Source organism: Melopsittacus undulatus, chromosome Z (genome assembly GCF_012275295.1).
Source record: "Melopsittacus undulatus isolate bMelUnd1 chromosome Z, bMelUnd1.mat.Z, whole genome shotgun sequence".
Classification (NCBI taxonomy): Eukaryota; Metazoa; Chordata; class Aves; order Psittaciformes; family Psittaculidae; genus Melopsittacus; species Melopsittacus undulatus.
This window is the reverse complement of record NC_047557.1, coordinates 100,522,039-100,644,264: the sequence shown is the minus strand read 5'-3', so window position 1 is coordinate 100,644,264 and position 122,226 is coordinate 100,522,039. Positions and strand designations below refer to the sequence as shown.

The 122,226-nt window shown below is 47.6% G+C and overlaps 2 protein-coding genes across 3 annotated transcripts; one reads left to right on the top strand and one right to left on the bottom strand.

The window, feature by feature from the left end:
* The first annotated feature begins 13,998 nt into the window (after positions 1 to 13,998).
* KLHDC4 (kelch domain containing 4) lies at positions 13,999 to 45,047 on the top strand. Of its 2 annotated transcripts, none has more exons than XM_005144917.2 (12): positions 13,999 to 14,218; positions 15,518 to 15,609; positions 16,771 to 16,849; positions 17,789 to 17,887; positions 20,869 to 21,005; positions 30,910 to 31,002; positions 31,898 to 32,057; positions 38,564 to 38,645; positions 41,535 to 41,743; positions 43,065 to 43,464; positions 44,066 to 44,182; positions 44,473 to 45,047. In XM_005144917.2, the coding sequence occupies exons 1-12, from the start codon at positions 14,120 to 14,122 to the stop codon at positions 44,646 to 44,648; spliced, it is 1,743 nt and encodes a 580-aa protein (XP_005144974.2). In that variant the 5' UTR covers positions 13,999 to 14,119; the 3' UTR covers positions 44,649 to 45,047. The 2 variants fall into 2 exon arrangements, with proteins under 2 accessions (XP_005144974.2, XP_030901176.2); XM_031045316.2 differs by lacking the exon at positions 13,999 to 14,218 and adding an exon at positions 18,678 to 18,819 and having other exon boundaries at positions 15,595 to 15,609; positions 16,771 to 16,826.
* Positions 45,048 to 50,039: 4,992 nt separating this feature from the next.
* On the bottom strand, positions 50,040 to 105,953 carry JPH3 (junctophilin 3). Its single transcript, XM_005144916.4, has 5 exons — positions 105,499 to 105,953; positions 89,701 to 90,478; positions 68,910 to 69,034; positions 62,773 to 63,692; positions 50,040 to 51,359 (listed from the first exon to the last, which is right to left on the bottom strand). The coding sequence occupies exons 1-5, from the start codon at positions 105,878 to 105,880 to the stop codon at positions 51,279 to 51,281; spliced, it is 2,286 nt and encodes a 761-aa protein (XP_005144973.1). The 5' UTR covers positions 105,881 to 105,953; the 3' UTR covers positions 50,040 to 51,278.
* Positions 105,954 to 122,226: the final 16,273 nt, after the last annotated feature.

The following is a 122,226-nucleotide window of genomic DNA, read 5'->3' as shown; positions in this document are numbered from 1 at the left end:
AGCACCTTGTCGCTGAAAGTCAGCTCAGTCAAGGTTTGCTGGAGCAGGAAATGTACCTGTTGCCTTAGTCGAGTTAAATACATGCCTTGTAGAGCTTGTCCTGGGTCTGGGTTAGCTGGAAGCACTTTCAGCACCATCCAATTACCCACCGTGGGCACCAGGACCAATGGCAGTGGTGTTGGCCAGTAAAAGAGCTGAGCAGCAGCACATTTCGGATGGAGCTGGCGAGGTGCTGAGCAGGGGAAGGATGAGGGGTGAGGGACAGTGCCTCAGACAGCGGAAACCAGCAGGATGATGCATTATGTGAGGAAAATAATTCCCTTTTTGTATTGAGAGCACTTTTCAACACCTCTTGTTGGAACCGATTCCCTGCCTGCCCTTTGCAGCCAGGGCAATAAGCACTGAAATGATCCAGCTTGAGGATCCTGTCCTGCTCTCCCAGCTTCAACATGGGTTGTCATCAGTTGTCACCATGTCCTTCAGAGCTAGACAGCGGAAGGGACATGCATGGCTTACAAAGCAGCCTTGATGGGTCAGGATGCATTTGTCTGTTGCTGCCTCTGAGCAGACCAGTGGGTCTGTATAAGTGTTCTGTCCATACATTGTGCCAGGCTCTTTGCACAGTTCAAAGCAAGCTCTGAGCAGGGTATCATCAAAGGCCTCTCCAGACTCCTGAAAATGAGGTACTGCCTGTAACGGCATCAAGTTATGAATCTTGTGGCCTCCAGAGCAGTCAGCAGCATTATCACAAAAACAAGTAACAAAGTAAAAGGCACAAAGCAATGTGCACACTAAATGCCATAAGCAAATTAGGAAGATGTGGCAATACGCCTGTATAAACCCTAGAACGTAACTACAGGATGGGAATACGAGTGTGTTCTCCACTTTGGATCAGTTTGCTGGCTGGTTTGGTCAATGTCTCCAGGAGCCTGGCTCCAGATTTCTGTGAGGTCATTTCTGCTCTAACTTGCCCAGGAAAAGCACAGGCTCCCCCCTCTCCCTATGCAGATCCTTGCTTTGTGTAACCGCAGCATGTAGAGAGCTCGTCCTTCTTAGCCTTTGGCTTTGCAGAGCTCATAAATCAGGTCTGGGCATCTCAGGTATTCAGGAGGTTTTGTGCTGTAACAAGGAGCTGTGGGGAGGTGCTGGTGCATGTTCTACCTGAGAGCAGTGCTCTGCAAAGACACCGGATCAGTTCAAAGGGAAAAAAACAAGTGTCTGGAGGAGATGTGTTTGCTTTGCAAGGACAAGGATGGGCGATGAATCTCCTGCTCAGCTGATAGGGACTAAAGCTCTTCAAGCCTCTGTGTGATAAAGAACATGCAAGACATACTTGGGCCTGCAAGGACTTGAAATGAAGTTCCTGCTGGCCCTGGCTTTCATTAAACAAAAGTCAGCAGAACAATTGCACATGGGTAGTAAAAACAACAGTATGTGTATTCTACGGGTCCTGAGAAAACCAAGCTGAACACTTTGGGGTGGCATCAACACCACTTGGAGAAGTGGTTGTGTGGCCACCAAAGACATGCAAGAAGGAGCTCAGATTGCAGACATTACTGCAGGGACTTAAAATGATGCCCAGACTTGGCAGTCTTTGGCCCCTCTGCCAGTGAAAGCTGCCTGCAAGCCACTGGGGTATGGGCACTGCTGGAGGAGAGCTGGCTGGATGCAGGGAAAAGCCACCATACACCACAGGGACCCAAAGGGAACATATTTAAGCTGCCCAACATGCTGCCCATTACCACACTTTCACTGTTTCACTATTTCTTGCATGTTTGAAGTCCCAAGCCTTTAAAAGATGTCCCAGTGAGCTGCAGGAATTGCAGGGCTGGAAACAGTGATGAGCTCCCTGCTGTGAACTGCAGCCTCCTAATGCTGCTCTTGTCCATCCACCTTCAGCTTTGCTCCTGCTAAATGGTATCAAGCCATTTGCCAATATTGTGTTTGCATAAGGGAGCAAAAATAAATCATCCAGATTGACAGAGCTGTTTGAAATAGCTCTTTCTGAGAGGCTCTGGCTTTCCACAATGTAAAGAGTTCAAGCTCTCACATGACACATTGGCTTGTGCAATTACTGCAGAAATCAGCGCTGGCTGTAGACAGTGTGGTCACAGGGGGAGAGCAGGAACCTGAGGAAGCAGCCAAAAGGAAAGGTCTGGCCTGATGAGCTGCTAATTGGACAGATCTTCCTCAGGTAGAGAAACTAATTGCTTCAAGTTTAAAATGCCAATTCCTAGAATAAAACCAGTTAAAGCCACAATAATCCCAGCATAAATCACATCCTCTGAGTAACCAAAAATTACTGTTGTTGGTCACTTCTTTTGTCTTTAGAAGGAACATTTGGGGATGGAAAAATCCTTTTGTCACTTGCTCTTGTCTGTTTTCTTTATATATTGCTAGTATTTTCCAGAAAAAGCCAGAAGCTTGGCATTATCTAGCTACAAAGGCTGCAAGCCTCAAACCTCTCTAGCTTTTCTCCAGTTTCCATGTTTAATTACAATTAATACTTTAAATTAAAACATAAAAAGCTTATGCAAAATTAGTCTCTCTTTTTTTCTAGTACCCTGTGGAGTTTTAAGCAGGTGCTATCCCTGCTGAGCAAAGGTTAAACAGGTTTTGTCTGTCTGACTCCTTAAATCAAATTTAGGTTTGGTTTGGAGAGAACCTCCTGCACCCAAGTCAAATGAGATAAACCCCAAAGTCTTGCAAAATATTCCCTATGGGATTTTCTTCTTGCTGCATGGGCCAAATACCATCTGGATTTCTTCCCTGCCCTCAGCACAGCCTGCAAAGCCACTTTTATACCAGTCTAATTCTGGCCATGGGTTTGCAGCATCTCCAGTGACTGATGCAAGACCCCACCAAGGGCCAACATCGGAAGAAAACAGCAGGAGCCATTTCACACCTTACAGGGTTGGAAAGTGCCTGCAGAGGCACAAATCTGTCCTGTCTTCCCCTGAAACTGTGGGCTCTGCTCTGTTTTGTAGGACAGGAGCCCTATACTAAACCCAGCAGCCACAAGGCTGCTCCACACAGAGCTGTAATGATGCCTTAGAAATGGACTGTTTTGCTACAGAACAAGATCCCCAAGCAGAAACACAATGTATGGCACCAATGATTTAACCACCTTCTTGTTGTGGCCTGTTCTCCACCCATGTGCTGGGAAAAAAGCTTCAGCCTGAGAGCTTTTGGATGTTGATTGATTCTGTTGATTCATGCAGGGGGTTAGGCAGAAAAGGATCCTTTCAGCTTTCATTTGATTTTCCTTGCCCTTCTTAAATGAATCCCAGCCTTTCTGTAGAGCTGCACATCCTGCTTTGTGTGCTATGGTCTCCCACGCACCAGTTCCAGTCTTGATGCAAGTCATAGTTAGGCCAGTGCTGTGTTGGTGTTTTGGTACTGTTTGCTCCGAGCATTGCTGCAAGTGCTGTGAGGTTTGACTTGCAGCATCCTTACCCCCAAAACCCTGCTGGGATGGGGAGCTACAACTGGCAACCATAGCAGCTGGATGTTCATACCCTTCTGGGGCCTGTGTTGAAAAGAAACAACAGACATGAGGGAAACTCCTCTCCCACCCATATCTGAGAAAGCAGCATGGAGATGAAAGGACAATATTAATCTCAAGGCTGGTTAACTGCAGCCAGGTGTGAAAGAAACAGGGCTTGGGGAAAGATGTGGAAATGGAGACAAAGAGGAAAATTGACCTGGAATGAAAAAGGAATCTTGATCCTGCATTAGATCAAAGAGCAAAACGCATGTTAGTAGAAGTTTCCCTGCTGGGTACAAGGTTTGGGGGGGCCAGTGGAGGAGCTGGCAATCCTCCCCTGTACAAACAGCCCCAAAGGGATGGCAAGAGGAACTGGAACACAACCTTTCAGTTTGGATTGCAGTGCTCTGGAAAGTGAAAGGCTGTGGATATTGCTATTAACGGCCAACCCCTGAGGAACCAACACAGGGTGAAGTTCCCCACAGTTTTAGACCAATGGAGTTACAACTAAAGGATTTACCCCAGCTGGGTTTGGTAACTTCCCCTCACAGCCTTGGATGCAGGCACTGCTTGGCTCACTGCCTGTCCCCAACAAACATCCCCTGGCTTGTTCAAACCCCACTGGCCTCCAGGTGCAGTGGATAAAGGTGAGGGATTTGGTAGGAATGAGGAATCCCAGCACCGGCCCATGCCTGCCTCCAACTGAGCCCTTCAGCAGGCAAGTCTGTGCCTGGGAAGAGCTGTCTGCCTCTCCTAGTAGCTGCTCTGCAGTTCAGAGCATCACCACATTGCTTTGCTCCTTGTTTGTCTGATATGTACTGATACCCATTGATACAAAGCTGCAATGCAGCTAACAGTGAGCTGATAGTGAGCTAACAGCTCTGTGCAAAAGACCTTCCTGGCAGACCTCTTTGCTGGATGTCCCATGACAGCAGTGCTGCTCAGAAGGACTCATTGCCCTGTGTGAGCTGCACATCATCTTTATTTCATAGTGTCTTGACATATTTGTACTGTTTTTCATGAACCAGCATCCTCCAGCAACACTGGTGAGCAGGAGGAGCCTGTCCATGAAGGCAGCAAAGGGGAATGGGCAGCTTCTGCAGCTGGCATTGCACAATAACATCTGTGTCCTCTTCCTGGTGCCTGTCCTGGTCTCTCACTTTGTACCTGGAGAGCAGGGAAGAGTGTTTGTATTAAGTCAGAGCTGGCCCTTTGAACAGGAATACAACCCAACAGTGGCTGTTGTGTGCACACCCTGGGCAAGAGGAACAGCACGAGAATGGGCACCCAGGCACCCAGCCATGACCCTGCTCCCTCCCTTGTGTGGCTGAGCTGCTTCTCACCTCAGTCCCATAATGTGAGAGCTTATCTTGCAGGGAAGCATCAAGCTGGCCCGAGTGTCAACAGCCACCATAGAAACCCAGTTGACACTCCTGATGCTTGCCAGACAGCACTGCAGAGCAAGCAGCAGATATCAGAGTAAATATTGGGTTTTCAAATGGGACCTAATTCCCATCTGCTTCATCAGCAGAACGGATCATGTGTGGTGTGTCATATTGGTTTTCATGTGGTTATCTTTATAATAAAGCTGTATTTTCCATTCAAACCAGACAGAAATAGCCTGATGTGATTTATCACCAAGATCTGGGTTTTGCCTTCCTGTGTGACTCTTTTCTTAATAAGAGAAATGACATCACAGGTCAGGAAACCAAGATGGTTATTTCCTAGAGAAAACAGAACAGGTTAGAGTGATAGAAAATCAGTTAAATTACTATTTTCACTGGGATTGCAGTTTGAGATCATAATTAAACCTTTTCTTTAAAAAACAAGTCAGTGATGGACAGACTTGGGACAATCATCTATTACATTATGTCTGTAAAAACACCCTGAAACATGTTCAGAGGTGGATGTGATGTCATCTTTTAATAACTAAATCAAATTAATTTCTGGAGTATGAATCTAACCCAACAGTCAAAGCAGTAGAACAGTACCATGGTAAGATGGTGGGCTTTGTAGATGATAGACAGTGTTCTGTTGGAAGGACAAAAGGAAGTTTTATTTACCTCTCATGGTCCCTAAATTGCTGCCCATCCCTGGGGGGTCTGCTGGGTTTTGGGGCCTTCACAGGGAAGAATAAGAAAGAGGCAACTGAATATAACTACAAGCATAGAGCATGTGTCTCCCATGTCTCCTACTCCATGCACAGCTTGTCAAATACACCACAAACAGCACAATCACACCAAAGCACACACTCCACAACAGCAGCTCCTTCTCCTAAAGGCTAATGCTTTAGAGTATTTCTGCTCATGAGAGTGGTTAATATACCCAAGTGTACCTTTCTAAGCCACTGAGAATGAGCAAATATTTTCTTTTCTTTTGCAAAACCACAAGGAATCTTGCCAGGTCATCATTTCTTGAGGGTAAATGTTTAGCATGATAAGGGATGTATGGAGTTATCTTTACTGAGGGGCTAACAAAACCAGACTGAACTGGAGCAGGAGAACATCCCAAATCCCTCCACAATGCATTGCTCAGACTGGTAAAGCCCTGTCAAATCAAGGTGACACCAGCAGGTACAGCAGTAAGTAGATAATCTGATCCCAATAGCTGACACAGCACTACCAGGAAAAACAAATGCCAACCAGTTGTGGAAAAACCTACTCACCCATCAGGCTGCGGTCGGTGGCTTTTTGTGAAGATAAACCAGAATTAATTTAATCAATGTCACTATTATAAGGTATTTTAAGGTAGGTAGAAATCAAACTATATCCTTTACTTCTTCAGCTGTGAAACCATGTAAAAGTTGGGCATGGGAGAAGAGTGCATCATGACCCATGTCCACTCCTGCCACAAGGCAGGTTGACTCACTCCAACCATCTCTGGCTGATATTGGCCTCACAGTCTTAGACAAGTCTTTGGGAGTTTCACAGCTGACCCAGACAGTCTCTTCTCATTACTCTCTCACTTGGCACTCTAAGTTTAATGTGTAAATTAAGCTTTCCTCTGCCAGCCTCCTCACACTACTGACCATGAGGTTACCACAGTCTTCCTCCTTGAGAGGAAGCCAGGTGAGCCACCACAACCAGGTTGATGTGTTCCCTTAAAAATGAGGGAGGAAAAAGGGAGCTTGAAAGCACTTGAATAGGGAGCATTGTATCTAGCATGGTGATTGCAACAAAAGCCAGGAGATACAAAAACCTGCCTTGTATTACTGCCCCCATTATTTCCTTCCCCATTAAAGTGAAATGCTCCTCTATTCTGAGATCATGTGAACAGCTTTGTAATGGGAATTGAGTGTTGTCGAGGTGTTAATAGATCAATGACTGTTTTAAATTGAACTTGTAGCTACTTACCAAGGGAAAATAGGACTGATAACCGTATGCAGTGGCCAGTCCTCTGCAACCAAGCGAAAGCAGCACCTGCAACCCCCCTGTATGCCCTGGCTCTGGAGATGGCGTGTCTCAATAACCAAAAGCTGGCTGTTTAAGCACCTCATGGCAGAATAAGTCTCCCTGAGTGAAATGAATGTGCTTGGATTAATACTGAGTCCCCACTGGAACCGCTTTCTCTGTCGCCTCATTTAAGAGGGAGGCACTACCTGAGTCAGTGAAAAGTGGAGAACATCAGAGGATTTCTCCACCTAACCAACCTCCATTCACTTGAGTACATTGTGTTGTTTTTCCCCTCGCATCCTCAAGCCTGGCCCTGGGCTTGGTTATCCCTTTCCCATTAGCAAGAGCTCTGCACCTCCGCAGATGATGCAACGTCTCAGCAATTCTTGCACCATAGGGCGATAGGAGCTGGCTCAGGGCCCTTCTGTGCAGAGGAGCTGACATCTGGTGGGACACAAAAGTCATTACAAGTCTTACTACATTCTAGGCTGGGTTGCATCAGACTTGGAATATGTATAATGGTGGGGGGGGAATGTGCTGTGTACATAAAGGCGGGTGATTTTAAGGTATTTTTGGCTGTATTGCCCTTATGAGCAATATGACCTTTCCTGTCCAGAAAGGAAACTCACTTCTCATCCTAAGCTTCCTGAGCTGTCCTTTCACTGACTTCCTTTCTACTGGGTTCACCCAACTTATACTTCTCTTCATAAACAACAAAGTGGATTCAAAGATACCTGAGGTGCTGTGAATGGGGCTGAGCACCATATTCTGCCTGTGGAAGCAATCTCTCTACAGAACCCTGACCCCAGGATGAGGTGAGCCAGGGATCTGTGCAATGAAATTGGAATTTAAGAGTGCCTCTATGGCCCCTTGGTACTTAAGTGAGTGGCAAAAATATCAAAACATGTTCATAAAATGGGAATAAAGTAAAATAACCCTGATTGAAAGGAAAGGAAAAAGAGTTTCAGCTGGTATCAGCTAGACTCCATCCCTGGTACAGTGGAGATTAAGCAGCTCTAAAGAAGCTTAGGTAGCCTAATTAATGGTTCACTACCCTAATTAATGAAGATCCAGGACAGACACAAAGGCAGTCTAAGATTTCTGCTTTCTTGTCACCATTCTGGGAACTGGCACATTGACTGGAGCAGATTGATGGGGCCAATGTCACAGAAAGAGGTGACAATAGGTGGACAGAGATTTTCTGTGTGGCTGCTGGAGCATTTTAATCAGGAGCCGCTTCAAGGCTGCAGTGATACTGCAGACACCCTGTACACTTGAAATACCACCATCAAAGCTGCTCTGATGCAACAGTGGACGCAAAGACCAGCAACTTGTTATGTCTGAAAAAGGACAAGCACAGGAAGGCAGTGACACATGTGGAATTTGACTGCTCTACAAGGAAGTTTGCAGAGGCTGATTCAAAGCATGAAATCGTTATCCTCTCCAAGAGCCCTGTCCTCCTGTACTTACTCATATACGTGTGCATGCACGTGTGCTTGTACTAAGGTAGCAAAATCTTTCTTTGGAAAGAACTGGATCCTGGTGCTTACGAGCATGGTGGTGAATTGGAAGGACATACTCAGTAAACAGTGGGAGCAGACCTTTCTCATGTGGCAGCTGTTCATGGTGAACAGCTGAAATAATTCAGCAGTCCTGTTCTGCCTGCTGGGAAAGAAGGTGCTTGCCCCACGAACAGGATCCCTTGGCAGCAGAAGGCAATCAGCATTCACTCATCACCCTTGTAGGCAGTTTCAGCTGTTTTACACAAATCAGGAAGTATGTATCCCAGCACATGGCCACCCTTAAAATGCTGATCAACCTTATTGCTGAGTGTTTTACCACCATGAGAAGGTTCCTCTATTTCATCTTCAAGGCTAGAACTGGTGCTTGTGCAAAATGAGCTTGTTTTCAGACCTAGAGCTATCTCCCACAAATGAGTCTGGCATGCAGGAAATACATATTAATGTTTCCTGCTACACTTCTCATCCTGGCACTTTGACTGCAAGTAAATTAATGAAAAACAAAGCAAGTACAGCCAGGCTGAGCAAGCTTCTCATGTGAAGAAATATGGTGTAGAAGGGCTCAGTCTGATATTAAACCCAAACTTACTATTTTAGGCATCAGCTGTTCGTTTTAGTGCTGAAATGGAAGCATGTACATTGAAAAGCAGAACTCAAAGCGGGGAGAGGCATGCTCATTTGCTCTGGCTGAGTGTGGAGACATTTTTACTTATTTGCTGTAGATTGGGGGTGGATTCAGGTGAAAATTTATTTTTCCATGTCTGTGGGCTTTTTTCCAGCTGTCTTCTGTATATTAACTGGAGCTGCCACCTTAGTACCAGTTCTGATGCTAGTAATTAGTGCTGTAACACCAGACTGCTATAGCATCCAGGATACTGAGATTGATGCATCACTATTAATGACCAGAAATGTGAATTTCTAAGCCACTCTTCTCCTCTGTCTTGCTCTTTATTACTATTTCTGCAGTTTTCTTCTCAGGCGCACAGAAAAGCCAGTGAAGTCCCACTGGAATGGCAAAAGTAAGGGCTTTCACAGACTCGATGAGAACTTGTGGCTTCAAGTGTGACAGTCTGCTGATGGATTTAGATTGATGTCCATTGGGATGTGTATCTGAATAAAGCCACACTTTGTACTCCCCTCCAGGGAAGCCTCTGCCTTCCTCTGCTTCCTCTGTTTTCAAGATACTCAAGCACCAATTTCAAAACAGAAAATTCAGGAAGCCAATTGAATGGCCATGAGATATTATCAGCTTCTGGTTATAAATAAGTCTTGAATGGAGCAAAATACTGTTGCTGACTTGCAGCAGCCGCCTGCCTGATGTGAATCCAGTTTCAGGTGCTGCATGCATAAGCAGAGGCTGAGGGGCCTCTGCCAGGCTGGAAGCACAGCCAAGATAAAAGCCCAGACTTTCTTACTTGGGGGACCTTTTACAAAGTGAGCCTTGATTATGGACATGCCCTTGACCCTCAGCTGTATTTGCTTTTGGGGATGGATGACTTTGAAAACCTGTCACCAGAGTCTGGGGGTCAGATTTTTGTGGTTTTCTCCTCCCTATTTTATATGTGTGGAGGAAAATTGCAGCCTGAGGAGCCTGGAGGAGACTGAAGGACCTGTATTTTCACTTGTGTTGTGCTGCTCTCCTGCATGAGTTATATACCACACAGCAGTTAAAGAACATAATTTTACCTGGGCATCCTAACATGTCCCAGGGCAAAGGCAGCACTCAGAGCCCTGAGTTTGCTCATCTCCAACACACTGGTGTTCCTTGGTGTCACACTGGAATTTGTATTCCCTTGCAGCAATCTCCTCCTCACTTCACAGGCCCCCACCAAAATCCAGCTGCAGTGGATCCTACCAGTATGGTTGAAGCGGTCCCCATTTAGCAGCCCCACGTTTCTCTCTGTTTGCAAGGGCTTATCTTCTGTCTCATCCTTCTATACACCAGCTCTTCCTACAATTGCAATGCATTTTTGGTTGATTTAGTTACTGTACTGTCAGCATATCCTCCCGCTTAATCTGTGGACATTAATTCCTTCATTGCTACTGGCTTCAGAAAGCATTAACACGGGAAAAATAAATCAAGTGTTAGTGCACAAAGAAGACTTGTGGGAAAAAGCTTTTGAGTCTTTTCTGAAGCTTTCATGCCTGTTATTCTTTACTTTGCTGATACAGCTGGATTTACCATCCTGTTGAATGAGCATATTCCAGACTATAAAAAAACAACAAAGTAAAACCACGTGCTCTTTGTATAGGTCAGAACAGGAGACAGGCTGCCAGATATAACAGCATAGGACAACTTCACAGCAGTAGAAGGAAATGTGCAAACACAGACAAAGTGGAGCTTATGCTATGTTCCCCAAACCAAAGTGGAAACAAAACCTGAGACATAGCAGAAATGAGAGTGTGAGGACATCTGTGTGTGGGAGAATGTGTGTGTGTGCCTGAACTGGGCCATGTGTCTGGGAGCACACATCTGTCTGCCAGCTGGGTGAAGATGTTTGTGTGAACATGGAGAATGTGTGAACATGTAGGAATATATCCATGTATGTTGTGTGGGAATGTGGAGTTCCCATTCAGGGTGATGGGAAACCTGTGAAGAGAGCTCACCTGAGTCAGTTTTGGAGTCTTAAATTCTTGGGGCATTGGTGCTCTCATGTCACAATCTTTAGTCTCATATACACAATCAAGGTGTCCATTGGATCCCTTCAAGGAAGATGCATCTCTTCACAGTAACCATCACTTCTATAACAGAATATCTCATCATGGTGGAGCAGAGGTATATTTATCCCTGAGAAATTCATGTTGTTTCATGCTTATATTGTGCTTTGTATTTTCAAAGTGCAGCTCAAAGTTTTCTTTGTCCTTTCATTCTCTTTTTTTTTGTCTTTTCCCACATAAACCATGCAAAACTAGACTATATAGTTCAAAAGATCAGAGAACTCACACCAAGAATGTTCTACCCCACGCAGTCCACCATGTGGTAGCTAGCTCCAAATGACCCAGGACATCTGAAACTACGCTCAGAACTATGGAAAATGAAGTTCTGAGAATGCAATTTGAGCTCGTGGAGCTGAAAATCTCAGCAAACTCAGTTATGGAAATTACCATGAATGATGCAGCACTGAAAAGGCCAATCCAAATAGGGGGCCAGGGGGAGGAGGGTGTGCAGGAGGTGAAAGACTCCTTGCTCCCCCAGTAAAGTGATGCCCGGTGATGACTTCCAGAGGGAGTTTCACAAGGATGAAGCATTTTTCATGTCAAAATCCCCCTAAAACCAGAAGAAAACATGGCCCCAGAGGAATCGGTGACCAGATTCCTGTAGATATCAAGGTTTTCACACACTGGTGTCTTTGTGAAGTTAAAGACCAAGAAGCAGCAGGGAGACTTCCTACCCTATGTGTAGCGCCAGGGAACTCAGCAGAGCATCTTGTCGGCTGAGAAATTGTCCCATTCACTTGACCCGGTCTCTCCAGAGCTTTCTGTTCCCTTCCTGTGCATAAACATTGACACGCTGCAGCTTTAGTTGTAACCATGATGTTTTCAGAACAACCAAACAGAACGCTGGTGGGGATGTACATTGTCTGCAGCTCAAAGTATATTCCCAGCTCTTCCCGTTGTGTTTTGGGACTCCATTTCCAAGATCTGAGGTTCAAGTGTAGGTGGACATTCAAAGCATAGGATCTGCCCTGCAGTTTCCATGGCATGTACCGGGTGTTTGGGTTAGCTTGGTGGGAATTGAACTGGACCTTCAGTGGATATCCTCCCTTGTTTTTGGGTAGGCGTTGGGTTGGACAGTGTTGATAGTCACTCTGCTTTCAGACAATCCGTGTTTTTAAGGGAATTCAGTGAAAAATGCTATGATTGCACTCCTTAGCTGGGAGTGAAAAACAATCACAAAGGGAATTTTGAACCACAGAATGATGATGAAAGGGAACTCACAGCTTAAAGATGCATTTCAGCTCATTATTTACAGCATACATGCTGGTTAGGTGCTCAAAGTAAGATCAGAGATCTTACCTGGGCTCAGCATCTACATGAAATACCACATAAAAACCAAATCAGCATTATTCCTTCCCCCCATCAGATGTGAAGCAGCATCTGCCTGGCATTGCCTTGCAGCACATGGTATTTCCTTCAGCTTTGCAACATGGGTCTCTGAGGCTGACCCAGATAAACCCCATTTCCAAACATTGCAGCTGAAAATGAAAATGCTGCTCAGCCCCCCAGTCCCTGAGGTGTTCAGCCCATGGTTAATGGTTACTTCTGGGGACTTACTTCTTTATGTGAAATACGAATTCACTCCTCTAAACAAGATAACAAGGTTTTATTGAAGGACAAAGTCAATAAAGCAAAAGCAAACAGTGCTGGGCGCGTGACCATAGCCAGAGGTGCAAGTGATTAGTGTTTGTTACAGGTTTCTATACTTTCACAATTCCATTAGTCACATACATATTCATAATCCCTGCATATAGGCAGGGAACATTATCATTAAGTCCAGTAATTTATTACCATAAGTCTCCTCCTCTTGGTGTCTGTGCACTGCTCTTTAATAACTGTGGGCAGGGGTCTTGAGGATGAAGTAAGCAGTCTTCCTCATGTGAGTAGGGGTCTTCAAGATGAAGTAAGCAGTCTTCCTCATGTGAGTAGGGGTCTTCAAGATGAAGTAAGCAGTCTTCCTCAGTGTGCTTTTCACCTTTGGCACAGTTGGATGCTCCAGTAATCACACAACTCGCTAAAACCAGCCAGATCTGTAATTATTGTGATAACTAACAAAAGATTTAAACCAGTGTGACCTTCCTGCACAATTCATAGCAGGATGGGCAGACAAGGAGTATCCCAAGGGAGCAGATGTTTGGGAGGATCTGTCTCCAAACTAACTGATAAGTAGAAGGATGGTGTGAAATAACTCATTCATGTTTAGTGGGGTGACTAAATCTTGTTATCTCACCACAGACTTACAACACAAACATTGTTCTTTAGAACTAAAGATACTTTAGAAGACCAGTGTGAAACAATTAACTCACCTTTAGTGGGGCCACTAAATTCCACAGGCTAACAACATAAACATTGTTCTCTTTCTGCAACCTAAGCTAAGCTAAAAAGTACCTTATATTTTACAGGCACTAGCTTTTCTTATATCAACCATGCACCCCCCCCCCTTTACCTTTATAGGTTCTTCTACTGTACGACTCCCTTTTGCTCATCTTGTGTCTTTATCGAGCTTTGCTTTTGTTACTATAAACTTGTATAGTTATACCCACATAACCACACCTATTATTTGCGAACGCCAATACATTGATGTGTTTATCGCATTTAGGTGACCACTAAGCCCTTCCCTTCGCCAGGAGGGGCCATTTTGTGAGGGAAGCGGGGCCATTTTAGGGGTTTTACGTGCTCCTCAGGGCTGGAATGAAAACTAACATGCATTAAATGGGGGCTGGACTCTGAGGCTGGGCCACCGGCGCTGCATGGAGCCTCATTAATGCCTCTCCCCGCCCCACTGGGGCTCGCAGGGCCGGGATACGGCAGCCCCACAGGCCAAGTCCGCCGGGCCTGCAGGGGGCGCCCGCGGCCACGCCGCTAGGGGCAGGAGGCGGGCCGCGGCCTGGAGGCGCCGGGCCTTAGCGGGCGGCGCTGCCCGCTTCTCGGTGTGCCCGGGGCGGCCAGAGCGGCGCGGCGAGGGCGGTGCTCCCGGAGCGGCCTAGCGCGGCCTTTCAGCCATGGGGAAGAAGGGGAAGAGGGAGAAGAAGGGGAAGGGAGCCGAGAAGACGGCGGCGAAGATGGAGAAGAAGGTGTCCCGCAGAGCCAAGAAGGAGGAGGTGAGGGGCGAGAACGGGGGCTCCGGTAGCCCCGGCTCGCTGGGCCTCCGCTGTGGCATCGCGGCGTGCGCTTGGGGCTCGGGGTGTTATGAAGTGGGGCTCGAAGGGAAAACAGGCGGAGAAGGTGGAGGCACGGGAGGTCGGTGAAGGAGGTTGGAAACGGGTGTTTCACGTTGGAAGCACATCTGTATCCAAGTGCAAGCGGCTGTAACTTGGGTTAAGTGACTTTAAGGGCCTGCCGAGCATCACCGGGTACCTGATGTGCAGGTGAAGGGGTTCTGAGATCACAAAAACTCGCATCTCGTGTGAGATTTAGGGTTAGTGTTAGCGCTGTCTTGGTCATCATGCTTTGTGTGCCAGCCTGCGGAGCCATCAGTGGGAACAGGGGAAACAGTGTAAGGGGTGAAATAGGAACTGCTTCCAAGAAGGCTTCCATGTGTCTGACAGGCTGGAGCAGTGTGTGACAGCAGGTGGTAGAAGAGGAGAAGAAAACCCAGTTTAAGGGTCCTTTTTGCTTTCCAACTCCCTCATCCCTTTCTTCTGGTTGTAAAAGCAATTGAAAATGTTTGTTTCTGTCACTCATAGAGTAGGTGCTTGTATGTAGGTCTCAAAACAGCCAAAACATGGTGTTACCTGTTACCAGCATAATGCACAACTGAAGACATGGAGGGAGCCAGTGTACCTATTTCCTGGCTGCAGGGAGAGCTTATCCCATGCTGCAGAGGTGAAATCCCTAGATTTTGGAAATCTCATCTTTAACTGCACCTTCAGAAACATTAATTGAAGGGAGATAGCAAGCAATGGGGTTTGCAGGAGGGACAGTGGATCAGAAACTCCCACAAGCTGCAGTCCTGCTTCTGCCCTCGCATCTCTGTGTATCTGCAGTTTTGGAGGCAGATTAACAGAAGTTGAAAGGGGATAAAAATAACATGCAGGTTTCTCTCCAGCTGAAGTGTGAGCTGGGAATTGAGTTTTCATTTCTGTTTGAGCATCTTCGCATTGAAGACAAAGAAGAGGACTGGCTGGGTTGCAGCATTGTAGTTGCTCATCGCTTTGCCAGGTCCTAAATGATTTGCATTTATTTGCAGGTTTGTGCAGTGTTTCTGCTACAGGAATAGCGTTAAGTGCACTAGAATGTCCTCCTTTTAAGGCATCTTTTGAGCAACTTGTTAGTGTTTTAGGGAAAACCAATCTTTAAACTGTATGTGGAAGTGTTCAGCATCCGTTTCTTCCTGGTTTCATGTGGTGTGCAGTGGCCCTGTGCATGTCAGGGAGCTCATGTCTGGCTTTTATTTTCAGGAGGATCTTGAAGCCCTGATAGCAGAATTCCAGAGTTTAGATGCCAAAAAGACCCAAGTAATTGAGTCATCCTGCCCACCACCCTCTCCCAGGTAAGAGATTGTATGGGGCTATGGCTATCACTTCTTTAGGTACTTTTAATGAAATTTATTTATGTAAAGTTATTTCCTGAGTGGAAATATCTGGCATAGCTGATATCTGGAGTTACCAAATATCTGGTATGTTGAATACCTGTTTCAAAAAAGGACCAAAAGCTTGTTTGGTTTTGGCCTTAAAATCTACTTTTAGTCATCTCATCAACACAAAAGAAGCAAAGCAGCGTTAGATTACAGGGCTTTGAGGAAAAATAAAGGTTAAGAGGAAGTTTTGTATTTGGACTAGAAAGCTGAGAGGACTTAGGTGACCAAAGGATGCATCCTGAGGTACAAGACACTTTATCAGGTGTAGCTTGGGGTCCACATACTTTTAGGTTCTGTGTTTCTGCTTCTTGTTGCTTGTTAAATAAATGCCTTTCTCCAAGGTAACTTTTCCTGTCTGTGTAGTGGAATATGTCAGTACTCTGCTGTTGGTCTCACAAGGGTGTTTACTGTGAGGATGATGAGGTACTGGAATGGGTTGCCCAGGGAGGTTGTGAATGCTCCATCCCTGGCAGTGTTCAAGGCCAGGTTGGATGAAGCCTTGGGTTTAGTGTGAGGTGTCCCTGGCCATGGCGGAGGGGTTGGAACTGGATGATCTAAAGGTCCTTTCCAACCCTAACTATTCTATGATTCTATGATTCTATGATAGTGGTAGAGATCTGTCTGCACATGTTACAAAACACTCTGTTGGTGTGTAAAGCAATGACCAGTGCAGGCTACGGAACAGTGATGCAGATAAATTGATCTGAGACAGCCCAGTTCCACCCATAGTTACGTGCCCTCACAAAACTAATTTTTGCTCTTGACACACCAGCATTAAAATTCAATAGCTCACGTCAAAAGGGGTGTTAAATGACTTTATAACGTGTGCTTCTAAAATAGGAGAAGACTTCAGACAGTGTCAAATTAATCTTGCTTGAAATTTTTAAGAAGTTAATTTCTTTGAGAAGTTTTTAGCCCTGGGGTGAGTATCACAGCCTTGTAGTTTGGCAGATGATGGAGAGACCTTTGTGGCTGGAGGGCAGAGGTGCTAGTGCTAGCTGAGTTTAAGACTATAGGCTTCTTTTACAAGACCCCTACACATTACTGGTTTGGCCATCCCTCTTTCTTCTGCAGGCTGAATGGCTCCCTCTCTGCTCACCCTGAGAAAGACGAATTGATCCTTTTTGGAGGTGAATATTTCAATGGCCAAAAAGTAATGTATACTTCAATTTTTTCTTCTTTATTCCACCCTCTCCTTGCCTTTTACTGTAATTTGCATGAGTCTCATTTGAAGTGAAATTCAAGGCAGCACTCATAAAATATGTATTTGTCCCTGAATGAGAGCAAAATAGCCTTTTAATTCTGCCATGATACTGTCTCATGCCTGAGCAGTTGGCAGGAAGGAGACATGCTAGAACCCATTAAGAAGTCAGAGTGATTGTCTCGGCATCAATATTTCAGGGCTTCATAATTTCTCCAGACTTAATTGTAGCCACATCTTCCCCTCGTTTTTTGATAACTACTGAATAATCTTTTAACTTCCAGCTTCCAAAACAAGATACTTCTGTAGTTTTGCTGCTGGCAAGGCATTTCCTGCCTTGGAGATGTGTACAGTAGCAAGTATTTGCAAGAGGACACTCTTGCTACTTCATTTCTGCACATTGCAAGCATTTATTTTGTTCCTGGAGACAAACTGGTCTTTATGACACTAGGAAATTGAACATACTGTAGCTTGAAAACTCAAGCCTGACAGTGATAATTTTGTCTGCCTTAGGGTCACCCAGTGTGTTTAAACTAATTCTGCTCACTACCTTAACTTGTTCCTGTCTCTGGGACTGAGTAGCGGTTTGGGCAACTGTACCCTGCACATCTGTGTTAAACTTCCAGCTTCTTAAGTCTTCATATCTCAAGGTCTAACCAGGGCTTCGGGAAGGAACAGTCCAGTCCGGTGAATCACGTTGACTCCCAGTCTTGTGGAGGAGGTTGTTGTCCTCCCCTGCCTGATGAGGCAGGAGAGCTGTTGCTTTGCAAACCTGGTGCTAGGCTCCTTCTCCCCCACATTCACAGGTAACCCTCAGGTGTGCCTGTGCTTGGACAGACTGGCCCTGTCAAATGGAGAGCTGTGATGATGTCTATTATCTCTTCCTAACAGACGTATCTGTATAACGACCTGTATCTTTACAACATCCGGAAGAACAGCTGGTCTAAACTAGAGATCCCCAACCCACCACCAAGGCGATGTGCTCACCAGGTAAGGTACTGGGTGCTGGAATTGTTCTAACATGGCACTAAAGATGGATGGGAGTTGATTTCCCCCTGCCCAGGGTTTCTGGCTTCTCTTCATTCCCCTTCTAATGGTGTTGCTTCACCTCTTCTCCTGAGGGGGCCTGTACAAGCCTATTCATAGTATCATTGCGTGGCCTTTGGAAATATTAAGTGTGAAGACTGGGGTTGTATCTGTTAGGTTGGCAGGACTCAGGGGCAGACTTCTCTTGAAGAGGAACTCTCTTTACTGCATCATTGTGGGGACCAGCTCAACCATAATTCTGTATTTTCAAAAATGGTGGTCAGGTTATAACTTCAAATTCAACCAAAGTGCTATGAATGGTGCAGGTAACTGTGCATTATTACTTCCTTTTTGCCTACAGGCCTGTATCTGTGGGCATTACAGATACTTCTGCTCCAGCAGTGTGAAAGACCCATTATTGTAGGGTGTCCCTGCAAGAATGCAGCAGTTGGCCTCTGCAGAGTATCCCAGCTGTATAACACAGCAGACCACTAGCACTGACTCCATGTGTCCTGCCTTTGGATTGTGAATTTTTTAGTTCCTTGTTAGGTGGTCTGTTTCTCTCTAGTCTGCAAAGGCAAGACACAAAGTTGCCTAAGTTTTCTCTGGGATGTCACGATACTCCCCTAAAATTCACCTCTTGTACCTGTGTCATTAAGGTCACTGGCTGGTTCTGATTATGAAGGATTTGTGTTTGTTTACTTTATGTGAACACCACATTAGAAACTGGACCAAAGACTTGTATTTTTTGCAGGTCTTTGGCTCTCTCCAGCTGTCTGGTAGATTATCTTACCTGTCACAGCAAGTGGCTGGGTGACTGGTACACTTCAAAAGCTGCCATACAGGATGCGAATGTTATTTGGCTACCCATGGCCAAAGCTCTTTAGAGCTTCCTGGTAAGATCCAACATGCCGGTTAGGTTCATATACTCTTGTTATGCTACACTTAAATGCCAGTCTTGCTCTGAGCTGTGTGTCCTGAAAGGTTCCGACTTGATTTTTGGGGGTGTCTTGTGGTGCTTAAAATAAAACTTGATTTTAGAGACCAGGTTCCAAAAGGAGACTGTAAATTCAAACACTCCCTAGGGGATAAGGAGTTTGCTTTGTGGGTGTGGAGTTGAGAGATGCTTGGCTGGTGTTGGTAGCCAGCAGGTGGCTGTCTAGCAGCTGAGTATGAGCTAACCAGGCTGTGCATCAGGGAGCTGCAGCTGGATTACCACAAAAATCAAATGGAAGTCTTGCTTCAGCAGTGAGTGTTCTGTCTGATAATTATAGTTGCACAGGAGACAGTTCAGCCTCATTAGTTGACTGGTTTGTTATCTTTCATGTGACTTAATTTTTAATGTGTATTATGCATTAAGCAAACAGAAGTGTCTCTGTGGGTTTGTAGGAGTGTGTTTTCAGTTTTATTTGTCGTCTCTGGCCTCAGACACACAGTTCTGAGTTGAGCTGATGTAATGAAGTCCGTGTAACAAGAGTCGAGGTGAGAACACCTATAGATGGAAGTTGTCAGTTGTTTGAGGAGAAGGTTTAGCTATGTTATGAATTTTGAGCCAGCTCTTCAGAAGATCACACACAATCATGAGTGGGCTGTTGCATCTACCTTTCTGTTCAGCTTTTAAATTCTAGATGCCTGTAAAAATCAAGTGTGTATCCCCTTTGTTTAGGTAACTTTCCACAAATCCTGTTTGCAGGCACACCCGTATTTTCTCTTGTGTTTAGTCTCTGCTTGTATAGGCTGGTTTGTCAGGGTATGGTCATGTGTCTGATGCTAAAAATCTTCTTTGTTGTTTGCTGGGAAAGGTAGGCGGCTAATGGAGCCCTTCTGAAGAAAGAAATCATTATCCCAGTGTTGATTTCTGATGGGTACCCTGCAAAAAACACATGTGGAAGAATTTGTTTATAGTGTAAGCAGCCCAAGAGATCCTCATCAAGGAAGAAATCTGCACAGTCACATAGTTTCCTTTTTGGGATTCCTTCCTTCTCCCTTAATGCTTACGCAGATAATTATAATGAATTAGCGCCTTGCTCTTTCCTCCTTGCTTTTAACTGTCAGCTTGCATTGCAGTAGTGTTTTGGTGCTGCTCTATGGAAAAAAAATATATATTAAAAACCACTTTGATACCCTTCTCTCTGCTGCTTGCCCTAATCAAAGCACTAACAGTCTCCTCTTGTCCAAATGATGCACATTTTCTTCTGTGTTTGTTTTTTTGGGGGCTTTTTGGGGTTGTTTTTTTTGGGGGGGGGGATGGGACAGGTGGTGGTTTTGTTTTTGTTTCTTCAGAGGCAACAGTGATGCTTTTCGGGTCTTAGAAGGTGTCAGGTTTGGACTTGTGCTGCAGCTTTACTGTTTGTTGTTTTATAATCTACAAATCCGTAAAGGGCAGTTGTGCACTGTTAATGGCCTTTTCCAGAAGACTTTTCCCTGCATTGCTTGCCTGCCTGGTCCTGGGATGTTAGATGTGTCTTGAAGGAGGGAAGTGCCCCTGTTCCTCCCATGCCTCAGAACTCATCACCCACAGTATGGCTATTCATGTGACTAAAGGATGGGTGAAATGTTGCTGAGCCTTAGCTGTGGAGAGGTTTCCTTCTAGTGAGCAGAGAGATTTGAACAATTGTTAAACTAAATTGTTTAGTTTAAACTAAATCCCAACAAGCTTCCCAGGGAACTTTTAATTTGTGTAACTGAAACTCAAAATGCTAGAAGGTGGGAAGAGCCCAGCTCCTTTGCCAGCTTTCTTTTGCTATAAGAGCAGTAACAATGGATAACTTGCATTTAATATTCCTCTTCCTTCAGTCCCAGAGAGCTGCTTCTGTCAACCAAGGCAGCAGCAGCCACTGCCACTTGTCTGCTCCCTGGTATTTGGAGGCAGCTGCACATTTGACTGATTGATCTCTGGTTCCTGAACCCATGTCTGATCCAGCTCTTCATTCTTCTCCTGACAGGCAGCAGTGGTGCCCACAGCCGGCGGGCAGCTGTGGGTATTTGGCGGGGAGTTTGCATCTCCCAGTGGGGAGCAGTTCTATCATTACAAGGATCTCTGGGTACTGCATTTGGCTACCAAGACCTGGGAGCAGATCAAGTAAGTAACGGGCCATCTAATCTAAATCATGCTTTTGCCAGTAAAGGCTGGAGAAGATGATCCTTGATGTCCCTTCCAACCTGTGATTCTATGATCCTGTGATGTGCTCTGAAGTCAGTGGTGTTGACTTAATGAGGAACTGTGCCAGCATTATCTGAGTTTGATTACTGGTGTAGTGCTGTGGTTTCCAAGCTGTCTGCTCATCTCCATTCAGTACAGGGATGTCCATCCTAGAAATGGTGGAGAGGACAGCCTCCACTAAGAAATGGAAATGAGAGTTGTGTTCCAAGTCTATTGAGGCCAAAATGATTTTGTTTAATACATGATTTTTTTGGAGAATGGGTGTGCTTGGGTGTTACTTAACCTAAGAAAACAGTATCATGAATAGCACTCTGCCTGTTTTCAAAGCAGTACTTGGTGCTCCATCTCATGGGCTCCTCCTGGCTGGGCTGTACAAGACCAGTACAAGGATCTCCCAATTTTACCATTGCTCAAGAAGACAGCTTGTATCTATCCACAGGGCCAACTTCAGTCCTGATAACTGGTTTATGCTGCCTCAGTGTTCCTTGGGATAAACAATCGTTCAGACTTGTCCAAGTAAAAAGGTGCCAAAAGCCCTGGTAGTTTTTGACAGGAGTTAAGGCCATCTTCTGTGGATCTGGCCTGAAGTCCTCTGCTAATGTTTCCTTAACTTTTGACTTCCTTGGTTATGCTGCTTTTGAGAGAAGGCCTGATGGATCATCTAGTGGACTGAGGCTAGAGATGTGACTTTGATTCTCTTGAATGTTGGGTTTATCTTGACTGTGGGATTAGTCAGAGCCCAGCTTTGAGTGGACCTCTGTTGCAGCTGATCCTTGAGGTGGCACTGAGGAAAGCAGCAGGTTTTGAACACTTGCTCATCTGCTGTTCAACCCATGAGCTCTGTGTACTTCCTTCAGATGGAAAGCCCTAGATCTGCCTAGGTTGATCACTTTTCACCGTGCTTACAGAGTGTGGGTGCCTGTTGGCTGTGTCTCTTTCTTCCTGCACAGTAATTGAGAGGGTGGTTTAAGACTGAACTGTTCAGAGATGAACATGAGGCTCTGCCTCGGCACATGCCTGAGGCCACACAGTGAATCATCTTGCCTGTCGTCCTTTTCCCCCCTCCCTGCAAAATGGGAGGATTGATATTGCCTCATAAGGGCAAAAGTTAGAGGTTTAATTTTACTAATGTTAATGTAGCACTGAATGGAATCTGGTGTGAAAGGTGCAGGAGGGCATATAGAACCAAAGTGCTAAAATCAAGGAGTCCAAAACAGGCTGTGTTAGAGGATGCTTTGGAGCACAGGATCTTGGCAGCTGACTGCTCTGCAAGAATCCAGGGTAGTCCTTTTGCATGCTCTGGGAGGCTGAGGGAAAGCTGTTTGATTCGTAAGCGGCTGGTTCCTGTCCAGCACTGTGGTTCTTGGCTCCAGAGCTGGCAGTGTTAATCTGGTAACAGCTGTAATTTGCCATGTTACAGGAAGCCAGGTTTCCTCTAGTGAGCCCTGCCTGTCTTTGAGAAGTGGGGGTGAGAGAAACCCTCCCAAACAAGGGAGGGCTCTTTAAGAGGTGCAAGGATTAAAAAGACCTGTCACTGTGCAGGCTGATCTGCCTATTGTTTTTAGGCAGAAGCTGACGTAATAACTGTAAATGTGAGTGCACCCCCCCAGCTCCCCCATATAACTGCTGAATCCCTTGCTTCATCTTAGCTAAGTGAAGGGGATGAATTCCAAATGCATTCTATCCTTACAAGTTTCATATTAGGTAGGGGGGAGGAAGTGATGCTCACTATAGAGTTCCTACTAAGAGAAGAGGTTGACATTTCAACCTAACGCCTGGTTGAAGAAATTCTCATGGCAGAGCAGTGTTAATACCCAGCTGCAGGAAGAACAGTGGCAGGAGATTGGTTTTTGTGAGCCATCGGAGAATCCAGCTGAGGCTTCATTAGCTCCACCACCGATGGCGCAAACTGTTCTCTCATGGGTTTGCAGATGTGTTGCTATCGAGCTGATTTAGGGTTTTCCACTCCAAAAACAAACGCTGCAGTAACTGGCCTGCCTGGAAATAGGAACTGAGGTGGTTGTGAGCTCATCCTGCATCTTATCACACACAGGAGAGCAGCCTGAGGGATGCTGAGTGTAACTTATACTGCAAAAGCAGCTATTTCCTCCATGGAGCTGATCATGAAGCTTGCATGTGCTGTGACTTGCAGGAGGCCCCAGCAATCCCAGGGTCCAAGTGGACTAAAACCATGGCAGGAGATTTTGTTGTGGATTGTTGCAGCTAGTGAGGAAGGAGCCAGATTGGCAAGATGAGCTCCTGGTCCCACCTGTGAAGCAAGTGTTAGGTACCACTCTCTTCAACTGCATCACCAGGTATTGCTTGTTCAATGCCCCTTCAGCTGCCATGCCACAGAGGGGGGTTGTGTTTGGAGACATTGATGCTTCATTGTTTCTTGGTAGAAAAAGTACAGACATTTTCTAAGTGAGCATTATAAGTTTGATGCCCTGAAGAGATGACCTTTTCTCTCACCCTGCCCCATGCAGACTCCATTTGAGCTTCTTAATGTGTTTGGGTGGATGTCTGTCTTTCAGCCTTGCTGGAATTCGGAAAACGCCTGTGGCCTGGGCCCAGTGTTTGAATAAAACAAAGTGTATCTCCTCCTCATCCTTCAGCAGAGCTTCAGGAGCTGCATTAATGAAGCATCTGGTGGAGAAGGCTGGGAGGGGATGCCTTTGTTTTAATGCTAACCTGACTGAGTGTGAAAATCAGGTTTCTGCTGCCTCTTTGCTTTTCCATGTGGCATCTTGATTACAGTCTGCTTGGAAAGAGGAATAAGAAAGGGCAGAGATGATCACTGAGTTATATGAGGGATTCTTTTTTCCTGCTTCTTTTAAAACTGATCACAAAATGTGCTGCATTTCACTTCCTTTAGCATTTTGCTTTTCTTGCCAGGGAATCCCATTGCTGCTGTCATTTTTCCACTTAGATTTCTCATGTCTGTCTGAAGTCTATCACTTTTCAAATAGCCATTAACCAGCTGGGATGACTGGTGGCAGTGGGGGATCAGCTTCAGGGATAGTGATGTTGGGAGAGTGAATGTATCTGGGAGAACTAAATGGCAAGGGAAGGCTGCATAGGTTTGTTGGGTCATGGTACAACAATCCCTACCGTAGTATGCCAAGCAGTAATTCCATGTTTCCAACGTGGTAGCAGTGTTACCTGAATAAATGCCTGGTGATAAACATTTGGGGTACACACTGGTATTGAGTAAACTCAGTTGGATTTGGAAGACATCATTTTAGTGCAAATAATAGGATACCATAATAGTTAATTAAGAATTGCCTGGACAAGAGAGACAGTTTCTGTTTCTGTTCCACATGGGAAGAATCACATGTACCCTTTTTCAGGTGGGTTTGAATGTACTGGTTTGTGTGGATTGAACAGCTAAGATGGCCCTGCTGCAATCTGAACTTGCAGTTTTAGGCAATCTAGTTATTAATCTAGAATCATAGAATTGCCATAGAATCACAGAATAGTTAGGGTTGGAAAGGACCTTAAGATCATCTAGTTCCAACCCCCCTGCCATGGGCAGGGACACCTCACACTAACCCATGCCACCCAACACTCTGTCCAGACTCATCTTGATACTGCTGGGGATGGCGCATTCACAAGTTCCTTGGGCAACCCATTCCAGCGTCTCGCCACCCTTACAGTAAAGAATTTCTTCCTTATATCCAATCCAAATCTCTGTTCAAGTTTTAACCCATTACCTATTGTCCTATCACTACAGTCCCTAATGAATAGTTCCTCTCCAGCATCCCTATAGGCCCCCTTCAGATACTGGAAGGCTGCTATGAGGTCTCCACGCAGCTTCTCTTCTCCAGGCTGAACAGCCCCAACTTTCTCAGCCTGGCTCCTTGTGGGAGGTGCTCCAGTCCTCTGATCATCCTCGTGGCCTCCTCTGGACTTGTTCCAACAGTTCAATGTCCTTTTTATGTTGAGGACACCAGAACTGCACACAATACTCCAAAGCTGAGTCTTATGAGAGCAGAGCAGAGGGGCAGGATCACCTCCTTTGCCCTGCTGGTCACACTCCTTTTGATGCAGCCCAGGATACGGTTGCTTTCTGGGCTGTAAGCACTCACTGAAGCTGGCTCATGTTCATTTTCTCATTGACCAACACCCCCAAGTCCTTCTCCTCAGGGCTGCTCTGAATCTCTTCTGTGCCCAACCTGTAGCTGTGCCTGGGATTGCTCCAACCCAGGTATAGGACCTTGCACTTGGCATGGTTAAACTTCATGAGGTTGGCATCAGCCCACCTCACAAGTGTGTCCAGCTCCCTCTGGATGGCATTCCTTCCCTCCAGTGTATCACCCGAACCACACAGCTTGGTGTCATCTGCAAACTTGCTGAGAGCACACTCAATCCCACTGTCCATGTCAGCAACAAAGATGTTGAACAAGACCGATCCCAACATTGATCCCTGAGGGACACCACTCGTTACTGGTTTCCAGCCAGACACTGAGCCATTGACCACAACTCTTTGCGTGCAGCCATCCAGCCAGTTCTTTACCCACTGAGTGCTCCACCTATCAAATTGATGTCTCTCCAATTTAGAGACAAGGATGTCGTGCAGAACAATGTCGAACACTTTGCACAAGTCCAGGTAGATGACATCAACTGCTCTACCCCTGTCTATCAGTTCCGTAGCCCCATCAGAGAAGGCCACCAAATAGATCAGGCAGGATTTCCCCTTAGTGAAGCCATGCTGGCTGTCACCAAGCACCTTGTTGTTTTTCATGTGCCCTAACATGCCTTCCAGGAGAATCTGCTCCCAGATTTTGCCAGGCACAGAGGTGACACTGACTGGTCTGTAATTCCCTGGGTCATCCATTTTCCCCTTCTTGAAAATGGGGGTTATATTTCCCTTTTTCCAGTCATCAGGAACTTCACCTCACTGCCATGGTTTTTCAAATATGATGGGTAGTGGCTTAGCAGCTTCATTCGCCAGCTCCTTCAGGACCCACAGATGGATTTCCTCAGGACCCATGGACTTGTGTGCATTCAGGTTCTTACGATGGTCTCCAACCAGATAATCTCCTACAGTGGACTCAGGGTCTTCATTCTCACAGTCCCTGCGTCTGCCTTCCAAGACAAAGAAGTCATTCAGAACCTCAGCCTTCTCCAAATCCAGGATAGCCAGTTCTCCCAGTAGCTTCCGGAGGGGGCCTACATTGTCCCTAGTCTGTTTTTTATTCACTAAGTACCCATAGAATCCCTTCCTGTTATCCTTAACATCCCTAGCCAAGTTTAATTCTAACTGGGCCTTAGCTTTCCTAACCTGGTCCCTAGCTTCCTGGACTACATTCCTGTATTCATCCCAGGCCACCTGTCCTTGCTTCCACCTTTTATAAGCCTCTTTTGTCCTTTGAATTTTTCTCAGCAGCTCCTTATCCATCCAAGGAGGTCTCCTGGCCCTCCTGCTGCGCTTCCTTCTAGTCGGGATGCAACACTCCTGAGCTTGGAGCAGGTGATCCCTGAATATCAACCAAGAGTCTTGGCCCTCCTGCCTTCTAGGGCTATATCCCATGGAACCTTGCTAAGCAGGTTCCTGAAGATCAGGCCAAAGTCTGCTCTCTTGCAGTCAGGGCAGTGAGCTTGCTGCACGCCCTTCTCACTGGCCTGAGGATCTCGAATTTGACCATCTCATGATCACTGCATCCAGGGCTGCCCTGGAGCATCACAGATCATTCTGGTGCCATAAGAGACTTAGCTGTAAAACACTTTTAAAGAGAAAACCTTACATAACTCATCCCTGTATGTAGCATACCTGTGTTCTGCTTGCAAAGGCTGCTGTGGAAGTGGACATCCATTATCAGCACAGAGATAATATGGTGCTACATTATCTCACAATGCTGCCAGCCTGCTTGATGGAGTTAAACTTTGCAATATTTAGCAACATTTAGCTATATTTACTTGCATTTTACATGCACACACATGCAAATACAACAAATCCTAGCCCATTAGAGGACTTGCCAGCAACTACCTTCAACTTAGAGAAAGCACCTTGTCATCTGTGTGATACATAAGGTTGCCTCAGTGCACAAACCCTGCCTTAGATCTAAGCAATGTTTTAACCTAATTACCTTATTCTTTCTTAGAGAGAAGACTCTTATTCAGCTCTGTTGCCCTATGCACTCCCTCAAAGTGAGACAGGGAGCATCATGCTTTGGAGCTATGGAACTGGCAAATCCCTCCTCTCTGTGGATCTTTATCTTGCTTTTGAGTCTGTATAGCTCCCTTCTCTTTAATACTGGAATGTTAATGATACTTCCCATAACAGTTCTGTGAGATGTGGTGCTATAAATACTTCAGGGTAGCATTTCGCAAGTGCATGTTTAATGCTGTTTACAAGAGAGAACTGGAACAGTCACTATGCTGCAGGATGCCTTTCAGCATAGGTTTGTTTTCTGATTGATGGCTTTTCTTGCTCATATGTTACGTCACCACAAAGATCAGGTCCTGTAACACAAAGTAGAAAGGTGCATTGGTATTTTTATGTACCATTGAGTAGACCTCCTCAGTCCAGAAGGGAGCCTTTATGAGCTTTGGTAGATCAGGATCCACATGTGCAACTCCTGATTGACTTTGCAAGGGATTTGAGGACTTTGTGCCTTGTGGCAATTGCATATTCACTCATGTACTTCCTAACTGAGTGTGCAGACATGGGGTTACGCTCTCTGTGTGTGCCATTGAGCATTCACAAATGTAAGATATAGAACCTGAAGTCCTGGCCTTCAGTGGCCTTGAATACTGAAGTATAAAAGTGCTTTATCCTGAAATGCCCCTTTGATGGGATGTTCTATGCATCATCACTTCTATTATTATGGAAAGATTCCAAAATTTATCTGGGCATCCTCTGGATGAAGGAATGAATTAGGCAGTATGTAGCCACTGTGACACGTAAGTCTTGAATCTGAGGGCTGAATTCAGGTCTGTTATCCTACTGTAAGTCCTGGGGTAACTCCACAAGCAAAAGCAAATTCCTTATGGAGCAGTTCTGATCAGACTCATGCTGTACATGTGTAGAGCCAGTCCTTAACCAGACTTATCTTTTAATCTATTTTTAAAAGAAGTCTGGAGAATTTACAGCTCCCTCCCACATGTCTGCTTTCTGGTGTCAACCCCAGGAAGTAGAGTATTAATCATAAAGTCTGTGAAATCATTTCCAAAATGCTTGTTTTGGACCATGAGCAACGATACAGGTAAAAAGAGACAGGTTGCATTTGGGAAATGAGTCTTCAAGCTTGCAGCAAGTGCTTTTTTGAGTGGCAGCATGGTTACATGTTCCTGTCTGTCTTCCTTGACTATGCCATTTGGTTTTTCCAGTGTCATATTTGGAGACTGGGCTCAAAGGACATTGGGTCTGTGAATACCTTTATGTAAAAAAATACTTTCTAAGAGTAATTGCTGCATGCTTAGGAGAGCATGTCCTTATATCAAAGGCTGTAGATGTTCCTCTATAGGTCATTTCTGCAGTGTATAATCCTAAGGCCAAGGAAGCTGAGAGGATACAATGTGCAGGGTGAGGCTTCTGTGAACTGTTTTTCAGCATCTGTTCTTGGAGGTTATATTGATAGTCTCAAGAAAGGAGAGAACAGTCTTGTGACTGAGAGCAAGTGGTGCAGGTGTCAGCGAGACTTCTCTGAATTCAGATCAGGCTCCAGACTGGATGTTTTTCTTTGTGACTTTGAGGTAATTGTACACTTGTGGGAACTCATTTATTAAAACACACACATTGATGAATAAACTTTTTATTATTCAGAATTGATTTTTGACTTGGAAGGAGCCTGTTTGTGAAGAAAGGCAGAAGGCATTATTTGAGAAAAGGATTTTATTGTTAATGTTGATTTTTTTTTAATGTTAATGCTGATTTTTTGGTGTTAATGTTGATTTTTAATTCCTTCTTTCCTTAAAAAAATAAATATTTTGAAAGATACCATTGTTTGGAATAGTAATTTGAGAGCTTTTTACAGAAAAGAAAATAATGATTTCACATCTTGATGAAATTAATATTAAGGTGCTATTGTGCAGGGTGATACTTAAAAATCCAGTAAATGCCTAGAAGACCTTACTCTCTGTTAGAATAAAAAGTTCAGGCACTCAATATTAATTCATTCTTACCCAAATGGTGCTGTTCTGCTCAGAGTTTATTATGACTGGTGTTAGACTGTAATTTTTGATGGTGAATAAGGGCCCCCATTTTCCCTCTCCACAGAAGTGTGTCTCTGCACTTAACAGCTACCTGCTGCCAGTTAAAGTGTACCAGTATGTTTCTGGGTTTAGGTTTTGCTGTTGTCTTCAGGGGTGAGCAGGTTGCTTATTTATTTAGGCCCTGATTCTTCAACCACTTAACACATGTTAACACTGCCTGTTTGAGTAGTCTTGCTGTGTGCGCTTTGTGAGGCTCCTCAGCCAGAGTGAAAATGTGATAGATTGATCAACAGGGGCAGAGAACACACAAAGCAAACCCCATTTTAGCTGCAGTTTGGCTTAAAGTTGCCTTTGAGAGTTCTTGAAGTTGTTTTTGTTCTCATGTAATGTGCAGCTTGTAGGTGAATGTGAAGGAAGGTGCAGCACCTCTTAGGAATGTCATTGCCAGCTGCCTAGCTTTGCGTGAAGCCTTTGGATGTGACAAATGGGGTACTGTTCCTTGTTCCTGGAACTGGCACATTAAACTGAAAGGTCAGGAAGGTTTGAAAGAACAGAACAGAATAGCTGCCTTTTAGTGTACAAGATAATAACAGTGATTTGTTTTGTGGTAATGCCTTTGTTGTTGAGGAAATCAGAAGACTGTAAAACTGTTTGGGTTGGAAAGACCTTAAGATCATCCAGTTCCAACCCCCCTGCCATGGGCAGGAGCACCTCATGCTAAACCATGTCACCCAAGGCTCTGTCCAACCTGACTTTGAACACTGTTGGGGATGGAGCATTTACCACTTCTTTGCTCAGCCTGTTCCAGTGCTTCACTACCCTCTTAGTAAAGAACTTCTTCCTTATATCTAACCTGAAGTTCTCCTGTTTAAGTTTGAACCCATTCCCTCTTGTCCTGTCACTACAGTCCCTGATGAATAGTCCCTCTCCAACGTCCTTGTAGCCCCCTTCAGACACTGGAAGCTGCTGTGAGGTCTCCACGCAGCCTTCTCCAGGCTGAACAGCCCCAGCTTTCTCAGCCTGTCTCCATATGGGAGATGCTTCAGCCCCTGATCATCCTCGTGGCCTCCTCTGGACTTGTTCTAACAGTTCCATGTCCTTCTTATGTTGAGGACACCAGAACTGTACCCAGTAATCTAATTAATTTACAGAGTCTTCTTGCTAGTTTGATACCATCTCATATCTGCAGGTGGATTGAGTGAAGATGTTATGGGTATGTGATTTCCTAAGACATGGAAGGAGAGTGGATGTCTGAGCCAGTCTCCTGCTCTTTCTTGGCACTTGGAGAAAACTGTCTGGAGTTCCTTTCTTGCAATTTTGGGAGTTAACTGCTATTCATTAAACTCTCCTGACAAATTAGCTTCTGACTCATAGCAGAAAAGACTTCAAGACTTTGGGTGCTGTTAGAGACATGTTGGCTTATCACTAGGAATAGAATTGTTACTGCAAAATGCCTGTGTTGCAAATACCAGGAGTTACAGGAAGAGCACACATACTGTTCTGGAGAAAATCATACATATGTATTAAGGCAATGAGGTTCCCCATGGTTTTCCATTCCTGGAGAACAGAAGCTGAACTCAACCAGCCCAGCTGCTGAAGACTAATAAAAATGAACTGACACACTAACAGGAATTTTGCTGATACGTGGAATTTCTTTGTGTTTCAGGGCATCAGGAGGTCCATCTGGACGGAGTGGACATCGAATGGTTGCTTGCAAAAGACAATTGATCATCTTTGGAGGTTTCCATGAGAGCGCAAGGTGGGTTGTTGCAGGATTGCTGATGGTATTGAATCCTCTCTAGAAAAGACAACAGAATTTCTCCAGTAACGGAAAGCTGAGCTTTAATGAAGGGATTATCCTCAGCAATACTGTTACTGAACTAGACTTTTATTTAGAAATTCAAGTGATCTTGATTTGAAGTCTTCAAGTGTTTTAGAAATCACTGTACCACTTAGCTATCACTCAAGTAGCTGCTTATCCTTGTAGCTAATGCTCAGTAGATCACTTTTGGCCTCTGCATCTTGTCAAAGAGCCCTGTCTTCCTGAGACACCTTCAGTAGCTCTCATATTCTGTGTGAGGTCACAGCTACACTCTCATGGGGACTGTGAAGACAGCTGTGCTATGTAGTGTCTCAGAGACAGTAAGCGGCATAAGCCCTGGGAGGACAGTGCAAGCTGAATAAGACCACTCTAGACTTGACTGTGTCCTTGGGAGTTTAACCTGTCTAGAACATTTTCCACTAGCAGTATGTGCACTGGCAAGTAGAAGGGGAACAGGGTATATGTGTATTTTTCCCACCCCCATGACAGACTTGGCTCTAATCTTTTGATCCTTTGTAGTCTGGTTTAAGTTACCTTGGACCATGTTAACTGGAAAGAGTTGTTGAAACCTCTGTTTCTGTAGTAAGGAGCAATGGTAGGTAAAAAAGAACCCAGGGAGGTCTTGCTTAAAGGAGCTTTGTCAAATGCAAATTCTTGCACTGAAATAGTAATGTGTAGGTTGCTACGGAAGGAGAAAAGCCATAAATGCAAGAAGATGAATAAGGTGTTGCACCTCTCCAGAGGTTCCTGGTGCTGTTTCAGTGATACTTTATCCTGTCCTAAATGAATGACCATTACAAAAACCTGTGATATGCCCATTTGCTCTCCCTAGAGATTACATCTATTACAATGATGTGTATACTTTCAACCTGGACTCCTTCACCTGGAGCAAGCTGGCTCCATCGGGGATCGGCCCTACTCCAAGATCTGGGTGTCAAATGGCTACCAATCCTGAGGGCAGCATAATCATCTATGGAGGCTACTCCAAACAGGTAGAGAGATTTTGTGGTAAGCTGGTGCAGTATTTCCTGGATTCTAAACTGAAAAGTTGATGGAAGAACTAAGCAAATATGCCATTATGCCCTTGGATTGCTTGTACACAGTGGTTCAGGTTGCTGTGAACCAGTACTGCCACAAAAAGAGGCATCTTGTCTTCTAATTGTGCCTTCCTTCAGGCAGTTGTGTGATGATTGAGGACCTTATCTTCATTAAAAATGGATTCAGCATTTTCCCTGCTAATCTAATCCAGTATAAGGAGGTGATATAATAGAGGTAGAAACTGTGAGAAATTACATTTTTTGTCATTAGTGGTCGTTACTGCCAACTTAAAGCATTCCCAGGTAGAACTCATCTGTATTCCACCACTTGCAGGTTATAAGCAGCAGTTGCCAGAACGCTTGTGTTCTCTTACATCAGTTAAAGGGTTAAGGGAGCCAAAGAAGACTTCTGATGAGCACCAGGCTTCCTCTCCTCTGCTTCTTGCTTTGTTAATGATGGTAATTTATACTGGGTAGCCCTTTAGACTGTATGTCCTCATTGACCAAGTATCCTGGTCTCCATGCTGAGTGGGAGGAAGTAAATATTTCATGGAGCAAAAGGCTTTTGCAAAACCTTTAATGTTGCAAATGCAGACAGAAGACCCAGATCCCGCTGCTACTGTCTCAGTGGAAAGGCATTGCTTCCAGCAGCGTGTTGCTGGGGGAAGAAGACATGTTGTTCTTCTGATGTGAATAAATGAACAAAGAAAAGCAGGGAAAGGGAAGAGAAGGTAGTCTGTCTATATATTTAGAAGCATTTGTGCCTCCTCATGGCCTGTGCTTGAGGCTCCATCTCGTCAGATGTGCATTTGATTAAATAGCAGTAACAATATAGAGGCGTTTTCTACCCAAAAGCGCTTTGCCCTCTTCCTTTTGCTGTCCTGTTTTCTCACTGTTGAGAGTGGGAAGGAAGCATGAGCCTGCCTGCATTACTAGATGTGGATTTCTCATGGCTACTGAAAGCAGCTGGGTTTCAAGTGCACATTGAGCCCCATGGAAATATAAAAGTTGATGCATGTTTGCATTTCATTCTGTTCCACTTAACAAGGGTGAGCTCTCTTGCACTGCTCTGGGTTGTGTCAAGCTAATAAATGAGAAGTGGAAGGTATGGGGGAAGGCAAAGCTGCCCTCAGCTTTCATGCAGGACACTGAGCTGGTAAGACCTGTGTGCAGATTCTCTCCAGCTTGGAGAACAGCTTTGCGATAGAAACAGCCACTCCTGTTACAAATTTACTTCCTTTGAAGTATAAAGAGCTAAGTCTGCTTCCCTCTGTGCCATTCTGAACAGCCTTTGCTTATGTATTCTATAGCACAAGTGAACTGTCAGGCAGGAATAGTGCAACTGAGCTATAAACTGACCAAAGCACTGAACAGAATTTTCTCTGCAGCTTTCCTGACATGCAAAGGCAACAAACATTTAGCATGCTTCTCAAAATTTAATTCAGCAGGATTTAGCTCTTTTGGAGAGCACAACTTCATTAATGTGTGGCTATTTAATTCTCATTGTCTCTTTGCTTATAGCCTGTTTTGGAGCTAAGTCTCTCTGGGTTTACTTTGAAGTGAAGAAGGCGTGTTTGGCTTGTGTCATTGACTGGGATACTCTTGGAAAAACAAGAGATAGACAGTGGAGGAGACATTACTTAATTGGAGCTGGGCGGGAACAGGAGTAGAGCTATTCCTGTCTCCAGTTAGAGAGGCAGATGCTGCTTTCAGGAGTGCTGTGAAGACATTTTTGTCGTATGAAGACTGGGTCTTTTTGCATATGAAACCAGGCAAGTGTCCAAGCAAAGTGCCATTCACCAAGTCTTATAAAGACTTCTCTCTTTGTAAGAGGCAAGACTAAGCTGCACATGGGCTGTGAAAAATGGTGCAGATTTGTGTGGAGGCCTCTGAAGCCAGAGCTCCTACCAAGCATGTATATGGTGTGAATTGGTTTGGAGGGGAGTGGAAATCATAGTAGCTCTTTTGTTTTAGTATGGGCATGATATAGCTGTCACCTTGCTGGAGGAGAGTTGCTATGTGGCAAGTCTGCTTTCGTGCAATGGGCAGTTCTGATGCATTATGTACTATGGTTCCCGTAGCCCTTACAAGTCTGCTTTCAAGTACTGTACCCAAGTACCTGTGATATAACACGCATATTTTGCCTAGGGCAAAAAAAGAGATGTAAGCCCAGTAGATTCATGGTTACAGGTGGAAATGTAGGCATCTTTGTGCCTATCTCGTTGCTGGGGCTCTGGAATACCATCCACTTGCTGCCAGGGGTGTTCTGATTGAGTGATCAATCTTCCCATCTTCAGTCTGGTTGGCAGGTGTCATGAGCTGGCAAGGCAGAAACAGATTTGGTCCCCGCTTTGATTTTCTGGGTTTGAATGCAGAACTGAGTGTGCAGGGTCAGTTTTCAGTGATGTCTGTCAGTGCAGGCCATGTGGCTGTATTCCCTTCATGTGGCCCGAATAAAAAAGCCTCTTTCATGGCTGCAGAAATACAGGCAAAAGAAGTCAAGTGATTTCTCTAAGGCACTCCAGTACTCATATACAGAACCAGGACAAGAACTTTAGTACCCAGACATGCCTTTGTCTATGCCAGCCAATAGGTTTTGCTGACCAGCTGGTGAACAGCCAGGATGCCAATGATGAAAAAGGATTTTTACAACCCTGAGTGTGACTAATTTGAGGTGTGGGTGCACAAATTGACAAGAGCACGCCTGATCCTATGAAGTGTGTGATTCTTCGCACAATAGTGTCCCTGTGTTCATCTCTTTCATCTCCAGCCTAGAAATAATAAAGGTAACTTCTGTGATCCCTTACAGAATCATAGAATGGATTGGGGTAGAAGGGCCCGTTAAAGCTCATTCAGTTCCAGCCCTTGCCATGGGCAGGGATACCTTCCACTAGACCAGGAAGGGAATATTTTGGGTGTTGTAAGCTCTCCCTAAGATGTACCTCAGAATCCCACAAGGAGCTCAGACTTGCTCTCCTGCTGATCTTAAAGATGTCCTTATCCATTTCTCATGCTCAGGATGGGGCTTGGAGCAGCAAGCTGCATTTTTGGCTGTATAAAGCAATGCTTATAGTTCTCTATTGCTAGGCAACATGAGCACACTGCCTGAGTGGCACGGTGGATGCAGCTTGGAAGTGTTGGAGGCTAACACTGCTCTACCTTGCAGGTGCAAGCAGCCTACAAGCCATGGGAGGGCTGGCGTTACATGTGTGCAAAGCCTTTGGATGCCAAAGAGGACTAGCATGTGGGTGTTTCTTTTGGTTTTGTGGTGGGGTTTTTTAAACAAAGCTTGTGGCAAGCTTTTCAAAGCTGAATTGAATTCTGCTAGGAGATTGCTTGTGGTAGGGCTGAACTGCAACATCTGGTGGGCCTGGTTCCCTCTGTAGTTCTGCCTGCTAAGGGCTTCTGCTAATTGGATGTATTTTGCCACTGTTGATCTCTCTTACAAGGCACGTTTAGCATGTTATACATGGGGAGCCCTGATTCCCCTTCGTCTCGAGAACAGTTTTCTGTGCCTCTGTTTCCTTGCTCTTTGAAGGGGGATGAACAGGCATCTTGCTGTCTTATCAGTGGAGCTAGGGATTTTTTAGCTCATGACTGTAAGACTCTTGTAACTTGCTAGTGTACCTGTATGTACAAACAATAAGCTGTGGATATCCAAGCCAGTTTTTTTGTGCTTGAAAATAAATGCCTGGAACTTCAAGGCAAGGAGGACAGTGAGGGAGAACGAGAGCCTCTTGCGACCAACAGAGCAGTTTCCTCAGGGCAAGAGGGTGTCCTGGGTGCAGAGGGATTGATGTCTCCTGGTGCAGTGTACTGCTTGCTGGTGAAGTGTCTGCTTTTGAGCCAGTGTGAGTTGGGGAAAACAGACATCTCTTTGACAACAAATAGCTAACTCCCACTCCACCTCATTGGGGTTTTCTCAGCTTGAGAAGTTTTGTCATGTTGCATATGCATCGTGTTTACTACAGGGAGATCTGTGGTTTTCAGGAGAAAAATAATGCAATTATTCTAAGCAGCTTGTACAATACTGAAGCCAGCTGCTCTCAGAATTTGTGATGTCCCCTTCTTTAGTGCACATCTTGCTGTGCTCCTGCACACTTCAGCCTATGTGTTCTGTCTGGCACTGAAGGTCAAACTGCAGCCTACCTGGGACTGGGGTGAAAATAATTGCCATTTCTGTTACCATTAGCAGTCAGGCACTTTGCAGTCACTGTACACTTCAGTGCTGTAAGGTGTGGACCCCCTGCCAATGTCTCCCTCCCTCTCTCTCCTCTGCCCATCCAGATGTGAGAGCTCAGGTGAGTCTTGAAAGGGTGTTTAAGGTGAAGGACAGGTTAAAAAGGCTGCTGTATCTTAGCTGTCCACAGCCTGCAGGTTATTGGTGGCTTCTGCTTCTCTAGACCTGTGTGATAGAGACAGCAAAGTGTGACATTGTCTGAGCATGGCACTTGCTCAGCATGGTGACTCACAGCTCATTGAACTTGAGAGCCTCTGCTGTAAATGCCACAATATATGGCAGTACCAGAACTGAATACTCAGGTAGTCAATACTTACAGCACTGTTCCTACAAGGTGTTTATTTCCCTTTCTGCTGTAGCAGCTCTCAGTCAAGGGTCTGTTCGAAGTATTGAGCATCTCAAAGCATGTCTTCACACCACAGGTCCTCTTCTAGCTATGCCTCAGAACCACACACCTATGCAAAAACTTGTCTTACTTGTTTTGTGTGCTGGAGAACTGGCAGTAGCTGAAGAAGTCATCCCTGTAAAACTTCTTACCCAGAAAATAGGACTGCCTGTTCCTACAGGCTTCCTGTCCCTGTGTGCCTGACTTGTGTTGCTCAAGGGCAGTAGGTGGAATAGTGCAGTTATTGGCTTTATAGAAGTGGTTGCACAGAATATCTCTCTAGTGTAGACATCCTGTCTTCAGGTGTGTGTGTCTTTCTAGTTTGCTAATGGGCATGCTTAGATGCATGTGGAGAGCAAGCAGACACATGAGCCACAGCCCCAAACTAACATATTTCTCAGAACAGCTGTCTAGGCAGACCTTGGCTCTTAACTGAAGCTTCCCTTTTGCTGCACTGCCAGCAGAATTCTGTTTCCTCCAGCACTTCACTATCAGCCTTCCCTGGGGCTTCTCAGCATCATCCAAGTTTCAGTGGTGTTCTGTGATGCTTTTAACACATTTTCCTCTCTTCCACTTTTCTAAGAGTTAAAGACCTTTCCTACAAATTGGATAATGGGCCCTGCAGTAAGAGCATAGCATACTGTGCAGTAACAAAACCTGTCAAGTGCAAGCCACAAGCTTGAGTACAGCTATGCAGCAAGAACATGATAGCACCGTGCTGTCGTGCTCTCAGGTGCTTACTGCTTATATTCCTGAAAACTGGATCCAACACTCTCAGCTTTTCTGTGATCCACCACCTGGAAGCAGTTACACAGCATAGCAATGGCATCACCCCCAGGAGAAAGGGAATTACAAGGAAGTAGGAGCTCTGCATGAAGGATGGGTGGATAATGACATTATTAGAAGGCCTCCTACAGTGGTGTTGCATAGTGCTGCTTTCCAATACTGCATGTTGCCATGAGCACTGGAGTACAGGGGCTTACAGTGAAAGGAACAAAAGAAAATCACATTAAATGATGCCTTTAACTGCCTCAGCTGAGGCTTGATTCTGCTCCTGCTGTTACCTTTAGCAGGAGTGGTCATGGGGCTTCTGTTTAGGAGAAAAGACTGTTGCTCAAGGCTCTGTGGGGCCCCAAATCCTAAAACTGACAGCTGCAGTTGGGCTGTGGTGCAGAGAGTGAGCTGTCACCTCTGTTGCTCCTGTAGTGGGATGGAGATGAGCGGGTGGCAGGGACTGAGAGCCTGTGTGCTAGTTACAGATCTGTACTTAAACTTAGGTCTTCCTAATGATAGAGCACAGATGCTTTGAGCTTCTGCTCAACATTCAAGGACAGAAATCCCAATGGGTCTTGCAAATCCCGTGGAAAGTTGTGTGTCACTTGAGTGTAGTAGGTATCTGTTCTCTTTTACAGCTAGAGAGGCAGAGTCACAGATATTAAATTAGACCACTGAGAGCGCCTGTTACTGTCTGTGACAGAGGAAAAGACAGGACCTTGAGTCTCCTGTTCCCTTCCCAGTTGTCAGAGACAGAAGTTGGTTATGGCTCATCACAGGATGTAGCCGTGGTTTGAATGCTATGGTTGTGAGCTGCCTGATATTCCAGAGCTAGTGGGACTACAGAGAATGTAGCATGGCTTTTCCTTGCCCAGTCACAGTGTTTGCATTTTCAGCATGGGAATGTACAGGTTTAGGCTGTGATTAGGGTTTTTCCGGGGGGATGGGAGGAGATTAGATTGGCACATACTGCCGTTCTGGCATGGGTCACTTCCTAGGCTTGGAAAAGTTGGGCCACTGAAATTGTTTTGCTGAGCATCCCTGTCTTTCCCTTCTCTGCAGAGAATTAAGAAAGATGTTGACAAAGGCACCCTGCATACAGATATGTTCCTTCTGAAGGCTGAAGGTGCAGGCAAGGAGGAAGGTAAGCTACTGCTGCAGCTAGGAGGGCTGTGCTGGAAGTGATGCAGGACTGTAAATGCAGATCCTCTCTTTTCCTTTGAGTAACAGGCAAAAAAAAACAAAACAACCCAAGCTTAGAACAAAATTCACTTTTTGAAAGCACTATGCCCCAGTGTTTGCTCTGAGGCTAAACACAGCAGATGAGTTGGCTTAAATATTTCTTCTTACTCCCAGAAGCAGCGAAGTGCATTTGTGTACTGTGACTGTAGCTTAAAAGAAAAGGGGGCTAAGGTGAAGGAAACAGCAATTACAGGGGGATATTGGAGGAATTGTGTTCTCCTGTTTTGTTTCTGTGTGCTGGAGAATGAAGATGGGCAGAATCCCTCACTGCTGTGCTCTGCAGAGGGAAATGGAAAGTAGGTTTGCTGAACAAAGCTCTCAGCTGAAGGCTTTAAGGAATCATAGTTCTCAGCTCCAGGTGACTTGATTTCAGAGCTGATGTAGATGGTAGCTCTGACAAGCAAAGCCCTGGGGGAACTGGAGATGGTTGAGAAACTGGCAGAGCTCTGGGGGAAGGTTGGGATACACTTTTTGTCAGAGAATCACTTCTAGCTCACAGCATCATTTATGTTGACACCTCCCGGTTGGTCCTGGAATAGTCTGAGATGGAGTGGAGGGTCTCCAGGCTCCTTGCATAACTGTGTGACAAGCTCTGGCCTGCACAGGCAGCTTCAAGAAAAACTACAAGGAAAGATATTTTAGGAATTCTTTTGGTTTGTATGTGGGAGGGAATTAAAGCAACATTTTGAAAGTTCCTGGTCTGTGGGACATTTTGATCACTGCTCTTCTGTTTCACAACAGAAAATCCTTACAGTTTTGGAATTCTCAGGTAGTAGGTTGACCCTGGCCGGACACCAGGCACCCACCAAAGCTGCTCTATCACTTCTCACCTCAGTTTGACAGGGGAGAGAAAATATAACCAAAGGCTTGTGGGTGAAGGTAAAGACAGGGAGAGATCAGTTACCATAATGGGCAAAAGAGACTTGTCTTGGGAAAACAGCCTAATTTGTGACTAATCAAATCAGAGAAGGTTAATGAGAAATAACAACTCAATCTTACAAACACTTTCCCCCCACCCCTCCCTTCTTCCTACCCTCATCTCTGCTCCCTATTTCTCTGCCTCCTCCCTCTCAGTGGCTTGTGGGTATTGTGGTCAGTTCACCACACATTCCTGCCACCTCTTCCTCTGCAGGCAGAGGACTCCTCACACTGTTCCCCTGCTCCAATGTGTGTCACTCCCACAGGCTGCAGTTGTTTACAGACTGCTCCAGCATAGGTTCTTCCCTCAGGCTGCAGTCCTTCAGGAACAGGCTGCTCCAGTGTGGGTTCCTCAGGGGGGTCACAAGTCCTGCCATCAAACTCGCTCCAGTGTGGGGTCCTGCACAGGGTGTAGGATATTTGCTCCACTGTGGGACTCCATGGGACCACCATGGTCTGCATCATGGGCTGCAGGGGAATCTCTGCTCTGGTGTCTGGAGCATCTCCTCCTTCCTTCGTCACTGACCTTGATGTCTGCAGAGCTGTTTCTCTCACACAGTCTCACTCCTCTCTCTGGCTGCAGTTGTGCAGTTTGGTTTGATTTCTTTCTTCTCTTAACTATGTTATCCCAGAGCTGCTTCCGCTGTCAGTGATGAGCTCAGCCTTAGCCAGTGGTAGGTCTGTCTTGGATCCAGCTGTATTGGCTCTGTCAGACACCACTTCTAGCATCTTCACCCCAGAGCCATCACCATAGCCTCCCTGCTACCAAAACCTCACCATGCAAACCCAGTATGTCTCCACACAGGAAATTCCTGTTTTAACAAACTCTTTGGTAGTGGTGTCTTCCTTACAGACTCTTAAGAGAGAAGATTGGGTTGTGATCTCATTAGGTTACCTGGAGCAGGGATATTACCAAAAAACCACAAACCTAACTAAGATATTGTAAGTTAGCTGGTTGTTTTATCTGTGAATGTCTCTGAAATAGGAATTCCATCGCTTTCCTTAGGAGAGAGTATATTTTGTCCTTGTTTCAGGGAATGGGACAAGCTTCTTTGAGCTGAATTTCTAAAATATTGAAATTGTGATTGATTTCTTTAAACCTGATTGTCTTACAGCAGGATTTGGGAAGAAGGTTTGGGTCACATACATTGTCTGGATTCCAGACTCTGTTTGCATTATGCACTCTATCTATAGTTTATCTTACTGAAATTGTGGTTCCTTAAGAAACAAGAGTGCCTAGCCAGTGCATCTGCTTCTCCCAGCCTGTGTTTTAAAGATTTGCTCTAAATCCAGAATACAAAGGATTGGAGCAGAAGCAAAGGGTTTAGAGCACAAGCCTTCTCCTGCTCCTGAGCCTTTTTTTAAAGTGTGGTTGGGTCTCCTTACAAAGAACTGTAATTATTCTGGGAGTTAAGGCAGTGATGCAAATTGGCAGGTAAAGTACTGTAGTGGAAGGGTGCTGTAGGAAGAATGAATGTGGAGTGGGATTCCTGGGTTAACTGAGGCACATTTCCTTGGTACTCGAAGGCTATATATATATATATGTGTAATCCTTGCTTGAACTCCACCCTCGTATAAAGGTGTGTACACCTTTCAAGAGGCTCCTTGCCCCAGAAAGTATGTCGTGAAGACAGCCCTCTGCAGTTGCTTTTACTGAAGACACAATGGTTTTCTAAGGGTAGAATGGATGTGCTATTAGCTGTGTGCGTAAGGTGGAAATATAAGTGGTTCTGATTAACACGGTACTGTGCAGTTCTGAGAAATCCAAAATGGTCATAGGCTTACTCACTGGAGTACTGAAGGGCATAGGAGATACAAAAGCAACCAGGATTCTCCTTTGCTGATGCTTGTGTTTGCTTTTATCCATTACCAGACAAGTGGGCATGGAGTCGGCTCAACCCTTCTGGAGTGAAACCCACTCCCAGATCTGGCTTCTCCGTGGCAATTGGTCCCAATAATCGCTCCCTTCTGTTTGGAGGTGTGCATGATGAAGAAGAGGAAGAAAGCATTGAAGGGGACTTCTTCAATGATATTTATTTCTATGACCTTGGGAAAAACCGCTGGTTTCCTGGACAGCTGAAGGTTTGATTTTAAAAATTAACACAGATATATTCAGTTCGTTCTTCTTGATCATGGTGCATGTTCTTTGGGCCTTTTTTGGCCTGAAAAAGTTTCCTTGTAGTGTGGAGCAAGCCTCTGTTTGTAATAACTTAGGGTGCTCCAAGAGGTGATCCACTAGGTGTGACTGCTGCATTGATTTGTGACCCACTGATTTTGAAGGGGGGTGAGGCTGTACAAATTCAGCTGGTGATGTGCAACTCTAGCAGATTTTTGGTACCAGATGAATTGAGTTCTCTGACTTCATGCTGCCCCTCTCCTTCTCTGCCACAGAGCTCTGTGTGCTCTCCATGCCCTGCTTCCACAGTGGGATGTAGACTGGCACCCTTCTGTGGATAGAGGAAGCCTGTGAGCCCTGATGGTTGAGCACAGAGAAAGAGTGTTTCAGGAGCAATCTACTTCCTCAGGAGTCAGGCTGAATGTGCCCCATTGTTGTGTAATGCAAAATGAAACAAAGCTGCATGAAAACATCATTATGGTGTTTTACTGGAGGCTGGCTCTAGGTCAGATGTATAAATCTGACATCAGACAGTTCAGTAAAAGATACTGTGAAAAGATCTTGTGTTGCATTGGGATCAAAAAAACTCTCTTTTCCCCAGTGTTGATGAGTTACTAAAGAGATGAAATATTAACCTTGGCTCATAAAAACTTCACAAATGCAGCCCTCTGATCTGTGATTTTGTTTGAACCACTCTCAAGGGCAAATGAGGTGCAAGTGAAGAAGTTCCTTCTTCCCCACTGTTTCTGGCTTTGTTCTCAAACAGAAGTAAATCACATAATAACAGGCAAACAGGCACTCAGATGTTTGCTTCTGCTTTCCTCACTGTTTTCCAGCTCTTTCACACAGTTCTTTGAAGACCTGGAGTGCTTCCTGGTCATGCACTGTAATTTAGCACCCAGCAATTGTTGTGATTTCACAAAATGTGGGTTACTTTCTCTTGTTCCCATCAGATTATTGGACTGCTTGCATGTTTGTGTGTACCTGCAAGACAGAGAGCAAAAGAGCTGTTTTCTGCTTCTTCAGTACATGCTGCCATTAGTAGAGGAAGCAACTTCATGCTGTGGGTTTTCCAGGAATTTCATTGTTCCTTGTTTTATGGCTAGGAGAAGTTTATGCTGAGTGGGAGGCTGCACCTATTACTTGAGACTTGTAGTGAAAAGAGATTGAATTCTCCCTCTCCTCCCTCCCAGCATCATCCATAGTATTTATATTAACTGCTGTACATGCTATTAGGTGCACACAATTCACATGCAGTCTCTTTCTGTTCCTTGTTCCTCTTAACAGGGACCAAAGTCAGAGAAGAGAAAGCGGAGACGTGGCAGAAAAGCTGAGGCAGAGGGTGCTGGAGATGAGGAGATAGAGAAGCAACCTCCACAAGGCCCAGTGGAAATAGTCAAAGAGGTGGTGGCAGAAGATGGGACTGTCATGACAATCAAACAGGTGATCTCTGGACCCGCAGAAGAAAAAGAGAGGTCTGAATCAGAGGAGGAGGAAGACAGAGCCTTGGGCCAGCAAGTGGAGCCATGCCCACGTTCAAATGCCATGTTGGCAGTGAAACATGGGGTTCTGTATGTGTATGGGGGAATGTTTGAGGTGGGTGATCGCCAGTTCACCCTCAGTGACCTCTACAGCCTCGACCTACACAAGATGGAAGAATGGAAGGTGCTAGTGGAGATGGATCCAAGTAAGTTCTGATGGTGGGATTTCTCTCTCTGCTTTTAGTGTAGCAGCACTACACTAGGGAAGAAAAGAACTAACCAACAAAACAATTGTGGAGCTTCCTCAAGGGGTGGTGGTGAGCCTTTGAGTCGTGTTTTTTCCTGGACAGGGGAAAGTTTGGAATTACGTGATACGCAGTGTCTTACGGTCACCATCACTATGGAAACCAGTCTGGTCCAGAGCTTTGCGATCACAAAAGAAGGCGACCTTGCCCTGGAAGTTCAGTCTGCATGTGGTAATTGGCAAAAGGCATAAAGGAAGGTGTCTTGCTCGTGATCATTGAACTGTGAAGTGCTAGGGAGAGCTGACTCTTGTCAGCATTGGCATTAACCAGCTCCTCTTCCACAGCTGTTCTGTGCTGTCCACTTCTTCCTGACTATTTCATCTCTTTCCGTTGTTCCCATCAGATACAGGCACTGTACAGTGGATGGATCTTTGAGGCGGAGAATAGAGCAGGGCTTCTAAGAAGCACATCTTTCTGACCTTACCCAGATCTTCCATGATGGTTCTGGGTGTAGGAGTGGAAAACAGCTTATTTATTTGTTTTATTTTCTTTTTCATCAAAGAAGCACAAGAATGGCTGGAAGAGTCTGAGTCAGATGAAGAGGAGGATGATAAGGAAGGTGCAGAGGGAGGAGAAGAGGAAGAGGAGAGCTCCGAAGAGGAGAGTGAAGATGAGGGAGGTAATAATTAAGATGAGTGTTTTCTTCATATTAATACAAATTACAATACCTGCTGGTTCTGCTGCTAGCATGGAGGTCTTCTTTGGCATCCAAGTGAGTTTTCTAGCAAAAGCAGTTTTCATAGTACACTGCTCTCAGGTTAGAAGAGAAATTCTACTGGTTACTGGTCGGATTTTAGGCTGTTACATTTAAAAACATTAGCTGAAGAGTAGCCTTGGCTGAGTTGAAAGGCAGTGCCTTTATTCACTGTTTGTCACCTCTCTTTTTGTCTTCTTCCCACTATGTACTAGAAGAGGAGCAGCACCCGTCTGTTCAGCTTGATGAGAGCCATGCAGCCTACCTGTCCAGGACGGAGCAGTACTGGATTAAACTAGCCCGCAGCAACATGGGCCCGGATGCCAAGGAGAAGAAGGTGGTAAAAGTGGCACATGCCATGGCAAAGACTTTCTATGAAGATTCAGTCTAGATGTTCTTGAGACTGTTCTGTGGGTGAAAACATGGTGGGAGCAGTGGTTAGCCCCATAGAACTCTTCCTGATGTGGGCACGTCAGAAGGCATACTCTAGCTTTTGTCTCCCCTGGGTGCCTTTGGCTGACCAGTCTCAATATGCCTCTTTGGTTAATGCTCTGGATGTGCTGTTATTCTGGAGGTTGTGGAAGGGGCTTGAGGAACAGGATTGCTATTTGAGCACTTGTTCTGCTGAGGCTAGCCTGCACAATACTGTCATCTTTTTGTTCAAAAATGGTTTGGGTCTGTCAAGACAAACTGCACATCATAATGGTTCACTGGTCCCAAAATCCCTACCTTGACGGGGGTCAGAATGTGTCTCCAAGGGTTTCTCCAATAAATCTATTTGGTTACATCATTTTGTTTTTCTCCGTTCTTTCATAGCTTTTCTACTTCTTTTTCTCTTGCTGTGGAAGAGGAATCACTGTTCCCAGTGTAAAATACATAGGTAGTGGTTGTAAGATGCACCAGCAGCCCTGAGATACGGCTGCGCTGCCTGGAGAATCCTGGGAATCTTTTCATACCTTACCTGTATGAGAGCCACTGTAACCCCTGATACACGTAACAGTAGAAATATCTTCCTTTTTAATTAGCTGTAACAGATTTTGCCTTTGCTTGTGGAATCCCCCAGTTCTGTTTCTCACTTGCTGGTGAGAAAGCAGTTGTTTTAAAAATGAACTATTTATTTGTATTTATGACCAGTGAAATGTCCTACCTTGGTAGCTGTTGGCATGTTGAGGATGGGAGGGAGTGAGCTGGCACTCTCAAAGGGTTTTTTTTCACCCCTGCTTCCTGACTCAGCCCTTCTCCTCAAGGCATCACTTTCCAGCACAGCAGCATTGTGGTCCATAGGGACAACAGATAGATCTCAGTGTATCTGTTGCAGCAAACAAGTGGTGGCTTGAGTTGACACCAGAAGGCAGGGAAATCCAGGGTGCTATGGGTATTGTTTTGGCAGAGGCATCACAGGGGAGCCAGCTCTCGAGAGAGCAGTGCTAGGTTCAGGGCTAATTGAAAAGTAACAAAGACAGCAGGCTGCCAATTGTGAAGATAAAAACATGTTTGATAGGGAGGTACCTTCCATGTAGAATAACAGATGAGGGGTGAAAACATACCATTTATTGATAGCCTAGGAAAGAATCTGTAGTGTTTGCTTGGCTAAGGACATCAGGTGTCCTCTTGTCCTGTCACCTGGGTTAGTTTATACCTTGGTCTTGTTGAATTCTCATCCTTTGTGTATGATGTCCATACCTTTCCATGCAAAAATCAGGGTATCTGTGGCTGAGTTGTATTTTCAAGATTCTGATGATTATTGTTATGTTTTTGTTTGAAAAATAGTTGGTTTAAAATCACAACATCTCTGCAAAGGACTCCATTGCAAAGGCCTATTCCAGACACCGGGAACCACACTTAGATGCACTTCATCGTTTTTTGCCTTTTCAAATACAGACGTACACCTTGAATGATTTTGTTCCCCCAGCTGAAGCCAGGTTACAGCAGTGCCAAGGATGAAGAACAGTTTTGTGCAGCTGCAGGAAAAGATTGTCTCTCCATCTTCTCTGGAAGAGACTGTTGCATAAGAGAACTAGGTGCATCAGATGAGCTGGAGTGTGTGCAGTGATTAATCTGAAGTTTTTCCTTTCATCTTTTCCTCAAGGGCTCTGGAACATAGTCCTAGTTGAGTTCTGTGTCAAGCTAAGTGTGACTGGAGAAAGCATTGACTAGAAGAGACATGATTCCAAGGAACCTTAGTCAGGATGGGATGCATCACAGCAGCTCCACATGGGGAAAACACCCTGCTGAGGGAGAGGAAGGTTTGGGAGATGTTGGCTTCCCAGGGCTGTCATTGCTCTGCCATGAAGTCCGGCTGACCTGGACATGCAGCTTCCTTCAGTTCTTCCCAGAGCTGGGGTGCTGGATGAGCCAGGATAAGCCACTAACCCACAGCTGCAAATGAACATAAAAAGGGCTTTGAAACATGCTCCAGAGTGAAGGGGTTGGGAAGCAGTGCTTCTACTGCTTGCAGGAGTAATTCTTCAGCTTTTTCTTCTAACAGGACCACCCAATACTAAAATTCAGCTGCTGCTGATGTGGGGATGTTTGCTATTGTAGAGGAGGTAAGGGGCTGGATGTTGGTGTTCTTATATTAAAATGTGTCTGTAACAAAGCCTAAGCCTTACTAGGCTCAGTGCTGTTATTCCCAAACTGGGGATAAAACAGGAAACAGGCAAATGATAAGGATTGTGAGTCTACTGGGCAGCGGTGTGGTTGAGCAAATAACACCTGTGTATGGATGGGAGCCTCTGAAGTTTATCTTCCACTAACATTTCCAATTGGGAATGTTCAACTCACCAGGACAGTTCAAAACCACCCATTCCACAACAACTGCTGGGCAACACTCAGCATCTCTCAATGTCTACGAAGTGAAGTTTCATTTAACGTTATGGAGCATGAACTCTGAGATGCCTTGAGTGAAGGGACACAGCTCATGATGTATCTGAGTATTGTATTCAGACCTTTGGGCACTGATTAGTAGCTCTTGGGGTTGAAACTCCTTTGCTGGGCATGGTAATGAAGTGATACACATACCCTGGAAAAACAGGTTGGTGGTAGTTCTGTAGCGAAGTGCCTGTAGGTTAATATTAGCTAAAACAGACCTATAAAGGGAACTCAAGAGCTTGAAATGCCTCTGAGGGAGCCATAGTCCTGGTGGATCTGCTACTCAAAGGCATGGTATCTCTAGTGCTTGCTGTGCTCAGGGTTGCCTTCAGCAATGGTGCAAGCCTTAGGCTGCAGAGCTGCTCAGGGAGCCTTGCTGTGAAGGTTGGGAATAGGCAACAACAGCCCTGATGCAGTTCATTTAGGGGCTGTGCAAGGAGCTGACCAGTTTCCCTACACCAGGAAAACTTGCCACCACGTCAAGAGCCTGCAAGGCCCATCTCCTGGGCAGACAATTTACCCACATGCAGTAAAGCTGTGCTGTCAGACAGGATCCAGTCCAGCCTCTGCTCTGTTCTGCTTTAGCACAAATGTCTGCAGCCATCCTCACCCTGTGACAAGTATAAAAGATTGCTGCTTTTCAGTCCTCCTTTACCTTGCCAAAGCCTGTCAGGACAAACAATTAGTCCTTGGGTTTCAATTAAGACCTTCATCGTCATAAGACAGTATTTCTCCTCTTGCCCCTCCCCTTCTGTTGCAGTCTGGATTATTACTTTTCCCCAGCAGTGCTTCATAATTCCACACAAGGTAAATAGAAGCTGCAAGTACTCAAGATCTCTGAAAGATTGGGCCCAGGAGAGTCCCAGCACGCTCAGAGAATCTAGGTCTTGGGTACAAACAACCCAGACACCAGATGGGCTGATGAGAAGCTGGTATGGCATGAGCAGGCAGAGGATTTTTGTATTCCTTCCTTCTTGCCTTCCCTGAAGATGCTGCATCAAATCAGCACAGCGCTCACACAGGTAGGGTCCAGCCAGGGGTGCCTGGTGGGGGCTAAACACCCTCTTCCCAGTGTCCTTACTGCCATGGTAGGAGGTGGGCTGGTTCATTCAGCCCCTCCTTGCGTTTCAGGTGCTGCATGTTCCACTGTAGGAACATAAAAACACCACTGCAGCCAAAGAAAATGATGTAAACCTTCAACTGCTCGCATGCATCTGTCAGTGTGGACATAAAACAGCAGGTACGGACAATTTACATAGATTTATATGCCATAATGATAGACATTTTAATGTGCTTTACGTAGAGATGCATGAATCTAGGGCTCATAAGACAGGGAAATATACTGAATTAACTCTCTCTCTGGGCTATTTCTCAAGAATATTTCTGGCCTTGGGCAAATGTGAAAAGCCCAGAACTAAGACAAATTGCTCAGCTCCCCATGATTAATAAAGAAATCATTATTTTTAAGCACATGGTTTGGGGCCCAATTATTATTAGTGTTTGACTGTCTTTCATCTTGGACAAACCTCAGCTCCATGGAGCTTTATTTTGTGGAACAAAGCAATGAAAAACCCGATTTGCATTTGTGTTTGTACATAACTGCTGGTACACGGGCAAGAGCAGTAATCAATCAGTCACCAGCATGAAAAAGCTACTCATGAAATCACTAGTACTTTTATTTGATTAATAACAAGAGGCATTTTGTTTTTGCTGTTTTATATATATCTAAATATAGTACCGTGTTTGTATGTAACTGTTGAACCTGCTCCTGGTGGGACCTTTGTGTCATGCACCTGAATGTACAAAAAGAATCCTTGACAGTCTTTACAAAGAGTTACAAAACACACGGATGAGTTCCTAGGGCTGCAACCACAACATGTTGCTATTTGGTTCAAGTATGCAGCAACCATTCAAGAGTAAAAAAGATTATTAAAGACCTAAAACCAAATGGAAACAAAACAAAAAGCATGAAGATGACAGACAGTTACTGTGGAAAATGAAATTAAAGTTACAGGGGGTCTTGCTGCCTTCAGTTCTCATTTACCCTGTCCACCCATAGCCCTTCTGCCTGAAAAGGGAAAGGAAGAAAAAGAGGAAGAGAAACTGCGACAGGAGGGAGTAAGACCATGTAAGGGAAAGAACTGAATTTAACTGGCACATGCTCTAATCCTTAGTTTATTTCTGGTTAAAAATATAGCAATCCAGTGCAATGTAATAAGAAATCTGCTGAAAAGGTAGCAGAGAAACAGCTAAAACAGAAGCAAAGCAAAGCTGAGTCCGCAAGTCAGGGCTGTACCCAACACCTCTGTATGTGAAATGTCGAGGAGGAGTTGTTCCCTCCTTCCTCCCCCCAACTGTAGCTGTGGAAAGGGATTCATCCCACCCTCGGGTTGCTGCCATGCTCACACCCCTTCTCCTGCTGACTGGTGCTGCAGTGGGTAGAACTGAGGGTGGAATTTGGTCCCTGGACATACCAAATCCCAAATTGAAGCCATATGAACCATACCTGGTGGTGGTGGATCACTGGCAGGGCCGATCTCCATGGTGGGGACAAGGTACCAGTAGAGTCAGTTTTGAGGATCAAGGGGCCATTGGCCACTTCCAAGCAATTGAGCTAAGGCTGCACTCGTGTGATGGGGACCATAACAGCTCAGAACAGGGATACGGCATCTTTAATGAGTATGCATATTATCAGTGGGGACAGGGGAGGGGAGAAAATCAAGGCAGGCATATTACAAAGATGGTATAAACGAACAAATTAAGTGACATAGAAAAAAAAAGAAAATAATACATCCTTAGAGGCTGCCATTGCCAATGATGTTTGGTTTTTTGTTTTTCTTTTTTTTTCTCTTTTTTTTTCTTTTTTTTCCTTTTTTTTTTCTTTTTTTTTTTACAGGGACATGTTGGAAGCTGGAATATACATCCTGCATTACAAAGTGCAAAATACCACATGCTTAGAGCCCAAGCATGATGTCTGAAACAGTCCACAGCAAGATGTAAAGAGACAAACCCACCACCCTCGCCCTCCTTTCTGGGACATGCTCCAGTGCTCCTCCCCAGATGCCTTTGAAGAACAGTTTTACCTTATTTTGCTTTATTATGATTTATTGTTATCCGAGGTGGGTCAGAATCAAGCCCTCTCTCCCCAGTCCCTCCCCAGCATCTCTGTTCACGCTTGTGTTTGGGATGGGATGCTCGAGTTAATGCTGCTCCTCGCATGGTGGAGAGCATAGCACAATGACCAGCAGCTACTCTGTGTTGCTGAAGGTGCCTCTGTGTTTTCTGGGGGGAATCTGGGTACATCATTTTACCCAGGCAAAATCTGCTGTGAATTAGAAGTAGCAGTGGGTGGTTTTCCAGCCCTGCTATGGTGGGGAGCAGCCTGGGGAGGAGGAGGAGTGAAGGCAGGAGGGTGGTGGGGCTGCTGCTCACACCTTGTGTTCCCTATTCCCCTCCCCACTGCCCCAAGAAATTTAACAAAACACCAATTGCTGCCTTGTTTTAAAAACAACAAAATGGGGCCCATTGCACTTCTCTCATCTTTCACATCCAGACAGGGTTCATGCCTTCCCTGTGCTCCTTCTCTCCTCCTTCTTACAGCAACGCTTCTCCATTTGAGAGGGGAGAAGGAAGAAAAGCCTGATTTTGCTTTTCTCTCCCATTTATCATTAAAGCTGTTGTGGATTTCCCTGGGAAGCTCAGCCTGGAGCATCCCAGGACCCGTACATCAAACAAAATCTCCCCGTGGTCCCCTCTCCATTATCTAGTCTCCATTTTGGGGTTCATTGCTGTTGTTTTGAATATATTTTTGCGGGGTGAGGGGAAGGGAAATGAGGTTTTTATTTTGTTGGGATTCCTTCTCATCCTTTCCAGTGTTGGGGGGGCAGAGTGTTGATAGCATTTTGCCATGCCACACAGCATAGTGTTATACAAGCAAAGAATTTTGGCTAAAATCCAAAAAACATTACCCAGGAAAAAAGGCAAACTGTGAGTGAGACTCGATCGTTTGTTGTTCTTCTGTGAAAAGACTTGGAAATTGTCGTAGGACAGTTCGACTTACGATTTTTTTTCCCCTTTTTGTTGTTGTTCGGGATTTTTTTCCCCCATTCATACATGGAACTGTTATTTTTGCAAACAAGACAGTCTTGAATTAGATGAAAAAGTTAATAAACAAAATGGCGACTCCAATATTTAGTAAGATCACCATGACTACCAGGATGGGAGCTGAACCCTGGAAGAGAAAGAGAAGGAGAGGAGTTAGAGGGTACGTTCGAAGTCTGTCTAAGGCTGCATTGGAGCAGGGATGGGAAATGCCCTGGGTCTGGGATACTGCAGGGCAGGCAGACCCCAAACTGCCCATTTATACCCTCAAATGGGAACCCCACTGAATTACTGTATGAGGAAGGTGTGAATAAAGATCTCTCCCTTGGACCTGAGCAAAGAGGAAAAGCAGGGGCTGAACCCAGATCCATTGCCCCCCTTGTCCCAGGACAATAAACAGGTTGACTCTATCTCCTTCATCCAAGGACAGCATCCTCCTAAGGCAGCCTCTGCTTCTGCAAAGGCAAATCCCTCTCCTGGTTCACCAGAAAGGAACCAGCCTCTGCCAGGAGCACTTTGCTCCCTCCTCACACTGACCCATAGCCCAAGGCATTCTTGGGGCCTGCAGCATCTTTGGTAGCTCAGTCCCTCTTATCCCTGTGTGACAGCAGAGCTGTTGGACTCCTGCTTTTCTGAGCCACTTCAACACTTATTTCCTTCCATTTGTCTCCATGGACATGCACACCTGCAAGTTCGGGGGCCCACTTGGCTTACTGTCATACATTAACACATATGACATGTAAGTGTTAATGGGAGCTCTAGGCTTAGCACCTGCTAAGGAAACACTTGGATGCAGAGCCACCAGATCCATCAATTAAGACAGCAGTTGCTTATGGACTCCCCCATGTTGTGCAGATCAGAAATCTGGCCTTAATAACTAGAATTGGTTGATAGTCAATGAAAAACAAGTAAATGATTATATTGGGTCATACAGTTGTTTGGGGATGGTTTGGAGGAGTCTTCAGAGGACATTTCCCTGTAAACATGATTGCTTATACAGGTATCCTGATAATGGCAAAAGTCAGGCCAGTGTATTGTGGTCTATATTAAGCCAGTGTTTTGGGAAAGCTTTAATAACCTTTCCTGAAGTTTATATGGACCAAATTAAGCTCCCGAGGACTACACAGAAACCTCTGCAGCAACCTGCACTGCAGCTGGCTCATGTCAGACACCCGCCCTAGGCTGGCTTGAAGTGAACTCAAGGAGCATCCATTACCTTCCACTGAGCCAAAAGGCAGCCCTGACAACTTGTGATGGTCCTGGTGAGGATGAGACTTCGACCCTATTAACATCTCAGGAATGGCAGACCACTGAGCATGGGGACTGCAGACAACCCTCCAGTGCACTGCTCTGCAGAACACGGTCAGAAAGCATCCACCCTGCCATAAAACGTTTGCTGTCCTGAAGTGTTAACGTGGCTTGCATCAGGGTGAGCAAGCGTGTGTGCAGGTAGGTGGTAGCTATTTCTCTGAGTCGCTGGTATCCTCATCTATTCTTGCTGCAACGGAGCAGTGCCAGGTTTCATCACCTGGTATGGTATAATATGCTTTTCTCCACACTCCTAACAAAGCTCCTGGGGCTGTTGGGTTGGCATGGGGCAGAGTGAGTGTTCTTTATAACCAATACCACTCTGCAGAGATACTGGGGGGTGGAAAATGAGTTAAAAAAGGCTCTTTGCTGGCCAGAGATGGTTTCTCTTCTGAGCAGGCTGATTCAGTTTGCGTTTGGGAGTGGGTGGGAGCGAGGATGCTAGAGCTTGCTGGAAAGGCATATTTGTAGCTTAGCAACAGGGTCAAAGGAAGCCAACCAAATGGAAGGATTGCAGAGAGCCTCTCCTGGCAAGCAGGTATCCGTGCCTGGCTGCTTCCAGCAAATCCCTCTGCCTGCACCACACCAAGCCTTTCAAAAGCAGAACCTTTCCCCCTCACTCTCAGCCTTGCTGCTGCCAAGCACTGCGATGCGGTGTGTTATTTACACTGGGGGGGGATTAGCTTCATTTCAGAAGATTATTGGGTTTTACCATTTTTGAGCTTATGTTAATATAATAACAGATTGCAAGTGATTATCATTACTGTCATTGTTTCTGTTGGCAGGGCACTGCAGAAGCACAAAATGCACTTGGTTCTCTTCACCTCGCAGCCAGGGGAGGACTTTACTGTTCTCCCTTGTGCTGGTGTTAGCCTTGGTCCACTCACCACCTTATGTCCCCTGCCAAAGCAGTGCTGACCACTTCTGTCTCTGCTCTGCTCAGGTCAGTGGATCACTTCAATACCATGGAGGCAATAAAGTTGTATATATATAATCTGAGGGATGGCAAAAAGCATAGAGCAGAACTGGTCGCCTCTTAATTCCCTTTTATGCTTTGCCCTCACAGACATGGATGCTTTGGGATGGATCTGAGATCACAACCCTTTGTTACTTGTCTTCAGAGGATGCTGATGTGCTGGTGTCCAGGGAGAGAGCGTGCCCTCCATTTATACACCAGTACATCAAAGTGGTGCCCTCATCTAACAAACTGGGGGAGTCAACACACATGAACCTGCCTGCATCAGCACAAACTGGATTCCCATGCACAAACGTTTTGCTTAGCTCCCTGGTTCAGCCTGCACTTATTGGTATCTCACACCCCCAGCTCAATGCAGAGGCAGGAGAAAACGCTTGCTTTGCCACTGCACGTGTGGGGTTTATCATATTTGCCAGCAAAAGCATCTCAGAAATAGGATGACCAGGGAGGGGATTGGTCTCTGCAAACTGAACAGCTCAAATCCAGCTGTCTGACGACCTACACATTCCACTTCCTTTTCACAGTTAACTCTTTTTAACCCACTCTTCCCTGCACTAACTCTAACTCTTCATCAGCAATTGCAGGTATGGCTGCTCCCCCCAGCATATACTGGCATGGGCTGGAGTCCTGCCTCTGGCAGCTGGTGGATAAGCAGCTTTGTGACTCTGAGGCTTCTGGTTTAGCTCCAATTATGAATCCTGCTGCACTTCTAAATGCTTATGGCTGGCTTATTTCTAACTTGTAAGGTCTTTGTGCCCTAGCCTCTGCCCAGAGGAAACACTTGTTCTTTTCCCCTTTGGTGGCAAGGATGTCCTGGGGTATGTGTCATCTAAGAAGCAATTCCTGCTCAGTGCCCGGGTGGAAAACGAATCACTTATGGGTCTGTGCTTCAGAAGAGATGTTTTGCTGAGCCCAGCTTGGCAACAGCTCAGTGAACTCCCTTTTACTGCAGCTACAGACAGCATTTTAGAGCTAGCAGCTTTTACAACTCATCATGCCACATGCTAGCCCTCTAATATGAGCCACCCCCATGCAGAACAAACCATAACCCTTCATTTGTGACTTTTCATGTCACTTTAGTAGTTCAGTGGTGCTTTATCTCCTCTGTGGCCTCCTTGAGACTTAGAGAAGCCCAAAGAAAACCCTGAGGCCGGTGGTATCTCAGGACTTGCAGTGCTAGAAAGCCAGAGGTCGAGCTCATTTTCAGAGCCTGGGGTTTGTGTGTCAAAAACAGCAAGCAGCCTGCAAAGCTTTGCTTTTTTATATCTTTTTTAGCCCTAAAATAGTGGTGCTAAAGCAGGCCGTGAGGAAACTGCAGGGATCTGTTTAAACCACCCTGCCTGTTATCCAGGATACAGGGCTCTGCTGCGGAATGCTGCTCTTCCTCCTAGAACCATGCCCGTAAGTCCAAAACCCGCTTGACTGGGAAGCAGACGCCAGTTGGCAGCGTCCTCTCACCCAATTTTAGCTGTCTAAATGTTAGACATCTAGTCTGTGCTAACCATCTAGGCTGTCTGTAGATCAAGTGACGTGAGATGAATTCCACCCGGAACGGTTACCAGCCTGGCTCCAGGAAAGGGGAAATTAAATCAGTCTCTGGTGTGCAGAAGCATCATCCAGCAGAGTGGGTGATGGCAAATTTCATCAGCAAAACAAGGCGGCTCTGGGGCTGGGGTTTGTTATTTTGGCCTTTTATAATGAGATCCTTCCTGGAAGGGGAAAAACAACTGCCCAGGATGGGCACAGTGACCACACACTGGTATCAGCGAGGTGAAAGGATCCCTCTGTATCATTAAGGATAAGCCTCCAAGGACTTTCAAGTTTTCCTCCCCAGATTAGAGAGTTGGAACATAGACCCATGTAAACACTAACATGTGAATAAACCTTTGTTATGGCACAGAGGTAATAACAGCAATTGGAGCTATAGAAGTAATGAGTGGAGGTTTCCTCCAGTCTGTGGTTTGCACTATTCTGCAGCTCCGATGGTGGCTGCAGCCGAGCACCACGGTTCCTGCCCCTCCTTCTTGTTTGTTTTTATCCTTTTGAGTTGTGTAGCAACTCAGAAGTCTTACTGGGAATACAAGGGACAGCTGGTTCACAAATACAATTGCAGCATAATTAATTTAAGCCTTAACAAACCATTATTATCTGTTATCGCAGGGTACAAGCTCTGCCTCTCTTGCCATGGAAACCATAGTGCAGGTTACCTAGGAATCCCTCTGGGATCTTTTAAGTGTAATTGCTAAGGACTTGGATCAGCAAAAAATATATATGCATTGTTTTCCAGCCTCAGCACTGCGGAAACTGCTGAAAACTTAGCAGCTCCATGACATTTGTGCTGATTTGTCACATAATTGCCAGGAACAGGCTGCTGTGAAACGGTTAAAGAGCGTTTAGTAAAAGAAACATAAGGGATTCACTTGCTTCCTCCAGCATATTACAGCATCTCTCGTGACTTGAGGAAAGCAGCCTAGGAGATGCTGAATGTGCCGATGTAAGGGGAATGGGAACTCAATACCAATGTGCAACTGAGGCATGGAAAATCCTGCTTCTGCAGAAAAGAAGTGGCTGATGTGAATGTGAGGGTTTATCCCGAGCTGGTTTCTCCTAGGGTCACCCCTGGTTCAGCCCTCACATTGCAGGTGCCTGAGTGAGCTCTCTGTTTGGACCTGTACATATGGTTTTAAGACTTGGTTCTCCTGCGGTCAAAAGCTGGTTTTTGACCCCAATTTCGTCAAAGCTGGAAGATGTGGAGTGGGGCTCAAAACCTAATGTGAATCCAGGATGACAGGAGCAAAGCCAGAGAGGTGCTCTCTGCAGGTACATCAAAGGGGCCCTAAGATTTAAAGGGTTGTAAAAGGACCCTGTCAAGTTAAACATTGCACTTCTCTCTAAGCATTTACTTTGTGTTGTTGCTGGTAATGTTTGTGATGTCTGTACATTAAAGGGATTAGAGAAAAGAAGAGTTTCTGATTATCATGCTTTAAAGAGGCAATCCCCAAACTGTTTGCTTTGTGCACAGCTCCTCCTGTGCATGCCATGGCCCCCATAGTGATGCTTGGACCTGGCTCATCCCTAGAGGTGTATGATGGCAAATGGGTGTCTGCAGGACCATCTTCCTCCTTATTCCCAGGTAGTTACAGCTTATACTTGCATGGACACATGTATGTGCTATAGCCATGTGGGGTTGGGGTTTGAACCTGTTTGAGATAAGAAACATAAGGAGAAGACAGTCGTGCCTGTGTTAGGAGACTCCCTTCTGATGGGGGCAAAATATAAGTGGGAAAACCTGAAGCAGGAAGACTGAGAGGACCACAGAGATAAGACACAGAGTTTAGTCCCAAGGAGGCTGACACCAGTAAATCCCCAGGCTGCTTTCCCAGCAGGCTGGTCCAAAGCCAGATAGATGGAGCATCTCTATTCACAGCATTGAGCCGAGTCTGAGATGCAGCGAAGCTTCGCAATTCAGTGGGTGCCTGTTCAGGACAGAGGGAACACCTAGCTGTGTTTTTAATCTCATTTTGCACTCTTCAGGGATAAAAGTCCCTAACTTTTCTGAAGAGACCACTCCACATTAAGATAAATCTCTTACAGAATAACCCCATAATGCTGCTGGAAAAGGCAGCATCCACACGCACATCAGCAGGGATAAGGTAAGTGCCATGCTCCATCCCTCCCACCCTGCTCCATCCAAGCCTGGACTGGATCCCCTGCCTGCATCCCCTCCCTTGGCCTGGCTCTGGCTGCACTGCTCGCTCCAGCAGAGCCTGTGCTGGATGCAGATTGGCTGCTTCCTCCTCACTTTCCCCAGCGACAGCGAGACCTGCTTGGAATATCTTGATGGAGAATACGCCCCTTACACAGGGAAGATGCTGCAGCTGCTGGGATCCCTCCCTGCCTCCCCGGTGGGTACCTGGCACTGACAAGGGGGTCTCTCTGACATCCCTAACCCAGCAGATGCTTGCAAGCTCCATTTGCCACAGCTGTTTGCCCTGGTTTGTTTGCAGTAAGGGCAGGACCGTTAGCAAACAGCACGGAGATCTTATCCATCAGCCTGTGACAATGGAAGCAAATGCCAGGGGTGGCTGCTGTGTGGTTTTCTTTGCCTACTGCCCTTCCTGCAGGCTTTTTCAATGAGATGAGATGGGGACTTTAAAGGGCGAAGCCTGAAGCCTACTGACATCTCCAGGGTACCTTTAGTGAGGCCACAACGTGTTCCTGTATGTCTTCACCTGAATACCCGTGGTTGCTCCTGCTAAATGAGGACAGCAGATGAATCAGGCTCCCTTCGTGCCTGAATGCCTGAACACTAGCCCTTCTTGCAGGCACGCTGAGGACCTCTGTGCCTAAAACACTTCTTTTCCCTTTTAGAAGCTGCAGATGTTTGGCACCTGCAGTAAAGGATATATCTTTTTTTTCCCCCAACCCTAAAAAATGTGATGTTTTGTGCTGATGGATTAAAGGGTTGCTGGCATTTTAGAAAGCCCCTTTTCCAGTGCCTCAACAATTCCTCTTTCCCTTTCCCAGTCTAAAAAGATGCTCTCAAAGGCTCCAGGAACCTGTGAATCATGCAAGCACAGGCTGAGCTTTGCACCTCATGGGCATTTAAGGCCAGAAAGGGTGATGATGTTCCTGTAAGTCCCTTAATCCAACAGCACCGACACTGGTCCTTGTGTGTTGGCTTCCATTTTCATCTGCCTGAATGGTGACAATTGATGTGAGTTTGTTCTGTGGAGGCAGGGGTCAGTGCACACAGAGGCACAGAAAGATCAGATGGCTTTAAATGTAATTTTAAAGGGCTTGCATGACTGTAGTGTGAGCTTGATGACCCTGAAACCCTGAAGTCCCCTGACAGTGAACACTGAGCAGTGAGGAATTTCATCAATGCTATTGAACGCTGGGCTCATGAAGTGACCTTTATAAGAGCAATTTTCAATTACTGATGTGCAGCCCCAATAAAGAGGGGTTCTGGGAGCATCTCTTTAAAGGATGGTGAAAAATGGCTCAGAAGAACAAAGTTCCCATGGCTTATATAGCAACCAAGAGGTTGCATCATAGCTCATATAGTAACCTAGAGCAACATCTGGCTCCTCTACAGAGGTCTGCATCCCCATTGGGGTGCATGTAATAAGAGGCTGGGCTCCAAGGGACCCCGCAGCCCATCCAGCCTTGTTTCTAAGGTAGAAATCAAGACCAGTGGCAATTTTAAGACTATATTTGTGCAAGTCCAGTATCCCCATTCCACTCCCATGAGCCTTGCTAGAGGTGTGCTTGCTCTCAGATCTGGAGCTGGCACTTCAAAGCAGAGCCAGCCCACTGGCCTCACTGGTGGCTTGTGTAGAGCTGGTTTTGGCAGATTACTTTTAAACCAAGCTGAAGCTTGACCTCATCTCTGTGTAGGGATACTCCAGTTAGGGCAAAAATAGGGCAAAAATAGCCCTATTCAGCCAAGAGCATCCTTCCCGTTCCTTGGCAGCACCTTTCTGAAGCAGCCCAGCTGTCTGGGAGATGAGAAATGCCCTTTCCAGGGAGCAGCTCACAGATGGCAGTGCTGTGGATCACAGGGAAGCAGGCTGTCATGCGAGCTGAAGCAGCGTGGGCACACACATGTGCACACACACACGTGCACACAGCCAGCCCTTCCCTGCAGTCCAAAGAGGAGGGCTGCCTTGGGACAGCGTAAGGAATAGGGATTGGGGGATGTTGGAGAGACTTAATTCTATGGGGAAAGACCCAGAGCATGAGGATGCAGTGGTTGTGTTGCAGGACTACACATCTGTGTGTGCAGTGTCACTGAGTGTACATCAAGGTGGATGTGAGGGCTGTGGGGTAAATCCTTCCCTTTAGCCTTCCCCTCCTCTTCCTCAGCGACTCACACTCATTGAAGTTAGAAATGCTTTGAGGTGGGTGCAGGCAGGTTCACAGTGCTAGGCAGGAGGCTGGAACACAAATCACTGCATCTCCCACTGTTCTCCTACACCTCTTTCCCCTGCTCCTGTCCAACCACCCCTCTCTGCCAGGCCACTGGAACAAAACCCTGCTAGCACAGTGCAATTCTTGCTAGAACAAATTGTTGCTGGCATTGTAGGTTATTTAAATCCACATATTATCTCTTCCTCTGTATTACATTAGCTTCCTCCCAAACCTTCGCCATCTGTTCCACCCTCGGTTATGAATGTGAGAAAACTGAACATGCTGCTTCACAGCTATAGCACTTTAAAAGTATGATGTGCATCCTAATGGCTTTTCTGTGTGCCTTTCCATGCAGGCTGTGCCCCTTCGTTAGTGCCTGGGATTCACTTGGAAGAGCCATTAATGTTATGTTGCATTAGGGGCTATTTACCTCCAGCTCAAACCCATCTCTTTGGGTGGGAGGTTTATGTGTGTGCAGGCTGGGGTCTGCTTGCCTTGGGCTGGGTGGGGAGAGACATCAGCACCACTCATGCCCTAAGGAATGTGTGGCTCTCAGCAAGGAGAAACGCTGGTTTCACTCCTCCTTTGGGACCTGTGTCTGTCCCAGCTCCCTGCTGCCACACAAGGTCACATCATGAGAGGTGCTGGACCATCTGTGAGTCCCACAGGCTTCAATGGCATTGATGTCTGTGCAATTACTGCTGCTGCTTTTCCCCTCTGGAAGCCTGTCAGGCTCCCAATGCTGCCTGTCATTCCTCCAGTGTTTCACAGGCATCTAGCAGGGAAGGACAGCCTGGTCTGGCCTCAGCACCCGCTGGTTTGCTCAATGGTGAGTGCTCAGGGCTGTCCTACAGTGCAGTCCACCAACAAACACACTGTGCTCAGCTCTCTAGTGCTGTGTGGGTGCTCCTGAGCCTGTGCTGAAGCCTGCAGGATGAATAGGAAGCCAGAAAGCTACAGGGCTCTGTGTGGGGGTGCTTTATCCACAGCCACAGCAGGGAAACCACAGCAGAGCTGTAGTTTAGTCCTTCCTGCATCCCGGTTGCTTGCAGCTGAGGATGTCCCTGCTCCCTCCTTTTTCCCACCCATTTGCTCTCATCCCTCACCTGCAGGTGCTGATACCTTTGCTCTGCCAGCATTTGATGGAGCAGGGATGCATTAGGGATGTCAGCGGTGATGATACATTACAGAACATGATGCTTTCTACCCCAAAATTTCAGTGTAACTGATAAATGTAATTTCAGTTTCATGATCACTGTCTTCCAAACAACCAAACATCATCTTCTGCTGCCCTGACAAGGAGATTAACTCCTGTCTTCTGCCAGAGCCTGACATGTCACCATCTGAGAGCTACAGACTTCCTTGTTTGCCTGTGTATGTATGGCCTGGGTTGGGGGAAATCCAGCACCACAGGATCCCTCCTGTGTTGGGCACTTAACTGGACAAGGGGCAGTTTGGCACGGTGGTGGTTTCCCCACTGCTCCCATCAGATCCCCATCACCTCCTTTGGCAATGCCAAACCAATGGGGAGAACAAGTGCTCTCAATGTAAGTCCAGGAATCATCAAAAACCAGGTCTGCAAAGGGTCTGAAAATCACACAGCTCAGCCTCCTGCCATGGCAGGTTCAGCTCTCACCAAGCTGTATTTGAGCTGCAGGTGTCCAACCAGGTCCTAGACCACCTCCTCCCTCCCTGCCACTATGGCCTCCCCTGGCAATTTATAGCCATAGAATCATAGAATAGTTAGGGTTGGAAAGGACCTTAAGATCATCCAGGTCCAATCCCCTGCTATGGGCAGGGACACCTCACACTAAACCATATCACCCAAGGCTTCATCCAACCTGGCCTTGAACACTGCCAGGGATGGAGCATTCACAGCCTCCCTCGGCAACCCATTCCAGTGCCTCAGCACCCTAACAGTAAAGAATTTCTTCCTTATATCCAATCTAAATCTCTGCTGTTTAAGTTTTATCCCATTGCCTCTTGTCCTATCACTACAGTCCCTAATGAAGAGTCCATCCCCAGCATCCCTGTAGCCCCCTTCAGACACTGGAAGCTGCTCTGAGGTCTCCATGCAGCCTTCTCCAGGCTGAACAGCCCCAACTTTCTCAGCCTGTCTCCATACGGGAGCTGCTCCAGTCCCTGATCATCCCGCTCCAACAGTTCCATGTCCTTTTTATGCTGAGGACACCAGAACTGCACACAGTGCTCCAGGTGAGGTCTCAGCTCACTAGTAATGGCTAACGGGTAACCATGACTTCTAATGCTTGAACGTAAGCCCATCAATACTGTTCATTGAGAATGGTTTATTCCCTTCCACTTTCCAGCAGCTGCTTTTTGTGTTTGAGGATTGCTCTGTCTCCTCTTCCCTATACTGAACACCTCCAGCAGGCAGCTGATAATGCCCAACATGTCCTTGTCTATCCCAAAGCAAGGAGCTCACGACTGGACTTCTCACAAAGGTTATCCTCCGAGTCCCAGAAGCTATGCCCCTGCTTAGAAAGTGTGCTTGTGCTCTTCAGAGTGGAGTGATAGTATAGTATATAGATTGTAGAGGTGTAGATATAGATGTAAATAGGATAGATGGATATATAGAGAGATATAGGTATAGATATGGATAGTATAGACTGGTGTTTGGCTGTAATCTCCTCTATCACCCTGATCTGCAGAGCTCTGATACCCCACTACCCTGTGCTTGTGCATTGCTTTCCCTGCCTTGGTGTCCTTCCCAAATTGCATCCTCTTGCCTGCAGTTTGCCAAGACCCTTTCACATTGCATCACCCCTCCTGGCTCACATCCACACACCAAACACCCCTGAGCTGTACTGCACCACATGGATCAGTACAGGAAACCCAAGCAGCCATCAGCTCAGGAGCACAACCACATTGCAATGTCTCCTGCTCTGTGGCCATGGTTCTCTTCTTCACCTGGGTCAGGCCTCCAGTACAACACAGTGACAAGGCTTCTGCTTCAGCAGGCAGTGCCAGAATGACTGAGAGCCATGGGAGGTTCACACAGTGCCCAGATATCAGGATTTAAGCACTGATATTGCAACAGGGTCACACCACGCTCCTGGGCCAGCAAGAAGTTCTGTTGCCATAACCAAACCACCAGGAAGCATCACCAACACCTTGCCTGCAGCTCCCACCAAGATGCTCTGCAGAGAAAACCCTTCCAGCACACACCATTATGCAGAATGGGAGAAGGGATGAGCAGGGATTCAAGGCACAAACCCACTACTAGTTTGGGGTCAGCTCTGCTGGCAGAGCACCCCTTTAGGCACCACTGCATCACCACAACAGCTCTGCATCGGGTTGATGTCAACACACAATTTCACCTACTCACCGTACTGGATTTGAGAGCATCCCCATTGTCTTCTTCGGATTCTAGTGCAACAGGTAAGGATTTCTGTGGAGGGGAGAAGGTTAAGTCCCACCTTAGTAGCCGAGGTTCAGCTTTGTCCCCAAATCTCAGGTTTTCCAGTTTCTGCACCGTGGGCTCAGAAGAGGAAGCTGGCCTGAAATTCTCTTTGTTCTGGGACTTAGACCTCAGTCTCTGAACCCCATAGCCCCGGTCTTCCCCACGGTGGTCATCAGCCATGCTCCTGCAGGGTCCTCCTTTGCTATAGTGTCTTTTTTGGGTGTGAATCTCTTGCATATAAGAATCCATCCTCATGAGGGGCTTCATCTCCATCTCGTAATTGCTCATCTTCTCCTCTTCTAGCTCAAGCAGTTTGGAGCTCCCTGAGCTGTGGTTGTGGGACCTGTGGTGGGAAGTCCATGAAACTGTGGCTGGGGAATCTGTCCACCTCTCTCTTTGCTTGTGGTTGGAGGCCGAATGTTTGTGTCCTCCACTCCGACCTCTGTAGTCTTCAGGGACCGAGGCTGACCCCATCTGCCCACTTCGCAGTGTCCCACTTCTCATGCCTCGAGTCCCACCGACCTTCTCTTCGCTCCAGCTGTTGGGACGCAAGTAATCCCCACCACGTCCCTCCAGCAACATCTGGATCTCCCCACCCCTCTCTTCATCCACCGAGACCTGCCTGGAGAAGTGAGCGCTCTTGTTCCTGCAGGAAGGACCCAGGGGTGGTGTGGAGGAGGGACTGGCAGGGAAGCTCTGCAGGGGGCTGTCATCCGGGGTCAGGTCGGATGGGGTGGTCCCTTTGCGGTACAGCTCGGGGCTCTCTTGTTGGAGAGGTGTCCCGGTGGAGAGGACCTCAATGTCATCGCTCGAGTTCTGGCGCTTCGGTCTCTGGCATTCGAGGCCTTTTTGTGCAGTCATCAAGAGGGAAGAGACAGGGAGAGAGAAAAGCAACAGGATTATTTCTATCCTATGGGCACCCAATGGGTTTTTCATGGCAAAGAATAGGGCTGGGAGTGTTGGACAGCGGGAGAAGCACAAGGCAGGATCAGGACAGCAGCAGCATAGCTCAATAAACAGCTTCTGCTGCTAGCCTGAGAGAAAAGGCATTGTTGGTTTTACACCAATCCTGCTGGTACCCCAGCATCCACACAGCAGCATGGGACATAGCTCGGCATCAGCTGCTGGTGCTGTCAAGACAGAGGCATTCTGCACTAACAGTGTGATTCTGCACTGCTGTTAACCCCAGGGCTTGGAAGCAGCCTGTGCTGCTCCACATTAAGCAGTTGCTCTAAGCCCACTAAGGGTGCTAAGGTGATTTTTGGAGACCACCTTTTTCCATCAGTTCCCATGCAAGATAAGAGGGGAAATGTGAGATGAATCCATGGCTCACCCTGTGCCCTGTGTGCATGTGTGTGCTGGGTGCTGCTGGGATCACCCTGTGCCCATCTCACTGCCCACAGCCTTCACACCTCTCCCTGATGGGAAACACATTGGCTCTGTGGCTGGGAGGTAAAGGGAATCTCACCTCCATGTTTACACTGGGAGATGGCCTCATCCATGCAGATGTGTGAACCCCCCCTTAAGATAAATCCCCCCCATAAAATCCCCCACAAGTCATATATCAAACAGCTTTCCTGCCCTGGACACATGAGGAGGACATGGATGCTTCCCCATACAGCCCTCCTTGCTGGATGCGATGGAAAGCACATGGGTGGCTGTGCCTCTCATGTCCAAGCAGGAGCAAGGGAGCACGTTCAGTGCTATGTGTGCTCAATAGATACCATAATCAGTACAGAATGCTTTTAATCCTTTTTGAGCCCAGAGCACCCCTAAGATAGCATCTCCCTGGAGACAGGGACTTGGAGAGTGTTTCTGCAGGAGGTGAGCATCTGGCATTAAACACATTGCTTATACTGAAGTATTTCAAGGGGGTACAAACTAATAGCATTAATTCTTCTTTTACCCTCTCAAGGCATAGTTGTTCCAGCTAAAGCCGTGCTAAATTACGTGAACAATTTGATAAATACATTAACTGCCTAATGCCCCTGAAATGCATCTAATTGCAATTGCCATGGCTTGGCAAGGAATGAATCTCCAAAAGGAAGAGCTCAGTTTATTACCATGGTTTAAAAGTGAATGCTCAGAAGCTCTCCACAGTTCTGCTAAGTGATTTTCTCTATTGCATCTTCTTGGGCTGCTGCTGCTACTGCTGGTATGAGGCTTTGCCCTCTGTTGTGTCCATGTCCCACCATGCCATGGTCTGGATACACACAGGGAATAGTGGGAGCATAGGGATGGATGTCCCCATGGAACCACTTGCAGAGGAGGTGAACAGTAACAAGGCTGCTTGGAAATTTCCTATTGAGGCAGTTTCTCAATGGGAAAGTTTCCTAATGACTGTCAAGGTTTTTGGTACTATTTGCTATAGAACAATGAGTCTGGGGACAACATTCCTATTTCACCCTTATGTTGTTCCCTGTGTTCCTGTTTATCTGTGGGAGATTGAACCTCCAGGGGTTTATCTGGAGCCCCCAGGCAGTGCCTGTACTAGTGAGAAATTGTCATGAAGGACCCAGGTGCAGTTCACCCCATCCACCTTCACACAGAATAACTGTCTCAGGGCAGAAACAGACTTGTTTTTGTGGGTGTTGTTCAGAAGTTCCTGTTCCAGCCAATATCACAGATGGGAAACTGAGGCAGGGAGGGGATAAATGGCTTCCTATGAGACAGCTGTAAAGGCAGCTGTTGAAAGGGGCTCACCCAAGACATGGGGTGTCCCAAACTTTGACCAGTCTTCCCCAGTTCAGGTCTCCAGGACTCTTGCTGGAATTGCAGGGATCTGAAAGCTTCCCACCAGCTCAAACAACCCCAAAGCTGATCTGCAGTAGCACAACCAGCCATGAAACACCCACTGCTCCATTGCTTTCGCACTGACCCCTGGTCCCCTGAGTCCGGTGATGGAGGCAGGAGAGCCCAGTGATGCTCCAGCATCCTCACCCTGGAGACCTGCACGAGGAACCACCTTATTAAGCACCTTCACATCCTAAATCTTCCTCACCCACAACTGCAATGAGCTGAACTAAACCTGCTTTTCCATGGGTTAATTCCCTGACTTCTGGGTGGCAATGCTATGGCACCGCTGCCCCTCCAACCCCGGAGCTCTATAGGGATGCAGGCATTTCCTTGTGGAGGAATTGGACAGATGCATGGAGCTGTCTTGCCAGCTTTCGACACCCGAGGATGTGCAACAATTATTCTGAGCTAAACTTAGTCCCAGAGCACGTGATGTTCCTGGAAGAACGGTTGTGAGAGCACGAAGGAGGATGCACAGCACCAGATCTGGATTCCCAGCATGGCCACAGCGTCTTCAAAGGGAGCACATTCCCACATATGGGATCTGGGAGCGGTGCTGAGCTCCCTGCGGAGTCACTTCACCAGCATCACCCACCCCATGGGCTGACCCCGCTGGTACCCAGCAGAGCCAGGACTGGGGATGCACACCCATGGGGAGCATGATGGGGATTGGGTGATCCCCACTACAGACAGGTGGAAAACCACAGGGAATGCATGGAGCTGAGCAAGGTTGGTTTTGTTTTGTGCAGGTAAAAGCCTTGCAGTGCTGCTGTGGCATGTCTGGGGCTGCTGGAGCCACTGCCTGTGTCTGGGATGGAGGGATGCATCTGGACCAGGATGCCTGTGGGGATAACAGTGACGTGGGCATCAAATCCCCTGTGATGCTGTGAGGGTGAGTGGCACACAGTACACACAAAACCTTGTAAGATGGGCATGTCCAGCACCCACAGTGCTGTGCAATATGTGCACATACAGCACTCATGATACTGAGCAAGGGGGGCTCATCCAGCACCCATGATGATGTGCAACATGGGCACATCCAGCACCCATGATGCTGAGCAAGGGGAGCTGATCCAGCACCTATGATGCTGTGCAACATAGGCAGATCCAGCACCCATGGTACTGAACAAGGGGGGCTCATCCAGCAACCATGACACTGTACAAGGTGGGCACATCCAGAACCCATGATGCTGAACAAGAGGGGCTCATCCAGCAACCATGATGATGTGAAACATGGGTACATCCAGCACCCATGATACTGAACAAGGGGGGCTCATCCAGCACCCATGACACTGTACAAGGTGGGCACATCCAGAACCCATGATACTGAGCAAGGGGGGCTCATCCAGCACCCATGACACTGTGAAAGGTGGGCACATCCAGCACCCATGATGCTGAACAAGGGGGGCTCATCCAGCAACCATGATGATGTGCAACATGGGCACATCCAGCACCCATGATGCTGAACAAGAGGGACTGATCCAGCAACCATGATGCTGTGCAACATGGGTACATCCAGCACCCATGATGCTGACCAAGGAGGATGGCAGGCAGTGCCTGCAGCACTGTGCAAGGTGGGCATACACAGCCCCTGCAAGGCCATGCAGTGTGGTGGCAACTCATCCCACCCCTGCTGCAGCTCCCCCAGGCTGAGGTTACGGGGTCTGTGGGGTGATGTGGCTGCTCACAGCTATTATCTGCCTGAGTTGGTCTCGGATGCTCCCAGGTTTCCCAACTCATCTTGGATGGTGTTTGTTTTTTAATGCGCTCTAAGTGGAAACTCCTTCCCCCCCTCTTCACTCACACACAACCCACCCAGACATGAGCATCAGAAACACAAGCCCCAGCACAAGTCAAGCACCATGTCCCTGTCTGGAAGCTAGTAAAAAATGTATTACCTAAAAATATCTTTTCAAGAGGTGATTTAAAACCAGCAAAAGTCTCTTGGCAAGAGGAAATGGAGATGAGGAATATTTCAGGGCTGAAGAAGCCCTTGGGACCATGCAGCCCTGTGAAAAATCAGATCTTGGTACACACATTGGACCTCTGCAGGAGGGGAAATACCAATGGGTGTTTGAACAGAGCTGCCCCTTCCCACTGCGTGGGGCTCTGCATCCTTGGCCAGGGGGATGCTCAAGCCCCATAAATGCCCATCTCCATCTGGATGTGTCCTGGATGAGGGTTTTCCACCTCTAACACCCAGCTCAGGCAGGTTAATGGCTGGGGCCAGAGCTCAGCCCCTGTCTGGCTCATTGTTGTTGAGCCATTGGATGCTCCCAGCCAACCCCCTGCAGTCACTGCGGTGAGGTGAGGACTTGCACATGGGCTGGCTGGTCCAAAGGATGCAATGAGTCCTTTTCCCCGGCCTCAGGGAATGGCACCAACATGAGTCACCAGCACCAGGCCCTTGAGCAATTAAACCGAATGAGTAATCTTCAGTTAGAGAGCTGGAAGGGGGAGAAAATGATAGACGCCTCCTAATGAGGGTTTGGTGCAGGAAAACTTCTGAATAAAGCCATTCACATGGATTAATTACTATGTTAATCATTGCTGTAGGGACCTGGAGCTTTCCACTCCCACTTGCACCAGCCCCTCTTACTCCTGGAGAGGCACAGCCTTCATGGGGTGAATCCACCCTCTGTACCCACCAGTCACAGACCCCATGGCTTTGCTTTGGCTTCCTCCTCCCTGAGCCTTTGCTGAGCCTGAGCCTCTTGTCAATGAGTGAAAATTGGGCCAAACCAGCAAGAAATGTCAAAGGTGATGGAGGTAAAGAAGAGCCACCAGGCACACCTCAAACACACACTTCCCCAACACCACTGCAACTGGTTTGTATACTAAGTGAAGGATTAGCTACCCACACATGGGGAATCAGGAGCCATAAAAGCCATAGGGGTAAAATCAGTGACCACCTTTGGAGCAGTTGTCTTTGCATTTGGGATTTTTCTGTGCAACCATCGAAAACTATGAATTAAAAAATGTGTGTGTTTTGGTGTGAAAAGAGGAGATTCCTGTAACAACAGGACTGCACAGGGTGGAAGCATTGGATACCTAAAACCTTGCGCTAAACCCCCCGAAAATGGGTGTTTTGGGGAAGTTTCCCACCCAGAGAGTCCCAGTTAGGACCAGTGACTCCAGCCACAGACTGAGGGTGTCTTGGGTCATTTCTGGGACGGTTTGGGTCTCTGTGGGGCTGAGTGGGGCAGAGAGTGGCACAATGCAAAACCCCATTGGTGGTGCCGGCCGGTGCAGGGACAGGCACTGACCATTCTCCCTGTGCTGGAAGGAAGGCGAAAACTCTTTGGCAGTGATCCTGGCGATCCGTGCTTCCTCCTGAGCCTTCTGCGCCGCTGTCACAGCCGCCTCTGCCTTGGCCCTGGAGTGAGAGGTCCTGCAAGGCAACCAGAGAGACAAGGACCACGTTAGGAGCTGCCCTCTGCAGAACAAGGCACATAGAAGCAGATCCCCCCATGGAACCCCTTTGTTCTGACTCACTGTGGCATAGGAGACACCATCATTAGCTGGGGCTCAATGGGAACTGGTGATGCTACAATAACAGCATGTTTATGAGCTGCTTTTCAGCCTGCAAATCACATAGGTTGGTTGGAAATAGGGGCAGGATGCTCTCCTGGGGATGCATCAACCCAAAGCAGGCTGGTACCCTCCACACATCCCTGCCTGGCAGACAACCTCTGTGTGCATCTCCCGCGAGCCCCTAGGCCTGAAGACCTGGATTTAAAGCTGTTGTTGGCTGCCTCTTAATGACAAAAAGGAATAATTTGTTTGGGATGAAAAAGTGAACATTTCCACCCCAAAAATGCTTTGCATAAGATGCTGGAAGTAAATGCAAGTGTCATCAAGATGATCTCCAGAGATCCCTCCAACCCTATTGATTCTGTGATTCAGTGGTTCTGTTACCAGGACATTGTTACCACTACCAGAAGAGATAATAAGGACTCCCTGAAACAATACCTTAGCCTTGGCCATATTGACTACCATCAGTGGTCCACCTTGGCCTCCAATCGGTATACTTGGAGACACACCATACATGATGCTGTTGTCTCCTTTGAGAACACACAGAGAACTAGTCCCAGGGAGAAAAGACAATGTAGAAAGGATTGTGCCTCATCTATACCACCCAAGGAGATCTTTTGCTGTGCTTTTTGCAACCGGATTTGCCTATCCCACATTGGCCTTTTCAGTCATCAGCACACTTGTAGTAAGCGTGGGTGAAACCATTCCCAAATCTTCCTTTGTGAAGTCAAACCATGATGGTTTTTCATCTGGATGTGTGACTGTCCCCTGCACTCACCATTACCAGCAATCCCCCAGACACTCATGTTGGACAGTGTTCCATCACTCAGGATCTACGCTCTCCTATATGGCCCCTCCACAGTGCTCCTGCAAACATCCTTTTTGAGGCTGGTTTGCCCCTTCCGCTTAGCTGAGCTATGGAAGCACTTTATAACTGCCTGTTCCTACCCACCCTTGTGCAGGCAGTGTTATAAATAGCTCAGTTGATTTCTTTCCCTCCAAAATCAGGCCCTCCATCTCCTTTAATCACTCTTTTTTCTCTGCCACTCTCTGAATCCCCTCTAATTTCTCGACATCTGCTCAGAGAGAAGTGCCATTTCTGACAAGCTCCTATAAATGGAAATAGGGCCAGTAATGTGCCTGCCTTTGCATCGTGAGGCACAAGCTGGGTATACGGAGCTGGGTGTGCATGCTCCTGTGTGCTGTTGTCACCCCTTTGAGCCCGGGCAAGACGCCTGGTCCCTGTTCCTGGAGCTGACCTGTCAATGTTTTCAGGTGCTGACAAGTTGTCTTTGCTCTAATCAGTGCTTTATGTGTATAAATTGCCTGTTTTGGAGTAGCTGAAGGAGCAGAGACAACCTGTTCTCACAGAGCTATTGAAGGGAGCAGTGGGGCGGTGGTGATGCTGTTACAGGTCCCCTGTGACAGATGCAGCTAAAACTTGGGTTTAAATGCATTGTATACCCACCCTGGGTGTAGCACTCACTCTGCTCAACACTCACACAGGGCTGGAGGAGGGGACAAGCATGGTACAGCCCCATCCCCTGGTGGGTATCTCAGCTCAACTCATACAGGAGGACCAGGGATGCTCAGTGCAGCAGACTGCTTGGAGAGCAGGTGTGAACTGGTCCTGGGTTTGATACAATTGTGCTCAATGGGAACCATCCCAGTGCCAAGGAGGTGACCCCTAAGGCTTCACATTAAGATGCTGACTCTCCAAGGTTGCTGAAACCTTGGCTGGCATCTTCCACAGGAGCTTCTTGGTGGTCTGGATGTTGGCTCCTGAAGATCCTCCATCCATTTATCCCTGCACTGCCTCCTTGGACTGAAAGCTGCTCAGGGAAGGGACTGTTCTACCCATACTGCAGCACATTTACAGAGCAGACTGCTGGTCCCTGCTGGCCTGATACAAAGGATTAATAATGTCTGAGAGCATCTGAACCAAACTCAGCAGGCAAGATTAAACAGTGCCTCCCTAAACTCCTCCTTGGAGATGCAGCTGGAGGTAGTTATCTGCCATTTCTTGGCAGGGAAGGAGGCTGGAATTACTGAAAAGCAGCTTCTGCTACTTCCAAGGGTCCTAGGGGCACACAAAGGAGTCTGCAGAGTGGGAGGTTATGCTGGTAAATCATATGTGTAGCCCCTACTAAGCTCATGCTCCCTCTCCAGCACTCATCACCTCCCCTTTTTTGCACCAAAATGGGTCAAAATCACCATCCCTGCAGGATGAATGGGTTTGCATCCCTGTCAATCTCACTCCAGAGACTTCTGGACCAATTCATCTCTGTGGACTCCAAGACCAGCCCAGGAAGAGCAGCAGTTTGGGGCTTCGATGCAGAAAGAGTTAAGAATCAATCACATTAATTAAGCCATCTCCAATCTGAAACGTACTCGATACCCACAAAGCGGATGTAATGCTGAGCACTGCACAGAGTCACAGCAGGCTTAATTGTTTGTAATGCTCTCTAAGATGCTTGAAGGAGACGCGCCGTCGGAGTGAAAAGCAGAATTATGGTGATCTATACGTTGCATAATAAAAGACATAAGTATTCCCAAATAAATGCAAGTAATCCAGTTAGTGCTCGCATGACTTTGTCACATCCTAAATTTAACAGCTGTCTCCTCTGTACATGCCTGCTGCTCATAGCCTGTGCTAAATCTTAATTCCCCACTTAACTGCTTGGGTTTATTTCCTTACAAAGTGGAAACCCCCTCATCATATAGATGGGGCTCAATCTAATCACTCTTCTCCTGCCATAAATCATTGCTGGACTGAAACGCCATCCTGGAAAACACAAAATAAGGCTGGATCCTTCCCTATGGATTCATCACAGCTGGAGGTGGAGGCTGGGGATGCTTGAAGGTGGGAGGAATTAAACAGATCCTCTTGCACTGCTGCTTAGTTACCTCCTGTGGTGTCTTCCATCCTGTGATGAGCCCACTGGACAAATGGTGTTATTTGCAAGAGCACAGTGCTCCTCTCATCTTATCTGAGCTGATAAAAGGTTGTACATCAGCTGGAAGATTCCTTCGGCCACCACTGGATGAGCAAGGGAGAAGGAGAGACACATCCTGGGTTGGGGAGACAGCCAGAGCTCTCTGAGCATCAGCACCTCCAAGCACAGAAGGACTTTTGAGGATAGCTGAAACCTCTACAGCATGTTTTAGTGCTCATCATCAGGTTTTAGTGCTCATCATCATGTTTTAGTGTACATCATCATGTTTTAGTGCACATCCAAGCTGATCTAGGGGTGGGTGTTTTGGGATGGGGCTGGGAAGAGCCACAGTGATGATGGCAAGGGGTGGTTTATACATCTTGAGGCGCAAGGGTTTGGCTTGGACTGGGGCAAAGAGTCCACATTGGATCTGGCTTGGAATATGTTACTTATGGATTTTTTGCCAAGCTGAGTCCTGGGAGGATGACTGGGCAAGTGGTCCAACTGGCAAGAAGAGCTGGCAGGAGGCAGGGAGAAAGAGCAACCAGATTTCTTTGCAGGTCTCTTCTTATTTGGCCAGAATTGACAAGGGAAGGAATAATACCTGCGAATGGTTCATAATGCCAGCTCTATCAGCTCCATCTAATCCACAAGAAGCTGGAATAACCTGATTTGCAAGGAAGAACTTGGCTTTTTAGGAATGCCAACAGTGACTCTGGCTTGGCTTTGCTTGAGCAAGGAGCTAGGGCAAGGGTTTCTGCTGCAAATCCAATGCTCAGGGCCAGTTTAGCCAAAAAAGGGTGAACTGTCAGCAAAATCTGATGGTTTCAGCAAGAATAGGAAGCAAAATTAGAACCAGGCAAGGTCTGAGTGGTGATTTGGTTAATGAACTGCTTTGGCCAGGGAACAACTGGGACAAACTGCTTGAAAATTAGGCTGGAAGTTAGAATAAGCTTACAGAACACCAGAAATGCCCCTGAACAGAGATGGGTCTGTCTGGGAGCTGTAAATGTGACACCTGTAACTATATGGATGGTAGCTGCTGTTGCAAGAAACCTGTTTCGTTTCTGAGTCCATCTTCTCCTTTGTGTAGTGATAGGTGAGCTGGAAGCAGACAAAGGATTTGCCATCCTTATTCCTTTCTTTCTTGTATTCCTATGTGGAAAACACACTCTTCCTCCTCAATAAAAAGTAGGTAGCAGACTTGCAGCAGAAGCATGTTTTGAGCCAAAGGAAGTTATGTCCTGGATGCAGGGGGAAATCTGCATTACTTGTGGTTTAAATATGAAAAAGCATCATTTGGGCAAGATTTCTGGAAAAGAAGGTCTGTTTTCCAAAATTCAGCTTTTTTTTTCTGGGGGATTTATGCTCTTTTGCAAGCACATTCCTTACTTCTCTAGTGTCCCTGAGAACTCAAAGCTTGGCTGAGGGATCCCCTCCTTGGTGGGATTTAGACTTTCATACTTCAGATAGGGAACTATGGAAGTGCTGTTTTACTATTAGGATCCTGCTGTGGGGATGGAGATCTCCAACCCTCCTCCATCCCATGCCAAAACCTCCCCTGAACTCTCCAGGTAATCCCATCTCCTCAACAGGAGCACATCACAACAAGCACTAAACCCTTTGCTCAGTACTGACCTTATTTCAGCAGGACTGTTAGGTCTTACCCTGTTCTATATTGCCACTACACCTATAAGTCAACCCCCTTGCAAGTGAGCTCATAAAACCCCCAAGCTCCTGGTAACTACAAAGGGATCCACTATGTTCTCCCTCTGTTTTCCACTTCTTAGCTTGGATGAAGGGGCAGAGGAACAGACTGATCTAATGGTCCAGAGCTTAGAAATGAAGTAAGAAAGCTGAGATAGAAAGAAAATTACTAAAACTATTACTAAAGCCTTCTTCTGTTCAGCTTTTTAAACTCTTCCTCCTATATAAGAGGAGCAAACCAGCCATGTGGTGTCTCCATTGATGGCTTCACTTGAGCAGATGAGCACTGCTGGCTCATAGGCACTCATGGATGGTGAGGATGGAGTTAACCAGCCAGTGAGCTCATCCTGGGACATAATGAACAGCCTCAAGTCTTCCTAAGGGGCCAGGCTGGCTCCATCCGATTCGCTTTGTCTCTCAGGTCAATATGCAATCAGGCAGCTTGTTGTTTTGTGTGTTTTAAATGCATCTTTATCTTCCTATAGGAGGAACGTTTTCTGCCTCCATTACACAGGTTCATGCATCTTTCAAATGGCAAAATTCAATTAAAACACACACTAACTGCAAGAAAATACTCCAGGAAAAATTCAGAGAGAATTTGCAGGTATTTAAGGGTATTTAAGGGGTATTTAAGACCCAATGCTTTGCTCTTCCCTCCAAGTCCAGCTCTGTTTAACAGCAGTGGTGGCTCAGGGGTGCACAGGAAAGCATTGGGATGCGCTTTGGGATGGCCAGATGAGGTAAGGAAAAGGAGCTTTTCAGTCCAACCAGCCCATGTGCAAAACCCAGGCTTGCATGAATCCCTCAGCTGTGTTGACTCACCAGGGGTTATTTCATGCTCCCACTGACACAGCAGAGAGCAGGATCCAGCTCTAATTGCATCAAGCTGTGATGCACCACGAAATAAGAAGCAGAAGTCCCCAAGTGATCAATGCTGGTAACCAAGCACCAGAGATAAAGGGAGGGATGGAGCTGTCCTGGTGCATCCCTCTCCCAAGGCTATCCAATTGCTCCACACCCTGCAGTGAAGGAGAGGCACTTCCAGCTCCAAACCCTGCTGGCATAGGATCAATAGCTGCAACCAGCACCAGGGAGGGACCGGAGGTTCTGCCTACTTAGGGCAGTATATCCAACCCTGCCTGCAAGCAGGGGAGGCTTGGCTAGTCCTCATGCTCTCCTAGATGGGACAAATTGGGACTGAATTATTAATAAGAGCTGCTGCAGACTGTCTGGCTTCTACCTCTGTGGGAGCATCTCTGATTTAGGGCAGAGCTGCAGCAACCATCCTGCCTCCCTTTGCTGCTGGCATGGCCTTTGGCTCTGCAGCCTTCATAGGGCACAGCATCCTGCATCCCAGCATCTTTCTGGCCCCAAAGAGCAGTGCATTAAGCTGACTGCAATGGCTGCGGCTGGCACGACCCAGGGCTGGTTTCCGTCTAGACATTTCCCTCAGGGAGTGAGGAGATGGCAGCAGTTATCAACCTGTTTGTTATTTTCCCTATCTGGCATTTATTGCCCCGATAAAACCCACTTTTAATTCCATCTTGACTCTTTCCACAGCTCTCCTGCCTTGGCTGTTATTGCACTAGGCTTGCCTTGAGTGATTTGTGAAGGCAGTAATACAGAACCGGTACTCAGGGGGTGGAATATTAGACACACCAATTAGCTATCTGTGCATAAATTCCCATTTACCTGCTTATTGCAAGCATATCTGCCTTGCCCGTTTCCTCTGTCTGCTTCCCCTCCATCCCCCTACTGCTAGAATTCTTAATCAAGAGGAAAAAGCAGCTAATGTGACCTCTGACATGACGTAATGCAGCCAAAAACGTCTGCTCTGGCTCTTTGCAGCCAGACAGAAAGAGGGTGCTGTGCATAGCAAAGAGAAAGCCTGGCTTCCCTGCACCCACAGCCAGGATTCCCAGCTCCGGGTGGGGATTCTGGGATGGGAGGATGGATTGTACCTGTCTATATACCAGCAGGGAAAACAAAGACTGGGAGGAAGAGTGGGAAATGTCTCATTAAAGAGACAGTGAGAGGGAAGTGTTTGGTGGTGGCCAGGATGGCACAGAGCAGAGGGAATGGTTATTGCAGGCTCTGAGATATTGATCTGAAAGTCACATTTCTGGAAGCCACATTCAGAAATGTTCTGAATTCAAAAAGAAAAGATAAAGTAGAACCTTTTAATCCTGAAAAAATAAAATACCTCAATCCATTTGTCTGCTATTGCCCAAGAAAGCAAAATACAGAGAAGTATGGAAAATGTTATGGTCAAAAGCCCAAATCTGCGTTTTCTTGTTGTTTTACACTGGGAAATTAATGGGAAACCATTCCCAAGCCAGTTGGGAAACTCTGAGAAGAGCAGGTACCCATGGCCAAGTTGGGGTGAGGTGGTCATGAGGTTTCCAGAATTAATGGAAACAGGGATGGAGCCACTTCCCATTTAGCTTGTTGCTCCAGGCACCTGAGCCAGATTCTTCTCTACCTTTATATTTTTGGAGCTTACAAACACAGAGCAAATTCACCAAGGCATCATTTCCTGTTTTGCATTGAAATATCATGGTTTTAATCCAAATAAGGGGGAAAAGTGTATCCCAGGCTGTGTCCTTCTGTCCTGTGCCTGGTCTTTAAGCAGGCAAAATGAGTATTGCTGAAGAACTGAATCACAGCTTTGCATGTAATGGTGCAAAGTCACAGTGACATGGGAGATAAGGATGGGCCACAATCAAACATCACATCCCCAAAACCCTGTGAGAAACATGGCCCAAAGCACAGCCAAAGCAAGGTGCATCATGACCATCTTAGCTGCTCCCATCCTTGTGCATCCCCTAGGACCCTGAGCAGGGTCTTTCCAGGTGGAGAAGGATGAGAGCAGCCTAAGGACCATAATGCTATGATCCTCCCCAGCTTGCCTTGTTGCTGTCATCCCACATTGGTCATGGGGCTGCTCGGATTTGTTTGGTTTATCCCTGTTGTTGCTAAACACAAAATGCCACAATGGCACAAGAAAATCAAACTCCATTGACTTCAAAGGGCTCAGCCAGGTGGAGCTGGTACCCAAAGGCACATCTGCCACCGTTTCAGGATGCTGTCAGCATCTCTCTCTGGCCACAGGATGCACAGAATAAGCAGAGCCAGGCAGACCCATACATCTCTCTCCTGCTGTGTTTCCTTCCCTTTATATCTTTGCCCACCAGCAAGGGCAAAGCTGATGGGTCTTGTGCACTGGAGACAATGCACGAGCTGCCCTGAGATGTTATTTACAGCTCGCAAGAAAATTAACATCTGGAGAGGGAGTCTCATCTCCTGCCATCTGTCACTTGTAATGGAGATAGGGAGGATGCAGGTGAGCGACGTGGCCAGGCAGTACCTGCCCATCCTGCTGCTTCAGTGCCTGCTAGCACAGACCATCATGGGGGAGATGGGCTTTGCTTTGATGCCACTGTCCCAGCCTGACTGACCAAAGGAGGTGGGTTTGGCCTCACTTAGGACCAGGCACTTTGGTGGCTCAAACATAACAGTGATGGGCAGCAATGGGGCAGGAAGCTGCTCCTGAGACAACAGTCTCCCCTCCCAAGTCAGGCTCAGAGGCATCAAGAGCAAACTCCAGCTCCGTGGATGGAGTTTGCGCTTTTCTTATATATTGGGAGTGTTGTTATCTCCTGGAAAGTGATTGATGGTGATGAAAACCCTGCAGGAACCTGCTCAGAGCAGGGTTTGGGAAGAGCTAGCTTCAAGGAAGGGAAAGGAATGAGCAGGGAGGATGCTGCCTGCTCTCCAGTTGTCATGGTTTGGTTGGGGCAGGTTTCCATGATTTTACTGGATAACTGTTATGTACATAATGGAAAATGCTCATAAACTGAACTGGAAATGTTAACGTCCCTCTTTGCATCTCCTGCTCTTGCAGAGTGCCAGCAGACAGCCCTCCCCACACACATCCCAAAGGCACAACCACGCCACAAATGCTCCTCTAACCCTGTGCAAAAAATAGCGCATTACAAACGAGCCTGCCACTTCCAGGCAGGAGGCAGAACAGGTTGGAAGGAACCACTGACAGCCCTTGGAACAGGAAAAAAGGGATGGAGAAACAGCCCAAGAAAAAACAAGCGGAGGCACAGAGGAACCCGGGCAGGGCTGCATCATCCTCACACTGCAGATCTGTACCCTCTGTAGTCAATGCAAACAGAGCAGCAGAAAAGCCCTACATCAATGCTGCATTCGGGTGGAGATTTTAGATGCACAACAAACCAAGTTAGAGCTCCCCAAGCAGCCATAACTCAGCCTGCTTGGACATGTGTAGCGCTGAGTTTGGCTGTACATGCTGCTGACTGTAATGACTTCAGGCTGGATCCTGCATTCTGGTTGCATCACCCTGTTTCCAGGCAAGGCTGGCTCCGAAGGTGGCACTGCCAAAACCCTCATGAGCCCATCCCAGCTTGTTAGGTGAGGGAAACACAGGGGGTTTGGTGGGAAGCTTGATGGTGGTGGGTCTGGATTGCTGGTTTGGTTAACATTGCCCATCCACTTGGATTTATCGAGGGGGGTATAGACGTGATTGTGACATGATCATCCCCAGTCCAGCCATAAACCTGGAGCATCCTTTGTGGGATGGGTGAAGGAAGTTAGGAAAAGCCTGGCTCAGTCCTGCTATGACCCTCCCCAGGCTGCAGGTCAAAAGGTGGAGGATCTGGTGGACCGTCGGCATCCCAACCCTAGCCTCCATCACTAGAAGGGTCCTAAAACCAGCCCATTCCTCCTCATTTTTCACACTAACCCCTTGCTTTGCTGATGCCACACACAGGATAAAGACTGGGGTGGGAACGTCAGTGCCAAAGGGGCAAAATGAAACACGGAGAAACTCAACCAGGTCATGGGCAAAGGGAGCAAAGGAAGCCTCTGGTCTGCCCTCTGGGAAGCCCTCGCATCCCTTTGAAGAGCCATTGGCATTGCCTGGCTCATTGGGAATCATTGGGAGCTATTCACAACAGCCACAGGAAAAGCACTCAGAATAAGAGAATTTGAGGAGTTCAGATGAAGAACTCCAGAGGAGGGAGGCAATGACAGGCAAGCAAAACAGATCTGTCGGTCTAATTTCAGTTTCATTTTGATGCCTAAGAAAGAAGGAGTCAAAACAAATTCTGAAGCAAAACACAACAGAACCACACGGAAAAGTCTTTTTCTCCTTTCCTGACCCTTCTCCCTGGTCTGGTTTTTGGCTGAAACACTCTGGAAGTTTCCAAGTTTTGGTCATCTCAAGCAAAACAGACATTTGGCAAAAGAACTTTCCAGGCAATGTTTTTTCTGCTGCTGGAGCCACAAAGGCTCAAAAGAGGCAGAGTAACATTGAGCTCATCGTCCTCCTTCCCCTGGTGATGGGATGATGGAGAGGGATGTTCCATGATATACCCTGGCCAGTCACTGTTTTAAACACCAACACCCAACAGCAAAACCCACCCCAGCTGGGAGCAAACTTCAAATCCCAGCCCACATCCAGACTCAATGACAAACTCGTTTAACTGAACTTGGTATTGTAGTTCCAGCACAGTCTGGACTCAGGCAAAGACATGGAGCTGAAGTGGCTGCAGGAGCTGATGGATGGCAGCTCCAAGTGGTTGGTCTCCAGCCTTGCACTCTGGGACCTTGCTCCCTCCAGCCCTGTGGGGTGATGTGACAGCAGTCTAAGTGATGTGTTAGAATATGGTCTGCTCCTCTGAGGGGTGGAAAACCGACCACTAGGGCCCTAAGAGATGCTTGGAAAGCAAACACATCCAGATCTTGCTCCAGACAGCCAGGATGAGGTTGATTCCCTGCCTGAGTGGGATGCTGGTGATGGGCATCACTTTGTGCACCTCTTGCCACATTCAATCTCACCAGGATGAACCCACTGATAATGGGGAAGCTCTCCTCTGCTGTAAGGTGCAACCAGCCACCAAAGTGGCTGGTTGGAGACAGTCATGTGCTGCACACAGCCGCATCACCTCCATCGAGGGTTATGGCATCCAGCTACCCACCAAGATCCCTCAGGAATGATCAGAAAACACCAAGCCAGAGCAAAAATGCTCCCCCAAGGAAAGCATGCTGCAGGCAGCACTCCCTTAACCCCATTGCTGAACACCACTCTGGAAGACACTGAATGGGGACAAGGATCCTGCTTGGCTGTGCCCCAAACCTGTGGTACCACCACCCCTTGGTGCAGCCAGCTGGGCAGAGTTGGGTTGGATGCAGACCTGCACAGCAATCTCAGCTGCAAACAGTACCCACCAAATCAGCCCTAATAAAAGCAACATCAGATGCCAAAATGCTGCAGAAATAGGTTCTGTGCCAGGCTCCTGTCACCACTCTCTGTAGCTCTGGCCCCAATGGGGAAGGATGGAAGGGACAAGAGTGTTTGGTGATATTTATTGTGTGTTGAGCACTGCCTGGGGCTGACGTGGTTCTGTGGTGCACATCACCTGGTCCTCTGCACCAGGTGGATGCAGGCAGGGAGGAGAAGGGCTGGGGGTGCCCTGGGCAACCAGACAGAGGTGGGCAGACCCATCTGCAGTGCGAGAACCGGCCACAGCCCTGATGGATGTGGAGGGGGAAAGAAATATATATCATCCCGTTGCCACAGCAACGAGCAGCTCCTGCCTGCCTCAAACTTCAGAACCCACCCAAAGGAGCTGCTTCCCTCATCCCTCATCCCTGATGCCTGCATGGGCTTCTGCTCCCTGTCACCTGAAGGGTTTTGAGCACCAGGAGCCCAAAATCCAGCCAGCACCCCCAAATAACCCACTCATCCAGATGGGAGACCATGCATGAGCTGCTGGGTCTGCAGTGGGGTTTGCCTGCTCAGCCCCTACACCCAGTTTGATCCTCACCTATGGGTGCTGCTTATCCCAGCACATCCCAAGCACCCTGCAGGGTCCCCTGGATGGGATGCTGATACTGGAGCCTGCTGGGGCACTGGGTGCACTTGCTGATCTCCAAACACTGATGTACCCCAAGGCAAGCAGGCAGCGCTGGGTTTGCAGGTCTGTGCTGCTTCAAGGCAAAGCCCATTCCACTTAAGCAGCCAGAAACACAACAGGGGAAGGGACCTGGAGCCTGGCTCTGCCAGGAGAGAATCTGGGCTATTAATTATGTATGCTTCACTTCCGTGCTGTGGTGATGTGAGACAGAGCAGACAGAGACAGACATCCACATAACGGAGAGAGGGCTGCAGCCTGGCTCCCCATGGAGGCCATTTATCTGACTGGAGGGCTATGAGCCCCTGTGCCAGTTCTGCCCCTTACCTCTCCCCTTGGAAAAGTGCCTCATCCCTGGATCTTGTCTCTGCCATTGCTTTTCTGGAGAGCTTATTCCCAGGACCACAGGGTTGGGAAGAGCTGTCACCCACCATGGTTGTTTGAAGTTCCTAAAGGATCTCGCTGTGTGGATGGGGACAGGCTGTGCCGCCTGACAGTGGGGTGGTTGTGGGACAGCCCTCATGACTGTGGTGTCCAGCTTTGAGCCTACAAACCTATTTCTCCTCCATAAGGCAGCCCAACCCCAAGGATCTGCTGCTCAGGGTTCATGGTGGCATCATTGAGCCATTGAGGCTTACAAGGATGCTTCATGGCAGGGTGTCCACTGACCCCAGCAGGGTTGGCTTTGGGGATGGATACCAGACATGCTTTCATTGAGCAGAATGAGCTTAGCAAAGCTAAAACGCATTGCTCCCTTCTGCTATGAAGGTCCATGAACAGGAGCTGGCCCTGCTGATAAGGAGTCTACCCATCTACCATTGTGATGCACTCAGCCTGTCTCCTATGTGGGCTGTTCCTGAGGCTGAACCAGAACAACAGTCCCCAAATAACATGCCATGTGCCTGGAGGGTGACACACAGGGATGGGATGGGGTGAGTTTGGGCCAAGCAGGCAGGAAAGGGCTGCTGCCCACCATTGAAAAGAGGTGGCAGAGGTGGGCTAAGATTGAATAGAAGGTCTCTCTGGATGGTGTGCTGAGCACCAGACATGGCTACATTGCTGCTATGGGGTTTTGGGGTCCTAAAGAGTTGGAAACTTCCTTAGTCACAGCTTTAAAGGGATAATCAGTCAGATCCATGGGTTAAACCCCCATAGGACCTTCAGGTGGAAATTTGCTTAGCAGGGTCTATGGTCAAATCCTTTAATTTCCTGGATTAAGAAGCCAGCACAGCTTGTTATTTGCCCTGCATGGAGGAGGCAACAGAAACCTCATTGCTTGAGGCTTTTCAAACTGAAGACCACCAATGGACTGACCCCACCACGGCAGTGCTGGTGTTCCCCCCCAGCATCCCAATCTGTCTGCAGCAGGAAGCAGAGCTCATGAACATTACCCAGGAGAACACAGTATTTCTGCTCTATTCTGCATTTTCATCTCAGTTGTGCTCCTGATGCTGCTTTTGCCTCTCTCCAGGAGGGCCTTTGGTGGTGGGACAGGAGCTTGGGGGTGTTGGGGCTGTTGCTGCAATGAAGCAGGAGGATGAACCAGTGGGAGCAGTGCAGCCAACAGGAACACATGGCAGGAAACCCAAAAAGGGAGATCTGGGAGAGGGGTAAGCACATAGGCCTCCTTTAGGAGATGGGAAGGCACCCAGATACAGTGTAGGGACCCCAAACCTTCCCCTCAGCTCTCCTCTGCTATCAAAGCTTTGAGGTGCAACATTACCGGCGTGCAGCATGGGAGCAGGCAGGGACATGGCACAGCAGCTCCCACTGATGCAGCCAGGGGGTATAGGGTGATGGGACACAGCAGTGGGACTGGGATGCTGCAGTTCATCAACCTCTGCACCTAGTCCTTGGGCCTGCCAGGTTTGGGTGTACCCCACCGGTCTCCTTGCACCCTGCAGAGGGTGAGGATGAGGATGGAGGAGAGCGATGGGGCTGCGAGCCAGGCAGCTGCGCAGGCTGTGGGAGGATCTCTCCCTTCCCTCCCTAAGATCGCTGAGAAAAGCAACACTGCAGCTTCTGCTCATTGAATAGGAAAGGCAGCAGAAAGGAAAATCAGGGGCTGGATTTTCTGTTGCTGCTGTTGGTTTTTCCTTCCCCCCCATTGGATGAAGAGCTGCTTCACCCTAAAGCAGGTGTCAGTGCGAAGAGGCTTCACCATCCTCTTCTTCAGCTCATTCCCTCTTCCCGGTGCTGTGCAGGCAGTCAGGGTGGGCAGGAGGTTGTTGTGTTAGTGGTGGGATCTAACACTGCTCAAGGGGCTGAAATCCTCCTGCACCACCTCCTGAGAAGGGCTGACTCTGCAGCAGGACAGCAGTGCCGGCCACTCAGCCCATGTGCTAAGCTGGTAAAAGGCTTGGATCAGAAACCAAGCAGATGATCTGGGCTGTGATGGGCTGCTGTGTGATACCAGAGAGGAGGAAGAGGAGGAGGAGGCAGCCTCCACTTTGGCCCCCATGCAGCCCCTCACCTCCTGCCCATCTCTCCAGGGCAGCCCCTTCCCATGGAAGCAGTGCCTGCCAGGAGTGAATCACTCTCCTGTCCTTCCTCCTGCGCTGCCGGACAGTGCCTTCCCTGCCTGTTTCCATCTGGTCCCACTGACAAACCGACCATGATCCAGCATCGGTACAGCTTTCCTATCCCGGCTTTGCCACTGCTGCTTCCTCCCACATCCCAAGACCCTTCTCCTACTTCATTCTATGGCAAAACCATCCCCTCCAGTTGCACTTTGCTGTGGGCCTGCTGTAACACAAACTGTGTCTGCCGAGACTGTGGATTTCAGAGATCTTCTCCTATTAGCACAGGGAGCAGATTCCTCTGACACCACAGTGAATCTAACAGGCTGTGAATCTATGGCCTGCCCCTGTTATTCCATCAGGACCTAGCAATGCTGGAAATAATGATATGAATGCAAGTCACACACCTGGGTCATGGAGCCAGGGTGGTTTAGCTCATATTTGGCTCAGCAGACAGGGAAGGCAGTGGGAGCTGCCAAGTTGGGAGTCATGGTTGAAGGATGGGAGAGCGATGAAAGGAGAAGGGCTGGTGAAACCACACTAAGCTGCTCTCTTAGAAGCTAAAAAAGACCCTGCTGAGGGTTTTCCAGTTGGATTATTTTGTAAAGCATCATTCCTATGAAAGGCACTTAATTTTCCAGCCTGTTCATATCCATGCATGGATGTGTCCCTGCATTGCAACGCAGGTGGCAGTTGGGGACACGCAGGGCTGGCCTTGTGTTAGCGTGCCACCCAGTCCTGACTTTTGACGTGTCCACAAAAAGCTTAATGCTGTAAATCCTGTCTGAGCAGGAAGTTATTACACTGGCATTGCAGAGGACTTAAACAGTCACAGTGCAGGCAGCACATCCCGCAAGAGCCAGTCACGGGTAAGGATGCGATGCTCTGGGATGCCATCCTCAAGTGTCCTGAACTGAAGGTGCTCGCAATGAGTCAGATGTGCCTGTGTCATCCCAGCTGACAGCAGCACTGGGATGGGAGGAATAACAGCTGATCCTAATCTCTGCTGCCACCGTATTGCCTGACCCCTGTCACACACGGGAGCTTGTGCACAGGGACAGGAGGAAGGCAAGGAGGTGGCAGAGGGAAGGAAAGCCAGTGTGCTGTGCTGCAGCTCAGCTCTGTGTCAATGGTAAAGCCTGTTGGAGGCTGCCAGCCCTGCACTTTCCTCCTCTCTGCATGGCACAGGGGATGGTTTTGGGGAGAGAGGGAACAAAGGAAACAGAAAATGCTGCCACAGAGAGAGTTACCTCCTGCCCCAGGTAACCAGCCCTTGAGTCACCTCTGTCCATCCCATCTGTGTTCCCATCCCTGCCCCATTGCACCCCTCAAGGAAAGGATGCAGAGATTGGGAAAGGATGGAGGGTTCAAGCTCTCCCTGCCTGAGACCCATCAGGTACCAGGTGATGCCATTAGTGACCCACTGGTCCCCCAGCAGTGACACCTGCAGAGGGGCAGCACACCTCCAAGGGAGCATAAGTAGAGGAACTGGCTCCAGAGGTGCCCAAAGAAGGGCTGGAAGAGGCAGTGGGGGGCCCTGACACAAGTGGTCTTACCCCTAAAGCATTCACTCAACCCTATCCCCACACCGAGTTCCACTGTGACCCACTTTGGCTTCAGTCCACTCCCAGCTCGTCCCTGCCATCCTGGCACACAAAACCCTTTGGGGCCATAGTGTTCCCCTTAACCCGCATCCCTCCTCCTCCATCCCACCTCCATCCGCAGCACAAGCCCTGCTGGCAGCACGAGGCAGGGATTAGGGTGATACTAATGTGGGAGCCCCGCAGCCACCTCCCCCAGGCATGAGAAAAGCCAGCAGAAACCTTAAATCAAATGCAGCTAAGTACAATTGCAAAGCTGCAGGCACAGGCCTGAGAGAGCATTAAGCAGCATTATCATGGCTCGGTGTACTGCCAGTAGTGACATTACCGCAACTCAAATGTTTGGGATCAGAACTGCAGAATCTATTCTTTTCTTTTTGGGTTTTGCCTGGGCTGCTTTTTCCATTTTTCTGCAGAAAACATCTGTTTGGTTCAGACATTACACACTTTGCTGTTCAGCTCTAGGGGGATTTTCTTCCCTTCCTGCTCCCCATCATATTTCAAACACAAATGGATGCATCATCACTGCAGCATCTGGAAGGAGCATCCTTGCTGAGTCCAAACATCTTCCTTTACCTGTCCTCACTGCCAGTCTGTCTTTATTCACTGCCTTTTCCTTTCTCCCTCCAGTTTCCCTTTCTGAAGTTGAATGACACTGCACTAATCTGTAGCCCAACTCCTCCTGAGACTATTGAGCTTAATTATATTTTCTCACCACTGGTGAACAGCTCAGCTGTAATTACGCCTGGAAGTGTGTTACTTAGGACTAACCCGAAAGCAGCATCCCCTGTGGGGTGCTAGGTCATTGGCTGCTCTGAGGTGCTCTTATTTAAGATGCTGAACAATAGGACCCCAGGAAGCTTGTGCTAAGTGCTTGCTAAATGCCACCCATGTCTGGGACAGCCATAGCTCCGGTGATGGCACTTCTCATATGTAGTGCAGCCAATAATTACAAAACCTTGAACTATGGTAGCAGAAGGAAAACATGGAGAGAATTAGAGTCTGTCTGCTTTGGATTGGAACTGCCATCATCTGCTGCTGAGGGCTGGAGTCGGTCCTGAGGTCTCCCCTGTGCTCCATATGCATCTATCCTCCATGGCTAGTGGCCATGCTGAAAGCCAGGGGGTGAGGATGGGCTCTCTGGCCCACCACTCTTGCCTGGATATTACATTTTAGTTGACCATGACATATGATTGCCTATGGACAACTTGTCTTAGGTATCAATGTTAGCACTAAGGAGATGAGAGCCAGTGTCTCCAGTGCATTCTTCATCCTTCCAGAGTAGAAAGAGTGATGGCTCCTGGCTGATATGAGAGGGGATTAAGCGCTCCACAGCACAAAAAGGACACTTTGAACCCTCAGTCTGGACAGGCTTAAAAAGGTCTTCCCCCTTGGCTCCCTTGGAAAACCCACAGCTGATCTCAATGGTAGTTTTTCAGACCTGATTCACAGCCCTTCTCGCCCACTGACTTTATCTGAATTACTTCACAGCAAATTAGACGTAAAAGAGGAAATAAAGTGTTCTTTAATTTCAGTTGCATCAAAGAAAATTTCGAAGAACCATCTACTGAACCTAAAATCTGTTCCCTAAATGAGCTTATTTTCCTGTGTCACATTGTACAGTGTTCAGACTAAAACAACTTTAGGAATCCAATTTTCTTTACATAGTGTACTGGAGACTTCTCCAGTACACTGTGTTTTTAGCCTACTTTCCTCAGGAAATGGGGCTTACTTATGTGATTGTGCTGTTTATATATCTATATGCCATCACTCCCACACTAATAACTTTTGAACGTGTTGGCCAATTCCAACCAAATCTGACAGAGCAGCAGAGTTTTCAAAAATACTGAAATCTTACAAATTTAATGAAATATGTGGGTGGCCACATATTTTCCCCCACCAAGGGAAAGGCTGCACAATGAACTCAGCCTTATTATTAGGCAGAAAATAATACACACATATGCATGCACATACACAGCCACACACCAGTGCTGTTATGAAATCCCCAGGTGTTGGTAAGCCAGAGCTCATGTTGGTATGAGACAATGAATATTGTACCTTTAAGCCCCAAAGCCACCAAACCAAGCACCAAGGCTCCTCCATCAATGCACCCACTGCCTGTGTTGTGCATTTCTTTCCATTTGGACGATGCAGCTTGGTGTGGGCACTGCAGGGGAGTGTTTCTTCATTCAGAAGCTTTAAAGTTAACCGGACTGATGATATGGAAACCTTTCTAGCCAGTTCTAGGTTTGTAAAGGCTTGTTCTCTTGTGGCTCTGCACGCTGAGAACTGCAAAAGCCTTCACAAAGAGGAAGAGCTTGAGCTGAAGGATGACAGGTTTCAGACTGGCACATTGAGGTGCTTGGGCCTCTCCTGCACGTAGCCAAATTGCACACCTGAGACACCATCTAACACCTGGGGGCTGAGCCTGCTCACCCACCTAATCCCACATGCCCTGTGTCTCCAGCAAAGCCTAAATCCTTCAGTCCTGCCTGGTTTGTGTTAGGATGGTTTGGCTCTCTGTTGATAGGATTTGGGGCCCCACCATAAAACACAGCAGCCAAAGTTCCCTGGCTGGCTGTCATCCATGATTGGTAGCCCAGCACTAATGCACAGTGCACATCACTTTGGAGTCTGTCTGTGCACCAGATCAATAAAGGGCTTTTCAACACACCAGCAGCCTTCATGCACCGGAGGCGATGGCGGTGCCATAAAAGGAACCAAGCCCTGTGTTCCCAGAGCTTGCTTTCTTCCATGTGCATCTAGTAAAGGACAGCTAGTTAAGACCAAACAATGTTACTGGGCTGCAGGATGGAGATGTTGGGTTGCTGATGGGACCAGGTTAATCTCTGACAGTATCCTCAAAGCAGTGCAATTCATTTAGTTCTTTGTGTCTTCACTGATGACTGAAGGGGTCCTCTGAGACCCCCAAATCCCACAGGTTTTCTCCTCCTCCATGCACACGTGTGATTACAGGATGCATCCTCCCTCCCAGCACTGCTGCTGTGGTCCAGCAATGCTCAGGACCATGTTATCCCACCTGGTACAGGGGAGGAAGGTACTCGTGCTCTGCATCCCTGTCTGATTTGATGTTTTCCATCCTCTATCATAATTAGAAGGTAGGACATCATATGCCCATTGCTCCTTAAGCATTTCCAACATGGGGAAGGGTCATACCTCTTCCAGCTCCCACTCTTGTGGCTTTCCAGGACCATTACCATCTGGGGGCAGAGGATGCTCATGTTCTTAGACCTGGCATTCCGCAGCAGATTACAGCTCCACACTTCCAGGACTGCAGGAATGCCTTTGTACTGAGGCATTCACATCTCCAGATGACAGGGAAAGATCTGGGCTTTCCGCTGCTCTGCAGTCTGTTTCCTACCTGGCAATCTAATGGGATTTCTTTCCTTTTCCAAAGCTTTGACAACAATTTGGTACAACATCAGCTCAAAAACATCATCAAGCCCAAATATGCTCCCAAAGCAGGCCTGGGAGTCTCATTTATATTGCAGATAAGTCATCGGTAGACACACTGATAAAGATTCCAAGTGTGACTCTGCATACAAATGATTCAGACCCAACAACTAATCCACAGTACAGCAGACTGAAGAGGTACCTGGGTTTTTCCCTAAACCCCAGCCCACCTTCCCCAGCCTGGCTGCTGTATGTAGCATTTGCTCATAAAACAGAAAGGAATGACCATGCTCTAATAAACCATCTCCAAAGAGCCCTGACTTTGACAGAGGAGCCTTTTCTCCTCAGCTAACCTCTTGTTAGGAGCTCACTGTAAGTCATGAAGTGCGAGGTGCCAGCTAGAAGGTATTTGAGTTGTCCCTGCTTTGAGCTGGGAGTTGGACCCTATTTCAACCTAAATCAGACATTATCCCCCTGCTCCCTCCTTCTTTCAGACACATCAGGTCCTTGCCCTGAATCACTGAGCAGTTCCATGGTGACTACAGCCAGCCCAGGGAGTAAGAGGCTTCTTGAGGCCAGTAGGGATTAATTGGGTAACTAGAGCTTCTTTCTAGCACAGCATCAGGGAGGGCAAACCCTCCCCAGGCATCAGCTGCAGCCAGTGATTTGACTGCTTTTCCACTCAAAACCTCTTTTGGGAACAGAAATAGCTGGGAATCCTCCCAGCGCAGGCCAGCCTTGGGATGGCTCCTCTTGGCTATTAGTTAGAGAGAGGATATGGGCAAACGACATCTCAGGAGCAATTCTGCTAAGGATATCATCCTGCTTATTAAAGAGGTTAGGGAGAAATGGGGTAAATAACCCAGTAGCTCCTAAGTGACAGCTATCAGCTTGTGAGCCCCACATTGTCACCAACAAGTGCATGGTGCAATCACCCCTTGCACAGGCTGAACCATTCTGGGTGACCCTGCATGATCTTGCTGGCTGGGTTGCGAACACTCCGCATCCACATCCCACTTGGAATGAGCAGAAGGATGAATCATCTTGTATCCACCTCGGTCTGAACAGCACCTATGAGTCCTGGACAAGTCCAGAAGCATGGCTTTCCAGGATTGGATGAAGCCTTGGGTGATATGGTTTAGTGTGAGGTGTCCCTGCCCATGGCAGGGGGTTGGAACTGGATGATCTTGAGGTCCTTTCCAATCCTAACTATTCTATGATTCTATGATGCTGAACGCTCCCACTTTATGGTCCAGCCAGCACCGCAACACTTGCCTGCCTCCACCAGCCTCGCTAAAACATCCCAGCAAGCACCTACTACTGCAAAAAGTCTATTCCCACTTCTCCCATCAAACTGCAGCCACTGGGGCTTGACATCACACTGGGACGGGGACCACCTTACCTGGATGCCGCAATCTCCGCTTTCTGCTTGGCAATGGTGGCCGCCCGCTCAGCAGCCTCCACGGCCCGATCCACCTTCTCACGGATCTTACTGGCTCTCAGTGGGATGAGGTTCTTCCTCTTGCCACTGACCAGGATGTTCTGCTTGTACTTGCCCTCCTCCTTGGTGCCATCAGGGAAGGTCATGCAGCCGTAGCCATGGCGCTTGTTGTTGGCCCATTCCCCCTCGTACTTCAGCCCATCCGAGCGCTGGCTCACCCCAAAGCCTGACCTCTTGTCGTTCTTCCACTCGCCGACGTAGATCTCAGTGGTGGTGGCATCGATGTCGTCTTCAATGACGGAGAGCTCAGCTTCGCCCTCACCCAGGCTGATGGTGGAGTTGATGTCGCTGGCAGTGGAGCTCACCGTGCTCATCCCGGCTTCGCTCCGGAATGAGCTCTGCTTGCTCCGCTGGCTGGCCAAGGAGCTCTTGGACTCGGACTTACGGAGCTTGAGCCCGCTCAGCAGCGACCGCCGGAAGATGCCCTTCTTCTTGCTCTTGAGGATCTCAGCATCACTATGGGCCATGAGGACGAAGCCACCCCTGGAGACGGCAGGGCTGCCGGCCACCGCCGGCGAGGAGTCGGGGTGCAGCGCCGTGCCGTTGGTGTGCTCGCTGCGCAGGGAGTTGATGGATGTCCTCAGGGGTGACCTGATAACCGCAGCCATGCCGTAGGGAACGCTCTGCCGGACACCGTAACCCTGGCGCATCCCTCCGACCCACTGGCCCTGGTATGTCCCTAGGAAGAGGAGACAAAAGCAAACAGAGGTTTCATGGCATGGTGTCCTGTGGTGCGTTAATGGCATCAAACTGTTCTGCAAGCCCTTGGTTAGCGGGAGCTGCAAAGAGCAGCTCTGGATCCCCAGTCCCATCTCTGTGACAAGGATTGCAATGTCATATTGTGGGAGGGGAAAATATCATCTCGGTTGGATTGCAGGCTTACATTCCAGCTGCAGCATGGAAATACTAGAAACCATCCAAGGCATCACTGAGCAGGGAGCGATGCTTCGAGGAATTGACCCTGATTTGAAAGGGAAGAGAGTGGGGAGTTGGGGTAAAGGAATCGTTATCCGGAAGCAGACTCCATCCCTGTCAATCCTGCCGGCAGTGATCAAAGTGGATGATACATTACAATGCATTTACTTATATACATAGCGCCTTTCATCCGGCATGTAGCGGAAGGGAGCTGTTCTATAGAAATAAAGGCCTCATAGGGAGAGATCCATTTGGTTATTCTCTTTGGAAATGTGCCCCTGTTTGAACTCCTGCATTTGTGTGGGCACTTACTGGAGTTGCTTAACTGGTCATTAATGGGTCAAAACACACACAAGACCTCACTACAGCACTGTGAATGGAAGCACAAGAAACCCACCCAGCAGAGGAAGAACAACCAGAGTGTAATGCCTGCCCCATACACTGAAGTGCACGGTGACAATCTTCCCTGGGGTTTATAATCCCTGCTCAGCAACTGGCACACTTTCACATTCCATCCCAGCTGGTTGAACTGTGTGGCTTCTATTTCTTCTTAGGATGGCTTAATCTGCTCTGGACTAGCTCAAGACACAGTGCTGGGAGGTGTCCCTGCCCACAGCAGGGGGTTGGAACTGGATGATCTTAAGGTCCTTTCCAACCCAAGTCAGTCTGTGATCCTATGATTCACTGCCTGCCTAAGCCCTTGCAGATGGATGAGCCTGGGGACAGCTCCTCGCCTGGCATTGGTGCTCCTGCTGGGATGCTGCAGCTGGTTCTAGCCCTTAGATGCCCTCCTGATTCCCAATGCCAGTCGGTAATGCTGGGACAGGCACAGGCAGCACCACACAGCATCCCTTCGTGCCAGCCCTGCTCCTGCGGTCCAAAGGAATCTAAAACTAGATGAGCTGATAGAGTGAACCCTTTGCGAATCCAACCAAAACAGCCCAGATGAAACCAACCCAACGACTATCACCAGCTCAGACTGATAAAGGCTTTCCAACCCCTCTCCGCACAAGATGCTCTTTGCCCTTAGCAATCAGGGTAAGCATCAGACATGAGCAACCCATTGGTTCCACCTCAGACAGCTCTTTTGGCTGCAGATATATTGTTCCTTAAGATCCAGCCGCTTTGCTGCAGTGTTTCCTTCTCAACAGTTTCCAACAGCCCAGCAGAAAGAATGATTATAACAGGCTGTGCTGCCCATGCCCACCCCCAGTCCAGATGAACCCCATTCTCAATGCAAGGAGTGATCCCAACCCTACAGCAACGCATCCTTTTGCTCTTCTTCATTCCTCCTCCTCCTGATCCCACCTCCAGGGCTCCCTTAGGGTTTCTATTGCCCAGGCCCTGGGGCTCAGTGGTGGTTCTGGAGATGGATACAGGCTGGAGCGGCTCATCCTGAGCACAGAAAGTGAAACCAGCTCCCAAGCACATTGGCACAGATCCCCTGGATCTAAAGCATCCTTCCCAGTGCCCCAACTCAAGTAATGCCCCTGAGTTGCTCAGTTATGTGGGTGACAGCTTTGCACACCCCAAAACAAAGCCAGCACCAAGCTGAGGAATAGACTTCCTTGGAGAAGCAGGGCCAGGTGGGTAGGATTTACTGAGGGTTTATAGGATTAGAAGCAGGGAGGGAGGCAGAGCACCAGGATTATGGAAAGCACTGGCACGGCAGGGTGAGGAGGTGGTGGCAGCTCTGGAAGGGAGAAGGATGGGGGACAATACTGCTGGCAAACATCTCCAAGGAGACATCAGACATGTCCTGTGGTTGGGTTTGAGCAGTGAGCCTTGCTCACCCCATTGCAGTTCACTTTGGGGTCCCCAAGAACATGCAACAACTGATCCTGTGCCCCCATGGCTCTCCCTGGAATGGTGTCTGTGCCAGGGAGAGACCATCGAGCTCTCCATCCATCCCCTGCAGACCTGGCACTGTGTCACTCCCCTTCCTTGTTCCTTCCCAGAGCATCTGGGGAGCAATGGGCAGCAGATGGGTGAGAGACATTTCCCCCAGTGCTCCGAGCACACCTGCAAAGGGAGCCCAAAGGATGGGTGTGATGTCCTCACACCATGCTCAGTCTCCTGTTTCCCTTAGAGATGGATTCAATGGGTTTCAGGGATTGATGCCCCTGTGGGCAAGAGGACAGGGAGGAAAGGTCCTGCAAGAGATCTGTCAGAGCCTGCCCTGCCTATGCCCTGGATTCCCTTTCCCTTCAATGGTCTCCCTGTCCCCAGCAAACCTACAGCTGATGAAAACCCCACTGGATTAAACCAAAGCACTGCAAAGCAGACACAGCCCTTTGCTGAAAGCCAGAGGCAGCAGCAAAGAGCAGAACAAAGCACTGTCGGAGCGAGCGTGACAGCTCATCTCAGCTGGAGAGAGGCAGCAAATTGGCCACAGCAGGTTACAGCTGCAGCCTATCTCCAGCAAGGCAGAGGTGCACTGAAAGCTGTCATCCTTGCATGGCCTTAAGCCTGCGCCTAGAATTGCACAGGTGCCAGGAGATGCTCTGAATCTCCTTGGTAAGGCCAATTTTAGTACACAAAGGATGCAAGGGCTTTAGGAGCTGCCCATCCATCCAGTCCATCCTGCTTCTCCCCTCCTGGCATCATGGAGCAACCCCCATTAGACAGCAAAACCCAAACCCCAAGTCCACTTTCATGGGTGGTATTGCCCTGCTGATTGCTTCCCTGCTGGAGGCAGCAGCATGGATTACCTCCTGGGGTTGCCTAGGAGGGTCCCAATGGCCACTAAGATATCTGGCCACCTTCATAGCACATCAAAAAGCTTCCTTGCAGGTAGCTGATTTCATCCACACTTTCTCACCCAAACAGAACTCCTTCCTTCATCTGACTTCATCATATTCCAAGCCCCTAAATATCCCAGGATTTGGACATGAATACTGGAAGGTCTCAGAGCCGTCTGATCTGCATTGCTAAGCAATGCCACCTCCTCTCTTTGCATTGCTCAGTTTAACCTCTACCCCCTAACATTTGCAGATATATGCACAAAGCTTAATCTCACAAGGAGCTGGGAGACTCTTGCTCCCTGCAGAGGAGACAGGGGTTTATGATGTTCCACTTTATGTGCCAGGATGGAACAGCTATAGCCATTTCATTGCTCAGGAGGTGAAAAGGGAGCAGGCAATGGGAAGCCTGTGCTGTGGAGACCATAGGATGGGGTTGGGTGTAATGGGATGAACACATTGGATGCAAAAGGTCCCCAGGTTGACCTGCTGAGGGTCTGGCAGAAAAGCAGATGCCCTCTTTCAACTGTGTGCAAGATGGGAACATGCCCCTGTTGGGATGGGAAGCAGGGAGCAAGCCAGTATTACTGTGATCATGGCCACAAGCTGATTGCATTGCCCAAACCAGGGCCCTATGGAAAGGAGGCAAAGACATCATGATAGAGGATAATTGCTGGGGGATAAAATGCACCAACTTCTTCCCCCCAAGCCATGCAGCTCACTCCTATGGCTGCCTCCAAGATACCATAAATCCCATCCCACTTCTGTGTGGCTCTTCTACACTGAGCTAAAAGGACAAAGAGCATCCAAGAAAGTCTTGTACACAGAAAGGGTACAAGGCAGGTAACGAGGCAGGTAATTTGTGACTTCCTATGGTAACACAACCAATGCCACAGCTCCTTCTGTATTATCAATACTTGTAAAATGCTTTCCAAAGCATTAATTGCTTGAGATCAATGGAGTGATTGTATCAGGGAAAATGCAGCACCAATTATGTTGTCAGGGCAATATCATACAGATGGACAGCAGTAAGGCTAGATGGAAGTCTGGAGGATAGGAGAGCACTGGGTAGCCAAGCCAACAAATCTCAGCCACCACCATGATCCTGCTGAAAAGAGGGCCTGATCCTGCCCTGGGAATGGGAATTTTCCAGCAAAATCAGAGCCCAGGGAATAAGCAGGTTGCGTTCTTGTTTGCCATAGATTCACAGGAAGGAATGCTTGATTCCTGGTGCAATCAATCCAGCATGATATAGGCAAGGTAAAGGTAATGTCAAGAATGGTGGGGATATAGCCACACACAGAGATAAGGAGAGGGAATAACCTGAGGCTACGAGAAAATAACTGAGAGTATTCACCTTTTGGAAACAGCAGATGGAATGTGAGAATGGGAATGGGTTTGCAGGAAATATGGGGAAAGTTGGAATGGGATAGGAGCCTGGGGAAAAGGAAATGGGCAATGCAGTTGTTGGCCACTTTCACTTGTATTCTTAAGCCTGAGTTTTGGAGGTTCTTGGCTTGCTCCCGTTGGAACAAGGCTGGGATGCTTCCAAATGGCTTTTTAAGATCCTGCAGGAATTTCTGTTCCCCTGAGGACCATGCAAAGCCCCATCCTTGGCTGGAGCCAGACAGGCTGAAAGCAGAAAGCGGGAAGTCACTGGCCTCCGAAGCATCATTCCTGATTCTCCAGCAGAAGATCATAGGTTTGGAGAAATGACAAGCACCGAAAGGTAATCTAATTTGATGCAGCTCCTCGGTGCTTTCTCAGCATTTGGCTCCGGAGGCTAAGATTCATTCTGGGAAGAGAGCAGAGGCTCTGCAGGGCTGCTCCTGTTGTCCCCATAACGCCGAAATCCCTGAAATCGGAGTTAGCCTTGGTTGCCCCTTGGAGAAACAGGGAATTGTGCATAGCTGGTGGTGAGGTGCCTGGGTTCAATCCCTGCACCTCGTGTTCCCTGCTGTAACAGGGATGATGCAGCTATACTCCATCAGTTCAGCTGGGTATGGGGAAGACTAATTAGCTCCTATCTGCAAGTGCTCCGGAAGGATCTGAGGCATTACAGACATTGGGAAGAACAACAGATTTCCATTCATTCCCCTGGCTTTGCCAAAGAGATTTGGTGGTTTTCCTGCGGAGAGGGAAGGAGGAGACTGATTTCCATCTCCAGCTCATCTGTTTGGGATGCAGCCACTGTGATGGGGCTCATGTGCTTGTTCAGGCAAGGGAGCTGCTTGTTCTTGCAGGCAAGGTCTTAACCATGGCTGGGAAGAGGCAACCAGCTCATGGCTTGCTCTTGCCACACAGTACACTGGGATGAAGCCTTGGGCAAGAGGAGTAATTTCATTGACACCGTTTTAATCCATACCTTTTTGCACATAAAAATTGAGGGTGATGGGCTGCTCACAGCCCAGTGATACAGATGGGGCTTCCCTTGGCCCAGCATGGGGCCACACACTTGGATATAAACCTGGTTCATCTTTACCATGGCATTGTATGGAGACAAGTCAGGATTTGGGGGTTGGAATGTTTTCTTTCCTTCCTCTCCCAGTACCCAAGGATTTGGCATTCTGCAGTCCATTGAGCCCTCTGGCTCCAGTCCAGGAACACCATTAAGTAGGAGTGTTATGGACTGAAGGTTGCTCACAGGCACTTCCCAAACCAAGACAATCAGTTCCATGTTCTCCTCGAAAAAGCCCTTGGCAAGCACATAGTGTAAAGCACATGGGGAGATTTGCACTGACCTGCCCTGTTTCACTCCACTTCAGCTTCTCACATGGAGAAATTCAAGCAGCTACTGAGGATGCTGTAAAGCATTTTGAGGTCGGTTGGCACATGCATGCTTTTATCACAATATGATCTTGGAAAAAAACAATACACTTAGAAAAATATCCCTTTCCCATCACTAACATGGAGTTAAAAACCCCACAAATAACCCACTGCCATGGCTCAATGTAAAGTATTTCAAAGCTAGCTGAAATAGCCATCAACACAAGCACAGCTACACAGGCTCCCATAGACATGGCAGCAGCAAGCTTCAAAGGATAGGTTCCTCTTTAGCCTCTGTCCCATCCTTGAAGCACAGCCAAGATCTGCCTGTCACAGTGACTGTGTTTGGCAATGGCAGTGATCCAACCTCCCAGGTTGCTTTTGCCACTCAGCAGAATTTGGGAATGAGGTCTGCATTGTCCAAAGTGTCCCCTGTCCACATTTCCAAACCAAGCTGAAGTCATTAGGCCTTACAAATTGCTCATTTATCTTGTGAAGGATCCTTCCTGGTACACTCACATCTCACTCCCTTCCCCATCCCTGAACTCTGCAGTATATTAATTAAAGACATCCGATGGCAATAATTAGGCCGGTGTCCTGAATGATGATGGAAGGAGCAGGTTTTACAGATACCACTTTCCAGCTATTCAATATCAGAAAGACTCAGGGAGGATTGATGCACAAATGGTGACTGGCATCTCAGACACATCTGTCCCCAAGAGAAGATGTACAGGAGAAAAGAGAGGACTGGAAGATGCTAATTCAGCCTCAGATCCTGATGGTGCAATGATAGGGACAGTCTCATTGGCCACCTCAGTTGATATCCAGTAGTCAGGGGACCTTGTTGGTAAAAACATGCCCCCCAGATGTTCTTGCTCCAGGTGTGGGTCCTCCCAAGCATCCATGTGGGTGCCAAGACATCCCAAGAACCATCCTTCCTGCACTCCTGGCAGCAGGGCAAGGCATTGCACTGGGTGACTTGCTTTTCCTGTTGTGTGCCAGATGTTCACCTAAATCCTACACAAGCATGATAGGGAAGGTTAGGACTTCTCACCTGCATTGCCCACTATGAAAGGTGGGAATCAGTGATGGCACATGTGCACAATGCCGCATGGATACAGCATCAGCAATAAGTTATCTCCCCCCAGCTCTGTCAATGGTCTCCGTGCCTCTGACCATCACCAGGCCATGCTAAAAACACAGTCAGGTGCTGCTTATGTGGTTGTTAATTTGCCAGAGATATGCTCTGGTAAGTGCTTACACAGGGGAAGAAATAAAGTATGGATTTTTGAGTATGCAAATATAATCTGCAGGCACAAGCACGTGATGGATGTTAGTCATATTGCTTAATGCAAAGCTGGATACATACATACATGATGGGCATAGTGAGGTCCTGGCATCCTTGGAGGGGAGAAGGGGAAGAAGGAAAGGAGAAGGGAGAAAAGCAGTGAAGAACGAAGAGGGAAGGACTAGAGTGGAGCTGTCATGAGCTGCTTTGTAACTGCCTGGATGGTGGGTAGCATTAAGTCTGTTGCTGGGGCTCAACAAATAATGAAGCATTACAAGTCTGCAGCTCCTGTCAACATGGTTAGTTTGCACTTTTAAAAGCTAAATGGCAGGGACCCTCCATCTAAGGAAATAAACCAGTGGAGTTGCTGCATTTGGATGATGTGCCATAGGAGATCACTTTGCAAGCAGGTAGAAATGGGTGCAGGAATGGCTGAGCCAGTGCCTTGTGGGACACCTGCAGCAGCAAGAGCCTGAGGCTGAAGAGAAGAGATGGATCTATACAGCCTCAAGCAAGGGAATCTGCCTCCTCCTCTGCAGATGCAAATAACCACATAGAGTAACTCTGGATGAAATACCACAGAACAGGGATTGCTCAACCACTCGGGAAATCATCTGAAAGGCAGGTTTGCATCATTAGGAGTGATCATCTGGGGGATATGAGCTCCATCCAAAACACGGGAGTCCTTCACGTTCTCATTGCTATGAGGCCTGCTCCAAAGATGCTTTGCAATCAGATCAGCAGAGGGAAGCTACTTCCCTCACTGGCAAACATTAATGTGCGTCATGGTGCTGGAAAGATATTTGCTGATATTTGCTCTTACAGATGGGAAACTGAGGCTCAGAGTGAGGTGGAGGATGAGCTCCTCCAACAAAATGAGGTGTGTGCCTCTTTCTGCTGCAGGCACAAAGTGGCTCTGCACAGCCCACAGCAAACATATGGAATGGGGCAAAGCCTCGAAGCTGATGTCCTACCTCTGAAGATAAGCCAGGCTACAGGAATTACGCCATTTTCCACAGGGAATGGCCAGCAATGAGTATGTGCCTTTATAATACTAATTACATAAAAACCACGTATGGAAATTCAGCTCGGATAACATCTGTGAGATGAGCATCCTCCCATACCCATGACCAGGTCCAGACTCTCCTGATAACAACTTCTGAGGCACTTTGGCTATTTGCTTTAAGAGGGAAAAAGCTCAATTATCTCTCCCTGTGCAGGAAAACACAAGTCCATCCTGAGCATCCCCTCCCTCTTCTCCCTTATTGCTCCTGCTTCCCCCCGCCTGTTTGCATTAGTAATTGCCTTTTCCAGCCAGCATTTGGAGAAATGCTTTAAGCCATTACAATGGCAATCAGATCCTGGCATCGCTAATTCTGATGGGGCTCATAATGCGTCTCAGGCCAGTCGTGATTTTCCTTAAAGTGCCAGGTTCTGGAGCCAGGAAAATGGAACTTTTCAAAACAAAAGAACAGGAAAAAAAGAAACTTCCAGTTTTCCCAGGAGTGGGAAGTGCCAGATTCACTGGAGACAGCTGAGGGAGCATCATCCCCTGCTGAAATGGGGCCAATGGACAGATGAATCCCTGCGGATTCAGCCACTGAGTGGGGCTAAAACTAGGATGAGGCTTTCACACAAGGGGTGAGAAACACATTAACATATCACTCAACTCCTTTATTACAGCTAATGTGCTCCTCTCACAAAGCAGAGTGAAATCGGGCTAATACTTAGTCCATTAATCCCTCAGCGCTCTAATCCTCATCGCAAACTCTGTGATCTCACCCCATTTCTGAGCAGAGCTCACAGGAGTAAGGGCTAATACTCCATTGCTCACACACAGTCCTGTATGGCAGCACCAGGCTTTGGGGGTCCATGGGATGAGGCTGAGCTCCCCATGGATGTGGGATCCAAGGCTGCACCAGGAGCAGGGATAGCACAGGATGAGGTGAGGTGAAAGCAAGATTTACTTCTATCATGTCAGATAAATGGTCAATCTCTTATTCAGTCCAGGGAAACACCCCATAGACCCAAAGCGATGCTCTGAGCAGGGAATTGTACCTTTCTAGCAATCATTTTGGTGCAAATGTCTGCAAATTTAGAGACCTTGCTCCGGCTATTCACTCATTCATGAAAATTCATGATGCTCTGCTGTGTGCTAGGAGTAAGTGGAACATCTTCAGGGAATCATTTTGGGAAAGGAGCGGATGTTCTAAGGGAATGCCCATGCACTGACTGCAATTTTTAAGGATTTTTGATTCAGAAGGAAGAATCTGTCTTTGATAAGCCAATATCAAACCCCAAAATACAACCACCATTCAAATGTCTGGGGCTTTTTTAACTCCAATCTCCCCTTTTTTGTTAACAAATAGATTAACTGTAAGTTAAACAGCAAACTAGCATCAAGACTCTCCTGTAACTACTGCAAACTCCTGCCAAAAAATTCCTCTATTTCCCAGGGTTTCAGTCAATGTCAAAGCCAGACCCCAAACAGCTAAAACCTGACAAACCCCATAAGGCACATACTAAACCACAGTGTTGCCTCCTCCAGGACCATCAACAGCTCCATCCTGCTCGGATGTATCTCCAAGTCATGCCTACGTTAATACAGATCATTCATCTACATCAGGGTTACCTGATTCGGAGCATTCAACATTTATCAGGTTCATTTTAAAATCGAGGCATTTTTAAACAGAGGCATTTTTAGCTCTCATCTGCTGGTTTCCAAGCCTGTAAGAATGACTTCTCTGCAATAGCCTGGGTGGAAACCTTGCTTCGAAAATGAAGCTGAAAATCTTGCAAAATCACATGATTCCACAAGCTGGAGCTTCAAGGGGAAAAAAAACCACTCAGCTACAGGAGCAGATGTCACCCAACCACGAGGGGCCGCATGGGATATCAAATCACATGCAAATACCCTGAGATTTGCATTAAAAGCCATGAGAAACCCACCCCAGCATCCCCAGTGAGAGGTTATTGAAAGAGTGCTTCATGACTTAGGTCACCCTCTATTATGGGTTAAGGAGAGAGGTGTGTAGAGGGCAGATTGCCCCAGGGTTGGGGTCCTACAGCATCCTCTGGAGCTGCATAGAAGATGGAGTGAGGGTCTGAGCCTGTCTGACAGTCTTTATCTCACATCCTTTCCCCTAGGGTCAAAATCCTTCTTCCTCTGTCCTAAGCTGTACCTGAATCTAAGCATCATGTTCCAGTGAGATAAGTTATTACCATGAGTTCATGTCATCTATTTTTAATGATGCTGGTCACAATCTTCATTTAGTATTTTGATTCATTTTCTGTATGCTCAGTGGGTCCTGATGCCTCAGCTCTGGCTCTCCTATAACCACTGCGAGCAACTTCTGTACCAAATCCAGGCAGTGAGATGCTTCATCAACAGAGTTCATAGCTTTTATCTTTAATTATCAGGTTCTTAGGGGGTTGTCTGGATCTGCAGGAAGCAGGAGGATGGGGAATCAGGGCGCACTTGTATTTGCTTGTTTCCGCCCACTATTTAAAGTGCATCAACAATTCCTTCCCGGCAGCAAAATAAGATGAGAGCTGGTACTTTTAAGGTAATTCTGACATCCGTGCTATGAATAGACTGCATGGAAATTTGCCCTCACTAGCTGGTTCCCTGCTGCTATAGAGGAACCCGTGGAAAACCCCGCTATGGAGAGAGGCATGAGGCAGCTGTCAGAGATGCTGCTGCCCTTAGAGGCACTGGTGGTTCATTCAAAACCCCTTCCTGGACCAGCATCACAGCATCCCCAGTGCATCCCCCCCAAGAGCAGCAAAGGGCCTGTTTTCTGCCAAATATCTCATGTTTTTCACCTCCTCACCCATATTAAAGCCATTTGGTTGGTAGCTCCTGGTGCACCTGCTAAGAGACCAGCTGGAAGTGTCACCAGTGTCCCTGCAGAGGTGGGGAAACTGGGGCAGGACAGGCTGCGAGACAGCCCACTCCAGCAGCTCCCACTGCACTGCTTTCCTCTCCCCATCACTTGCAAAGCAGGAACGTTTCCCAGCCTGGGCCAAGAAAACCTACATGCCTACTCACATGGTGCTAACAATGAAAACACTAATTATATTCACTCACCTATCAAAGGGATGATTCATTTAGGTGAGTGGGCACGGAGGATTACACAAGATAAGCACCACGATGAGACTGCCCGTCTGTTTTGGGGTAGCCCTCCTGAGAAACAAGGCTGTGTGCAGCACATGGGAACCTGGGATGTGGGTAGCAGAGGGAGGGACCCAGCATGGACCAGGGAATCACTGCGAGCCATTCCCTAAAGGGCTGGCTGGGCAAAGGGAACCCAAGCAAGGGGCTGGTGCCCTCCATGAGACCCTGTCTGGGTTTGGATCCCAAATTCTCAGATGGGGAGAGGTGGAGGGAGGAGAAGAACAGCATTGAAAGGGCAAAAGCAGATCTGGGGCTTCCTTCATGCATCCCACCTCATCCATCCCCACAACCACGGTGTCAGCAGCTAAACCCATACCCAATGCACAGCACTAGGATTCCCATGGCAAACCTGCAGCTACCACTCAAACCATCCCCAGGGTAAAATCCTGAGTGCTTCCAAACTGTCCAAGGAGTTACAGAAAGGCAGAAAGCAGCTGAGATGTCCCCAGACCTGCTCAGGTGGAGGTCTCCAATAGGAGGTCTCCAACTCTCTGCTCTAGAGAGGTTCCACCAGCTCCAGCAAGGACCACAGCAGCAGCTCCGGCTCACATAGGCACTGATCCAGGTGGATGCAGCCCCTGTCAACTGAAGCAAGGGAGCAATCCTGCTCCCTCTCTGGACCTGGGCTGAATCAAGCTTGGCAAATAAGCAGTGCAACTCCAGCATCCGACTGAAGCAACCCTCAGGATCCTGGTTTATGTAATACCAGGGAGCTTCTGGATGGGGGCAGGAGGGATTTTTGGCAGGAAGATAAGGATGTGTCCACAGTATTGAGGTTTAGGGGGGTCCAAGTGCATGTGCACATGCAGGGGAAAGACAGGACAGTGCATATATGTGCCATACATGGGTCAGGCATGTGCCAAGGAGGTTGGGCAAAGTACAGGCTTATAGGGGGACAGCACGGCTGCATTTGCGTAGTCGGGCTCTGTGGGATAGGTTTACATTGATGGACATGTATCCACACAGCTCAGGGAACACAGTTCCCATTCACCTGGGTTGGAGAGGGCTGTCTCCGGGCTGGGGGCACACCACGTGCATGTGGGTATGCATGAGAAGGGGCGAAGCGGAGTGGGGAGAAGAGGCGTGTGTGCATGGCGATGAGTGTGCCCGTGTGGGAGGTGTGAGAGCTGCAAGCTGCATGTGGGGGAAGCATGTGTGTGTGTGCGAGCACCCGGCATGGGGGGGACGGTACCCAGGGTGGTGAGCAGGGACAGGGCATGGGGATGGCAGCGTGGCTGAGGCCACTGCATCCCATTGCTCTGTGTCCAAGCCCTGTGCATCAACACGTGAGCATCAGCCATGCAAAGTATCACTGCCCAAGATAGTGCCTGATGGAGTGTTGGGTTTGTCCTCACCTGTTATTGTGTAAGGGAATGGGGAAACTGGAGCTAAACCCATGGGTTTTGGGGCACATTGCTTCCAGAGCCTCGCTGTGCATTTAGGGACCCATCCCCTAGCCATGGTTGATGTGCTAAAAAAGCATAATGCAAGGGATGAATATTTATCTGTGGGTGGCAAGTGACAGATGCTGGGGCGAGGATTCTAGGATACTTCAGTTTGATGAAGGTAATAGCTTGAATAGATTAATGAGAAACATCCTTCCCAACAGTTGCCTCCTCTGTGCCATAGCTACTCAGCCACCCTTCCAGCAGAGCTCCTGCACACATCGGCTTCTTGCATCTAAACGCTCAAAGTTCATAGTGTTCAGTATCCAGAAGGCTGGAAATGTCCAACTTTGGGGTTTTCCACCCAGAACTGATACAGGCAACAGGGAAAGGGCCACCGGCTCTGAATACTTGTTCAACCACATTGGTGAACGTGCATTTTTGGCTGGGTTCAGTCACTCCATGGTGACTGCCCAACTGAAATGGGGAGAAGCTGGTGTGGAGGAGCCTGGCCGGGGCGCACATGGGGTGTCCCTACTCCTGGCAGCACAATGGGCTTGGCCACAGGTACAACCATCACTCTGCATCTCCCCTCCTAGGAAGGATTCAGAGCATTTTGCTACAGACCCTGCCCTTTTCTCCCACTGATCTCCTACCTCCCCCTATAATGACAAACATGCAGTACAGCTCCTCGGTCCCCAGGCACCAAGAGCCCAGTCTGGCCTGACAAGATGGAAGAGGAAGCTCTTTGCTTCTGGTAGGTTCTCAGAAATGGTGAAACAACCGGTAAACCACCCAGTTTGGGGCTGCTCCCCAGGATTCCCAAACCACTGCATCACTGCAGGTGATGGGGACCATGCTGGCATGGGGGCACGTGTGTGCCCTGCAACACCCAGCCCTCAGAGAGCTGTAGTTTGTTAACACTTCTGTTTGCCTTCCTGCAACCCTCCCCAATAAAGACTGGATGCCATAAGGGGAGCAAGAAGACAGCTCTCACACTGAGCACACAGAACCCCCCCCACATCCCCTCCTGACCGCTTTGAATGTGGGAGACCACAATTGTTCTCTGGCCAAGCAGCTTTATTCCCAGCTGAAGGACTGCTGGGATTTATGGATGGCTCGGAAACGCACACCTGGCAGATCCCAGCCCAGACCCCAGCATTATTCCAGGCGGCTGAAACAAAAGGTTGCAGCTATATTTGCCTTTAGGAGAGAGCCACCAGCATGAAATTATCATTAAAACCCAAGATATTGTTCCACTTCTCCCTTCCAGAGCATAAAAGACCAGCTGCAGGAAGTGTTTAATCTTGCCTGCCTGTATAATCACAAAGCAACCAACTGGGTTTTATAGAGAAAGGTCTTGCAGCACCTTTCGGGAAGGCTGTGATGAAGCTCATCAATGCTGTAATTTCCTTAATGAAGCAAAATAATGGAAAATTATAATATCTTAAATAAATTAATAAAGAGCCTGCTTTAGATGGACACATTTGCAGTGAAAGAAGGGGGCAGTGGTGCTGAATGTCCCTGGCCACTGGTAGGTAGGCCTGCCTCGGATTATGGTGGCAATAGAGATGGAAGTAGCCACAAACCATGAGACAGGATGATACAGCCACTTACAGCAAAGCACCAGCTGCTTCTCTAGTTCAGCCTTTAAGCTTGTTTAAGTCCAGCAATATTTTGTTTTGGGTCGCTCCAATTGGGTTTTCCTGTTTTCCATTTAATCCCAGTTTCCCCTCAACATCTCGTTAAGCCACGTTCACAGCAGAGAATAGCTTTGATGATCCCTCTAAGCCCCTACGCTAAGCATTAAGCTGCAAACTAGGAATGTAAGACTCTTGTCTGTATTAAAGTCTTCTGCCTGGTATTATTGAGCATGGGGCTGCATTTGGAGGGGCTGCAGGGCACACAAAGACCCCAGCTCCTCCTTGGGAGCATTGGCAGCACTAGAGGTGCACCCATCTGCACTGGACACCCCTACACACTCATTTCCCCCCTGCCCTGGGTTGCTTCAATACAAATCCTACAGGTCCCAGTGATGCAGTGAGAACTGCAAATCCCATGTGCAATTTGGGTTGTCTCCTGATGGCTCAGCCCATCCCCATCCTCCAACCATCACTGGGTGAGAGCTGGGTGTCCTCCCCCACCAGTGCAGCCAGCTCCCATCCCCAAAAACCCTGATTGAGGAGAGAAGGGGGCAGGACCTGGCACCAGGGACCCATTGAACATGTGGGGCTACCTGTGGCAAAGAGCTGCGCCGATGCCACAATGGGCTGGTTCCCTGTCTCCTATGGGGTATGGGCATCCCTGCCTCCACACCAGCAGGCTGCAAACTCCCAGACTCCAGCCTTAACCCAGGATCCCCGTTTGAAGGTTTCCACCCTACAGCATCACCCACCCTGAATGGGAAGGTATCAATGCAGCACCTACCTCCATCTGAGTAGGTCTCTGTCCCGTAGCCATCCTGTAATCCATTGCTCCAGGTGCCTTCGTACTTGGCCCCATTTCCAGTGCATTCTCGGACCCCGTACCGTCCCTTAAATCCATGGGTCCACTCTCCTTTGTACACCCACTTCCCTTTGCTCTCCATGCCAATGCCATGGCGCTTGCCCTGCGCCCAGGTGCCCTGGTAAGTGTTGCCGCTGGGCCAAGTGTAGACCCCCAGCACCTCAAAGCCGTGACTCCAGGAGCCCGAATATTCACCTTGACCCTTCGGGCCGGTACAGATTCCGTGGCCATGAGCCTTTCCGTCCTCCCAGCCTCCACAGTACGACCCTCCATCGTCAAAATTAAACCTTCCCCCACTGGACATGCATGTAATTCGGTTTGCAAATCCCCCAAAAGGTGAAAAAAAAAAGAAAAAAAGAAAAGATAAAAAAAAAAGGGGGGGAGGGGGAAAGATAAAGATTAAAAAAAGCAGGAAATAAAATGCGAACGATGACTTGGGAAAAAAGAGAATTTAAAAATCAAATCAATCGCAATCATGCACCAGATCCAAGGGAGCTGCTTAAGTCAGTTTCTTGTGATTATTCATTCTCTGGGAGTACGTTCAGGATCAGTTCTCTCTTCCCCTGCTGTGGAGACAGTATCATTAAACAACAAAAAAAATAGCAGCAAGAACAGCAGCAGCTATTGGGTTTTGGTGCAAACGACTCCACCTAAAAACCATCCACGGCAGGAACGGGGGTGGGGGAGGAAAAAAGGGAAAAATAGGGGAAAAAAGGGAAAAAATGGGGGGGGATGTAAAAAAAAAGAGGCCAAATTCCAAGAGATGGAGCAGGAGCCTCGGGCAGCGCCGCGGCTCTCACAGCCCCCGCTGCGCCCCGAGCCCCGGGCTGCCCGCCCGCCCGGCCTGGCTGCGGAGCGGGGCCGGAGGCGGCGGCGGCCGCATGGCGGGGGTGCTGCGGGTGCAGGGGCTCAGCAGCAGCAATGCGGCTCCGCGGCCGCTCCCGTTCGGCTCCCCCCGCTCCGCGCACGCAGCCGGCGCCCTAAAACCTCAACATCGCCTCCGCTGTATCCTTACAGACCCCCCCCCACCCCGCCCCGAACCCCCCCCTCTCCGTCCGTCCGTCCGTCCGCCTGACTCTATGTCTGTCTGTCCGCCCCCAGCAAACCTCACGCTCGGGAGGACCCGCTCGCCTCGCCCAGCGGATCCCGCATCTCGGCCGGAGGATGCTCGGGAATGAGGCTGGATGCTGCGGTGAGGGGATGGGAAACGGCCTCTCTCCGCTCACGCAGAGCTCACCCCCCCACACAAACGCACACACACCCGCACCACCACCTCCTGCTCCCTACAGGGATAAATCCTGCTTATTAATGAGAGGATCCTGGGCTTTCTGCTCTGCCTCAGCTCCCGGCTCCGGGCTCAGGGTGGATTTAAAGAGACAGGAACTGCGTCTCCTTCGCCTCCCTCCCCGCAAGGCCGCAGCCCCCCGCTCCCCCCAGCACCCCACCGCGGCTCCGGGATGCTCCTATTTATCCCTTCATCTCTCCCACGCCCCGCTACCGCCTCCTCTCCTTCGATGCGACGAGGGGCGGCTGCTCCCTGCCAGACCCCAGGTCCCCGTTTCCCAGTGCGGGGACAACGGGAAAGGACCAAACGCGTTCGTTCAGCGCCGGCAGAGCCAAGTCTCCGGGCAGACTTCGCTCCGTGCTGGGGTCCAGCACACTGCGACTGCAACACGGTTATTTATTCATGGAAAGGCCACGGTTTATGGCAGCGGTCCCGGCTGTATCCCCTCCTGGCTGCGCTGATGGTCCTCTCTCTTCAACACAGGGCACCTCAATGGGGCCCTTCCTATCCACTGGGAAGGGGCAAAGCAGCAGGAAGCCCTCAGTCCGGTCCACAGATTGATTTCTTGTTTTTATCCAGAATTGATGAAGATGTGGAATTCTCCCCAGGCAGTGGCAACAGCTTCATGCCACTGGAGCACAAGGGATGCTGATCCAGGTGTTTCCCTCTGGAAGATGCTCTTGCCACTGGCCATATACCCCCTTGTTTCTAAGTGTGACAAGCATATGTGGCACAGGGGTGTCTGTGCAGGGCTGTTTGCATGTATATTTGTCTTAATACATGACTGTAATGCACAAGTCTTAAGGAAAAATCCAGGTTGATGTAAACATAAACCCACCATCAATGAAGACAAAGTTGGTTTGTAGATTAATACAGGAGCTTGACCCCTATAAGATCCTTGGGGTCCCTTTCAACCTGGTATTCCATGAAAAGGATGGACCCTGACACTGTCCCTTTGAGGGTGTTCAGAGAGCTGTATGAGGTCCTTGTGAGGCTGCTTTCCATAGTCTTTGAGAAGTCATGGAGACTGGGGGATGTCCAAGTAGACTGGAAGTAGATGAGTGTCACCCTCATCTACAAGGAGGGCTCATAGGAGGATCCAGGAAATTATTGGCCCCTAAGTCTTATTTCACTCAGTTATGGAGTGAATCTTCCTGGGTGATATCACAAGTCAAATTATAGGATCATAGGATCGCAGATTGGAAGGGACATCAAGGATCATCTGGTCCAACTTTCCTTGGCAAAAGCATGAACTAGATAAGATGTCCCAGCATCTTGTCCAGCTGAATCTTTAGTGTCCAGCACTGGGGAATCCACCACTTCACTGGGGAGATTATTCCAATGGCTGGTTGTTATTGAGAAAAATGTTCCTCTTGTGCCCAATGGGAATCTCCCTAAGAGTAAGTTGTAGGGAGATTGGAAGGGACCTCAAGATGATCACTGATGTTCCTTCCAACCTTATTCTATGATTCTATGAGCAAAGGAGGAGCTCTGACAAAAAATAAAACGATAAGGCACTTTTTTGCCTTATAAGGCAAAATCTGGGCAATGTATGGAAGCACAGTTCTTCAGGAAAATCTCCACTAGGACTTCCAGGAGCACTGGCTCATATTTGCATCCTGCCATCACAACTGGAGTTACTGGAGAGCTAGTTTTGAGCCAAGACTATTAACTGAGATTCGAGACTCAGCTCAGCCAGAACCTCGAGGATAAAAATGAGCTGAATAAACCCTGGTGATGGAAACCCATAGGATTTAGGTATTTGCATCCCCATGGAAGGGATGGTTACACTCAGTATGTGCCTCTATTGCCCACCTATAGGAAGTTTCAGACTGTGTCTTCCCCTTCAGGTTTTCCTTTCTGTATCAATGCATTTTCTTGTCCATCCATTGAAACACATCACCAAGCTCATCTGGAAGAAAACCTTCCTCTGCCTCAGAGCTGGAGAGATGAGATGCAGCCAGAGTGGCTGGAGATTTCCCACTGAAACGCTTGTTTTCCAGTCAAAAATGTCTTTTCAAACCACACTGAGCTTTTTGTGAATGCAGGAATTGCCCTCCTTGTACATTGAAGGGTTTTGTTGTTTTTTTTCCTAAAAATCACACATTTCAGGCACTGCATTTTTGGCAAATGCAAGCTCCCATATTTTCATGGAAAGAGACTTTGGGTGAAAACCCCCAAATTTCCAAGCAGAACACTGCAACCAAAGTTACTTAAATGCATATTAAAATTTTGTCAGAGAAAGAAAAGAAATTCCATCCCCTTTCTGGTATTTTGTCAGTAGTTTAACACGTTTATAGTAGTTTTATGTGTTAACTGGCACATTAATTAATGGCCAGCTATTCCCTCTGTGGACTTCAATGGGGTACAGAAACCATAGGCTAATGCCTATGGTGCACACACAGCAAGGTGCAAAACATCTCTGGCGAATGTGGGACGCTGCTCCTAATAAAATAGGGTTAAAAGGACCTATGTTTTAAATGAAATGTTTAAAAGAACAGCATATTTACTGGTACCTGGCGAAAACCAAACCACTAACAACAATCTGCTGAGGAAGAAGAATGAGATATGCTCGTGTCAAGTGCCAGTGCAGGGCTGTTGGTGGTGCATGGTTTTAAAATGAGCATGATTCTGGGAACAGCACCTTTATGGCCAGTTTCTACACCAAAAATGCAGACACATTACATCTTTGGTTCACAACCATTTAGGTTCTGTGGTGTGCCCATAGCCTGCCTTGATGCCCTGGGGCTGGAGTGGAGGGTTTGGTCAGAAAGGACCACCTTGGTTATTAAAGGGTATAAAGGATGGGCTTCAGGATGCTCCAGAAATCACCTAAAGCCATGTTGGCAGCCAAATAAGGAAAACTGTGGGAATACCAGGCAAAAGGGCTGCATGGACAACTACATATGCCTGGGTGATCATGAGGTGGTGGTTGACTAGGACACAGCCACACTGCTGTCCCTGAGCCTGTCCCCAAATAAATCCGGTTTTCCCAGCAAAGGTCAGGATTTAGTTCAAAACAAAACCTCACACCCCATCCATCTGCAGTCCTTACTGCCTTGGGGAGTCCTTTCAGGCCAGTGTGTGTTTCCTCAGTGCTGAGGATGTGAGGGAGGCTGATGGAGAGGAGATTCCAGGTTAGATTTCACACCAGCCCTGAATATCAGCAGGGTTTTCCCTCTGGAAGATGCTTTTGCTACCAGTGAGAGTCAGGCTGATCTCCACAGATGCTGCTGTTCCAGAGCTGGAGCTGGACTGTCTTTGAGCTGCAGCAGGATTTCTCCAGTATATTTGACTAACTCTGGAGATATTGTCCCAAAGGGTACAGACAGCATTAGATAGGGCTTTAAGTTGGTTTTCTAATAACCTGGTGCACATGTGGATGAGGGGAGTGAGGTGACATTTGGGATAAAAGAATAATGATGAAAAAAATACAATAAAAGGCAAATCAGCTTATGGTAAGTAACTGAGTATGAATGGGGGAAGGCAAAATAGCATTGAGCAGCGGGAGCAATGCGAATTATACAGAATAAAATCAGCACCAGCTTATTCCTGTTATGCCTTGCAGTAAAAACACTGGTGGAAAGGCACAGAACTCTGGCTGATCCCATCCTTTGCATGCAGAAACCTCCCTGGCTCTATAAAGAGCAGGGCACAACCCAATGGAGCAGCCCCTGGAGCGATGGGGATGCAGGCAACGGGTTTTGATGTACAACATGGTTCAGAAAGACAAGTGCAGTGCATCAGGGGACCCAGCCTCTGCAGAAAACACACTGGGAAGTTTGGCTATGCATGAGAAACAAAAAGAACCTGCTACAGAGCAAAGGGAGAGAGGATTGACTGAAGGAATGCACACTGCTCCTGCATCCTCAGCATGAGAGAGGAGGGATGCATCTCTAAGGGTCCAGCTGCTCAGAAAATCATCTCCAGCATCCCAGAAAGGCAGGCAGCTACTTCTGGGAATGTGATCCTGTGAAGAACAACAGAGGACAGGGAGAGCAGGAGGAGGGACAATGTGCTGCCCTCCCCAAGCCCAGGCATGAGGTGTGATTTGAAGGCTTCTCAACTCAGTGGGTCTACATCCACAGGGGAGGATGTTTATTGGCACTAGCAGCAGGGCTTCACAGGACCTCACAAGCTGTGGGCAGCTCCTGGGGATGCCCAAATGATGCTGAAAGGGAAGCACATTGATGTGAGCTTAGAAAAATCACCCTGTTTCACAGGGAAAGAAAGGGAAAAGGCAGCTGAATGTGGAGTTAAATACCAGCTTGTTTAAGTGGTGTAAGGAGGTTTGTGTTTTCCCAAGGTGAAGTCATCCGTGGTGGAGCTGTAGAGCTCAGCTGACCTCCATCTCAACAGGAAAAGCTCCTGGAGGGTATTCCAGCCAGCCAAGCCAAGGGCTTGTTATCCTGGTAATGTAATGGAGGAGGAATGAGGACACTGGAACCATGCTTGTTCCCAACAAAAATACAACTGGGAAATCACAAGACACAAAGGATTGAAACTGCAGCAGCAAAACCCACCTGCACAAGGTGGAATTGCTGAATACATGACAGAGCCCCACTCCTAAGGTTGGTGGGGAGATTTCTCCAGCTGTAGTACTGTGTTACAACCACCTTTTGTGTTTGCTTACCACTTGTGCTTAGAGGTCTTGATCTGCTGGCCCAGATCCGCATCCCACTGGGATTGGTCTGGGAGCTGCTATCTCCATCTCCCAAGCACCAGCGGTCCCAGCCTGGTTCCCATAAAAGGTCCAGGTTGTTTCTGGATTAATATTCCTGGAAATAAAGCATGAGGCAGGAAGGATCTGCAGCAGACCACCATGCAACTGCAGGGACTTGACACAATCTGATCTTTCAGCAGCCACATCCATAATACCTAATAAAAATCTTGTGATCACTGGGGATTTCAGGCAGAGCGATGGATGCTGGAGGTCCTGAGCTGCAGGTATTAAAATATCCTTGGAACCTGAGGAGTAAAATGAAAGACGATTTCCTAATGCAAAAACTACTGCCTCCCACATGAGAGAATTCCACATTCAGCCTTGCCCCGGCAGGTGAAGATGCATTTCTCACCATGCTAGGCACCAGCAATCATGGCTTGATTACATTTGTTATGTGCAAACCAAGCAAAGCTCAAAGCAGTAATAAATTTATATACTCGACACTTTAAAAGGTCCTGTTTCACAAAGAAGAAAATAATCACAGGTCAGATCAATTTGGAGAAAGACTGAAAAATGTGCTGGGAAAGGGGAAGCCTTTGTGAATATTTTACCCAAAAAAGCAGTTAAAAAGACAGAAATCTTTGTTTAAAAAACAAAAAATCCCACCCAACAGTGCTTGGAAAGGAAGTGAAAGAGCCGCCAAGATTAACACATAAAATATAAACACACAAGGAGAACAAAAGGGAAACTGGTAGGAATTAATAGACCACAGAAGCCAGGAAAATTAAAGACAGAAGCACGTTTTCCAGGATTTTCAATAAAAGGAGCCTTGCATTAGCAAGTGGGCCGATATTCCATAGAAAAGGAAGGTTCATCAATAACATAGAAAAGGCAGAAATGCTCAGTGCATGTTTCTTCCTGGTATCTGGTGGAAAAAAGACAACGTGCTAATGAAATACTTTCCAAGAGCACATGGGAGGTATGCACAGAACAGCAAGCTGATAGAGCTCTGTATTTGTAAACCAGCAGAGCTGAGTAACTTGCAAGTGTTGTAGAGGAGGTGGCCAAGGAGCTGTCTGGATAGTTAATGGTGGTTTTCAATAGGTCTTGGAACAGTCATCAAAAGTACTAGAGGACTGGGAAAAAGCCAGCCCTGTGCCCACGCTTTAATGGGAGAACAGGACACCGCCAATTTTAAGCCTTTAAGCCTAGGAGGGATCTTGTACAATTAACAGAGCCACTAACACTGAGCTTGAGAGATGGAGAATGAAGAGGCTGAAGTAATGAATGGCAAACAGGAGCTGGAGGGAAACAGGCAGTGGTGAGCTCACTGTCTTTCACCAACAAGGGTATTAGGCATAACCTCACTTGGAGCACTGTGTGCAGTTCTGGTGTCCTCAACATTGAAAGGACATGGAGCTGTTGGAACAAGTCCAGAGGAGGCCACAAGGATGATCAGAGGCTGGAGCACCTCCCATATGAAGACAGGCTGAGAAAGTTGGGGCTGTTCAGCCTGGAGAAGAGAAGGCTGCGTGGAGACCTCAGAGCAGCTTCCAGTATCTGAAGGGGGCCTACAGGGATGCTGGGGAGGGACTCTTCATTAGGGACTGTAGTGATAGGACAAGGGGTAATGAGTTAAAACTGAGACAGAGGAGGTTTAGATTGGATATAAGGAAGAAATTCTTTACTGTGAGGGTGCTGAGGCACTGGAATGAGTTGCCCAGGGAGGTTGTGAATGCTCCATCCCTGGCAGTGTTCAAGGCCAGGTTGGACAGAGCCTTGGGTGCCATGGTTTAGTGTGAGGTGTCCCTGCCCTTGGCAGGGGGGTTGGAACTGGATGATCTTAAGGTTCTTTCCAACTTAAACCATGCTATGATTCTATAATCACTTCCATGCAACACCCTCAGCTTTCAGCACAGCCCTTGGCTTGGTCCCATGCAATGGGTTGATCAGGAAACAATACATAATCAACAGGGCTTGCATGAAATCGATTAAAACTGCATAATGCAGAGGGCTCAAAGCACAGTTGTAAACAGCAAGTATGTGCTGAGCAAGAGTGTGTCCAGAGGTAGTGTAGGTAGCAGCTCTGAGCTGCTGCATGCCTGGGTAAGGTAAGGACTGAGGTGGTTTGAATGTCCTGCCCCTGCCACCAGGTCATGCAGAGGAGCTAAATGCTGGGGATCAGAGCAATCTGACAACAAGCAAGAGGATGGGTTTATTCTCTATATCCAGCTCAGAGCCATGCACAGAGGGACTCTCCAGAAAACACTTCTCTGCTTGGCAGCAGGGTAGGAGTCAGTGGGGGTCCTGCAGTAGCAAAAGGGATGGGAAGCCCTCTGGGATGGAATTGCACTGGAATTGGGTGTTTTCAAACAAACAGGGCACCTCTCACCCTGGATCATAACGTTTCTGGGGGGTTGTTCACCTTGTGTGTCTCTTCTGGGTATCCCATCACCACCACCGGCACCACCAAACACAACTGCCAGAGTATTCCTGACATCTAACAGCAGGTTTGGAAACTGGAATGATGAGTGCTTCCCACTCATTTCCTCCCCCAGTGAATTGAATTCCAGGAGTATCCAATTACCTGATGTTGCCCGCAAGTTTTCTCTTACCTACTTGATCTCAAGCTGAATTAACCCCAAGCCCAATTAAAGAACAGAATAACTGCAGCAAGCAGGATCACTGTTAATCTTGTGGTAGATTGTAGCTTATGAAAGTGATTGAAATGGTTGGGAATTGCATGGCTTGAAAGAGGTCAGCCTTCGAGTTGTCAGTAGCATTCTTCTTTTTTAATATATGTTAATCACCCCTCAAGGGCCAACAAAAGTCAAGACCTGGGTTAACCAGAATGAGAAACTCCTGCATGTCCTTGGGCTTAATATCGATCTGCAAAAAACTAAGGAGAGAATGATGGCATGTTCTGCATCCTGCAATAACCCTCATTGTCTCAGAAGGGAAATGGGCTTACAGACAGAGGAAGGACAGGGGTGGCTAATGTGCATGTTACAGGCATGTGTACAATAAATTACCTTGATTGTCTTCTTTGAGCCGGGCATGAGCTAAGTGCATTTGCTGGTCACTGAATGTATCGCATTAACCTGCTGCATACAGTATGTGTCTGTTTATCCTGCCAATGACTGCAAATCTAATCAGCTTTAGCTGGGTAAAAATAGAGCCAGTTTCCGTGTGGAAATCAAGAGGCACAAAAACAGCCGCAAAGAAGCTGATCCTGATCAACCGAGCTCATAGGAAGGGAGACTCGCAATGCCAGGAGCATGGAATGTGTTATGATGCTTTCTTCCTTATGGCCAGATGGATCTTTCCCCCCCAGGCCTATACTCTCCCCAGCACCTATAGGCAGCCTGAAGAAAGGATCTGGGAAGTGTGGGAACCTCAGGCAGGTGGGATGAGGCCTCCTCTGAGCACTGATGCTTTGTGTGCTTTCAGGAGTGAAGGAACAGGGCTGCAATCAGCTGGAAGGGACAAACGAGTCAAGACTGACGCAGAGGAGACAGAGGTGTGCACGAGGTATTTTGCAGTAAGGGCAAAGAAATATGAGCAGACAATTCAGGTCACTTGGCATTCAGGCTGGAGGAAAATACATGTTGCTGCAGGTTTAGCTAAATTGGTAAGTGGATGACAACCAGATCCAGGCTCTTCCGTGCTGTGGAACATACCCAGCAAGTGTATTCAGTAAAATTGACCTCCTATCCTGTGTAAAGGCTTATAAAGCAAGTATGATACAAGGAGAAAAGGACCAGTATATGGCTCTGCAGGTGGCAGCATCTCATCCTCCTTCCCTCCCTCCATCCTTCTGTGATGTTTGCTGAAGGACAGATGTAGCTTTGGCCCACTGTGATCTTGGAAGCTGAAAAATAAAGCAAAGGGAAAACAACACGATTTCCCCCCAAGATGTCTCATTTTCCTTTGTTTTACTGGCTCACACTACAACAAATGTGTGTCGAGCTGTTTATTCATCCCCACATCCTTCTCACAGTAACTGCTCTGCAAGGCACAGCCAGTCATGCAGCATGGTGCTACTTTGCCCTTCTCATCTCAGGTGGAAAACCTCTGCAAAAGGTGATGTGATAACATAATTTATCCAAAGGGACATGGCTTTCCCAGTCTCCCACATCTCCCTGTATTTTCCACCCTGCTAATCCACCCACTGCTTTCATGGATGTCTGGCATGCCCCTTGGCATGGCAGAAAACCTAAGGTGGCTAACCTTAGCTTAACCTTAGCCTAACCTTCCCTTTCCATAGCTGAAAAGATGCTTGTAAATAAACCCAAGGTAGCCAATACTAACCAAATGAAAGACAGCCTTCATTTCAAGCCTTTGAATTTTATGTCTGAGACCAAGGAGCAGGAACGCTGCCGATAATTAAAGGACATCTGTCACCCGCATGTTCCTGCTGGTTTTGTCAGGAAATGCGGCTGACATAATGCAAGGAGAAGAAACCTGCTTTGGAAAATGACTTGGCATGCTGGTTTCCATCTTCATCACTGCCATGTACAGGGCTACTCCTGCCTGCTGATGGTGGAAAGGGACAGAAGAGATAATGCAGGGCTGGTCAGTCTGCCCAGTCCAAATGGATTACGTCCCAAAGCATTGCCAAGCCTAGCAGCAAAACCCATGTCTGCTCCCTCTGTCCCATCCCAGTTTTGAGACAGGCTTCATCCTGCATGAGATTTAAATCAATAAACAACTTAGAGGAGGGAGTTTGTTTGTTTTGGGGTATTTTCTAGAAGGAGATTGTTTTTTTCTGGCTTTTTATAGCAGCCACCAAAAAAAATCACTTCTTTTTGTTTGGAAAACTCCCATAAGAACTCCAGGATTTCTGGAGCTGAGGGTTGCAAGTATTGGCCAAAATAACCTTCATAGAATCACAGAATGGTTTGGGTCAAAGGGACCTTAATGCTCATCCAGTTCCAGCACCATGCCGTGGGCAGGGACACCCTTCTCTAGACCAGGTTGCTCCAAGCCGTGTCCAATCTGGCCTTATTTCCATCTTTTTTCCTCAAGCTCCCAATGGACTGAATATGAGTATCTGACTTTTCCAGTGGGGAAACTGAGGCTGGGACCCACAACACATCTTGCCAAAGGTGGCACAGTAAAGCCACACCGCTGCTGTCACACAACCATGGTGAGAAGGGAACACTCACTCCTCTGGTCTGCCCCTTCAGAAAAGGTGCTGCTTCTGAACCCTGGGATCAGGATTGCTCCTCATGGAAGAACTTAGACTCCATCCCTGTTTTTAGGAGTACAGAAGATTATCAGTGCTCTGCAGCTCATTGTTGCTCCTGTTGCTTGCTCCAACCATAGGATTTCTAGGCAGGGTTGTCCTCTCCATGGGATCACCTACCACTCGCCAGCCTCAGCAAAGCCAAACATTAAAGGCTGAAACCGTGGACATTCAGGAATGAACCAAGTAATGAAATAGTCTGGCACCTGATTAGAAAGAAGTGATCACGCTTCCAGCGCAATAGAGATGCTGACGTGGGAATTTCTGTGTGAATAATGAATGTTTGGAAATGCTTGGAGCATTTCAAATGGTAAGGGCAGTGTATTTTCCTGTGTTCTGCAAGCCAGTGGCGGTAGTTCCCAGAATTGTTTGGACTGTAGCAATAGATTTATAATTCATAACAAAGAAGAAACGTCTTTCATTGAAGCAAGAAGACACAGTGAAGTAAGAAAGTTGACATTACTCATATTCTTTTGTTATGAAATACTGTCACGCACAGGTGTTCAAGGATCCTTTTTTCTGAGCAGATAAACAGCTATTGATGGATTTATTCTATATTTGATGTAGCTTTTCAAACAAGGTTTCTTTCTTACAGCCTGTTTTGCAGGGGATTTAAGCAGATGCAATCTGCAATCTGGAAAAGCGTGTCTAGACTGTCTGAACACATGAAATTCCTTTGCTTCCCAAAAGCTGGAGTAAAAAGCTGTACTACACATTTCATGAGTTGTGTTCCAGAAAACAAATGCAAAGCACAAACCAAACCTCCACAAAACTCAAAGCCAGATTCATGGGGTTTCAAGTTCTACTTAAGGAATCAGCAGGCAGGATTCAGGAGTAGTTAATAACAGAACGTATTAGATGGTGCCTCATAACATGGGATAATCCAGGAGGAAAAGAAAGGGTGAGGGATAAAGGAATGTCATCCTAGAACAGCCAGGTACTTACAAATGAAGCCATGAGAATTCCAAACCATGAGATTAACTCAGCTGTCACTGTCAAGCGACACCCTGGGCACAAAGCATGGGAGGCAGCAGGGATGAAGAAGAAAAGGGTGTTTGAATTTTCACTGTGATGAAACACATACCTTCATCCTGCTGAAACAGAGGATCCCAGGTCCTGATAAATCCCAGCTGGGAACTGGATTTGGATTTGGTCTGAAACTCCAGTGCTCATCCCAGACACAATGGGATTAGTGTTGTTCCTCAAAAGGAGTGGAGCTGGAGGCTACCTTCCCTGTCCTCCATCTCGTTCATTTTGTACCCAGTTTCAGTCTTCAGCCAAGAATACAATCTTCCTTGGGCTTCCACCTCCTAGAAATGCTCTTCTTCTCACAACAACCCCAAAGCTCCTCCTTTACCATCTGCTCCTATTTACTAGTATTACTTGACCCTTCCCTCCAAACTTCATTTGTGATTAAAGTCACCAGGATTTTCAAGAGCCTGTGAATTTTGGATGGTTAATTCTGGAGATGGTCTCAGACTGAAAGTCAGTGCAAAGTAAATACATCTGCCACTGACATGGGGTCTGCCATCCTCATTAGGAACCTGAAGAGCATAAAGGGGCCTGAATTGTTAAAGCAAGTGGCCCAAGTCAAACTCTGCAGTGAAAAGCCTCCAAGTCATTTGTTGAAAGTGAAAATTTGGAAGAAACTGGTTTTCAAGCCATATGCAGGCAACTCAACTGATTACCAGTGCTGCTGAGCACTCAGCTTTGGCCTTCAGCTCTGACTGTATTGATTCTACATGCTTATCCCTACCTCTGGAGCACTGCAGAGCATCCTTTGCTCCTATTGACAACCTGGCAGCACTCAGGCCCATACAGGATCTGTGTACAAATCCCCAGCATTGCAACAGCCTGCTTTCTCTTCTGGGCAATCACATCCTGGGAAAAACCAGAACCATCTGCAATGGAATCCTGGCCCAGCTGAAGTCAATGAAGGTTTTGCCATGAGTTTGAACGTGGCTGGGTTCTCGTGCTGTCTGCAACAGGCATCTGTTTCTGTGTCCCAAAAAGACCTCTTTAAACAAGAACAGGCTGCCCATGGTTTTCATCAGTCTCAGATATTTTCTATGTTGATTTTCTTGGCCAAGCCCCAGGCTTGCCATTGCTGTACTGTACACTCTACCGGCCCGCACTCCCTTCAGTGTTGTCAGATGTTGTATTTCCCCTTCCTATCCCAAACAGCAGAGCCGTGCCACTCTGAGCCATGAGTCCCACCCCTTGCTCCTCCCCAAATACCTCTGGTTTATATTTACTCCACAAAATGCTTCAGGATCTTTCTGGGAGGAAGGACACCCCAGCAATGTAAGAGGACACCATCCTTTGGTGGCCCTTTCCATGAGGATGTGACTGCAGCCTGGCAATTTGCTATTCCCGTCCTGTGAAATCAGAGTGCTTCAGAGGTATAAGAGGGATCAGAGACTTGGGTGTGGGGTTTCTTTTTGTCCCGTGTCCACAGCAACAAGCAAGTAACTGGAGAAGGGCTGCCCATGGAGGTCTGTCTGAACTCTACATGGATTGCATGTGAACCATAGTTTCCATCCTTGCAACACCAGGGAAACCACCATGACCAAAAGGATGGCCTCAGCAAACATCAGCACTCAGACAAGCATGGTTTATGGCAAAACTGCTGTCTCAGACAAGTCACTTGCTGTCTTTTCATCTGTCAGCTAGAAATAATTACTGGCACATGAGGCAACTTTTGGGTCCAGAAGAACCATATTCCTCCCAAAGCCAGAGAAATAAACAGCTAGCTGCTGACATAGCCCTTATCCACCTGGTGAAGACACTGCTGCTCCTGCTTTATGTTGAAATCCTGGGCAGAAAAGCACAGCTCAGTCTTGCTGGTGGGACTCAGGGTCAGCCCTTCATCCCATCTGCTCTGAATCACCCACTGTGGCTTGGGACAGCAGCAGACGGCTCCAAAGCCTGAGCCACACTGGCTGAAGTCCACAGGGGAAGCTGTCAGAGTTGTGATGCAGAGCCAAGCAGCACTGGGGTTTGAGATCTATCTAAACACATTATCTTTCCACTCACTGCTATTACCTGTCACTTTCCAGACACCAATCCCCAAAAAGGCTGATATCCCTTATGAACACTTTTGGCCCACCAGAAAGCCATATACTCCATAAGAGCACTGTGCTGGACAGGTAGATGGGGAAAGTGATGCACAGGGATGGATGTGCCCAGCACTGCATCATGAATCACTGCAGAGCAAGTCAAGCACAAAGATATCTCCTAGACCAAGAATTCAGTTTGCTTTTTCCATGTGTTAGCAGCTGTGTGTCCCTCTGCAGCTACACTGTAAAGAAGAACTGGTGTCCTATTGGTGGCCATCTGAGCTCTGTCCATCGGTGGCCTTTGAGGCAGAAAGAAGAGCTGGGGTATCCAAAGCTGAAAGTGACTGGTGAATCAGTATAGTTTCACTAACACTTCTTCCACAAACCTATAACTCTTCCAATTGTTTTTCCAAAGGTTCAAAACCAAAACCAAGACTTTCATCCTGCTCTGCTGCGTTCTCTCCCAAAATCTGCATTTTCTTTCAAAAGCATAAAGTGGGAGGATGTGGTTGCTTTCCCTTTTAGAAAAATCATTATTTCTTTAATAACACTGACCATGCTGATGAGATCCAGGTTGAAGAAGGGCTGGGAACCCTTTTCTGAGGAGGGACTGATGACACAGTCACCCCTTTTTCTTAAGAGCATCCCAAAGGATGCTGCAACCACTCAGGTGTGTGTACTGGGTCTAACAACTCCCATTTCCAGGCTGAGCAAAGGCTCTTTGCACGTCTGTCCTGTTGTCACTACCTCCTACACAGGGACAATCTAAAGGGGTGAACACTGGACTTCACCCACATCTCACTGCCATCACATGAAGCCCAGTAAAGACCTCTCTCATCACCAGCTGATGCTCCTGTTCACACACTGCAATGTGAGGTCTTCCTCTCATCAGTTTGCTGCAGGCTCTCACCTGCTGATGTGCTTTTCATTTACAGCTGCCACATCAGTTCTTCCCTATATGCATGGCAGGAAGGTTACTTGAGTTGGGCAGTATGAGGTTTGGGTCCAACCACGGGCACAGATTCGCTGGTTTAAAAGAGCATAGGAAAAAGTGCTGTTTTCCGTGATTTCTGGGGTCTGCAGCAACAGTAGGTTCCTGGCACCCTCTAATGGAAAAGTTAAGTCACTGAATTACCGTCCCTTAGGTCTGTGAGTCTTGGCTTTTGCATTTCTATTTTTGAACTAGTATCACAGGAACAACTTCTAGCCATGCACCATACACCTTGTGCCAGCATGGACCCAGAGAATGTGCTGAACAAATGTCAAGGCTGCTCTGGGGAAGCAGAGGCTGCCTGGCGATTGCCCCCTAAGCCCTGGAAGCCAACACACACAGGGACTGCTGCTTTACTTATGGAAATGCAAAGCAATTTGCTTTGATCAGCTCTGACATTTGTGCCTTGTTTGTGAATTGAAGCGGCGTGCTTGAGGGCTAGTCATGTTACATTGCCTGTCCCTCCTTTTCCTCCTCCTCTCCCCCAGCCACATCGATAGGGTGGCATTTTCCAGGGTATTTTCCCAAGTTAGGCAGTCTGGAAGCATCTCACATCTCCGCCCAGGTTAGATGTGGCTCTGCAGCTGGTTTGTAAGCAGAATTACTGCTCTGAATTGTAAGAGGCTTTTAAACCTTAGCTCTTGCTAGAAAGTGACACCCCTGGGCAGAGAAGTCCTGCACGCAGCCCCTTGGCAGAGCTCTCTAAAAGGTATGTCCCTAGGTGGGGGGGGATACCTGACATTTAGAGGCATGGAAAAAGCCTGGGTGGTGGCAAACACAGCATTCCTGTGATGATCCAGCAGCCTCACGCACCCAGGTGGAGGGGGCATCACACTGCTGGCTCTTGGAATCTCATGTAGGAGCTTGGCTTCAATCTGAGGATCTCTATTGGACCATGGGGAAGGACTGGCTTTTCCTTGGGTGGCTCAGTGAGATCCCTGCCCCAGGTAAAGCATTCCAGTTCTGTCCTTTGCTGACGTGCCAATAGAGGATGCAGTGAATAAGTAGGACCCAGCCTATCAATCATGCTCTCAGCCTTTACACACTACACCCAGAGATAAACAAAATCATTTAAATAACTGTTTATTACAGTAAAACCTGATTTCCAGGAAACACTGATCCAAGCCAGCCTCAAAACTCTGGATTCACTGCAGCGTGCAGGTTTGCAAACACAGCAGTGTGTAAGGTAGCATTTCCCTTGGCAAAAGGCTCCCCCAAAACCAATGGAAGTGAAAGAACTGACCTGAGCCTCACAAGTGTGCCATTGCTGACACCAAGAGTTTAACACCCCAGAGCTACCTATGCCTCTTTTGTCTCACAATGGAGAGGAAAAACAAGGCTGCAAAGTGCAGTATGAAAAGCACAGAGGACCAGTATTCCCTGAGGGCTGGCTGAGACAGTCCA

Coding starts and splice junctions, on each gene's coding strand:
- KLHDC4 (XM_005144917.2), top strand. CDS start 14,120: ATGGGGAAGAAGGGGAAGAGGGAGAAGAAGGGGAAGGGAGCCGAGAAG. Junction 38,646..41,534: donor AGGTGCAGGCAAGGAGGAAG/GTAAGCTACTGC, acceptor ATCCATTACCAG/ACAAGTGGGCATGGAGTCGG. Junction 44,183..44,472: donor GGAGAGTGAAGATGAGGGAG/GTAATAATTAAG, acceptor ACTATGTACTAG/AAGAGGAGCAGCACCCGTCT.
- JPH3 (XM_005144916.4), bottom strand. CDS start 105,880: ATGTCCAGTGGGGGAAGGTTTAATTTTGACGATGGAGGGTCGTACTGT. Junction 90,479..105,498: donor AGAGACCTACTCAGATGGAG/GTAGGTGCTGCA, acceptor TCCTCTTCCTAG/GGACATACCAGGGCCAGTGG. Junction 63,693..68,909: donor CTTCCAGCACAGGGAGAATG/GTCAGTGCCTGT, acceptor CTGCACAAAAAG/GCCTCGAATGCCAGAGACCG.